The 143,577-nt window shown below is 44.9% G+C and overlaps 2 protein-coding genes and 1 pseudogene across 4 annotated transcripts; 2 read left to right on the top strand and 1 right to left on the bottom strand.

Annotated features, from left to right (window-relative positions):
* Positions 1-32,275: 32,275 nt before the first annotated feature.
* Positions 32,276-79,353, bottom strand: Tti1 (TELO2 interacting protein 1). 2 transcript variants are annotated; one of them, XM_038331164.1, is made up of 8 exons: positions 79,122-79,353; positions 56,815-59,149; positions 52,920-53,108; positions 49,080-49,228; positions 45,606-45,746; positions 43,563-43,767; positions 43,180-43,267; positions 32,276-33,808 (listed from the first exon to the last, which is right to left on the bottom strand). In XM_038331164.1, exons 1-8 carry the CDS (start codon positions 79,167-79,169, stop codon positions 33,622-33,624), a joined length of 3,342 nt encoding a protein of 1,113 aa, XP_038187092.1. In that variant the 5' UTR covers positions 79,170-79,353; the 3' UTR covers positions 32,276-33,621. The 2 variants fall into 2 exon arrangements, with proteins under 2 accessions (XP_038187092.1, XP_038187091.1); XM_038331163.1 differs by lacking the exon at positions 79,122-79,353 and adding an exon at positions 78,330-78,527.
* Rprd1b (regulation of nuclear pre-mRNA domain containing 1B) lies at positions 78,403-126,482 on the top strand. Of its 2 annotated transcripts, XM_038331166.1 has the most exons (8): positions 78,403-78,986; positions 86,019-86,148; positions 94,330-94,463; positions 98,960-99,072; positions 100,883-101,009; positions 105,816-105,991; positions 119,732-119,827; positions 124,241-124,370. In XM_038331166.1, exons 1-7 carry the CDS (start codon positions 78,836-78,838, stop codon positions 119,783-119,785), a joined length of 885 nt encoding a protein of 294 aa, XP_038187094.1. In that variant the 5' UTR covers positions 78,403-78,835; the 3' UTR covers positions 119,786-119,827; positions 124,241-124,370. The 2 variants fall into 2 exon arrangements, with proteins under 2 accessions (XP_038187094.1, XP_038187093.1); XM_038331165.2 differs by lacking the exon at positions 119,732-119,827 and having other exon boundaries at positions 78,406-78,986; positions 124,241-126,482.
* Positions 126,483-131,744: 5,262 nt separating this feature from the next.
* LOC119815420 lies at positions 131,745-132,102 on the top strand (annotated as a pseudogene).
* The last annotated feature ends 11,475 nt before the right edge of the window (positions 132,103-143,577 follow it).

Below are 143,577 nucleotides of genomic sequence, written 5' to 3'. Positions count from 1 at the left end.
GGTACATAGTTCACCCTAGCTCACACAGCAGTTGGCTAAGTAGCTGGCCCTGGCAAGACCAGGTCCCTTTAAACCCCTTCTCCTTCATCATGTATGCCTGGGTCATTCCAACTGCCATGGATCTGCTGAGAATTTACCTGGGAATGTGTTGACATGGACGTCCCATGTCAACGTGGGTGGATGGATGGATGGACAGGCCAATGATGGAGGAATGGATAGATGGATAAGAGGTAGATGGATGGACAGACAATGGATAGACTGATAGGTGGATGGATGATGGATGAATAATGGTTAAATGGTGGCTGAATGTGCTGATGGGTCAGTGAGTGACTGTTGTGTGTACAGAGGGGCTGATGGCTGGATGGAAGGACTGCTGGATGGTAGGTGGATGAATGGCCAGACGATAGCAGACTGGTAGATAGATGGATAGGTCTGTGGACAGATGAATGGGTAGATTGAGACATAACTAACCTAGGCTGTGGAGTCAGCAAGGCCTGTACCTGTTGCAGAATCTGGGTACCCAAGGGCTGGTGCGGGACAATGGTCTATATTCTGTCAATTATGTTTTAAATAAATGCTGATTGGCCAGTAGTCAGGCAGGAAGTATAGGCGGGGCAACCAGACAGGAAGTAGAGGCGGGTCAATGAGAACAGGAAGATTCTGGGAAGAGGGAAGCTCCCTCTGGAGTCCTGCCCAGATACAGAAGAAGGAAGATGTGACCTACCCCGCTGAAAAAGGTACTGAGCCATGTGTCTAACATATACTAGAATAATGGGTTAATATAAGTTATAAGAGTTAATAAGAAGCCTGAGCTAATGGGCCAATCAGTTTATAACTAATGTAGATCTCTGTGTGATTTCTTTGGGACTTAACGACTGTGGAAACTGGGCAGGACAGAAACCCCAACAACAAAGGGCCATCTTGTCTGCCCTGTGGTCATCTGGCCAGGGTCTACCATTTACTCAATGAATGGGATCCACCTCAGAAATGTCCAAAGGCAATGCTGACCTTGGAAGGCCCCTTACTGATAACAGTGCCCATCAGCTCTAGCCAGGCAGGCACTGTGCCTTTTGCCAGACACTGATGCAGGGCTTGTCATAGCAAACTCTGCACTTCTCAAAGCCCCCTCCTCCCACAGGGGAATTTGGAGTGCTTGCTCTAGCTCCATTGGAAGAGCCCAAGGGGAAGAAAGTACCTAGACTAGAGTCTTGCCCCTGCCCATCCTTGCTGCAAGGCCTCCAGCAGGGCCCTTCTCCCTCCTAAACCTCAGTTTCCCTTTCTGTGTAATGGGGATGCTACTGGGGAAGTGAAACCTGAACCACCATGAGCCATCATCACACACACAAGGAGGGTAATATCAAAAGGACAGGTGAGGAATGTGGGGGAGATTGCAGAACCCTGACCACTTACACTGCCAGGGAGGATAGGAAATGAGGTGACCTCTCAGTGTTGGTCTCCACACCTCTCAGCAGGCCCCACTCCCACGAGAGCTGGAGACACAGGGCTGCTCAAAAGCCTGTGAATGAATATTCATGGCCGTGTTCGTTATTCATGGCAGGCCCCAAACAGACACAGAGCCCATTGACCCATGAATGACTGATGAAGAAAATGTGGTCCAGCCAGGCAATGAAATACTATTTGAGGGAGAAAAAGAGCATTTTCACACACAGTACAGCGTATAGGAATCTGGAGGTGTTGAGTTAGGCGAGAGAAACATTCTAAAATTGGTTGTCATGGTGGTTGTACAACTGCGTGGACGTGCTGAATCACTGAGCGGCTATTTTAAGTGGATGACCGTGTGGCGTGTGGATATCTCAACAAAGCTGTTAAAAGAAACAGGATTCTCCTAACTGCAGCCCTATGCCCACATGCCAAAACTGGGCACACGGCAGGCACTTGGAAATGATGGCTCCTATTTATTTATCGCTATGATTTCTAGGCGAAAGCTGGAGAGGGTTAGGCACAGCAGGTGGTGGCAGCTGGGGGAAGCGGCTATAATGAGGCCACAGTTCCTAAGGTGGTGCCCTGGCTGTCCTGAAGGCTCAGAAAACCCCAACAGTCCCTGTAGGTAGTTACAAGCGCTTTCCCCTTTGTGCCAAACACGGGAGTAGCCTGTGGGCCTAGGAGATGGCCTGGATGGTAAATTGCTGGCTGTACTGCAAGCATGAAGGAAAACCTGTGATTGACTCTCAGGGACACCATTTTTTAAAAAGTAGGCATGATCACACTTATAATTCCAAGGCTAGGGAGGTGGGGACAGACAGGATCATAGAGGTCCAGCCAGTCAACTTGGCCTAATCAATAGATTCCAGTTCAACAGAGAGATCCTGCCAGCTGAGGTGTCTGGCTTCCACACACATGCATACACATACGCACGTGTCACAAAGAATCACCTGAAATAATTAGGTATGATGGTATATGCCAGAATCCCCAGACACTCTGGCTGCTGAGGCAGGAGGATTGCTTGAACCCAGGAATTTTTTGTTTTTTTGAGACGAGGTTTTTCTGTGTAACCCTGGCTGTCCTGAAATCCACTCTGTAGACCAGGCTGGCCTTGAACTCAGAGATCTGCTTGCCTCTGCTTCCCAAGAGATGAGCTCAAAGGCGTGTGCCAACATTGCCTGGTAGACCTAAGAATTCAAAGGAAAAACAAACAAACAAAAAGAAACACACAAAAAGAAACCCAGTGTGAGATTTATTCTAAATTCTTGGCCTTCAGACCCCACCAGCACCTATAGTTACTGAGTAGCCCAAGGTAACCATAGCTCAATAAAGTCTCCCCATGGAGTCTGGATGACTGTAGGTTATTCCACTGTTGAGCAGAGAATGCTTTATCCAGAGGGTTCCCAAAGGCTGATCCACAGGGTCTCCTGCCTCCAGAAGCAAGGTTGTGTGGAATGTTCTACCTGGCAAACCTGACCATAGGCAGAGAGCGCTTCTGTAAGACGTCTCTATACCTTAGAATTGCAGGGTCAAATCACCGCGGCTGTTTTAATTCCTGTTAATTACTTTCCACAGAAGCGGGAGCCTCTTACCCCTCTACAAATGGCCTGTGAATGTGCACCTGGCCTGTTCCTCCCCATCTCCACAACCTGACAGTCAGATGGATTGATCGTGGTGATCTGTGGGTTCGCTGGATCCCCTCCCTTCACTGGCTACTGAGCAGGACCCAGCAGCTCTTTGCTGCTCTGAGAGCCCCCTTCCCCCAACCACCCCCCAGGGACTGACAGCTCAGTCTTGGCTGCCTCATTATCGGCTGTGGCTGCCACCCTGTTGATTTGTGTCATCGCTGTGAAGTGCATTTCGGTTCGGTTTTGTTTTATTTTTCCTTTTGACTTTTTGTTTGACAAATATTTTTTGTTAAGTAGTTTCACTCTCTATTACTTTATCATTTCTGAGTTAGCTTTCATTATATAAACATAAATTTGAGTCTCTGGGAACTTAAATTGTCTTCAGGTATGAGTTAGGGTCTCTAATTCACTTTTTTTTTCCAGCTTTTTAAATTTTCTTATCTGTCAACGGCATCTTTATTCCCCCCCACTGGTATGTGACGCCATTGGCACTAAGTGCCGCTCCCACACCCATGGCTGCTTCCCCCACATCCATGGCCACTTCCCCCATCTTTTTTCTACTTCCTTGTCTCATCTATGATGGGTCAGTATCACACTGTTTTACTTATTACAGTTTTATGACAAATTCCAATGTGTTCTGCAGCTTTCTACTCCTCTCTTTGCATGTTTTGTTTTGTTTTTGAGACAGGGTCTCTCTACATAGCCCTGGGTGTCCTGGAACTCACCATGTAGTCCAGGCTGGCCACAAATTCTCAGCGATCTTCTTGCCTCTGCCTCCATTGCAGCCCCTGGCTCATGTGGAACATTTTGCCTCCAGAACTTACAGGCTTACTCTTTTAGACCTCGAATCATGGTTAGATGATCCCTCAGGGCTAGAGGAATGGCTCAGTGGTTAACAGCACTGGCTGCTCTTCCAGAGGACCTGGGTTAAGTTACCAGCACCCACATAGCAGCTCCCAACTGCCTGTAATTCTACCTCCAGGGGATCCGACACCCTCACACAGACATACATGAAGGCAAAATACCAATGTACATAAAATAAAAATAAGTAAATCATTGGTTTTTTTTTTTAAAAGTTCTTCCTCCAACATGTGCAAGGCCCTGTGTTCAATCCTCAGCTCAGACAAAATTTAACTGCTATTTCAGCTGGTGTCTTAGTTACTGTTCTGTTGCTGTCACCATGACCAAAACCACTTATTTAAAACAACAACAACAACATTTAATTAGGAGCTTGCTTACAGTTCCAGAGGGTGAAGTCATGAGCATCATGGTAGGGAGCATGGCGACAGACAGGCATGTTGCTGAAGCAGAAACTACTGAGAATTTACATCTTATTCACAAACAGGAGAAAGGGAGAGAGGAGGGAGTAGATCAATGGATGGATAGAAAGAGAGAGAGAGAAGAGAGAGATTTCTAGTTTTATGTCAACTTGATACAAACTAGAGTTCTCTGAAAGGCAGGACCCTCACTTAAGAAAATGCCTCCATAAGATCCATTTTCTAAATTAGTGGTTGATGGGGGAGGGCCCAGCCCATTGTGGGTGGTTCCTTCCCTGTGCTGGTAGTTCTGGATTCTATAAGAAAGCAGACTGAGCAGGCCTGGGGAAGCAAGCCAGTAAGCAGCACCTTTCCCTGGCTTCTGCAACAGCTGCTGCCTCCAGGTTCCTGTCCTGTTCGAGTTCCTGCCCTGACTTCCTTCAGTGATGAAGAACAGTACAGAAGTATAAGCCAAATAAACCCTTTTTTCCTCCCCAATCTGCTTTTTGGTCATGGTGTTTGATCACAGCAATAAAAATCCTAAGAGAGAGAGAGACCAAGAGATGAGAGAGAGACCAAAATTTGAGAGAGAAAGAGAGACAGACTAAGAGACTTCAAGGTCTTTTGAAACCTCAAAGCCCACCCCTACTGACACACCTCCTCTGACAAGGACACACCTCCTAATCCTTCCTAAACAGCTCCCATAACTAGAGCCTGAACATTCAAATGTATGAGCCTATGGGGCCATTCTCATTCACACCTCCACAGTTGGGATTATGGTATGCTCATAAGGCAGACACTTACCTAGCCATGTCTTTGTGTGTCTCTACAGTCCCTCCCTAGTACAGCACCTCTCTTCAGTTAGGACTTCTTCACTGTACCTCTCCAGACAGTATTAGGAATATGATAACTAGAGGAGTATCAATATGTGTGCCAGTCATGTGGAGTGACACAGATGTGAAGCAGAGATTACGAAATAAAGAAAAATACTAACTGGAGAACCAAGGCAGTAGGTATATGGGCGTGTTCTGAGCTATTAGTTCAACTTTTATGCTTATTAAAACTTTTATTTTATTTTTTAGTGCTGAGAGCACTAGGGATCACACCTAGGGCTCTGGCATACCAGCTCTGAGCTACATCCTCAGCCCTTTAATAGTGAGATATTGAGGGAGGAGGGGGAAGACATGGCTCAGCAGCTAAGAGCATGAACTGCTCTTCCAGAGGATCTAAGTTCAGTTCCCAAGAACCTGCATTGGGCAGCTCATAACCTTCTTTAAATCAGCTATGCAGGATCCAGCGCCCCCTTCTGGCTTCCCAGGCACTGCATTCATACACACCCCCTTAACATATACATACAATTTAAAAGATTTTTTTGAGTTAATTTATTTTGTGTCTGTGGGTGTTTTGCCTAAACACATGTATATGCGCTGTGTGTGTGCCTGGTGCCTATGGTGCCAGAAAAGAGCATCACGTCCCCTGGCCCTGGAGCTATGGTAGTTGTGAGCTACCATGTGGGGCCTGGGAAACAAACCCAGGGCCTGGGAAAGAACAGTCAGAGCTCTTAACTGCTGTGCCATCTCTCCAGCCCCCAGATATACACATAATTTAAAACAAACTCTTTCTCTGCCAGGCAGTGGTAGTACACGCCTTTAATCTCAGCACTTGGGAAGCAGAGCAGGCAGATCTCTGTGAGTTCGATGCCAGCCTGGTCTACAGAGCAAGTTCCAGAAAAGCCAGGACTACACAGAGAAACCCTGTCTCAATACATATATATGTGTATACACACACACACACACACACACACACACACTAAAATCCTTTTCAAGAGAGATGGCAATAGAAGAGAGAAACTTAGGTTTGCTTTTGAGCCTCGCACAGTAGCAAATGTTTGTCCTCCTGGACACTTGGGAGCCTGAAGCAGGAAGATTGCTTGAGGCCAAGATTTTGGGGCCATCATAGGCAACAACCCCTCACACACACCACAAAGACGGTGTCTTTCTATAGTCTGTGAATAGTTTTGTTGTGTTAGTTCTCACTTTTCCTGTTGTTACCATTGAAATAAAATCTTCTGCTGTCTTCTAATTCATTTCTGTTTTATAAATGGGAAGGCTACCGGCTTCTGCGTGTTGTATTTTTTGGTGTTGGGACTTGAACCTAAAGTGTTGTGCCTGCAAAACCCTCGCTGCACCACAGAGCTACACCCCCAGCCTGGTTTCTGTATTTCTCACTTTTGTATCTAGCCTTTCTATTGAGTTTGTAGTATTTGCAGTGGTTTTCCACTTGGCTGCCCCTCCACCTCCCAGCCACATAATGACAACTGCATTTTTTCCAACCTGCACGCATCTTATTGTTTTCTCTTATCTAATTGCATTGGCTATTATCTTCTGTTCAATGCGAGTGCTGGTAGAGGGTGATTATTTTTGTTTGTTTATTTGTTTGTTTTGACGTAGCACTGACTAGTGTGGAACTCCTCTTCCTCCCATGTGCTGGGATTTAAGGTGAACTATCACCATGCCTGGCTTTATTGTGCTTTTAACTTTAATATGAATGCTTAAGTTTTCCCCCAGCACTGTCCAGTGCCCTGTGACTGTCTTAGTCAGTGTTTTGTTGCTGTGAAGAGATGCTATAGATTTAATTGAGAGCTTGCTTACAAATTAGTCCATTATCATCATGGCAGGGAGCTTGGCCACATCTAGGCAGACATGGTGCTGGAGAAGTAATTGACAGCTAGCTACATCCTGATCCACAGTCCGCAGGAAGAGAAGGGAACCTAGACTTGGTGCGGGCTTTCGAATCTCAAAGGCCACCCTCAGGGACACACCTCCTCCAACAAGGTCACACCTACTATAAAAATGCCACACCTCCTAATCCTTTTAATTCTTCAAACAGTTCCATTCCCTGGTGACTAAGCATTCAAATGTATGAACCTATAGAGGCCATTCTTATTCAAACTTCCGTAGACTGTTTTAAGAGCCGCAACCTTATTGGTGAAGCTTTTAAATACTTCTGTGTGGATGCTGCCTCAGCCAGGACTGATAGGCAGTCACGGGATCAAATCCAAGCTCTGTGACCTCTGAGGTGTGTGTGATGTTGGGTCTACCTCCTCTCCCTGAATTTCCAGGTTTTTTAGAAAATTTATGCAGGCATGGAAGTCTGGTCAGTCCAATGAGGCTGTTCTCATGTACAAGCATAACATGGTGACAGGGTAAGGCCTGGGAATCTGCATTGCTAACCTGCCTCTCTGCCTGGCTGAGAAGGTGAGTTGTTGGGATATCCCTCGTGCAGACTAAGGTGTCTGTGGCAGTGGGGAGAGCCACCGTCATTGCTGATAACTGGGAGAGAAAAGATGGGGCTGGGAGGCTGGCTGTTTGCAGAGGGTAAGGATCACATCTGCACCTGAAACATAGATCAATGTTTGAAGAAAGCCAATCAGGACGCAAGAGTAAATAAAATGGGGGAGGGAGCTGAAGGAATGCTGAGGTTGGCAAGGATCCTAGGCTGTGCACCATCTGGTGTCTCAGTCCCCTTGACAACATCTTTTCCCTGTGTGCTGAGCCTTGCTGTGCTGAAAGAAGCCCTGGCTGTCGCGACTGAGGCAGACCCTGGGGCCATGTCCACCCACACCTCCTCCAGCTGCTCCCACCCTCTCCCTAATCCTACAGGTTTTTCTTTTCCCGATTTAGTCCTGATTCAGTTTCATTTTCTACACTCCACTTAGAGTCCTTGTCACAGAAAAGACTTGTCTGGTCTTGGCTTGTAGGTCTTGATCAGGTTCCCACAGGGTGTCATTCCTCCCCACTCATCCCCCCCCCATGCCCGCACAGGGGATTGTACCTACAGCCTTGCACGTTCCAGGCAAGTGTTCCACCTCTGAGCTCCATTCCCCGCTTCTTTCCTTTTCCTTTGGAGATATGGTCTTACTAAGTTGGTCCAGGTAGACTTCAATTTAATTCAAAAGCAGGCAGATCTTGAACCTGTGGACCCTCTGACTCAGCCTCCCCACTTGCTGGGACCACAGGCCTGTGCCACCAGGCCTGGACCAGTCAAGAGTTGTTACTATGAAGTCCAAGCACTCTGTGGATAGAACACAAGGTTCACACCCAGGAGTGGGGAAGCCCCACATCCGGTAGGAAAGCTTTACCCCTTTATTCTCACTAACCTTGTATAGAACTCAGCATCTCTTCCCCCTAGGGCAAAAGGAACATATATTAGCTGTCACCGTATCATCAACAGCTAGTGACTTTGTCACTATGGGAACTGCAGAGTCTTCATCTCATCCTAAAGTGCTTTCTGCAGGTGGCCCAGAACACTGCACACATATACTGCCGCCTTAAAACCGGCTGTTAGCCGCCCAGCTGCTGGATTCTGTTACTCATTAGCCTCGTAAAGAAGTGGGGGCCTGGGCTGGAGAGATGGCTCAGTGGTTAAGAGCATTGCCTGCTCTTCCAAAGGTCCTGAGTTCAATTCCCAGCAACCACATGGTGGCTGACAACCATCTGTAATGAGGTCTGGTGCCCTCTTCTGGCCTGCAGACATACACACAGACAGAATATTGTATTCATAACAAACAAACAAACAAATAAATAAATAAGAAGTGGGGGCCTGTGGTTTGGATGGGAATTGTTCCCTATGGGCTCAAGTGTTTGGACAGTTGGCCTCCAACCAGTGGCACTGTTTGGGAAGACTGTGGAACCTTTAGGAGATTAGAGCCTCGCTGGACGTGCTGGCTAGTTTTATGTCAATTTGACACAAGCTAGAGTCCTAGAGAGGAGGGAGCTTCACTTTAGAAAGTGTTTCCATAAGACTAGGTTGTAGGCAAGTCTGTAGGGGCATTTTCTTAGTTAGTGATTGATGTGGGAGGGCCCAGTCCATTGTGGATAGGGCCACCCCAGGCAGGGGGTCCTGGGTTCTGTAAGAAAGCAGTTTGAGTAAGCCATGGGGAGAGACCCAGTAAGCAGCACCCCTCCATGGCCTCTGCCTCAGTTCCTGTCTCCTGGTTCCTTGCTTGTTTGGGTTCCTTTCCTGACTTCCTTCAATGTTGGACTAAGATGTTGAAGTATAAATCAAACAAACCCTTTCCTCCCCAAGTTACTTTGGTCATGGTTTTTCATCATAGCAATAGAAACTGAAATAGAAAAAGACACTGGAGGAAGCAGGTCACTGGGGGTGGGCCTTCTGGCCTTATTAGACCAACTCCACTTCCTCTCTGCTTCCTGATGGATCTTTCTGCTTCCTGAATGTGGATGCAATGTGATCAGCCAGTCTCCTGCTCCTGCCCCACGCCTTCCCGACTCCTGCCATGGCATGTTGTCCATGCCGGAATTGGCTGTACCCCTTGGAACTGTAAGCCACAGTAAACCTCTTCTCCCTTAGATTGCTTTACAGGGTGTCTTATCACATAACAAGAAAAACACACATGTAGGGCCTGGAAGTGGTAGTGCACTTTCCTAGCATGTATAAGGCCATGGATTCGATCCCTTAGCACCACAAAATAACACAAAGCATATTTATTCCTATGTCCTGCTTTAAAAAGATGTTTTTAGAAATTGTGTTTCACTGGGCTGGAGAGATGGCTCAGCGGTTAAGAGCACTGACTGTTCTTCCAGAGGACCTGAGTTCAATTTCCAGCAACCACATGGTGGCTCACAACCATCTGTAATGAGATCTGGTGCCCTCTTTTAGCCTGCAGGCATACATGGAGGCAGAATGTTGTATACATAATAAATAAAATCTTTTAAAAAATTGTATTTCACTATAATGGGTTTCCTGCTGCCATTTAAAAATAAATGTAATTGAAAACTATTCTGGTATATCTACTACCAGAGGGTCTGCAGCATGTGTGTGTGCATGTGCTTGTGTGTGTGTCAGAGAGAGAGAGAGAGGAGAGAGAGAGAGAGAGAGAGAGAGAGAGAGAGAGAGAGAGAGAGAGATTCTGGTCTTTGATGATCTTCATATCCCATTATTCTTGCCAAAGACTGGCTTATACTGTGTTCTGTGACCAGGAGAGGTGAGAGAGAACATTGATTTCTCATGGAAAAGTTTTTTTTTAAATAATTCTAAGGAGGCAGAAGAAAGCATTCTTCCTTCCTCTGTTTCTTGACGTCTAAGCACTGAAGGGCATAATTCTCCCCATTTTGGGTATCCCCTAGGAGAGCCGCTGAGCCACTTGACAGGCAGAGATGACTGATGAGAAATTCCGAGTCTTTGGAGCTCGTGGCTTAGCCAGAAGCAGACAGAACTTATCTCTGGACTTCTGCTACTACCAACAAACCCCTGATACTCAAGGCCATTTAGGTTAGCTGTCTATTACTTGTAGCCAAGAGAACCTTCTGAAATGCACCCTAGTAGGGATTTGGTTTGACTACCATAATCTCTTTTCTTTTTAGTATTCATTTACTTTATGTATTTGAGTGTTGTTTCCTGTGTATATGTATATGTGCCACAGGCATGCCTGGTACCTGGGGAGATCAGAAGAGACTATCAAATCCTCTGGAACTGGCACGTAATAGTCAGGGTTTTCTAGAGGAACAGAACTTATAGAATGAATATATATATATATATTATATATTATTAGGATATATATTAGAATGGCTTATACCCTGTGGTCTAGCTAATCCAACAATGGCTTTCTACCAATAGAAGACCCAAGAATCCAATAGTTTTTCTGTTTATGAGATTGGATCACTCAGCTGGTCTTAAGTATACAGCAGAATCCTGAAGAAGTAGGCGCTAATGCCCGTGAAGGAAGGGATTTGCCAGTGAGAGCGAGAGCCAGCAGGCAAAGAGGGTGAGCGTTCTTCCTTGTCCTTTATATAGGCTGCCAGCAGAAGGTTTGGCTCAGATTAAAGGTGGACTTTTCCGCCTCAAAAGATCTGGATTAAAGTCACATCTTCCCATCTGAGAAGATCCAGGTTAAAAGTGGGGTCTTCCCACCTCAAACAATTTAATGAAGAAAAACATCCCTCACTGGTGTACCCAGCCCTTTTGGTTTTAGTTAATTACAGACATAGTTAAGCTGGCAAGCGAGAACAGCCATCACACGGAGTTATGGATGGCTGTGCACCACTCGTGCTGAGAACCAAACCTGGAACCTTTGCAAGAACGGCAAGCGCTATTAACCACCAAGCCCTCTACAGTCGTCCCTCACAATCCATCTTGATTGTGACTGCCACTTTGCCCAGTTGACCCTTGCGCATGTTCCAAACAGAATAAACGAAGTCATTAAGATAGTCAGCTAAGGTTTTCGGCTTCCTAGTCCTAGCTGACTCCTAGAGCCGTTTCTAGTTGCCATTTGACATAATCATGGTGTACAGGGAGCACAGAAACATTCTGGTTGGCTAGGGCTCACCTTGTCTATTGAGCATACAAACCCCAAGCACCTTCTTCCCACTGTGGGGTGTGAGCTTTGAAGAGATGCTAGCCCACTTGAACATGTGGCTCTGGCAGGCCTTGCCCTTCTCCCTGATTTCCTCTGCCTTCCCCAAAACTGTTAGATTACATCCCAGAAGCTAGCCCCCAAGACCTATTCCCTTCTTTGGCCTTTGGCTCACCTAATTAACATGCCCAATTAAAATTAAACACCTCATCCTAACACGGGGTTTCCCCTTATACCATTATAAACCACTATTTTCCTATGTGCCAGGTCTATCTCCTCTCTATCCAGAGGCAGTCTTTTGTACAGCCACCCCCCATCCCTGGGGACAAATACTCCCAACCCCTCCCTTGTTCCCTTTCCCTTCTCCCTCATCTTCTATCTCCTGTCTTTGTCTCTTATTCCCTGACCACTGTCCCTGTGGGGCAAATAAATCTCATTTGTGCCGAGAACTTGGTCCTTTCAATCTTGTTCTGTTACCTTCAGTTCTTCACTGACACACTGACACACTGCCTATGGTGCGGTCCTGGATTGCCCCCTCCCTCCGTGGTCTCGCAGCACCTTCTGCCTTGGCCACTCCACGGTTTCTAAGACATCCACCACACTACTCTTCCCAGAGGTGATTCACTATTGCTGCCTGCGGTGACAGAGAAACACAAGCCAGCCCTTCTGTCATTTGGATTGGTCTGCTCTCCCCTCCAGTGACCTCGCTAGACCTGGTTTGAAACCTTGATCCTTCTCTACTGTGTGTCAGGCTAGGTCACTGGTTCTCAAATTACAGCATGTGTCAGAATCATGCTAACACTGGCGAACAGTAGCTTGTTAAAATGCAAATTACCGGGGCACCATCCAGCAGGATGGGAGCAGGTCATAAAAATTTGCATTTCTTTAAAAATTCCCGACCACTGCTGCTCTTCCTGGTGCTGGCTGTGGCCACCATCACTCCTCAGAATCAGTGGTCTAGGGTCTAGGGTGGTCCCACACATTTGGACACACTCACACCTCCTAGAACTGCAATCATAACTCAGCCATCACCTCTTCAACATGGACCGCGTGCTCCTCTTGTCACAGCCCCAAGCCGGAAACAGCTCTGACGCTGCTGCCCTGTACCTCAGCTAAAACCCCAAATCCTGTCCCCACTCTGTGGCTCCTGAGCTCTCTTCCCGTCTGAAAGGGGGAAGCAGAAGCAGCACTTGGTGCTTAGGGCATGCTGAGTGTCTCTGTGATTGATGCTATTTAATCCGCACATTGCCTTGAAACAGGCAGCGGTCTCTTTCTGGAGAGACCGGTGGCCAGACGAAAATAAAGAATAGTACACCGGAAGAGGGATGGGCGGATGGCTCAGTGGATAAAGTGCTGGCCATGCGAGCAGGACATCCCGAATTCAGATCCCAGCACTGAGGTAAAGCTGGCTGTGTAACCTTGGCGTTTCTATGGTGAAATGGGAAGCAGACATAGGAAGCTTGGCATCCAGCTAGCTTGGCCACGGCAGCAGGCAACAAAGAAGGAGGAAGGAGAGGACTCACACTCGAGGCTGTCCTCAGATTCCCACACATGTGCCGTGGCACATGCGCGCCCACACTCATACACATGGGCAGGCACACACATAAATCCATCTGTACATCACATGCACCCATGCATCACACATGCATGTACACACACACACGTACATGTATGATACATATAAGATAGGGCCAGTGAGACAGCTTGGGGGATAATGAGGGCACCTGCTGCCAAGCTCAATGATCTGAATTTGAGCCCTGAAGCCCACACAGTAGGAAGAACTGACTCCTGCGAGTTGTTCCTGAGATCCACGTGCTTGTAGTAGTTTGTGTGTCTACACACACATATACACACATAATAGATAGATAAACACAAAAGGTAAAAACCAGTAATGATAGGAAAGACTTTATCAAGATCATCCAGTTAATAAGTAAGAACACACCCTGGATTTGGGTCTGGTTCACAGCAGTCTTGCCTAACAACACCTGCTAAACAGCAGCCCTGGAGGCTCAGGACGGCCTCCAACCTCTTCCCTCTCTTGGCCACAAAGTCATTGTCTGTGGTTTTCGTGCCACACCCTGGGTTTCTGAGCCCACTGTCCCCCTTGTCCGTCATCCTGCCTGCACAAGAGGCTCTGCTTGCTCCGTTGCAGTGGTACCTAAAGTGTTAACTGCGGGCATGTTTTAATAAAGGCCTTTTTCTAGGCTATGTCTATATAAATGTTCCAATTTAATATGCAAATGTGCTACTGGTGATTTGGGGTGCAGCGGGCCCGTATTGTTCAAGTTGCAGTTATGTTGATTTAGCCTGTAGCTTGATGGTTAATAATTTAGTAGGCAACTTTATTTTTTAATAACCTTGTTCCTCGAGTCTCATCCTTTTCCACAGTAAGGGACTCAGGCCTGCGTGAAGTTTTGCTTTAATGAAGAAACAATTCTTGAGTAAGAATTTCATCCAAATGCTGGAGAACTGTTCAGTTCCAGGTCCGCTGCTATCACAATGGGATTGTTGCTTTCACTGTGGATATATTGAATTACTTTAATCCAAAGTCTGCTTTCTGTTTTATATTCTATTTTGCCTGATATTGTTATTGGCATATCAGATTTTTAAAATTTTTTTTTTATTTATTCTGTATACAATATTCTGTCTGCACGTCTGCCTACAGGCCAGAAGAGGGCACCAGACCCCATTACAGATGGTTGTGAGCCACCATGTGGTTGCTGGGAATTGAACTCAGGACCTTTGGAAGAGCCGGCAATGCTCTTAACCGCTGAGCCATCTTTCCAGCCCCCAGATTTTTTTAATGTTAGTATTTGTCTGGGATGTATTTTTTGTTTGCTTGTCTTTGAGACAAAGTCTGCCTTTGTAGCCCTGGTTGGAACAACACTCCAGGCCTGTGCAAGAACAGCAAGAGCTCTCTTATCCACTAAGCCATCTCTCCAGACACTTGAAAACTTATTATATTAATGATTATTATTGTCATTATTATTATTATTTTATGGGCACAGCTGTTTGCCTGCATGTGTGTTGGAATACCACTTTTGTGGCCGGCTCCCTACAGAGGGCAGAATAGGGTGTTGGACCTCTTGAACCTGGGGTTATAAACTGTTGTGAGCCAAGACAATCCTCTGAGTGGGGCAGCTAGTGCTCTTAACCACTGAGCCGTCTCTCCAGTTTACTCATTTGAATTTTTAACATAGTTGACTAAGTATAAATTTTTCTAACAACTTTTACTCCTCCGGAGGAAGACAATCTGTAGCACACAACGTAACCAAATGAAGTCTCTCCCCTCCCCACCCCCATCTTCTTTATTATTATCTACAACTTCAGTTCCAACATTTATCATTAAAATATTTTAATGAATTGCTGGGTGCAGTGGCACATGTCTTTAATCTCAGCACTTGGGAGGCAGAGGCAGGCAGATCTCTGAGTTCAAAGCTAGCCTCGTCTACAGAGAGAGTTCCAGGACAGCCAGGGCTACACAGAGAAACCCTGTCTCAAAACAACAAAAAACTTCTTAAAAATGTGTGTGAAGTTTTAATACAGGGTTTCTCTGTGTAGCCATGGCTGTCCTGGAACTCTCTCTCCTGCCTCACCTCTGGAGCCCTGGGATTCAAGATGAAAGTTGTGTGTCACCATACCCGGCAACATTGAACTCTTGATCCTCTTGCTTCCAGCTCCCCAGCGTGAGCCAGCACAAATGAATTACATGGAACTATAGATTAAGCCCAGGCTTTGTGAGTGCGAGGCAAATATTCTACCATCTGAGCTACAGGCACACTCCTAGAATATATAGTGGTCAGGAATAGAGGTCTATGAGGGACTGTGTATCTAACAATGCACAAGAGCCTGGGTTTAATCCCAGCCTTACATAAATAAATAAAAAACAATTGGATATGTGATCAGAAATTAGATTTACCGGTATATATATGATGATAACTTTTATCATCTTTTCAGCAAAGTTGTTGTTGGTGAACTAGTCCACAGCCTCTGAAAATACTTGTGACATATTCTCCACTTTCAAAGTTCACTTAGTATATATGAAGTAAACTGATAGACTCTCCTCACTGGGCATGCTCAAAATATGACTTTTCTGTAGGCCATCCAATGCTGCTAAGGAAGAATCCACTGAGTCACGTGTGGTGGTGCACACTTTTAACCCCAGCACTTGGGAAATTGAAGCAGAGGGGACTCTGTGACAAGACAAGCCAGGTCTCAAAAACCAAAACAATGCTGGGTGATTGTGGCGCACACCTTTAATCTCAGCACTCGAGAGGTATAGGCAGACAGATCTCTGTGAGTTCAAGACCAGCTTGGTCCTCAGAGCAAGTGCCAGGATAGGCTCTAAAACTACACAGAGAAACCCTGTTCCAGAAAAAAAACATAACAAAACAAAAAACAAAAACCCAAAAATGACAACAAAACCCCTGTCATCTTAGCTAGTGCTGCTTTATAGACATTATATCTATTCTCTTGTAGTCTTTGAGACTTATCTTTAAATATTTATGTATGTGTATGTGTCTGTCTGTCTGTTAATTCCACTGAATGAAAGTAAAGACCATTACCCAAATTCTTTTGTCTAATAAGCACATTTTATTTTCTGTCAAATTTATCTTTCTAAAGTGGGGCTCAGAAAATTAGCAGCAAACACAGGAGAAGGTAGGGTTTATATAATCCAAAAAATGTCAAGACGAGGGGGTTCTCAAGGGTGGGATGATTTCCAGAAGAATTTTGGTTACATAGGAACTTGGCTGAACATTTCAAGAATATTCGGTAGAGCCGGGCGGTGGTAGCGCACGCCTTTAATCCCAGCACTCGGGAGGCAGAGGCAGGCGGATCTCTGTGAGTTCGAGACCAGCCTGATCTACAAGAGCTAGTTCCAGGACAGGCTCCAAAGCCACAGAGAAACCCTGTCTCGAAAAAAAAAAAAAAAAAAAGAATATTCGGTAGAATATTTATCGTATCAGAGTACATTCAAGGTATGAGTCGAACTTCATAGGATGGGGAGCATGTCAAATTCCAAAACAAGTTAAAGCATGGTCAACTTGAATTCTGTAGCAAACAGAGAAACTTGTTCTGATCTTATAACAAGCGGCTTCCATCCTCCCGAAGGAGTCAGGTTGGCTCATCACTGCCCACTGTCCTTTATTTTTATCTCTCTGTGACACTTTCTAGGTCAGTTCCTTAGACTTTTCGTTCACCACTTTTTCCTTCAAGTGTGTCTTATGTAGAGTTTGCCCACCTGAATTCACTTCAACAATCCTTTCTTTTTCCTTTTAGTTTCTCATTCTTTTTCACATCAACAGGTAATTACAATTGGTTTTGTGTAATAACTTTTCTTTATACTTGTTAGTTCTTTTATCTTTGTCAGGATCTAAAGTGGGTTTCAGAATTCTTATTACTTATATTTCCCACAAGTCAACTTATCTCTTGTATTGGCTTTCCTCTTTTTAGAATTATTTACCTGTGTGTGTGTGTGTGTGTGTGTGTGTTTGTGTGTGTGTGCGCGCGCTGCAGCACATATATGGAGGGCAGAGGACACCCTGCAGGAGTCTATTTCTCTCCTTCCACCGTGAGAGTCTCAGGGACTGAACTCTGGTCATCAGGTTTAGCCGCAGGCACCTTTACCCCTGGAGCCATCTTGCTCACCTGGAATTCCCTTAGTGCTGGTTTTCTTCGTGGCCTTTAGAATTGTGTTTGCAGCCTGATTCTCAAGAAGAGTAGTTCTGTTCATGTTGTCAAAGCCAGTCCCTCGAGACCCCAGCTCCAAGTGAAGCTAACTATCAACAGCTCAGGGCTCTTAGCCTTTGGTGAGAACAGACAGGTCACAGGCCTGATGACTGAGTCTGGATAGTTGGCCTCGGGTGGCCATTGTTCCCTCTGGTGACCTACAGTGTGGTTTCCAGTCCCTGGCCACGCAGAGTCACAGCCTGCCCTGAGTTTACAAGCTCCATTTTATTTTTTTTTATTTTTAATTTTTTTAAATATTTATTTATTTATTATATATACAATATTTTGTCTCTGTGTATGTCTGCAGGCCAGAAAAGGGCACCAGACCTCATTACAGATGGTTGTGAGCCACCATGTGGTTGCCGGGAATTGAACTCAGGACCTTTGGAAGAGCAGGCAATGCTCTTAACCTCTGAGCCATCTCTCCAGCCCCGCTCCATTTTATTTTTGTGTTTCAGTTTCTTTTCAAAAGAGGTTTGTCAGCCGGGCGGTGGTGGCGGACGCCTTTAATCCCAGCACTCAGGAGGCAGAGGCAGGCGGATCTCTGAGTTCGAGGCCAGCCTGGTCTACAAGAGCTAGTTCCAGGACAGGCTCTAGAAACTACAGGGAAACCCTGTCTCGAAAAACCAAAAAAAAAAAAAAAAAAAAAAAGAGGTTTGTCTTGTTTATGAGTGTGATTAGTTATTTTTGTTTTTGTCTGTGTGTGTTTAAAAGATAAAAGTTGTCTCTTATTACAGTATTATATAAGTGGAGGACATTTCCCCCATTAGTTCATGGATGGTTATTTTTTAATATCAGAGCTACTGAAGTATAACTTACATTCAATAAAAGCCCCAACTGGAGTGCATAACCCAGTGGATTTTGATGACTGCACAATCATCACTACAACGAAAGGTATTTTCTTTCCTCCTTAAAGCTTTGCTTGCTCCTCTGCAGCCCCTTCTGCCCCAGACAGCACTGGTCCGTCCCAGCATCAGTTTACAGGATGGGCTCTGTGCGGCAGCTTCACTGAGCCCCTGGTGAGGACTCCCACACTTCATGGCTTTTGGAATGGTGTTCGGTTGCATGAGGACATGGTTATATTCACTTTTGTCTGGATGGACATTTGAAACGTGTCCAGTTTGGGGCTGGCAGACATTCATGTGCAAGTCCTCGCGTGGACACGTTTTCGCTTCCCTTGCGTAAACACTGAAGTGCTAAGTATATGCCTAACTTCATAGAAGCGTCTAGGTTAGCCCAGTGTGGTGCGACTCACCTGTAATCCTAGCATTTGGAAGGCAGGAGGATCAAGAGCTCAAGGCCAGCCTTGACTATGTAGGAGCTGGGGCCAGCCTGAGCTACATGGGAGAGAGAAAAGGAAGAGGAAAGAAATTTGCAGCCTCTTTCCAAAGCAGCTGCTGCCTCTGCACCCTGGCATTCTGGGTGAGGAGCAGAGGGCATTTTTAAAGCGTGAATTCAGTGCCATCATCACTGCAGGTGACTTTAGAAATACTTTAGAACGAAATGTCAGGAATGGCGATGAAGGTATTGAGGACAGTCTCCAAGCATCCAGCTTCCAGCTGCACCCCAGTGTCCCTCCACCCTACCACTGACCTCTCAGTGCTTGGCTCCTGGCCCCCACTTGATTAAGAAGTTCATGAATAAAAGATGTGTCACTCACAGACATGGAAGGCTGTTGAACTAGTCTGCCTCCATCTTAAGCTTAAAAGTCATCCTATAGTAAAGATAAGCTAAGTTCTTTCCTGTTTATGATTGAACCTCTGTTTCTCAAGGATTGGGCTACACCGTATCTGTAACCTTAACTACAAATGGTCTGTACTGTCTGTTCCAGAAATGGCAATCATGTCTTTGTTTCCAAAAGGTGTTTATATCGATCTTGCAACCTACCTTGGTGGGATTATGGTTATATGACCATCTCGTTATGACTGGCTACCTGGTTAAGACTACCTGTTGTTCTGACTACCTTGTTATGCCCGCCTTGCCACCATGTCTTTGTTTCAGGAGTTCGTTAAGAATAACATGTATGTTCTGCTCCTGTAACCCCACCTATTTTGCCAAATTTCCCATTTGGAAACCCCCTACTCCTGAGTTGTAAAAACCTTGTTTTCTCATAGCCTTGTGGGAGGCAGTCCATGTACAGGAGTAAAAAAGCTTGCTTTAATGAGCTGCTTGTTTAAATTAATTTGGCCATGAGGATTTGGGTCTGAGGTCTCCTCCCATCATCAGGATTACCCCCCCCCCCCGTTATTCCTCGTACCTCCCCTGAAGGCCCCTCTGAGGGAAATCCTGAAGACAGAGTTTTCCATCTAGATCACTGACCAGGTCTGTCCTGCCAGTCACTCCCCAAATAACCACACTGAGACTTATTAGTAATAATAAATGCTTGGTTGATAACTTAGGCCCATTTTCAGCTGGCTCTTATAACGTAAATTAACCCATTTCTATCAATGTGCTGCCCAAGGCTCATTTAACTCGTGAATGTACTTTCCACCCTGCTAGCTCTGCATCTCATGGTGTCTTCTCTGACCCTGCCCTTCTTCTTCCCAGCATTCTCTTAGCCTGGTTCTCCTGCCTAGCTATAAGCCAGCAGTTTCTTTATTAAACCAATCACAGTGACATATATTCACACAGTGTAATAGAATATTCCACAAAGTCCCCTTATCAGCCCAGGACAAGGTCAAGTCTTCCCAACGCACGTTGTCCCTCAGCCATCCCACAGTGTGTCTTCTCTCTGAGGGGAGTTGATTAGTGCTGTCTTCTCCATCAAGCTGTATGGAAGAGATCTTGGTCTTCATGTTCAATAACACATAGTAGGTGTTCGAGAAAGTGTACACTGACTGGGCGAATGAATACAGGCTTGAGCACATCCTAGTCTAGCCAGATAAAGCCTGCGATGGCCAGAGACAGACTCTACCAGCTAAAGAGCCTGGGAAGAGGAGGAGGCTAATTAGCAATTCATTAGGATCCATTTCCAAGTCTATAGTCAATGCTAATGACTTGTTTGTTTAAAATAGGAAGTTCTGCACTCATTAAACCCATTAGTAAGTGAAAATGTTTCTGGGGAAGTCGGGCCTCCCGCGCTGGAGTGTAATCTCAAGGCTGTACCCCTCTTGCAGAGATTCCCAGGATCCAGCAAAGCAGGTGCTACGGGGGAAACACCTAGGCTGATCCCTGGCTTCCTCAGCCTTCTCCACAGAGGGATATCAGGAGCTGCTCCTTCTGTTCTGTAAAATGGGCAGAGATACTGTGAGGCCAGAGCTGCCAGAGAGAGAGGCCATGCTTGCCGGAGAGAGGTCACGCTTGCCGGAGAGAGAGAGGCCATGTTTGCTGGAGAGAGGTCATGCTTGCCTGAGAGAGAAGCCATGCTTAGTTGTATATGCTCAGGCCTTAAGTGTGTGTCTTTTTTTGTTTTTGTTTTGTGTTTTTTGGTTTTTTGAGACATGGTTTGTTTGTGTAACAGCCTTGGCTGTCCTTGAACTCACTCTGTAGACTGTTATGCCCAAATCCGTGGGTCCCCACAAAAGCCAACAAAGGAGACCGAGTCCCATATGTAAAAGCAAAGAGCCTTTATTTTAATCAAGTTTGCAAACTCGGTCTCTCTGCATGTCCAACGTATTGGAATAACCTGAGAGCCCGCTGGCAGGTGTTTCTATCTACAGTGCTTGGAATGCCAGGAATTTCCTTTGGGTAATCTCAGTTTTTGGGTTTTCCTGCAGCCCAGCAGCATCTCAGGGTAAACGACTGAGACTCCATCCTCCACTGAAGTTCATTGATGGCCAGAGTCCCAGGTGATAATGGTTGGAGGAAGTAAAGAACTTCTCAGACTTAGATTATCCTGGCTGGCCCTCACAGAGACTAGACTGGCCTCAAACTCACAGAGATCCACCTGCCTCTGCCTCGCGAGTGCTAGGATTAAAGGCGTCTGCCACCACCGCCTAGCAATTGTTCATGTTTTGAAAAGAAATTATTAATCTACCGCCCTCCCTCTCCCCTTCTTCCCTCCCTCTCATGTGTTTGTATGCCAGGGCATGCATGGGGAGGTTCAATGACACTTTGTAGGAGCTGGTTCTCTCCTTTCGCTGTGTGGGTCCTAGCAATTGAATCAGGGTGTCAGCGTTGATGGCAAGTGCCTTTGCCCACTGAGTCATCTTGCCTGCCCAATTTTCCAAACATTCTATGTTGCCTTATGCCTCTGCATGCTGAACCATGTCTAGGAAGCTGTCTCTTGCTTGCCTCCTGAAAGCTGAGCACCAGCAGGTGAGGATGCATGCTTCCTGGGTCTCACATACCTTCCTGCTGTTGTGCCCAGAGTGTGGACCCCCCAAAACCACCAAGAGACCAGATCCGAGGCAAAAGCAAAGAGTCTTTTAAATTGTGAGTTAAAGCCGGGAGGTGGTGGCGCATGCCTTTAATCCCAGCACTCGGAAGGCAGAGGCAGGCGGATCTCTGAGTTCAAGGCCAGCCTGGTCTACAAGAGCTAGTTCCAGGACAGGCTCTAGAAACTACAGGGAAACCCTGTCTCAAAAAACCAAGAAAATAAATAAATAAAAAAATTGTGAGTTAACTCGGGTGCAGCTGACACAGCGGGTGGAGTAGGAGAGACCCTGAGCCACTGTGAGGCAGGGCATTTATTGGGGGTAGAGCAAGGGGAGTGAGGGTCTGGGGGTTTTCAAGTTGCATAGTTATAGTCCCATGATTGGCACACCTCCCGGCTGGGGAAGCTGTCAGCTGTGGAAAGGTTGCTACCCCTGGAGGCCATGGCGGGAGTGGGGGGTGAAGTGGGGGAGGGGGGTCAGTTACTGTATTCCACTATTATCAGTAAAGCATGGCCAGAGCCCACCAGCTAACTTCTGATTGGTTCCTCACCACATGGAGGATACCTGGCAGCTCTTCCCAGTAATCAGGGTGTTTGGGCAAGTTTTTGTTGTTGGTGGTGGTGGTGGGGGGGGACTCAGAACATCCTGCTGAGTCAGGGGCTTACATCTTACTGGGTTTTTTCAGCAGCCTGTCATGGCTCCCAAAGTAGGGAGCTGGCTGAGGGTCTGGGCCTTTCACTGCTCCCAAGGGGCCTTAGGCTAATGCTGAAAGCTACTGTTCTCAGACTTTGCATGCATTAAATCAAATCCTTTAATCCCAGCATTTGAGAGGCAGGCTGATCTTTGTGAGTTCAGGGCCAGTTTGGTCTATGTAGTTAATTCCAGACTACATAGAGAGACTCTGTCTTAAAAATATTTTAAAAAAAAATCAAGTCATTGAGGTTGGATGAGGGAAGCCGCTGATCATTACTGCGGAGAAAGCTGGTTTGTCAAGGTTGTGCTGTGGGAGTGTGGGAGACTCTTAGCTGGCCAGCGTGCTGACTGTAAGTGACTGTCGAAAGCTCAACCTTAAATGGGGCATCCATACCACATGCACGCATGCATGCATGCATGGAAGCGCAAAGGGGATGTGGTAGGGAGGTATCTGGGGGGAACAGAAAGGTAAAGGAGAGCTGGGGTGGATTAAGATACAATGTTTACATGTATGGAACTGTCAAAGAATAAATAAAAGATCTTTTCAAAAGGGCGGGTGGCTGCCCTGTTTGATAAATAACAAAGCCAGGGCTCCAAGCCAGAGCTAAACAGCCCTGGAGAAAAGCTTGGAAAACAACTTCCCCGAGGCAGTGCCACCCACCATCGCTCAGGGAGTCCCTAATTGCTGCCAGCCTCCTTCAGGCCTTGCCCTGTCTCTACTTTCGCTGCCTGCTGCTCTCACGCCCATAGCACAATTGGAGCCGCGCACTGAATGCTGAAGACTTTGCTGTCCCTCCACCTAAGGCTCCCGTTGCTTGCTGGCCAAATGGTCTCTCCAGGCCTTCCGTCCCATTCATTGCCATCTTGGCTTTCACGTAGGCATCCGGACACCATGGTTTTCATTGTGCCTTCTCTACTGAGTGCTTCAAACCCAGACGCCTGCCTCCAGAGCCTTACTGGGAAATGGTGCCACCTGCTTGCTGCTGACTTACTGCACCCTACTCCACCCCATGCTGGCTTGTCTGGTTAGCTCTCCTCTGGGTCTAGCTCCTGGGAGACAGCTTTTGATCTTCGCCTTCTGGGCCTCAAAACAATGCTTATTGATGTTCCCAGTCAGCATGGTTAGGGTCCTGTTACATGAGCCCTGATGTAACCAATCAGGTGACATGAGCAGCTTTGGGTTCAAACCCAGGGGTAGCTCTAGGTGCCTTCGAACTAATGGACATTCAGTTATGTGTGACGTTAACTATAGCGTGAAGCTGTTCGTGTTTCTGTTCATGGTGCTGAAGAGGCGGGCCCAGCTATAACTTAAGCCCTCAGAGAGGAAAAGATGGAAGACAGACAGAGCTTCTGGGAAAAATCAGGATACAGATGGCAGAGGGCAACGGGCAGTGTCCCAAGAACAACAGCCAAGAGTCCTGAATTTAGCCTGGGCAGTTAGGAAGACCGAGAGGCCTGCTGGGCCTCTTTTTTTTTTTTTTTCTTGAGTGCTCTATTGTGTGCTTGCTTGCATGGCAGAAGAGAGCAGCAGACCCCATTACAGATGGTTGTGAGCCACCATGTGGTTGCTGGGAATTGAACTCAGGACCTCTGGAAGAGCAGCCAGTGATCTTAACCGCTGAGCCGTCTCTCCAGCCCCATGAGCCATCTCTCCAGCCCCCCTGGTTTGCCTCTTAAGAGCACAGAGGATCTAGGTGTGGTGAGATAAACTCCCTGCCTGTAGAGAGGGGTCCACACGATGAGCAGCCCCCCCACCCCTACCCCTATATCAGCATGAGCTAACTAAAGAACTACAAACCCAAGGGGCCTCCAATTAAAAAGAATGTTTTATTTTGATGTACATGTGTGTATCTGCATATACGGAACATACATGCAGTTGCTCTGAGAGGCCCAAAGAAGATGCCGAATACCCTGAAGGTGGGATTACAGATGCTTGTGAGCCACCCAAGGTGGGTGCTGGGAGCTGAACTCAGGTTCTCTGGACAAGCAACAAGCCCCCGAGCCTTCTGTTTTATTTTATTTAACTTTTATTTTATGCACATTGGTGTGAAGCTGTCAGATTGCCTGTAATGGGAGTTACAGACAGTTATGAGCTGCCACATGGATGCTGGGAATTGAATCCAGGTCCTCTGGAAGAGTAGCTAATGCTCTTAACTGTTGAGCCGTCTCTCCAGCACTAGCCTTTTATTTTTAATGCTAAATATTTTTGTAGATTGAATGAAATTTATGCCCCGGCAACGCTAAAGCATGCATGTGCAGCCTGTATATGGCGGTTCTGTTGAACTTGTCCTTATTGGGTTTCACGGTCTATGTTGATGAGGATGACTGACCAGGTCTCTTCCTCAAGAGGGCGCAAGATCTCATTACAGATGGTTGGTGAGTCACCATGTGGTTGCTGGGAATTGAACTCAGGACCTTTGGAAGAGCAGGCAGTGCTCTTAACTGCTGAGTCATATACATGCACATTTTAAAAAAAGGAAACAGTGTAGAGTATTTTCTGAAGACATCTGCCACCCTATTCCCTTTCCTAGAGGCTGCCAGTTGGGCATCCTTAGAGAGAATTGCCTTAAGCCACCATCTCCCCTACTGGGAACAAGAGCCCTGCTCTTCAAGGCTACCTTGTGGAGCTATACCTGAGCAATCTCGTTCTGGAAGACCATGAGACACGCCTCACACGTTCACCAGGCACTCATGAGCCAGTGACTCTGGCTAGACGTTTAGGTTGTTGTGAATCTTTATTAATGTAAACATGTAACAGTAAACATGCCACTTATCACCCCTGCACATGGATAGGAAAGTTCTAAGGGATGGAGAGATGGCTCAGTTGTTAAGAGTAGTTGTTTAACCGGATGGTGGTGGTACATGCCTTTAATCTCAGCACTTGGTGGGCAGAGGCAGATCTCTGTGAGTTCAAGGCCTTAGAAAATTGGGGCTCAATTCCCAGCATCCACACATTGTGTGGCTCACAACTGCCCCATACCGCTAGGTTCCAGAAGATCCGATGTGTGTCCTATGTGTGCATGCACCAACATTCATGCACGTGTATATGCACGTGTGTGTGCGCGTGTGCATACACATACACACATAATTGAAAACAAATCTAAAAAACCACCTCTACAGTTTTTCTTTCTGAACACGTGATCCAGCATTGTTCTAAAGATGTGCACTGTCCCGTGTGTATTTGTAGCACGTGCGTACAGTGTCCACAGAGGCCAGAAGAGAGCATTGGATCCTTTTAAGTGGAGTCAGAGGCAGCTGTAAGCTTCCCTGTGGGTGCTGGGAGCTGAGTCCAGGTCCTCCACAGGAGCAGTGAGTGCTCTTCACTGCTCAGCCCCCTCCCTTGCTGATACTCGTTTTTAGGAAATAATCCACAGCACATTGGCATAGCTGCCCAGTAGATTGTGTTGGGCAGGGATGTGGAGTGTCTCATCTGCTCCAGACTGTGTGATCCCATGATTCTGTTGCTGTTTGTTGTCGACATACAAGACATCTGGATTACTTTTGTAAACAAGGAAAGTCAACACACAGATGCAACTCTCAAAGGAGATAAACGATAGTTGATTCTGGAGCCAAATAGGAGTGCCCACAGCTGGGCAACAAAGATTTATGTTGCCCCAAATACCATGTTCCAAGGTGGTCCATTTCCTGAGTACTTCATGGGGCACAGGCAAGTTATAGTCAAGCAGGGAAACCTTCGGTGCAGGCTCAGATAGTCTCTGATGATGCGCTTAGCCCTTGGGCTGGGGGAAGCTGGGGGTCTGTTAGTCACCAGGGTGCCAGTTTAGAGACAGAGGTAGGCAAAGAACCACTATTTAGGAGCTGAAAATAGCCCAAGATAACTTGGATCCAGACCAGCAACATTCCAACTCCCCACAATCATGTAGGTGCTAGTCAGTCAATGAGCCTTGTAGACTCTGAAATGCTGCTGGAGAATGGCCTATGTGCACACATTTTCGTGTGCTGTGCACACCAAACCTTGAAGGAGCGTGTACCAATTACAAACCCATCTTTCGTATTGTCAACAGTCTTAAATCCCATCTGTTTTAGGCGATAGGACTATGCCCGGAGACTGGCCCAAACCCTTCTTCATGGAGAAGAGGACACTTGGGAACACCCAAGGTCACTTAGGGGCAGTGCCAGCTTGGTCCCTATCTCTCTGGTGTTCTCCAGAGAACTAGGGCGGCATCTGGGGCAGAATGAGAACACTGGGTGGGGTCCCCGTGGGGCGCTCTGAGGTCTCTCTCTGCTGCTCACCTGCGCGGAGGAGGGATGTGACAGATTTTACATTTCCAGAAGGAATTTCTGGCTTTTCTCTCCATTCCCTTCCCTCTTCCTGCCCCCCACCTCCCATCTTTTCCCTTGGAAACGGTCTCAGATTCCGGAAGGTGCTTTCCTCACTTCTGAACCGTGTGGGAGGAAGCTGAGGACGTGGGGGTTGAGACCCAGAGCAGTTGTGCAGAGAGAATGGCAAATTACCTAAGGACGGGAACCTGACGGGGGTGGTGCAGGCAGCCATTCATCAGCGCCTTTTAACCCTTTCCTGCGGCGAGCGCAGGCAGCCCTCGGTACCAGGTCAAGGGTGCTGGGGGAACATTTCCACAAATGGTAGGTGCTGAAGCCTTTGAAATGAGGAGGGCCCGCTCCCTCTTCAGGCTTTGCAGACAGGTTCTGGCTCAGGGTAAAACTGTAGGAAAAGGTAGCTGAGTGCCTAATGTCGGAGATGATTCCTGTGGGAAATCAGGCTGCTTTTCAGGCATGATTTGAAAAGCCGCTGCCTCCCAAAGTCAGCAGTGGTGGGGTGGGGTGCGGGTGTGGGGAGAATGCCATTTATAAAGCAATCAGCGCTTCGCCAGAGTCCCCCATCACTCAGAATTATTTTCTGAAATTTGGCCTCTGTTCCTCACTCTGGAGGAAAGGCAATCCGGGCTCTCAGCTTCCAATCATGCGGATGAGGAGGACTGGGGCGAGCCACACAAAGGGAGAGGGGCTCCCGCATTGTTCTGCACAGCTGGAGCGGAGGAAAATCATTTTCAGGGCTCCTCCACGCGGCTCGGGATGGAGCTCGAGGAGGCCTCATCAGAGGCCCCATTCATCTCACTTCGTACTTTTAAACTTTAAAGCACATATTTATGTGCCTCAAGTCGCTCGTGAACCACCGCGTGTCAAACAGTTCGGGGCTGATGGAAGAGGCACACGTCCTGGACTTCCCGAACCACAGTTCCATTGCTGTTCTCTCTCTCTCTCTCTCTCTCTCTCTCTCTCTCTCTCTCTCTCTCTCTCTCTCTGTGTGTGTCTCTCTCTCTCTCTCTCTCTCTCTGTGTCTGTCTCTGTCTCTCTCTCTCCGTTTTTCTTCCGTATGCTGCCATGAGAGGAATATTCCTAAAATGCTCTCCAACACATCCTGTTCGAGAACCTTCCAAGACGACCCGCCAGGCTGATCCCCAAGCCTGAGACTGCATTCAAAGCTCTCTGCAGGTGTGGCCTCAGCTTTGCCCCAGACCCCTTACCATCCCTCCCTTCCAGCAGTTGTTACTGACAGGCTGCAAATCCAAGGTGATAAATGACTGTCATTTTCCTCCTCCCCACCTCAGCAGGCGTCTGCAGGCAGCTAAACACAGTCCTCTCTTCCTTTAGAGGGAAACGACTGCACCCCAGTTCCTTCTGCACATGGGAGGGTGAGCTGACCTAGACTTGGGCCTCCAGGCCTGTCTGTGAAGATGTAGATCAGGGGCTCTCGAATTATAGTTGGGGGAAAAAAGAAAAAAAAACAACCCATCTCCTTATTATTAGACCTTTGAGCTAAACGACTTTCCTATTTTTTTTTTTTTTAAATGCATAGGGGCTGGAACAACAGGCCACCTGGTAAAGTGCCTGCCTTGTAAGCATGAGGATCCAAGTTCGATCCCCAACACTGATGGGAAAGCCAGGTGTGGTGGTGCATACTTGCTACCCCAGAGTCAGGGAGGTGGAGACAGGTAGCTACCCAGGGCTCGCTGTCCAGCCAGCCATGCTTACTAGGTGAGTTCCAGACCAAGTGAAGAGCCTGTTTGAAAACAAAATGGGTGGTTCCTAAGGAAGGACACCCACAGTTGACCTCTTCCCTCAACACACAACCACATGTATACCTGTACACACTTGCTTTCCTCCCACACATATATGCACCCACACTTAACAAACATTTACACACATACATAAATTAATATTTTAAAAAGATATTAAAAAATAAAAGGTGAGCTGGTTGGTGGCAAGAATGCCTTTATTCCCAGCTCTTAAGCAGTAAAGGCAGGTGGATCCCTGTGAGTTCGTGAGTTCGAGGCCAGCCTGATCTACAGAGTTCCAGACAGCCAGGGCTGTTACAGAGAAACCCCGTGTCAATCACCCTGCCACCCCAACAAAAGTCAAAGGTGAAGAGAGTCCTCTGGCCTTATAGGCCCAAGGGCCCCACTGCCTGTCCCTTTACTTAGGTGGACCACTGCCACCTACTGTAAGTGGCTGATGGCTGGTTTAGGGTGCGGCAGACAAGGAACTGAGGAGCAGGAACCCTGGGCTGCATCTGACTCTGGCTGAGGGAGGCAAATCTCCAGAGTGTGAAAGAGAAAGAATGGTTACCTGGAATGGCTGCAGGCGGCCATCTCTGACTGGATAGAGGTTACAGAGAAGGAAGGTCACACCAGGGAAACAGGAGTGCAAGGCTGGACAAGGCACGAGGCGAATTCTGGCCTCTTGGTGCTCACACTAGTGTGAGTCTCTTATCACTCCACCAGCAGGAAGCCAGGGTGAGACACGGGCAGGGGTGCCTATGCCTGCAAGCACAGACTTCCCCCTTGTGAGAAGTCCCCACATTTCCTAGGCCCTGGCTGGAACCTTTCCCCAGCCTTCATCTTTCGGCTTTCCTCTATACAGAATCAAAAAAGCCAGCAGCAGCGGCAGCCTTCCTAGGCAGGTAGACGCCAGCAGCCTTCCCAGGCAAGAGCTTTCCCAGTTTAATGCAGGATATTGTGTGTCTCCTTGCAGACCCGGCTCAAGTCCTGGTATCTGGACTCTTTGAGTCAGTCTCTTGTCTGGCTCCGATCTACAGATCCCTTCGGTTCAAACGTGGGTCATGCTAAGGGCTAACCAGGGACTTTCTTAGCCAGAACTGCGTAATAAGTAAGCCATGGGCAGCAAGTTGCAAAGCAGGGAAGTCTGGTGGAGGCTGAGTCACTGCAACTGATATAAGAGTTCAGAGTGGACTCCTCCCCACACAGCTGCTGCAAGAGGCCGAGGCAGCAACAACACCAGGAATGAGAAAGGAAACTCGGAAGTAAAAAGGACCCGTCCAAGGTCACACAGTGCGCAGGGGCAGGCATCCATCCACCCAGCTCGCAAGTGGCTGGGTATCCATGTTCCTTCCACACCTCCAGCCACCTCCACAGGACGCCCTACCTCCAGCTCTGTATTCCCCCGACCTCTCCAGAACCTTCTACTGTATGGTAAAGCTCAGATACACTCAACCCTTTCTGTTTTCACTTCTTCACTTTTCTTCACGTGTGCGGGTGCACATGGGGAGGCCAGAGGTCAACGTCCAGCGTTTTTCCTCAGGAGCCATCTGCCTTATAGGAAAATAAAAATTAGCTGGATGGTAGTGGCACACGCCTTTAACCCCAGCACTAGTGAGGCAGAGACAGGTGAGTCTTTGTTTGAGCCCAGCCTACAAAACGAGTTCCAGGACAGTCAGGGCTGTTACACAAAGAAAACCTGCCTCAAAAAACCAAAATAAAGAAATAAATATTAAGAAAATTCTTTATGTGTTAAGTGTTTTGCCAGTGTGGATGTATGTGCACTGTGTGACCACCTTGGGGGTCAAAAGGCATGGGCTGCCAGTGGTCATGAGTTGCCATAGGAGTCTTCTGCAAGACAAACACTGCTAGTGGAGCCTCCACTTAGGTCTCCACCTTGCTGTTTTTGAGAGAACTTACCAAGCAGGCTAGGCCAGCTGGCCTGCCCCCAACTCCACAGTGCCATCACACCTGGCTTATCTCTGAGTTCTGAGGATCGAACTCAGGTCCTTATGCCCCGAAGGCAAGTGTCTTATTAACTGAACTGTTTACTCAATTTCCTATTCTCTTCTTTCAGTTTATTGTGTGTGTGTATGTATGGGGAGGAGGTGTCAGGACAGCTCTGCGGTCTGTGCTCTTCTATCTTTACATGGATCTGGGATTGGATTTAAGGCTCAGGCTTGTGTAACAAGCACCTTTACCAGCTGCCCCATCTCACCAGTCCTCCCCGCCCCCTTTTCTTTAGGATAGGGTCTCAAGCACCTCAGGCTGGGATGATCTTGCACTCCCGGTCTTACCCCAGCATCCGGGCCTGGCATGTCTGCCCACAGTGTACTGACTGTGTTAGGCCACGGTGAAGGAAAGCTCTTCCCACCTCAGTAAGCTGGAAGAGGGGAAGAAGCGCTGTTGGACATCCAGCTAACAAGGTCTACCTGAGTCAGCTGGCCAGGCTCAAAATTAAAGTTGCCTGAATATAACAGAGGCATACTAATTAGTTTTTTTTAATCAAGTGTAACAATCTGCCTGCTGCAATCAGAAAGCAGCTCAGTTTATTTTAACTCGTTGTGGGGCAGAAGCAAGTTTGGAGCACAGTGGTAATCCCTCCTGAGTCCCGTCACTTCTCCGCCCCCACCCCGACCCCAGTAACTGTGTAATGCTCTGTAGGGCATGCTACCTGGCCAACCTGTTTTCTCATCTGTCAGACGCTAGAGAATGAATTAGCCCATCACTTTGTGCTGGCAGAGCTGGGAACAAAGCCCTTCCTGGAACTTCACAACTAGAAGAGTCAAAGTCAAATGATACCCTGTGCTGCCATGGACTCTTAGCTCAGGGTCCTAATGAAATCTCAGGAGTTAGTTGTATGGAGTTCTGTGATGTCAGCTACATGGCATGTGAAATGGTGCAGGGCCCCCCAGGGGAACAGAGGAAGGGCAGGGGCCTATCTCTTCATTTCATCAGATGCCTGGAGAGGCCAGACCCAGAAGATCCAGAACCTCCCTCTGCTGGAGCGCTGAGGTCAGGGAGGAAGCCCTGAGGACCCACCTGAAGAGTGGTGGCCATCAAGACCTGAGGGAGCTGAATACCCCACTGTCCTCACAGAATAGACAGTGACCGGTAGAACTAGCTGCAGGCCCTCAATCCAGTGACACCCCCCACCCCAATGCCAATGAAGTGGAGCTTGGGGATCACCCACATCACTCAGAGAGTTATCTGGCTGGTGCCTAGAAGGACATTTGTCAATCCCTCCCCTAGCTGCACATTTAAATGTGTACTGTGCTAAATTCCTCAGCTAGAAAAAAAAATCAAGTATTTTTTTTCCTGCCTTTTCTACATAAATGGTAGCTGCAGGCTACAGATGCCCGAGGAAGGGAAGATTCCTGGTACAGACACCGCAGGCAAAGGCAAGTCTGCACGGGAGGCGTGGCAAAGCAGCATCTGGTGACCTAGTGAGCGAGTGGTGACGGCACAGCAATGGCTGCTGGTGTAAGCAAAGTCGTAGGCAGGTCCTGACTGAAGTACCTACAAGGGATGGCATGAAGCCAGGAAACTGGAAGGAGAAACAAAAACAAAAAACAAAACAAGCCATACCTGACCCAGAACTCTTGCTATTTCCCAGTTCACAGAAATTCCAGAGGAGCCTGAGCTGACCCTGCACGGATGTAATTAGTAAATCCATTCATCAGGAATAGGCCATGGAGTAGAAAGCCTGTGTCCTTACAGCAACCCTTCCAGAAAAAGAGAGGTGCAGGGGAAAGCTGCAAATTAGGAGTATTAGAGGACGCATCAGTACCCCCAATGTACGTAACTTACTTTAATTCTGATTCAAATGTGATGGGGAAACACTGAACATCTGACATTACTGGATCACCACTGGTCTCTTTAGAAAAGCTTGTGCAAGACACCTAGGATCTGCGGGAGCTTCACAAGTGGGTGGGTCTGTGTGTGGTGCACCACCCAAGGCCGTGGGCACAGGTCACTGTTTAGCCACACACACCTCAGCCCTCACAGGGACTAGTATGCAGTGCCAACAGTGAAAGGTAAGAAATCGGCCAGCAGGGCTGGAGGATGGCTCAGGAGTTAAGAGCGTTTGGCTACTATTCCCGAGACAGAAGCTGGTGTTCCCTACCCACATGGTGGCTCAAACCAGCCACCGTCCATAACTTTAGTTCCAAGGAATTCAACACTTTCTTCTGACATCCTCCAGCACCCAGCGCACACATGGCGTACATACATATATACATATGTACATGTGGGCAAAACACACACACTAAACAGAAAATTAAGAAAATGAAATTAAGTTAGAAGTGATGGCTCATGTCTGTAATTCCCCGTATGCAAGAACTCGAGAAAGGAGAACTGTCATGAGTTCAAGGCCAGCCTGAGCTACCTAGGGAGTTCCAGAAGAGCCAAGGCTACAGAGTAACACTGCGTCTTAAAAATAAAGTGGGGTGGGGAAGCTACGAGGACGGCTCGACAGGTAAAGGTCCATCTGCCAAGCTTGTTGGCCTGAGTTCAGCCCCTGGAAACCACTCAGTGGAAGAAGTGACTCCTGCAAGCTGTCCTCTGACGTGGCACGACTGACATGCATGCCCTGTACCTCACACCCCATAAAGAAGAGTGAGGAGAAAGCTCTCCCCTCCAAAAGTTAATAAATCAATCTCACTAAGAATTTTTAAAAAAGATTTATCTTATGAGTATGAGTGTTTTGCTCATGTGTGTGTCTGTGTACCATGTACAAGTTTGGTGCCCATGGAGGTCAGAAAAGGGTGTTGGAACCCTTGGAACTGGAGTTCTGCATGGTTTTGAGCTACCAGTAAGTGCTGAGAATCAAACTTGGGCCTGGAGCACAGCTGTGTGTGTGTGTGTGCCTGCGTGCGTGCGCGTGTGTAGGACCCGTGGGGCAGAGGGGCTGTGCAGATAGCAGGCTAACTCTTAACTCTTAGAGCCTTCAGACAATGCCATCTGAAAACACGAAGAGTGAAATATAAACAATAGTCAGCTACTTTCCTTCAATCCAATTTCTGAGCAGTTGTATGAGCGATCAATTTATACATCGATTGGCTTTTACCACCTCTGTGCTGCTGCAACTGCCTCCATTAGGGGTGGCTCAGTTCAACTTCTGGCTGGCAGGGTCCAGCAGGGTTACTGTAGCTGCTGGAGCAGGTGGAGCACATTGGTGGCATAGGGGTTCTGTTGTTCGGTGGCCCCCCGCAGCTGCACGGGGTGGAGGCTGGGGTGGGGGGCTGTGAACTGCTGCACAGGGCAGTACAGATCTTGCAGGAGAAGCCAAGTGGAGTCAGGATCTACTTTCATCAGGTGGAGGAAGACGCTGTGGAGAGAGGATTGCATGAGCAGGGGAGGTGGGTGGGAGGAAGAAGGAAGGACGGCTACTGCTCATTCCAGAGGTTGTTCACTGAACTCTGAGAAGGAACAGATCACAATATCAAGTCACTTCAAACAGTAGAGGGAACCCATTTTATATCCTAAGACAGGGCCATCAGGATGGCTCCAGAGCCTAACAGAAATATAGGCGAATAGCTTCTGGTCCATTGACGTGGAATAAAACAGTAATTAGTCCAAGGGGAGCAGTATCGACACAAAGAAGCTCTTCGGTGTAAAGCTGGAGTCTGAAGGAATGACAGGCCTAGCCCCACAATACCAGCTATGTCTGGGGATTTGGGAAAGCCCCTAAACTTCTTTTCTTCAAGGTTGTTCCAGTTTTTCACACATATGTACCATTATAGGTTGTTCTTGCCCATCTCCAGGTGACCTCAATTTACCAGCTAAAAATACCATCAGCCTCAGTGTTACTGGACTCCACCACAGACTCAACTAGTGATGGACTAAAATACTTAAAAGCCAAATTCCACTAGTAATGAGCATAGACAAGACTTTTCCTTGTCATCAGTCCCTGACCACCCAGTGTAACCAGCATTCAGTGTTTACACCGTGCAAGGTGATCATCATGTGCCCAGGTTGTAGAGGCATGCTGACATTTCACAAAGGGACCAAGTACTTACGGGGCCTGGAGCCAGTTCCTCCTGTGTACCGAGGAACAACTATACAGACAGGAACATAACCTCATTCTTGCCAATTATTTCTAGGGACTTTTAGCATACTTTTGAGAGTCAAATGGGAATAAAATGATTGCTAAATAAAAATTAATTTCTGGTTTTTAATTTCATTAATCGGAAAAATCTGTGCCCCTGGGGAAGTTGGGCTTTATCCTGTGGCACCAGTTTTGCTTTCTTCCTTGTGTGTGATAGACATATCCTGGGGGGAGGGAGACTGTGTTTATGTGCATGTGAGTGTACATGTGTGTGCACCTGTGACTGTGTGAGCATGCATGCATACATGTGTGTTAGCTGAGAATAATCTTGTGGATAACCTACACAGTGGTGCTGAAGAAGTGATTATACTATTCTAATTCATTGTTTCCACTTCACTGCAGAAAAGAGATGGGGCCTGTGTGGGAGACAATTTTTGTTTAAAAACAAAAATATCTTTGATAATTAGAGTGGTGAGGGAAATGATACCCCCCCCCCAAAAAAAAACCAACCCGGGAAGCACATTTCTGTTTACACGTGACACTGTTGACAGTTTCCCTTGGTGCCAAAGACTGTTAGAATGCAAATGATTTCATTTGACTTTTTTTTCTACTTCAAGAACTGGAATAATTTCTCAAGCTGCAGCTGCTCTTCCTTCAAGGAATATTTTTATCTGGGCAACAGTCAGCAGAAGGTGCCGAGGCCCAGCTCAGCCACAGTTCCGCTCTGCTTACAAGCCCAGAGCATAACGGCGCTCATTCCTGAGACCCCTTTAGCGGGCTGAATGGGATGCTGTAATCACGCTCTGAGATCTCCAAATAAAACACTAATAGGGAAGCAAAGAAAGCAAGTGCAGCCTTCACCTGCTTTTATTAAGCAGGACCAAACTCTTAGAAATCATTTTAGATGTCCGTGTTTTGCTCCTAAAAGGGTAGACACTCAAACAAGCAAGTTCTTCCTCCTGCCTCAGCCCCTGGAAGCAAAGCATCCTGCCTGCTTCCACTTTCTCCCAAGGATGATCACAGGCAGTCTAGCCTCCCCCATGGGCGTGTTCTGAGGGGAGGAGACAGAAGGGGTGAGGCAGGGGAGCACTCTGAGTGTCTAACAAAAGCACTGTTTCAGAGAGACACACAGAGAGAATCAGAGAGATGAGAAAGAGGGAGGAGGTAGAGAGATAGGGAACAGGAAGAGAGAGAGAAGGTGGAGGGAGAGAAGGGGAGAGAGACAGGGATGGGGTGGAGAGCAAGAGCCCTAGGAATGATCACTACTACCGACTCCAGCAGTATCACCTGCTATGGATAATGCTCAGTCTGAAAAGGGCAAAACAGCTGTCTTTTGTCTCACCCAACTCCACAGTGCTTTGGTGGGGCCCAATTCTCAGCCACCTCAGCCACAGGGTTCTAATTCTGTCTGTTGTTTCAGGGACAGCGGAGTGCAGTGTATTTCACCACCTGCAAGCATGAGGAGGGGGAGTGAACCCATGCCATGAAGGCAGGTGGCTGGCAGGAGCAGCTGCACTCCTGCTGGGCAGGAGGCATGCGGTCTGCTGAACCCTAAACACTGACAAAATTCTTAACCTTGGTGCTGTTGGCTTTGCCACCAGGAGCTGAGCCTGAGGCCTGGCAGGTTGGGTCTGAGGGCTCCAGAGGTCTGGCTTTGATTCTCAACTCTGGAGCACTTTGCTTGGGGCCACTTCTTGCCCAGCCTCTCTGCATAATCAAGTCAGAAGACAAAGGCAAGGCCTCTCTTTGAGTGACCAGGGCAACTGCTTGGAACACATCCTCAATCTATCTCCAGACATGGCAGGGATGGTTGTTGAACATGCCAAATGGCCAGTTCATCTTTTTTCAAACCCAAAGAGAATGTATACTATTTAACTCCTCAACAAAAACTCCTTTCTCCTTCCCCCAGGCCCAAATTGGTGGCTCCGGGGAGCATAGTTATCAAGAGATTACCTGGTCCCCAGAGCACGGGAGGCACTCAGCTGTGCCTCTTGCCTCCACATGTCCCGAGGCAGGTGATTATCTCTCAATAACCTGTAGGGCCGTGTAGCTTAAATGATAACTTGACTTTAAAAAATTTAGAACTCGCCGTTAGGCAGTTTCTAAGCAACCTCTGTTTCCATGGCAAAGAAGCCTGGTGTTTATACTGATTTTTCACTTAAAATGCGGTTTTATTGAATTTCACTTCATGCAGGCAGCCATTTCCCTGCACTTCAGCCCTATCTATAGTTGACGGGTATCAGTAAGTACCTAATAAACTCCAGAGGCCAGACCAACAGAAGGAGAGCATTCCTTCAGGATCAGTGCTGGGCTACTCCAAAGAGCCAGCTGGGGTGTGGTGGCCTGGGGAGGCTAGAAGTGTGCTAATGGATCTAGCTAGCAGAACCAGAGCCTTATTTTTGTGGTTCAGACATTTACAGACACTATGCTAGGTTTCTGAGATGTTACAAAGGAGGCTGATGAAAGCTATGGTTTCAGGACCCATCTCATCCGCTGGGAAAGACAGGCATCATAGTGTAGTATGGCAGATAGAGAATTTTGAGGTGCTGTCTGGCTTCCACGGGCCCCCACAACTCTGTAGCATGAGCACCAGATTATCTACCACTGCCACACTCCCCCCCCCCCAACCCCAGTGGCAAAACCAAAAAGAGAACCCTGTGTTGTAGCAGCAGAGTATGTCTTTGCAAGCTCTGTCTAGACAGCATCCGCTCAAGGGCGGCTCTAGAACACTGTAAGCCAATCAGGGTCCAGAATGGCTAAATAAACCGTAGCTGAAGTGCAAGGCTCCCAGCTCTCTGGGTGACAGGCTATTCTTTTTCTGTCAATTACTTGCTTGAGGGATCTGATGTTCCTTGTCTCTTTCTGGATTTATAAAATGCTCCCAGGAGCTGTCAGAGCAAATGCTAGAGGTAAAGAACTCGTGGCTTTGTGTCTGTTGGTGTATTTGGAGCATCTAAGGAAGTGGTTCTGGGCTATCTTCTTAGGAGCATGACACACCTCTTTCCACAGGGGTCTGAGCAAATGTGGCCGAAAGCACATCACTTACTGGGAAGCGGGCCTGGTCCCCTCTCCAGCAGAACAGCCTCCACACCCCGTTCTCTGGTCATCTCTTCCTCCATTACTCTGCGCATGCCAATACTGCAAATGAGGCTGTGTGCTGCCTTTTAAATAAATGGATGTCCAGGGTGTTGACTTGTCCCAGGCTGCAAGCAGTGGGGCTATGTTTCCATACTCAGTAATTTACTCTAATGGGTCTCGGTTCATTGGTTAACCAGTATTTCAAGCTTGTCCTTTCTTGCTATTCAATTTAGCTATCTTCCTATGCACCGAGGCTGTTTTTTGTCTCTAAATGTTGGGAATGGGGGATTATGACTGGAAGCAACAATTTACTCTCCAAATACATGCTACCAATTACCTTTGCTGATACACTACTTGTTAGACCTAGCTATATTTACCTGTTCAAAACCATTCACCCATCGATCGACCTCCAACACAGACTCCCATTAAAAATATTTAAATGCAGAGAGGACAGGATTTAAAACCATAAACACCAGTTGCAGTGTATGATGCTAATCATGCCCCTAAAATATCACAAGACAGAGTATCACAAATGTAGTAGAATGCTTCCACTGCTTCATGCATATTTAAAAGGACACGACACGGAGAGGCCCAATCTGTTAGAGACAATTCAAAAGGAAGCCAGAACCTAGCAGGGTTTAAGTCCTACTGGGTGGGTTTTAAATGCAGTTCCTTTCATCTGGCTAGCTTTTCTACCTCAGGCCCCCAGGTTAAGGTCTCATGGCAGAGTTGCTTGCCATGGCTTCAAAGCCTCTTGTCTCAGCTCTGGCTAATATACTCAAAGGTCGCACAAAGTGTTACCTGTCCCTGCAAGAAAGATGACACTTTTGTGACAATCTAAGTGTCTTGCCCTATCCTACTCAAATTATTTTTCTGTGACCCATGCTTTGTCACTAGGCCAGCAGCTCCAGCTGATGGGTGCAATGAGATGGGTGTATTTCTGGTGGGGTATGATGGCGCATGCCTTGGATCTTGGCACTTGGCCTCTGCATGCACATGTACAGGCAAGCTTACCCCCCACTCCCTGATACACACTCTGGGTGCAAACTCCAGCAGGTTAGCAATCCCATTACACATACAGCCTCGGGAAAATACTGGCAACACATGGTTTAAGAAGTGCAGAGATCTCTGCCTTCATATCAGAAACCTAGTAACCTGCTTGGTTTGTAACCTGCATGGCAGATGTCTCTTATCTCTAACGCCATGAAATCATGCCTCTATGTGCACAGTGAACGGTTTCAGATCTGAGTGTATTTTTAGAACAATGGGCCTTGAAAAGAAAAGCAGCAGTGCCTGTCAAAAGATGGATAATAGGAAAGCTAACTACTTGGATCTGGATTTGTCAACTATTAATCAAATGTCAAAAGGAAAAATATGAGGAGTGCCCTCATTTCCATGCAGGTGCAACCCAGGGGGAAACAGCTTTGAATCCAGGCCTCAAGTGAGCTGCCCACCCCATTCAGGGGATGAGCTATTCATTTTGAGCTAGCTGAACTAGTGGATCACCTCAGTAGCTCCTGAGCTGTTCAAACAGACAAGCCTGTGGGTGGCGTAAAGAGGAGTTGGGCTCTGGTGGGGATGAAATGAAGGAGCCTGTGCTAGTCTGTGTTGTTCAGGGTTTGAAGGCACCAGCTGGTTCTTTGATGGGCTGGGATCCTACAGCTAGAAAGAGAGCTGGGAAGTCAGTCAATAAAGGAACCTTCAAACCTGCTCCTGACTTCCCCCACAAATGGATATGGGCCCAATTAACATGAAAAAAAAAAAAAAAAACCTTTTGAGGAGAAAGCCCTATTCAGATTTTAATAACAAGTAGATTTAGAAGGAAGGCTGCACCCAGGTGTATACGCACATAACAACACATCATTTGGTTAGTGTATACACACATGCACTTCCTACATGTACACATACATACAGAACCACACTTTGAAACACATGCACCACAAGGGCAGAGGCCACCCGTCTTCTATTTTCAGTATCCAGACCAGTACTTGGCACATAGGAGTTCACCACATAATCTTTAGAGTTGACTTTCTGACCACATTAAAACAAAACAAAACAAAACAACACTCATCTGTACAAAGACCCTGTGAGGAAGGCATCGCCACCATCCACTCATAGAGGGAGGAACTGAAAAGTAATAGATCCCATGCGGCCACATAGCATAGGATATAGGACCTAAACCTAGGTTTGTCCAACTGGTGTTACTTGCTCTCACACAATGCCAGGTGAAGGAAGATGAGTGAGTACTGTGTGCCTTCAATACCCCCACTCTGACCCAGGTCTATCTAAGCGATAACAGCATCAGGACCTGCATGGCAGAAGGTCCACTAGCTGGTGGCTACCTGTATCCCTAGCCAGGTTCTGGGGTTGGCAGGGGGCAGGAGTTGATAGAGATCAAGTAGCCTTGGAGCTTAGTTTTATCACAAACCTTATTGGGGATGAGACTTCATGCTTTAACGGTAGATACTGTCTAGTTTTTATTTGTTTTTGGCCCAGAGTGGAGGTGCATATGATGTAAGACCTCGTTGTAGGACAGGGAGCCTCAGAGGCTAGCAGGAGATCGACCCACTGCGTGTACATATTCAAGGAAAAACTAAAATTGGGATGGGACCCTAAGAGTAGGGGAGTTGTTCTCCTCTGGAATTCTTCCCGGGTTTGAAATGGCAAAGCCCAGTGGTCAGAAGGGCACAGAACCGCATGCTGGGAGATATACTGAAGGCTTCTAGACCACTTAGGAATTTCAACAGTTAAGCTTGCCTTTGCCTCTGGCTTAGGTGGGGCACAGCTGATCCAAGGCTTACTCCTACTGATGCTGCCTTCTTTATAGCCCTTGGTTTGATGGCTACTCTTCCCATACCCAGAATATGATTTACTTATTTGTCAGTCATTAATGTTGCTTAAATACATGGGATTTGAAGAAGCGTCCCCCCCCATAACCAGTTAACAGTGACACCTTGTGGTAATAAGCAGCAAGGTTATCTCCTGTCCCACCCCTCCCTCAAGTTGTAAGATTTATGCCCCCTCCTTACAAGGCATATTTGCCAGATAAAAGCATTAAACTGGGATGGCATCTCCACTCTTAGCATTTACAGCCTTGGTTATATCAACCATCCCCTGATCAATTTCCATTTCCAGAGTTTACAACCTGGATGTAAAGCCTACCATGAAGGCTATATTTAATAAAACAAATTAAAAAAGCAAACAGAGGCTGGGACATTCTTTGGAGCCAGGAAAAACAAACAGGAGGAAGGAGAACTTAGCCATGATGTGGATAAAAGGAATGTGCACCAGTTGCCAGCTTTGCCACATCACGACAACTCCGAGGCCCACAGAAGCACCTATTCTCTGGGAATGTAGTTTACCGTCTTGTAGGAGGCAAGGGGCTCAGAGCAGACAGAGGAGCAGGGTGAGGAGCTCACCTGTTCTGAGGGGAGTCAGGCCATCTGCGGCCCTTCTGACTTCCCCCATTACTTCTAGAGCTTGTGCTGAGGTTTGTCTTTTGTACAACCTGCTACAAGCTCTCTAAACACGAGAGCATTCCCGTCTCCCATGAGACAGCCATGTGGTGGTGATACTGGTGTCAGAAGTGGAGGTACAGCTGGTAAAGAGGCTTCTGTGGTGGCTCAGGTCAGGGCTTACGGTGGTCTGACTATATTGGTACTTGGAATGGAAGAGGAGCAGTTTTCCAAGTGGGCAGGCAGGCATTCTCTTCGTAAGGGAGGAATGGGTTAAGGAAAGAGGACTAAGGACAAAGGGGCCCCTGGGACCCCTACTCTCTCTTCAGACTACCTTGACTGCTTCAGTGCAATCAGCCTCACCAGGGCCCTCCACATGATGGCTCAGGACACCAGGCCTGCCTATTGTCTTGGGTGACTCCTCCTGTTTAGAGAGCTCATTAATTTCAGAATTAAGATGCTAAATCGGACAATACTGACTCTTAACCCCCAACCCCTTCAAAATAAGTTTGCAGATGAGGTATGGGTGAAGCAAGCAATCAGCTTTGTACATCTTCTCCCTCCCACAAAGCAGACATGGTCATCTGACTCAGCCCCTGGTGGAAGGGAAGGCACTGGAGCAAACAAAGGGAGCCACAGTAAGTGATCCGGCTGCATTCTCCTCCTCCAGCCACCTTGAACACCAACTTAAGATTCAGCAAGGTCCAATTCTGGGTTTAATTACTTTCAGTGGCAGAAGAGAATTAGACATGAAAAGATAAACGCATTGTGAATGTTGGCTTGATGGCTCTGAACCTGAAGGATGGGATGCAGTGAATGCAGGAAAAGCAGACTGGGGTGGGACGTTGAAAGTCAGATTTCTATAACTCAGAAGAATTTACTCCAAGATAAAAGTCCTCATGTCCTTGGGTTGCACAGCGAGCTACAGCAGGGCCCGGGGAGGATCCCTTTCACTTGGTGCTGGTTCTTGAGGAACAGGAACGCCTGAGGCTAAGAAGCTCCTTGGGATGCACCCCTATGCTCCAAAAACCATGACTGATTTTGGGTCTAAGAGATTTGACGGGACAGGGACAGAAGGAAAAAAAGCTACCAAGGGAATCAAGAGCAAAGAATTGCAAAGACAATAAATCAATTCCAAAGCTATTCCTCTCACTTGTACGGAATGCAAGGTTTATAAGGGAGCATGCTGCTTTCCTCATTCCACAGTCAGAGCAGCCTTCCCAGCTCATAGGGGAATGAGGAGTCACCTGACTCCCACCCCAGCAAGGATGAGGAGGGCTAACTCTAGATACCTGGGGAGAAGAAGTTATGCACACATTAAGTTGGCAGGCCAGGCAGCACTGGCAGCAGGTGTCCAGGGGCAGGCAGCTGCAGAGCACAGGCTATTCCCAGCAGACAGGAGTGCTGAGGAAAGGAGGCCAGGGTGCACTCCAGGCCTCAAGTTAAGGATGCTGCTGTGCTCAGTTTTGGCTTATGAGAAAAAACACTTAGTCCTTGTGAAACCAAAATAGCTTGTGTTAGAGGCACAGCTATTTTCTAACAGGCATGGCCAAAACCCTGGGAAATGAGGCTCATGTAATTTTGGAATCAAAAGGTCTATCAAGTTGCTCTTTAGGTCAGCTTACTGCCAGAAGCAGCTGAGTGGTATGAACATGAGAAACAGGCACACATCTGCCTGCACTGCACCCAGTTCTGCACAGAATCTTCTTCCACCTATGACTTGCTGTAGTTAGTCATGGCACACCTGGTGCTTTCCTTTGGCTTTGCTATGAGGAGTGAGCAGAGGCATAGAAAAGTACTGGACTACTGATCACAGAAACAGAGTAGAGGCAGAAACCCTACAGCCAGGAGGGCTTGGGTTCTCTCCAGCACCCGACCTTTCTGCTTTGTGCCCCTCTGGAATTGTTGCTGACACTGCAGCACCGGGAAAGGTCACGTGCAAAGAGAAAGCATCTAGTCAAAATACCATCCTTGGAGTTGGCACAGTTAAAGAAATCATCTTAACCTGGCAAGGAGAGAGAAAAGAGAGCAGAGATTGCCTCAACTCTGCCTGCCATTAGCAAATCATCTATAATTTAGAACAAACGTAAAGAGATGCGGGTGATGAAGCAGACGTACCTCCTGGCAGCCTCTTGTAATTTCACGGGCTGTTTGGTGCTGAGGTAAATCAAGCAGGCATCAGCCACTTTATTCAGGTCACCCTCACCTGCAGGGCAGAAAAACAAAACAAGCCTCAGGCTCTCAGACTGCACTGGGTACAAGCAATATCCAACACTGTCTTGGGACCTACGATTAGCCATGCAAAGTTCCCTGAGCTATTTACTCTGCCCAGCAAGCCAGGAATACCTTAAGGTAGAAGGAGAGATGGGGGGCCAGGGTAGACTGAAGGAGGTGTATAAGAAGGGAGGTGAGGGACGCAAGCGCCACTAGGCAGAGGACACAAAGCAGGGGCATCAAGAAATGTGCGGGCTCTATGGCCAGGAGACCCATGTAGTACCTACCTAAGTCCAGACTCTCACAGAGGGGACCCAGGCCCTGCAAGACAGCTAGTTGTAGCTTGAAGGCCAATGTGTGAGAATAAACTGGTCCAGCCCGGGCACTGATGGGGGCCTGGGTGATTAAGGAGCTGGCCAATTTTGGCAGGACATCTTTGCAGAACCGGCTCCGGAGAAAATCGCCACATCTACTTCCAAGTGTCTGTAAAACCTGCAGAAACAGCCCCCAGTCTGGTGACTGCACACTGCTAAATCAGCAAGAGGGCTGGGACACGTTTGCTAATTCAATTCTATCTAGGACTCTGCTTAGGAAAAAAAATGGAATTATTTCTGTTAATTCCTTGCCCATGGTTTGTGATTCTGACAGTTATGAATTCGGAGGTCTCTGCTTCCAAGGCATAGATTCTTCTATCCATAAATACAGATTACATGGAGAGTAATTCAGAGAAAGCTTGAGGTGGAGGAATAATATGATTAATACCTTGATTTCCTTTCCTTTTTTGATAAGAGAGAGAAAGCACTTAAAGCAGTTCACATAGATCATCTCTGGAATCTTCCTAACATCCCGTGAGAAGACTTGGGCTTTTAACTCTCACTAGCTGAGCAAACATAAACTCTGAGGCTCAGCAGCTGCCATGTGCAGGCATCAGGAAGATGGTGACCAGGCTATGGTCCCTGGCTAAGCCAAGGCTGGTCCCTGTGGCTGAAGCCATCTCTGCGTTCCGTCTGTTTGACTGCATAATCTCTCATGTACATCACCCTTTTTCTATCTTTCACAACAGGCAGTCTCTTTGCATGTGTCGTTTAAACTTTCTGTAGCAGAACATATTGAAATGTTTTGCCCCACTGCACAAGACTGAGTGAACAGGAGGATAAGAATTTCTTTAAGAATCAGTAAGTAAGGCATAATGGGCTCACAGTGTCTGTCCAGTCTACAGAGTAAGGTTCTCATCTCAAGGGCCCTTAGTGTATCACATGACTTCAGGTAAAGCACTATTAATGTGTCTGCATGTGGAAAAAGCAGTCTTGCTTGCAGCACACACGTCTTAGTATGTTTTCATTTTTCTACACTGGCTGGCTGTCATTTCAAATAACCTATTAATTTTCATAAAGGGAAACAGTACATCTGAGTAAGATTTAATAATACTGTCTTCTCTCTGCCTTCCCCTTCCTCTCTACACATACCTTCTCTCTCTTCTCCTTCCCTCTTAACACACACACACACACCATTTCATGAATTTCACTTTGGTATTAACATTAATAATTATGTCCCTCAAATAAGCTGGTATTCTGGCTTAGTATCTATTAGAGAATCTTACAGAAAACCAGACTATCTCTGCCAGGCATACTGAATGCATTTCCAGCTCCCATCTGCTGCCCCTCCACATCTCCTCCCTCTGCTTCATCTTGCTCATCCACTTCTAATTTATGCTGTCTTGCATGGCAAACGTATCTCTGTAGGACGCCATTAAGTGCTTTTTAGAACAAGGAAGGATATAAATAAATAAGTGAAAATTCATGCACTAATATAAGCCAAACTAACCAGGGAGAATGATATCTCTACAGGGCTGTAGCTTATCAAAGGCCTTCACCAGAGTTCTATTTCATCCTTGACAAAATTGTACCTAAATTACTCCTGAAAATGGGTGACTGTGGGCTTGGGCTAGGCAGAAGTGGGCTGTCATCAGGTTTTTCAAATGATTTACTGAGAATGAGCCTGACCTGGGTTCTACCCCTTACTAGCTGTAGAATTCCAAGGTATGTTATCGCTGAATTTGCTTCTTTCTTGGCCAAAAATGGAAGTCATAAGTGCAGTGCAGGCTACTATAACATGAACTTCCATGTGGACAATGCCAAGCCTTCTGCTTGGCACACAAGAGATGCTCAGTGAATACAGGTGGCCTTTAATTTTATGAGATCACTCGGTTTTAAATACTAAAGAAAGTGTCATTTAATCTTTTCTGTGCTTTTCTTATTTTTCTTTACTTTCTTTAAGGTCCGTGTCCAGAGGTCAAATAAAGAGAAGTAAGCAGAAGACTGGGTCAGTACCTTGAAGGCTCTGAGGACTGCCAGGGGGTCATCACTTGTGAGTCTGTGCACGAGTGAAGGCCAGGCCCGATGAGCCAGGGGTAGGAGCTGGTTCTTATGGAACTGTAGAACCACCACACACAAACCCAGCACATCCAAGACCTGAAAGAAAAGACAGGGCTTCAGCCGGGCAGTGGTGGCGCACGCCTTTAATCCCAGCACTCGGGAGGCAGAGGCAGGTGGATCTCTGTGAGTTCGAGGCCAGCCTGGTCTACAAGAGCTAGTTCCACGACAGGCTCTAAAAAAGCTGCAGAGAAACCCTGTCTCGAAAAACCAAAAAAAAAAAAAAAAAAAAAAAAAAAAAAAAAAAGGAAAGACAGGGCTTCAACAGGCAGTAGGGACTTAAAACCAGATGCCTGGGACCAAGTCCCTGTTCAACAAAGTGAGCCCGAGAAATGCATTAAAATAGTAACAGAAACTTGATACACCTTTCGGTTCTGAAACAACATAAACCCAATTTCCCGGAGATTTGGCTATTCCTGTTGACTTCAGTCCAGGCCAGGTATTAGAGCCATACAAATACACAAGAAAAAAATATGTATATTTCCTTGCCTTCATGGAGTTTAGAGTCAGCTGGCAAAGACCTTAGACACCATTCAATAGAGAAAAGATTAGCTACTGTGTCAAGAAAGACCGTAAAGTATGTAATACAAAGAAATGACATCTCTAAAGCAAGGTGTCTCTCAGGAATGGCTTCTAAAAGGAGACGCAAATGATGAGCAGGCACTAGTTCAGTGCACAGGGAGGGTCCCTACGGCTGGGCTACAACAAAGAAGACCCTGCGGCTGGGGTGGATTTGCAGAGTGCTGCAGAGCTTGGGTTGCATTCCTAGTATCAAAAACAAAACAAAACAAAAGTCAAGCAAACAAAAACAAAACAAACCAAAACATCAACAACAACTCAAAACTAAAAAAGCCCCAGAGCTTGCTCTGCTTAAGAAAAGAGAGCAGAGAAATGAGAGTGAATGGAGCTGGACCGTAAAAGGTCATGTTAAGAATCTTTTATTCTGTGCTAAGTATACTGGGGCATTTCCAAGTGTTTTAGCAGGGAAATGACAGGACACATCCATGTTTTCTGAAGGTCATTCTAGTTGCTGAGTAAAGAAGGCCCTTAAAGGGGACTGGGAAGAAGTGATGAGGCCCTTAGGAGCTCATAGCAAAGACGTGATCACATGATGTCAGCAGAACCACAAAAGGATTTGAACATGTTCTAGAAAGGATTTGAACCCTGTTTGACTTCAGCAGCACTGTGTGACTTCAACGGAGATACTCATAGTCAGGTGGAGGAAATGAGCAGCAGTGCCACTGAAAGAAACAGGAAGCAGGGAGGAGGAGGAGGCTGAGAAGATGGTGGGGTCAAGTCTTGTTGCTATCAGGAGAATCAGGCAGAAAACTGAGAGCTATCCAATCTTACCCGAAAGGTTTGGGCTAGCCCAAATAGTACACTGATCTTTTAGTCTACTACTGAACACTGACAGCTGGCGTCAGTTGTAGGTAGTGGTCAGTACAGCAGCCAACACAGGCTTTGCAAGAATGGGTACCCACAAAGAGTGCACAGGGTATGTGCTCTTGAGTCAGAAAGGCAGAGTGAAGCTGGCCAATGGAGTCTTACCAGCTTTCTACAACCAGCTGACCCCACACCAAGGGCATAGAAAAGAGGAGGCCACATCTCTGGAGGAAGAGAAAGCTTAGCAGGACAGAAAAGAGCAAGAGTGCAGTGCCCATGGTTTTGCTGTCACTGTCTGGACAAGCTGCACCACTTTATCTCATGGATTCAAAAATGCCTATTTCCCCCCTATACCTAGAAAGTTCTCTTTGCTTTGTCCCTTTGCATAGCCAGTTCTTTAACCTTTGGAAATGCTGTCACCTCAGAGGCCCACTTAGCTGGCTAGTTGGAATCAGAAAGCAAGCTCTGCTTCATGGATGGATTACCCTTCTCTATCATGGTGCCTGTTCATTATCTTGCTAGAACCTCCCAAACTTGGATATATGTTGGATATTTATGTGTATTGCCCTTTCCCCACAATAAATAGAAAGATCCAGGGGAAAGGGCTCTTTTTTCTTTGTGCCACTGTCTTCTGTATGTCCTGCATGAGGGCTGAATGAGGGAGGGAATGAATGAGTGTATATACCATACATCAGGCTCTCGTATTTTTATATGAGCTATCGTGTGAGCATCACTTTCCTCATGATGATGCAAAGGTTCAAAATTCAAGGTCACATGGCTAGTAAAGGACAGAGGCATCATCTTAACTCAACTATGTGGATCTTACGCTGACAGGCTTCTAAAAGATTTATTATTTGTATGATGTGTCTGTGTGTACATCTGTGTACCAGAGTATGTGTGTCACAGAATTAATGTAGAAGTTCTAGGAGTTAGTTCTAATGTGTAGCAAGCAGTTTTGCCTGCTGAGCCATCTTGCTAGCCCAACTGACACTCTTTTTTTATCCAAGACAAGGTTTCACTGTGCAGCCCTGGCTGTCCTGGAGCTCACGTTGTAGACTAGGCTGTCCTGGAGCTCAAGTGGATCTGCCTGCCTCTGCCTCCCAAGTGCTGGGATTAAAGGTGTGCGCAACCATGGCAGGCACCAACTGATGCTCTTAATTACTGCAGTGTGTACATAGGTGCCAGAAAGATGAAGCGTATTTAGAGGGTTGCCAGATAGTTTCTAGGCACTCAAACTGAAGCTTTGCATATCACACGTTCTCCTGCACCCAATGCTTGTCGAATGTGTAATGGGCAGATGTCTCAGGAAGACTGAAAAAACTCCGTAACAGACCCTGACACTGAGGTAACCTGCAGATCAGGGCTTCCATCTTTTAATAAGGCTACTGATACAGAAACTAAAGCAATTGCTCTCCCTCCTCGAGGTGTGGAGAAGTGATGCTTTTCTTTGGCTTAAGAACTTTTTGGAGTGATTATGAGATTTCTCCCTCCCAATGGTCCTTTGACAGAGTCACTCATGTGGCTCAGTCCTTGGGATCAGGGCTTGTTTGGGAGCAGCTGACATAAGAGGAAGTCAAATTACAGAAAGTGTTAGTTTTTTCTATGATGAAAATAGAAACAAAAACAAAGATAAGGGCTCAGAAGAACAACTGCCTTAAAATATTAAAAGCTGCATCCTGCATTATGTCAGCACAGAAATGGTCACCATTCATTCAAAGCACATAGTATTCCTTGCCTTGGAGACTCAGTGAACCTGTCAGGCTCTGTGGTTTTCAAGGTAGGGGACTCAGCTCCCTCTGGTATCTGGGCTGACACAGAAAGATGTTAAAACTGCTGTCCCACAGAAAGACCCCTCTTGATGCTTCTTTCTCATGGACATCACACATGGGCCAGGAGATGAGAAAATTTGCTTGTCTATCCCATTACCACTGACCACAACACATCTCAGACCTGCTGCTCTATGAATGAAGAAAAGGGCCGCACACCGACCTTCAGGCGGATTTTCAGATTTTTATCTGATGATAAGTGGATGCAGCGCTCCATCACATCCTTGGCTATCTGGATGTGTACTGGCAGTGGTGGCTCCACATCTGGAAGGGTGTCATTCTCATCCAATTTGGGGGGAGATGATTGTTCCTCTGAAAGAACAGAATTAGTGACAATGCTTTAGAAAAATCCAGCTTGACAGCTAGCTTTAGACTCCAAAATAGGACTGTGGTGGTTTGAAAGAAAATGACCCCATAGGGCTCATAGGGAGTGGCACTATTAGTGGGTGTGGCTTTGTTGGAGTAGGTATAGTTTTATTAGAAGAAGTGTGTCACTAGTGGCAGGCTTTGAGGGTTCAGATGCTTAGGTTAAGCCCAATGTGATTCTCTTTCTGCCGCCTGTCAATCCAGATGTAGAACTAACTCTCAGCTCATCTTCCAGCACTGTGTCTGCCTGCATGCCGCCATGCTTCTCACCATGATAATAGACTGACCTCTGAACTGTAAGCCAAACCCAACTAAATTTTTAAAAAATAATATCTGCCATGGTCAAGGCATCTCTTCACAGCAATAGAACCCGAAGTGAGACAAGAACTTAGAGGAAAATGTGTAAAGATGCATCATAAGGAATTTATGTCAAACTGAAAAGTCAAGAAGTTCACTAGGAGTGGTGGTGCGTGCCTTTAACCCTAGCGCTTGTGAGACAGAAGCACATGGATATCAGAGTCTGAGGTCAGCCAAGGTTACACAGTGAGTGGTACCCCACTTCCCTTCCTACCCTGTCACCCCACATTTGCAGATACAGCACAGGCTCTATAATATGCTTTTGCATGAGAGGAAGAATAACAATGTATTGGGAGGGGTAGGTCATGGAATGATAGATGACTTAAAACTTTTTTGGGGCACAATTCTAATTTGGAGCCCTAGGTTGGGTAGTGCCCTCAGTGGCCTTTTCTCTGTTGTCTCCTTTCCTTTCTGATTCATCCCTTGACCACAGAGAGCCAAAGCTGATCATCTCTATTAGCTTGTAAGATGTTTAGATGATCAACACCAAAACCTTATTTATTTTCGTTTGAGATTTGAAGTTCTAGGGCAGCCTGGTGCAATGCTCAGATGTAGGGCTTGGACTAGGGAGACTCCACAACCTGTTAATACCTCCTTCACCGTACATCACCTCGCCTGCATCAAAGGGATAAGGCAAATCATCTGCCGCTAGGAGAGTGAGTAAAGAGGATGGCATAGCTCTCCTCAGCTCTCCCTGCCTAGTACTGCTTAAGAAGATGATGGAACTGAACAAAAAGACTTGCCAGCTGCCTGAACCCCAGGCCTCATCCCTGTCCTGCAGGACCTCCCTGTCTACAGGCCTACCCTGTTCCACTGTCCTATTACCAGCTGTGAGTGAGCATTTCCACTGAGCTGAGCACTGCTCCCCTTAACTTTTTCTGGGTTTAGATTCCTCTGCTAAAAAACCTGAACCTTATAATAGAGGGCATACTAGTCTCTGCCAGATTCCGAGAGGATGAAAGGAGATGTATCTGTGGAATGTTTGGCTTTCTCAGAGAAAGGGACCTTGGCTGTATAAGTTGCCTCTCCATGGCAAACAGAACATTCATGCCAAACCTGTATTAGGCTGAACAATCTCACAAAGTCAAGGAAGTCAAATACCCATAAAAATGCTAATTGCAAGAGTAACAGGGCTAGACTGCTTCTCCTCAGAGGATCTGTTGTTTGAATCTGCCTGTGGTGGAGTGCTTTTCGGGAATGCGAGCTTCTGATTTTGGAGGAAGGTTCAATTCATGCCATCTGATCCTAGAAGCTATCCAACAGAAGCAGATCTTTGTGTTTGCGTATATCCATGTGGATGGGTGGGTGCGTGCATGTGTGTGTGCTTGGAAAGGCTGGAAGTCAAACTTGTGTTTTGTTCAAGTTACCCACCTTGTTTTTCCAAACCTGGTAGAAACTGGTCTGGAGCTCACTGAGTAGGCTAGGCTAGCTGGCCAGAGAGCTTGAGGACCTGCCTATTTTCACAGCCTGAGTACTGGGATTACAAGCCCATGCACCATGTCAGGCTTCTTATGTAACTTCTGAGGATCAAACTTGAATCCTTATGCTTACACAGCAAACCTCACCAGAACCAGAAGACTTTAATCACAGAAGAGCAGATTTATTGTTGGGTTTGGATCTTGGACCAGAGTGGCAGCCTTGATCATGAAAGGTCAACTCACATCCCTCTTCAGAGATGTAGGACTGGGTGGAGTGTGATTCACAGGAAGGTTTGGGCTGGCTCAGCAGAGAAACAGAAGAAAAAGCCTGAAGGTTATAACCAGAGCGCTGGCTGTGGGAAAGAGTTTGGACCTGCACTGCTTGCCACTGCTCACAAGGAATCTGTTGCATTCATGGCAGTGAGCTATACTTTCCTGTTATCCTGGATGTGTTGGCTCCAGCTCACCAGAATAAGAGCACAGATGGGAAAAATGAAAAAGAAAAAAGAAATCTGCTCACTTCAACCTAACAAACTAATTTGGGACTCAGTTCGATTTAGGATAGTTCTGGGACCACCAAGCTCATTATGACTTGGCATTTTATATTTGCAGAGGCGATTCTAATAATTTATTAATCCTTCCATGACCTAAAGCTCCAGATTGAGTTTGTGAATAAAACAAGAGGCCAGAGCTGCTACTGGCTTGAATTCTCTTTTTCCTCTATCATATAAATGTAAGAAAAATCGTGCCCTACCAATAAAGGAATAGGTGAAGTCCATGAATAGACAATGGGCCTAAGAAAGAAAAAAATGATAGGAAGAAGCATAAAGAAACACATCCAACTTGGGCATTAATCAAAGACATGCAAAGTAAAATAATGGGCCATTATTAACTTGCTACCACGGGCCCAAGTGAAGCAGGCAATCACCACTGTTGGGAAGGTGCAGACTGATAAGACTGGAAGGCAATCTGGTCAGCACCAGCTGATGCTCTTATCTTGGATGTAGAAAACCTACTTGTGAGAATTTCTAGAGATATGTGTAGTGATCTTTCATCTGTATTTTCATAAGTAAAGCTTGCCCAAAGATCAGAGAGTAAACAGCTGCCCTAGTCAGCCTTACAGACCAGGCAGTGGTGACGCACACCTTTAATCCCAGTAGCCACACTAGTTTGTCACAGAAACCAGGTGACGCCTTTAATCCCAGAACTAGAGAGGAACGTAAGACAGGAGGAGACAGCTCTCAGACACAGTCTCATTCTGAGATTCTTGGAGGCAGGATTGTCATTTCGGACTGAGGTAAAGGTAAGAGCCAGTGGCTGGATGTTGTATTTTTTGACCCTCAATCTGAAACCCAATATCTGTCCCTAGGTTTTTATTTCTTGTGCTACAGATATGCAAGTACGAAGAAAAGATCACACACAGAGAATTATCCCTTGGCACACTGTATCGCAGCAAGGCTGCAGGTAACCTTAACTTCACACGGGGGATGGACATTTGGTAGCTGCCACCCCAACAATGACTCTGAAAACTTGGGAGTGTCCTTTATGACTAAACATGAAGAATGTGGGACATTTAGACGTTGGAGCCAGAGGCACTAGGTACAGTCCAGTGGTAGTGAGTCCCAGTACAATCCTCATCAGCACAAACAAAACTATGGCTGCAACCATGTAAATAGTTTTTTTTTAAAAATAAAATAGGAAAAGTTTACTCACACATAAACACACACACACACACACACACACACACACACACACACACACACACACACACGTCAACTTTTCTTCCACTTTCTGGAATGACATTTTATTGCTTTCACAATGATTGGTTCAAAAAAGAGCTAATGAAACCAAACAGCAATTACCTTCCTCAGTTTCAAGGTCAGAAACGTTCCCCTCTGCTATGTCCTTCTCTTTGAGGTAGCTCAGCACAAACTGCTCGATGTCTTCTGCTGTGGCACTAGCCTGGCGAGCTGCTGGCATTTGTCTTCCCTCCTCTTCTAAACTGCACGGCTGGAGCTGTCCAGCAGAACCTGCATCTGGGAACCAGTGGGCTGCAAGAAAATGTTATCATGACTCGTGATTAGTGACAGGCACCAGCACTGCAACCCCACCTTCTACCACGTCAGTCGGCTGCCTCCTAACCTGCCGACTTCCAGTGGCTCCAGTACACAAGGTACTCTCCTGCCTCAGAACTCTTATACATGCTGCTGCTCTTGAATGTCCAGAATACTTTTCTCCTACTTTACACCTGTCTAATTCCAAATCACTGCACATTTCAGAACAACCAGAACCTTCCCAGGAAAGCTGTCCCTTACAGAGCACAAAGCTCTTTCCCTTTAGATATTGCAACTGTATTTATTTTTCGTGTAGTTTGGTATGTGAATCTTCACCACGGAACTCTTGACTCTAACATGCCACTGCACAGGGTTGGAACTCAAACACATGCAGTGTGTGTGAGGACTAACACAAGTGACGCAACTCTGAGGACAGGATGCGCTCCTCATCCGATGGGCTCTGCAGTACTGGGAGAATGGGCAGTCTTACAGAAAATGCTCCAGTGCCTCTGACCCGTCACCACAGAACAAACCTTAAACCACTCCAGTGGTTTTCAACTGTGCCCTGCGGGGCCTTAGGCCTCTGCAGCAATCACAAAGGGGAAATCAGGAAGTCAGGGTGAGTGTGGGGTGTCCACCAGTGTCTAAATTCCTTACTTAACTACAGCAGTTCCTAATTTCAGTCATTCCTGGGTATTGAGACCCTTCAAAGTCTTTAATTCCAAAAGAATTAAAGAATAAAGCAATAACATCCCCAATCCCACAGCCTCTTGGCCGGTGCCCTCCCTCCCTTCTACCAATAGCAGGAGAAAGACTGTCACTTTTAGCACCTGCTAGTCTCATTTTCAATAAGGAGCAACTGCCCAGAGCCAGAAAGCAGAGGGAAGGAGACCTGTTCAGGCACCTGGAAGTATCAGGGGGCAAATGACTGAGACGACAGTTTCCTGGCTGGTATCTGGAGGCTCCTACATGTGGAGTTAAGCATCCCTTCTAAATTAAATTGAATTTTGAGACAAGGCAGAGATCTGCCTGCCTCTGCCTCCCGAGTGCTAGGAGCAAAGGCGTGTGCTCCATGTGCAGCTAAGCATGCTGTTTCTTCAGCGCCCCATTCCCAGGTATATATTAGGCTCTGGGTGCATTCTCAGGAGCTGGACCCCAAATGGGTAAAGCCTAGCCCCAGCATTATAACTGCAGGGAGTTCACATACTGCAGATTATTTTTACATTCAAAGCTAGTGTCAGACTGGAAAATGTCTTTGCTCACAAATGGGTTTTAAACGTATGAAAAGAAGCTCAACCTCACTCTTAATGCAAATTACAACTATAATAAGGTGCAATTTTTCTCCTATTGGATTAGCAAAGATCAAAGGCTCAGTAATAAGACAGTACGGGTGAGGGTGTGGCAAAATTGGCACTTTTACATTGCTGATGGAGCTTAAATTGGTACAACCTCTTAGGAGAGCAATTTGATACTCTCAATCAAAAATTTAAGTGTAAAACTCTTTGAACACGCATTTCTTTTAGGAATTTATGCTACTGATAATATTGAAGGCAAAAGATAGAGAAACATTCTTTTTTTTAATGTCAAGCAAGAAAGGTCTGGTTAAAATCAGTGCTGTGATTCAGTGGGATGTGATGCAGCCATAAGAGCACCACAGCCCTGTATACCTCGCAGCATCCTCCTCCTTCCAGTATCAGCCTTAGCTGAATTTCCCAGAGAGGTCTTCCCTGACAGAGCAACCTCGAGTAGCCCATCCCTGCTCCTCCCTAGCAGGAGGTTTTCGTGTCCTTCAAAGTGCTTATCAGCAGCTCTGAGCTTGCTTAAGCTTTCTTACTTGTTTATCAAGTCTCTCAGTAGCAGGAAAGCAGCATGTGTGATCTTGTTCACTGCTGTACCCTCACTACTTGATGTAGCATCTGACGTACAGCAGCATTCTTTATGAGAAAAGAAAGAGCATCTGCTCTGTATGTGAATGGCCATGAGTGAACAATGAAGTGTCGCCCCAGAGAAGAGCATGGTCCCTGTCCCAGTCACCTCTCCTGAGAAAGTTTCTCACAGGATCTTGGCCTTTTCACCTGACAGAATGAGGCCAAGGACCTTTTCCTCTGCCTCAGAGGCTATGGGCAGCACTGGAGATATGCTCTTTGGATAAAAGCACCAGGATAGAGCTCACTGTTTTTCATTCAATGATTAACTGTTCACTTGAGGGATTTATTTATTTATTAGACATGGTCTTGCTATGTACATCAGACTGGCCTTGAACTCATGATCCTTCTGCTTGAGTTTCTTGGCAGCTGGGATTACAGGTATAATCCTACCAAGCCTGGCTTTTGTTCATGGTAGAAAATCATGCCATGCTAATGGTGATTAACATCCCTAGAAAGCACCCAGCAGGATCAAAATATAAACGAGACAATTAAGTCAACTGTACAATTAAAAGGAGGGGCTGGAGAAATGGCTCAGTGGTTAAGAATACTGGCTGCTCTTTTAGGGGAACTGGGTTCAATTTCTAGCACCCACATGGCAGCTCACAGATACCTGTAATTCCAGTTCCAGGGCATATGACTCCCTTTTCTGGCCTCCAGGGACACTACATGCATGTGGTGCACAGACATACATGCAGGTACAACAGTCATACACATAAATAAATCTTTTTTTCTTTAAAAAAAAAAAGGTTAAAAAGAACAAGGGGCTGGAGAGATGGTACAGCAGTTAAGAACACTGCTTGTTCTTCCAGCAGGCCCAGTTCCAATTCCCAGTACCCATATGGTGGCTCAAACCAAATGTAACTCCAGCAAAACACTCAAACACATAAAAATAAATGTTTCTAAGCTTCTAGATTACTGCTGTCCAGTACGGTCTATGTGGCTAAAATACGAAACAAAATTAAAATTTCAATTCCCTGCTGAACATAATGGTTCACACCTATAATCTTGGGAGGCAGAGGTAGACAGATTTCAGTGAATTTGAGGCCAGCCTGGTCTACCAAGTGAGTTCCAGGATGCCCAGGACTGTTACACAGAAAAACCCTGTCTTGAAAAACTAAACAAAAAAATTCAACTCCCCAGTAGTTTTAGTCATGCATGGCTACTGGCTATTGCACTGGGCAAAAGAGACAGAGGATTACCATCATTAGAAAATTCTAGAGGGCTGAGGACATAGCTCGGTGGTACAATGCCTTAGCATATATAGGCCCTGAGTTCAATTCCCAGAGCCAACCCCAACCAAAGATAGAAAAGAAAGGTTCTATCTGCTGTCCCAGCTCTCAGTGGCTGAGTGCTTCCTACTGCTCCTGCCCTCTCCCTGCACAAATACTGCCAGCTCTAAGAAGCACCAGTAGCAGCATAGTATATTGGGAAGAATAAACTAGCCACAAATCCAACTTTATCCCTTATTAATAGTGTGACCCTGGCTGAACAGGATCTCATTGAGCCTTGGTTTTTCTTATTTGTAAAATAAAAAATGCTGTTTCTACCTAGTGTGTGTGGTTTATATCCCTGACACAGGGCTCAATAAACGACAGAAATATTCAAAGTATAAAAGCCAACACTGTAGTCTGACAATCCCCTGTGCCCTGTGGGGTTGGAGAGACAACCCTCCCAATGTCCTCCATAGCACATTCCTGAACACGGAATAAGACTAGGCAAACCAGGATCTTGGCTCCTATCTTCTCAACTGGCATCAAAAAAGGCTTTCAATGTACCTAATGCTGCCAGCAAAGCATGCAGAACGCTGACAAAGGAAGCAGCTCTCTTATCATAAAATTGATCCAGGGTGGCCAAGACATCTTGAACCACATCTGCTACCAAAGGAAGTAGGCTAGCATCTGAGTTCCGAAGCATGACTTCTAAGACTTTTGGGGTATGAGGGTGCAGAGCAAGGTGACGCAGATTTAAAGAGATACCATTCACCAAATAGTCTGAATTTTGATTGATCAGGTGCTGTACGGAGTTATAGCCACAAGCATGGCAAATGGCTACCATGGTGCTAGTAGCCACTTGACTAATGAGCAAGGTTTGGTCTCCAGCCTTCTCCAGTACTGGATAGAGAGCCGACATCAAAAGCAAACGAAAGTCTTTTCGTAATGCATAAGCAAACTGGCCAATCCCTTCCAACTGAATGCATATCTGCCAGATGTTACTGTTCATGGAGCAGACAGTGGGGCTGGGCTTTGATGAGGCTGGAAAAGGTACAACTTGGCAGGTGTGTGCACCAGATGTGATGGCCTGGAGGCCAGGAGGCTTCACTGTTGTTTCCTCCCCCTCCTCAGCTTCAATACAGGTAATCAAGTACCAGTTTTCTTGGCTTATGTATTCCTCTAATATAGATTTCACAATCTCTCTCAGTTCCTCTGGGCCTATGCTTGTACATTGGTTATGAATATCTTCTACATCCAGCCCGGCAGCCCCTACAACCAGTTCATTAAGGATCATGGCAGCTTGCTTTCGGTAAACTACAGATGCATGGTACAGTTCCATAAAGTGATCGACAAGCAAATACAGGTCCCCATAGTAACCAAGGAGCTGACAGATCTGCCGCAGGAGCAGGAAGACCCTCTCATCAGTGAAGCAGCGGAAATATCTCCTCTGGACTCGGCTCCACGGTCGCGCATCTGAGGCCTCTGGAGAAGCACTCAGGTTGTCGGAGTTCCAGCGCCGCTCTTCCACCATCTTGACGTCTGCCACCTCTAGCTCTAGTACTTGGACAAGTGCTCTGGAAAGACGCTGCAGGTGGGCAACAGAATTGAGAATCACATGCACTTTGGGGCCCAATAGCTTTAGATACCCCAGTAACAAGGAAAGAGTAGAGAACTTGCCCTGGTCGTCTTGTGTGTTCATTAGGCGGGGAAGAGATGTGGCAAGTGCATGCAGGCTTTCTGACAAGATGTCAGCCAAGGCTCTGCTGCCCACCACTACTTTCTGATCTGCAAAATGCCTTAGCACTGTATTGCACTGTGCCTGGACTTCAGGACTTTCATCATTTACTAGGCCAACTAACACCTTCAAGAGGGGACCCGTACATTCAACCAGGGACTGGCTGCACTTGAGAAGCAGGACCTCCACAAGCTCCACCAGCTCCAGCCTTGCCTTCCAGTGAGGGTGAGCAGAGACACTCTCAATTATCTTTTTAACAAGGATTGCCAACTTGTCCCCAGTGCTTTTTACCCAGTCTGCTTCCCTGTGAATCATCAGGGCTGCCACTCTGGGCTCAACTGCAGGGTTTGCTCCAGCCTTGGGGATCCTTGTGAGCTGTTCATCAGCCATGATGAAGCCCACGGTCTTGTAAAAGACCTTTAGGGAAGATACAACAATACTGTGACCTTGTTTAAAGTCTCCTGTGATGATTCTGGTCAGTGCGGTTGAGATTCCAGGTAGGAAAGACGCCAACAAATCTCCCAGCTGCTGTTGCTGCTCCAGTTCACCCACAGGCCTCGGATGATCCTGACAATCGCACTGAAGGAGGAGAACCTGTAGACACTGCAAGGCAGCAATTTTAATCTGCTTTGACTTCTCCTGTTCTGCCAACCCCAACAGTAAAGATACAGCAAATCCTAACCGAGGCAGAATGGAGGGCTCATAAAAAGTCAGAATGATGTCCCTGTAAGCTGAGTGCATTAAGGTGCTAAGTCCCTGGATCACAGCCAATTTCAACTCCTCCGACACAGCTGCAGGCTTTTGGGAGCTGGGAGAGTACAGACAGGCTGAAAGTTCTGAGAAGAGCTCCTGGAGAAGCTCCTGCTCTCTCACACATGTTGAAGAGAGGACGAAGGTGAGGCACTCCACCACGCTCTGGACCAGGCGCTCTCTTTTGGGCCCTGGGGTCTTCAGGGCAAATCGTAAGGGGAAGAGGACATACTGCTGTAGCTCCTGAAGGGCAGTATCACTCACGGCCTGCAACTGCGTCTGCAGATGTTCCACATTCTCCACTGTCTGGGCCTTGGTGAGCTGAACACAGACTGGACGTAAGATGCCAAAGGCCTCCTCGGGAGTGTCAGACACCGCCATTGCACAACTGTCTCCCCTCATTGAGGAAACATCCTGTAGGTTGGAAGAGGGAAGCTTCTCAGTAAAGAGTGTCAAGCTCAAAGCAAATACAAAGTGAAGGTCTGTCCATCCATCCATCCATCCATCCATCCATCCATCCATCCACCCACCCACCCACCATTTATAGGGCCCAAGGTGCCAGTCATTGTAAGGGAGAGCAAGGGAACTGCAAAGAACTGGCTCCTATTCTTGGAGTATCCTCAGCTCAGTGAAGGATGTAAGCAAACAGTGCAGTCTCTAGCTATTAGGACAGATCTAAGTTTAGGTTCTAAGTGAGCAGGGAGGAATCACATCCCTAGGAGAGCCAGAACTGAGTTTCAAAATAGTATACCTGAACCTAGGGGCAAATGCATAAGGTTCTGGGCTAGGCTAGAGACTAGGTTCTAACTCCTCACTGGGCTGCTGAAAGAAGAGGGATATACAGAGAAAACACGGTCTTGGTGCACAGGTCAGTGAGTTCTCACATATGTTGAGGCCTGCATAAGCACTACCCAAAGCAAGACAGAAAATGTCTCTAGCGTCCGAGAAGGCTCTCTCATGTCCTTTACAATTGACTCCTCTTCCTCTATAATTCTGACTTCTCTCTCTTAAGATTCCTTTTGACTGTCCTTGTCACTAGGGGTTTTAAAAGAGAGAGATGGAGATGGGGGTTGGGAGGCTATGATCTTTATGCGGATGGTAATAAGAAGGAAGGATCAGAGCTGGGTGAGGCTGACAAACACAAAAGGAAGTAGAGTATGCCCAGGGATGGAAAACCAGGAGTGTACACTGCCACAGCCATCACGGGGGAAGAGATTGCTGCAGCACGGAAAGCTGGATGGCAGCAGGAAAGCAAAGGAGACAGGTTTGGAGGTAATGAAGAGGCTGAGCCGCTTGATGCCTGAAAGCCTCTCCTTCCTGTGAGAAATTCAAACTCAGAGACTCACAGTGAACAAAAAAAGATAAACACAGAGCTTGGGGAGAGAAATAAGCCTCAAACATTCCCTTTAGGAAAACAGAGCATGCTGGGAAGATACAAAACTGTGGCCCAAGGGTACTACAGACTGAGTCAAAGCTGGAGCTATAAATGTGTAACATTGTAAAATGCTGGCATCGGACGGAGTGATCACCCATGGCTGGATTAGTGATCATCCAGTCTGGAGGGCTTGCATTTTTCCTCTTCGGCTGTCCATCTCTAGCTCATGAGTGAGTACTCCTAAATCCAGGGGCCACAGGGCTGACAGGCCAGAGGAATCTAGTATATTTACAGACCAAGACCTAGCCATTCCAGAGTGTTGAGCTGGATTGTGCCTGTGAACCAACAGAGGGCTCCAGTGCACAAAAAGATACCCTAGAGAGTTGCCCTCCAGAGTTCCACAGACCCTGTGAGGAAGAGTATTGCTGGCATCTGTGTCTCCCATGAGGCCAAGGAAAGGATTCTAAGCCTCCTCACCTAGGTTAGGAAAATGTCAAGTGTAGATGCCATAAGCTAGACTGAGGATCAGTGACACCCCCTGGGCACTGGCTCACATACTATTTGTGGCATCTCCTGCCTGACGTGGTGGCCACTGAATTAATGGAAAGGAAAAGAAGTTTACTGAGCCCTACAGTCGGAGGCAGGAAATGCAGTTCAGACTTCTGGAGGTGGCGAATCTTACCTGTAGCAGAACTCCTACTAGAAGCAGATGAGAATCTGAATTAAAGAAGTTCAAGTACACAATAAAAGATATTTCTTAGTATTAACTGCATGATTTCCCATGCCCCAAAAGTTCACTTGATGTAATAATGAATGAATGATGGCTAATTGCTGAGACCAGTGAGTGACCTGGAGGGTCAAGCAGAGTTAGCTTAACCATGGGCAAGGGGCTCTGTGGTAAGGTGCTTGCTGTGGTATCGCAATGACCTCAGTTCAATCTTCTCTGAGAACCCACATGAAAAAAGTCAGGTAGCATACACTTGGGGTGGTGGATTCCTAGGACCGGCTGACCAGTCTAGTCTAATTGGTGAGCTCCAGATCCTAGTAAGAACTTCTTTCTAAATAAACAAAACAAGGTAGATGGTTCCTGAGGAACGATACCCAAGGCTACAACCTCTGCCTCCAAACACATGCACGAGCACATATACACAATCTACATGTATATCTTATACCTATGTACACGCTACTCATGTATACACAATCATAGAGCATATATGCACATATAAACAAACAAATTAAAAAACACAACAGAGACCTAAAGTAGGAAGAGGAATAAAAGAAGAAAACAATGGCAATCCTTTTTCTTTTCGTGTGGAGAATGTTCTTCAAATAGAATGCTCAAAGTGGATTTCTAGTATACATCACATAAAACCGAAAAGGCTGAGGTGGGAGCAACTATCTGGGGCTCTGCATCTCTCTTAGTCACCTTAAGAATTTCATGAAAGGGGGCTGGAGAGATGGCTCAGTGGTTAAGAGCATTGCCTGTTCTTCCAAAGGTCCTGAGTTCAATTCCCGGCAACCACATGGTGGCTCACAGCCATCTGTAACGAGAGGTCTGGTGCCTTCTTCTGGCCTGCAGACTTACACACAGACAGAATATTGTATACATAATAAAATAAATAAATAATTTTTTTTTTTTTTAAAAAAAGAATTTCATGAAAGTAACTAGGGAGCTACGAGTCTCACAAGGTAGTGGCTCCAAAGCTCAGACTGTGTATGGACACAGGCCTCAGAATGGCTTTCCTTTGTTATTTATGACCCTCACTCAAGCTAGAAGTCTTGAGACTTCTTTCATTTTCCTTTTAATTTTACCATTCCTTCAATTTCACCACTTCCATGCTATCAATGCCTTCCTAAACCAAGGAGGATGCTCACAAACTTCATATTGTACCAACTATAACAGCCCTCCCACCTCTTGTACTAAGCTTCTACCAGGTCTTGTGGAATCCTTGCTAGGCATCTGCTCACTGTACCAACCTCATCATTCAATGTTGTAACCATACACAATTATAAAACTTGCCACTTTCTAGCCAGGAAGTGGTGGTGCACATCTTTAATCTCAGCACTCTGGCAGCAGGAGCAGGTGGATCTCTGTGAGTCTGAGGCTAGTCTGGTCTACAAGAGGTAGTTCCAGGACAGCCAGGTCTACACAGAGAAACCCTGTCTCAAAAAGCCAAAAACAAAACAAAAATAAAAACTTACCACTTTCTAAAGAGATGCCCTATTTCACATTTCTCTCCCCTTTCCTACCACCTCTAGCGTATACCTCCACTACAGTACCAAAGACTACATCTGAACATGCATGTCTACCACCTCTAGCATATACCTCCACTACAGTACCAAAGACTACATCTGAACATGCATGTCTACCACCTCTAGCGTATACCTCCACTACAGTACCAAAGACTACATCTGAACATGCATGTCTACCACCTCTAGCGTATACCTCCACTACAGTACCAAAGACTACATCTGAACATGCATGTCTACCACCTCTAGCGTATACCTCAACTACAGTACCAAAGACTACATCTGAACATGCATGTCTACCACCTCTAGCGTATACCTCAACTACAGTACCAAAGACTACATCTGAACATGCATGTCTTACTACTTTAGACCAGGGCTCTGGGAGGGCAGGGGCAACCCATACCTAGAAGAAAAGCCGCTGGCAGATATTCAACGTCTCTACAGATCCTTACAAATTCTGCTCCCAAGCAGAGTAGGGTAAGGTATGGAAGGCTAACACTCTTATTGATGGCTGAAAAATCAAAAATTACTGTGTGCGCACATGTGTGTCTGAACAATAGCGCAAGATGTCCTCAAACGCATGGCAAACCTTCTGCCTCAGCCTCTCAAGTGTTTGGATTATGGAGAAGAGTCATTACATCCACCCAAAAAACATTTTTTAAAGTTTTGAACACTCGAGAGAACAATGAAGACAAGTGGAGTAATATTGCAGAGAAGGGAGACGCTCAGGGTGAGTGGACTTACAGCTCGGGAGAGCTTGGTGGTACATCTACAACTTGGCACACTTTGGGGGTCTGCACAGGACAGAGCTGTCAGTGGAGAAAAACAGAGCACAATGGCCACATGAGGCCGGAAAGACAAACCTAGTTATGAGAAACTTCAAAATACAAGATTTCGGAAAGAAGGCTGCTGTTGAGACAGAAACCAAGAGATATTTTGGTGTCCCTTAAAGCTAGAGGAACGAAACTGGAGGTTTGTCCCCAAACCTTAAGCTCTTGGCTGGTGACTCAGCTCAGTCCCTCTTTAAGTTCTGTCTTGGTTCCTGTTTGTGATGAGCCTAACAGCGGAAAGGCAGAGACCTCTGAGAAGATAATACTACATGGAATCATCAACCATCTTTTTATATACTCTCTAACATATAATAAGACGCTCCTGAACATGTGAAGAAACAAGACCACATAATTGAAACTCCACAGGAAAGACAATACAAGCAGATCCACAGGCAACCTAAATAGCCAAGGTCTTTAAAAAACAAGATTAGTCAGTAGTGGTGGCGCAAATGCACCTTTAATCTCAGCACTTGGGAGGCAGAGACAGGCTAGACTTGTCTACATCTTGAGTTCCAGTGGCTACTCAGAGAAACCCAGTCTTGGGGAAGAAAAAAGAAACCTTTCTTTTTTAAGTAACCCCCCTCCCCCATCAAATAGACACAGAGTTAAGAAATATAGAACCTATCACTAAGAATACATTATAAGGTTTAGTTGCAAATGGATTTAGCAAAAGACAAGATTAATGATGTGGAAGATAGATCAATAAAAACTGCCCCAACTCAAGCCAAGAAAGAAAAAGAATGGTAAACAATGTGATAAAGGTACGTCGAATATACTGAAAGGTCTCATGTGTAAGTCCCAGAAGAAAGGACATAATACTAAGCAAAACTGAAAAGTTCAAAACAAAGAAATCAACCACTGATTTAAGAAACTCAGCAAATTCCAAATTGACCAAGGTGAGAGAAGCATATACAAACCTATCATAATCATTCTGCTGAGAACCAAAGGCAAATAAACAGAAACTTTTTCTTCTAGTGGGGGAGGGGGGCAAGAGACAGTCTCCCTGTATAGTTTAGTCTGGTCTCACATTTGTGATCTTCCTGCTTCTGCCTCTTAGTGCTGGGGTCACAGGTGTGTACCACCATGCCTAGCCAACAAGGTCAATCTAAAAGGCAGTTGAAAAAGATCGACAGATGGTTTCTCAACAGCAAGACAAAACCTAGAAGTGACTAGGGCAACCTCTTTAATGGGCCAGAAGACAACTACCAACCTTGAATTTTTTTTGTCATACAAAAACGCTTTCAAAAATGAAGGTATGGCTTGGGGTTTAGCTCAGTGGCAGAGTGCTGCCTAGCAGGCTCAAGGCCCTGAGTTTCAGACCATAAACTGAGGGAATTCATTGCTGTCAGGGATGAACTAAAGAAAAAAGTAGAGTAGGAAAATTAACCTACACAGAAGCATGGGAGGTGGGTGGAATGAAGACAACAGAGCTGGCCAGCACAATGTTAAATGTACATGCCAGTAATCATTTGCAGTTTATGTGGATATGAAACTAAAATGGGGGTGAAGTTATGGGTTTTGGCAATCTATAAGAGCCAGGAAGTGGTAGATAATTTGTACCAGATGAACTGTATCAAGATATCAAATGCATGTTAAAAATCTACAGGATGTGCTCTTTAAAGAATTGTAAATGAATATCCTTACAAGATCAGTAGAAATGGGATAATATCTATTTTTGGATAATCTAAAAGGTGAAAATGAAAAAATAAAACCAATGAACCACTTAGAAAATGAATAGTAAGATGAGAGACAAGGCCCAAGAAGTGCATGCTAATTCAGAGTTTTTTTGTTTTGTTTCTGTTTTTCGAGACAGGGTTTCTGTGTATCTTTGAAGCCTGTCCTGGAACTAGCTCTTGTAGACTAGGCTGGCCTCGAACTCACAGAGACCCACCTGTCTCTGACTTCTGAGTGCTGGGATTAAAGGCCATCATTGCCTGGCAATCCAGTTTCTTACAGCAGTTCTACCAACATTTTAGCTAGATGATAATTTGTTGATGGAGGCCTGCCCTGAGCACAGCTGTGTACTTAGCAGCTTTCTTGGCCTTTTTATTTTAGACGCCATTAGCATCCTTACTGCTATGACAACCAAAGATGTCTCCAGCTATTGCCAACTGTACTGTGGAGGCCAAAAATCACTCTTGGATGAAAACCACTGGGAAAGTCCACAAGATCCCAATCAAAACCCCAACGGGACTTTTCTAGACAGTAATGTCAGACATGGTGGTGCATGCCTTAATCAATGTACTAGGGAGGCTGAGGCAACAGTATTTTGAGTTTGAGGCTAGCTTGGATTATACAGTGAGGCTCTGCCTTAAAGCAAGTAAACAAATACACACCAACAAACAAGAAAGGAACACACTTCTAAAATGGTTACAGGAATGCAAAAGACCTAGACTATCAAAAACAATCCTGAAGGGGGCTGGAGACATGGCTCAGTGGTTAAGAGCGTTGCCTGCTATTCCAAAGGTCCTGAGTTCAATTCCCGGCAACCACATGGTGGCTCACAACCATCTGTAAATGAGGTCTGCTGCCCTCTTCTGGTCTGCAGACATACACACAGACAGAATATTGTATGCATAATAAATAAATAAATATTTAAGAAAAAAAAAAACAATCCTGAAGACTGAAACTAGAGAACTCACCTTACCTGATTCAAGATAAATGTATCTGGAATAGTGCAATCGCTGCATAATGGCATAAATACACACACACACACACTTTGGGAAATAAAGTCCAGAATTAGTATCTTATATAGAACACTGCCCAAATTTAGCCATATATACTTGGCAAAGGTGATAGTGAAATGCAGTAGAAGAATGATCTTTTCTTTGTTTTTATTGTTTTTGTTTTTTTGTTTGTTTGTTTTTCTTTTCTTTGAGACAGGGTTTCTGTGTAACCCTGGCTGTCCTGGAACTTACTTTGTAAACCAGGCTGACCTTAAACTCAGAGATCTGCTTGCCTCTGTCTTTCTAGCACTTAAGAGTGTTGAGGCACCACCATGCTTGGCTCAACTAAAGATGTCACATCACTTGGCTCTCTATATGAAAAAAGGTATAGTCATTTCTACTTCTGTATGGGGAATGTGCTGTAAGACCCCAACAGGTTCCTAAGACCAAGACTGCATCAAATTCTATACATACTCCGCTTTTTCCTAGAAGTATTTACTGTGAGAAGGTTTAATTAGTAAAGTAGGCAAAAAAACCCCACCCAGATTAACAAGAGCAATAATAAAAACATGAGAATGTAATCTATAGTAAACGACTAAGTCTATGATGTGCTCTCTCTCAAGACCATATCTGTGATCGTCAACTTGACACTACCTAGTACCACCTAAGGAAAGTCTCAATGGGGATGTTTAGATCAAGTTGGCCTGTAGGAGTATCTGTGGGGATGGTCTTGTTTGCCTTAAGTGACATGGGAAAACCCAGTCTATGAGTGGGTAGCATCATTCCCTGGTTTTGGGCCCTGGACTTGTTAAGAGTGGAGAGTACTGGCTGAGCATCAAGCTGAATGCCAGTATGATAGCATTAAGATTGTCACAAAACAAAACAGAACAAAATGATTCCCCAAACACCAGAATATAAAAGCAGGATGCATAAAAGAAAAACAAAGCAAAACACCCTGATGTGTTGACCAATACAAGTAAGAAGTATTCATCAAAATACACTATTTAAAGCTATGAGGGTAGAGATGGCTTAGAGATGGCTCAGCAGTTAAAGAGAACTTATTGCTTTTGCAAAGAACCTGGGTTCAAGTCCTACTACCTACATGGTGGTTCACAACTACTTATAACTCCAGTTCTAGCAGATCTCATGCCCTCTTATGACCTCTGTGGACACAGGCATGTGTATGGTACACATACATACATTCAGTTGAAACACTTATAAAATAAAATTAATAACAATAAAAGCTGGGTGAGGAAGTGTACACCTTTAATCTCAGTACTCAGGAGACAGAGGAAAGAGATTCTCTGTGAGTTTGAGGACAGCCTAGACTACAAAGCAAGTTCCAGGCCACTTAGGGCTACATAGTGAGACTCTGTCTTAAATAACCACAACTATCATTATCACCGCATATCCACCGGGAAAGAAAAAAAAAAGAAAAATACCAGGTGGCTGGCAAGGATGGGAAGCAACACAATTCCTCAGGAAATCTCTGTGGCAGCTTATTCTGCAGGAGAGCAGGTGTGCTCTATGATCTAGCCATTCCACACCAACGTCCTCAAAAGACGTGTTCAGGAATGACACCCTGGCACGGAAGCTACCCAAATGTCCACCTATGATAAACAGTGTTATCATCTCTCAATGGAGTGCCACCCAGATTAAAGTTTACCACAGCCAAACATCTAAAGAATGGGCTAAGGATAAGAAATATAAAGCCGACTTTTGTAAGGAAGATAGTATAACACATTGCTACTTTGATATGACTATAAAAGGCAATCATATAGCTTTATGGGGAGGCCATGAAATCGTGCTGGTGTGACAATACGTCAATTACAGAAAGAATTGTTTAGAGACTTAGAGCAGTAGAGTCCTGGATTCTACCCCTTTAACCACAGCCCTGAGTAGTTAATGTGGGGCTGCTGACACCGGGACGGATGAGGCAAGCAGAACAAGTGAACAATTAGGAGTTCAGGTAGTAGCTGAATAAATATAACCAGGAGTGGACAGCCATGATTGCTAGTGGCCATCTAAAGAGTTTCTAGTTTAATGTGTACTTTGTGGTCTTAGAAGCACCACTGTAGAGGTGGCAGAAGAGACTTGTAACTGAACAGTGTGAATCATGTCCTCCCTCTGCAAGTTTTTCTGCCTCATCTCAGAGATGTTATATACCAACAGTGGGAGAATCCAAAGGTGCACTCTGTACAGGATGCTGTTATCTTTTATAGACACTTGTTTTGAGACAGGGGTTCACTATAAATTTCTGCAAACTGTTCTCAAACTCAGAGATCCACCTGACTCTGCCTCCCAAGTGTTGGGATTAAAGGTGTGCCCACCATGCCCAGCTCCTTTACTGACACAGGAAGGGTAAGAGGGCAGATCTTACCCTTATAAGGCACTTACCATACTATACAAGCAAACATGAAAAGAGAGGGGAAAGCAGGCAAAAAGAGCTCAGAAACTGGATGCCAACAGAGAAGGGCTCATGGAGAGATTCATATTGAGGAAGGAGAACCATACTTAAAATCCTGTCACAGAAAAAGGCCAGAGGGAAGCAGAGTTGGAACACCGAACAAGAGGCCACAGTGGTGTGTGCCAGGCTTCACCCTGTGGTGACACGGAAGAGATCACATGCTCAGGCTTTCATGCTTACTGCTTGCTCCCTCCTGGTCTCGCCCAGGCCTCTGCCACATGAGACTTCTGAGTGAGGTTTTCTCATCACCCCATCGGAAGCCGCACTCCTCCTCACTCCTCACCCTGGTCCTCACAACCTCCTCTCCCTGCCTTTCACTTTCCTTCCCAGCACTCAGCACCACCTGTCAAACCAGACTGCCTACCTGCTCACTTAGTTTTGGATCATACCCAGGATTGCCTCCACTCACTGAAATGTGGGTTCTAAGAAGCGTGATCTTTGCCTAGCTTGTTTCTCGCTTCTGACACTGAGTAAGTATTTAATGCTGCCAACGGCTGTAACCCAAGGTTTGGCTCTCTCACTGGTGGAACTCTGATGAAGCTGTGTGTGAGCTGGATTCTGGATAAGAACCATCATATTCTTCTCTGGGAGGAGTTATCTCTCCAGGCAGGTGATCTTATTAACCCTAGATGACCTTGCTGTACCTGTTTTTTGAGGCAACCAATTTTAGACTGAGGCTGTGCCCTAAGACCACTTTTAGACTTTGAGCTCAAACAGGGTTTTTCTGATGTGGGGTTTCAGTCTTGATTCTCCCAGTCCTGGCTATGTAGTTTCCATTAAGATTTAGCCAACTTTAAAGAAAACTAAATTCGATAAATATGGTCTGCAAAACTTTCAATCTCTAATAATTGCTGTTGGAATGGAAGACTAGGTCTGGATCATAGATAGGAGTTCAAACTTAAGAAGTTCCAATACAACTCCTGAAGAGAAAGAAAATTAGTATTGTATGTTTTTTTAAAGATTTATTTATTTATTATGTATATAACATTCTGCCTCGATGTATGCCCGCACACCAGAGGCCTGCACGCCAGAGGAGGATGCCAGATCTCAGTACAGACGGTTGTGAGCCACCATGTGGTTGCTGGGAATTGAATTCAGGACCTCTGGAAGAGCAGCCAGTGCTCTTAACCTCTGAGCCATCTCTCCAGCTCCTGTTTGTTTGTTTATTTAAAGATTGTCACCCTCTGGGGGCTGGAGTAAGTCCAAGTTGGTCAAGAGCACTTGCTGCTCTTGCAGATGATCTGGGTGTGATTCTACAAGGTGGCTCACAAGACGTGGGACTTTCGTTCCAGGGGATCTGATGCCGTCTTCTGACCTTCACAGGCACCAGGCATGCATATGGTACACAGAAATACACATAGGTAAACACTCACATAAATAAAATAAAGATAAATAATTAAAACCAAAAACCACCCTATGCTAGGCACTGTTCTAAGCATTTGTGTGTTGGACTTGTAGCGTGGATGTGTACACATTTGTGTGCAAGAACTCATGCATGTGAATGGAGGCCAGAGGTTAACATCAGATGTCTTTCCTTAACTGCATTCAATTTTATTTTTTGAAATAGGGCCTCTCACCTGTATATGAAGCTCATCGACTCTGCTAGGCTGGCTGGTCAATGAGTTTGAAGAATCCACCTATTTCTACCCCTTAGTCCCCTCTACCTCCCACTCTAATATAAGCTTCGGAAAGTTCGATTTCTGCCTAGCCTGTTTCTTACTCTTGGCACAAAGTGGCTATTGATGTAGCTAATGGCCATAATCCAAGGTAGGTAGGCAATCTGTTTTGACGGTGGTGGGGGGGGGTGCGGTGGAGGAAGTGCTAAGTGCTGTGGAGAAAAATAAAATGCTCCCAGTGCTAGGATCATGGGTACAGAGCACTGTTCCTGGGATTTTACGTGGGCGATGGGGATTGGAACCCAAGTCCTTATGTTCTTGTAGCAGGCATCTTACCTACTTAGCCATTTCTCCAGCCCCATGCTAGGTTTGTTTTCTTGTTTGTTTGAGACAGAGTCTCACTATGTAGTCATGTCTGGCCTAGAACTCACGACGTAGACAAGGCTGGTTTCAAACTCACAGAAATCCACTTGCCTCTGCCTCTTGAGCCCTGGGATTAAAGGTGCGCACCACTGTACCTGACCATGCTAGATACTTTATGTCCATAAATTCCTCATCCACAAACTGATGAGCCCAAGCCTCAGAAAGATGAAGTGAAGGCCCATGCAGTGAACAGGTATCAGACAAAGGGTCTGTCTCAAGACTGACTCCAAAGGCTGGTGTATTCTTTGTACTATACCAGGGCTTCCCAGACTGTTCATCAGAATTAAGGGGCTACAGCTTAAGTTCAATGTCCTGGGCTCCACGCCAGAACAACTGAATAGCAATCTATTCTGAGGGTGCCAGAATGCTTAGGAATCTATGGCTGCAAGAGTTCACAAGGTCAGCCAGGCAGTTTTGGCACATGTCTTTAAGAGGCAGGCAGATCTCTGTGAGCTCAAGGCCTACAAGACTACAAGAGCTAGTTCCAGGAGAGTCTCCAAAACTACAGAGAAATCTTATCTCAAAAAAAAAAAAAAAAAAAAAAAAAAAAAGAAAAAGAAAGAAAAAGAAAAAGAAAGGAAGGAAGGAAAAAGAAGCCTGTCTCAAAACAAACAAACCAAACAAACCAACCAACAAACAAACCAAGGTCAGTCAAGAGTAGGAACTCAGCAACGTGTAGTCTATGCAGGCTCTCCTGAAAAGCAGGAGCTCTGCAATGAAAGAGATCAACACTCCACTGACAGTCATATTCAGGGTGTTTGGAGGAATATAGTCTTGAGTTCAAATGACAGATTATGTCTGTCTCCCCACTAAAGGATGTACTTACTCATTTAGAGTTGCAGCTTTGCCTATGGTCCCCTTACTCAGTAAATGAGCAAAAGAAGATAGATCTCAAACTCTCAGTTCTGTTGCTTTCTGCTTGGCCTTCCTCCTAGCTAGAACTGGTAAATTACAAACCTATAAGGTACAATAACCATTGAAAAGAGATATAAAAACATCGTAAGTAAATCAAATGGAATTCAAGGAGTTATTCAAACAACCTGTGGGAAGGTTGAAAAAAGAAAACAGAAATAAAAACAGAACCAAAGTCAGGCTTGAGCGCTACCATATCAAAAATTATGTTAAATATAAAGGGCCTAAATATACCAATTACATTTAAGTAGAGTGCCAGAATGGATTTAAAATCATGATCTAATTACAAGACTGTTTACAAGAAATTCACTTAATGTAACAATCAGGTAGGATGAGAGCCAAAGGCAGAGGTTTTACCATGCAAATGTTAATTAAAGAATAGGAGCTGTATCAGATACAGACTTCAGACCAAGGTTACCTGAGAAAGAAAGGAACATCATATAATATAATAAGGAGTAAATCCACTAAGAAATAGAACTTCCAAATTACACACACAAAACAACAGCTGACAAACGTGTGAAAAATTAAATTAAAAAGCTACAAGTAGGCAAAATCGATAAGCACAGATGGAGGTATCTCTACTCCGCAGTCAACAACTAATAAATAACTAGGCAGAAAAATCACTAGAGAAGTCACACCACCACCACCCACAAGAGCTATGCTATGTGTACAAAACTCCACTCCACAACGGCATACCATCCATTCTTTTCAAGAGCCCACAGAACAAGGCCAAGATAGGCCACGGGGCTAGCGAGGTTTAGCGCTAAAAGCACTTGTTAATTTTGCAGAGGACCTAGGTTCAGTTCCCTACACCCATACGGTGACTGAGAACCATCCACAATTCCAGTTTCAAGGGATTTAACACCCTCTTCTGACTTCTGTGGGCAGCAGGCACACGTGATACACACACATACATGTAGGCAAAACATTTGTCCCATAAAAGTTCAATGGGTGCTTGAGACAAACTTTTCGTCTGAACCTGTTTCTTGTGTGGGCCTCACTTCATTTTCTGAGGCTTGGGCTCATTTTGTGGACGAGGAATTTATGGAGTCCAGTGCTGGGAACTGAACTCAGGTCCTCTGCATGAGCAGTACATCCTCTTAGCCTCAGAATCATCTGTCCAGCCTCCAAACTCAACAAATTTAAAAGAACTGAAATCATACAGAGAATATTCTTCAAACATAACAGATTCAAGGTTGAAATCACTAAGAGGGGTATTGGGAAATCCTCACAAAAGGGACAAGTAGACAGCACATGGAACAAAAAAGGACACTTTAAGACAACAAATGTAAAGAAATGCATGAAACAAAAATATAGTATCTCTTTTTTCTTTTCTGGGAGGTGACATATGCTTGTAACCTAGCATTTAAGAGGCTGAGGCACTTGGGAGTGATGATACACATTTTTTATCTGTACTGAAGAGGCAGATCTCTGGGAGTTCCAGACTAGGCAGGCTACATAGTTGTAGCTCAGTGGTAGAGCACTAACCTAGCATGCACAAAGGTCCAACTTCCAGTACTGTGGAGGGGAAAAAAAAAAACCTAGAAAATGTGTGTGCATGGGGGGGGGGGTGATGGGAGGAGAGACAGAGAGGAGAAGAGAGAGAGAACTCAGCTAATAAAAATGAAGAAAACACCTACAACCAATGGGAAGTAAATTTTTATTTATTTACTTTTGTGGGGGTCAGAATTGAACTCAGGGTTTCACACATGCTAGGCAAGTACTCTGCCACTGACTATATATTCCCATCCCAGGGGTAAATTTATAATACTGTTATATATCAGAAAAAAGGAAAGATTTCAAATAACAACAAATCTAAACTCTCATTTCCCAAAAACCTAGGGGAAAAAAGGTAAACTAACCTTAAAACAAGCAGAATGAAAAAAAAATCATAAAGATCCAAAGCAAAAACTAATGAGAAGAAATGAAAATCAACAAAGACTGGTTCTATGAAAAGATCAACAAAACAAATTTCTAACAAGACCAAATGGGCAGGCAGTGAGAAAAGGAGAGAGAACATCACATTAGCAATAATGACAGAATCGAATAGCAGGGCAGGTTTTGCAGACATCACAAGTTGTATAGGTACAAGGCTTACGGGCTGTGCTAGGTGATGATCTGCTTGTTAGCAGAGTCCCTGAAGTGGCACAGGGCATCATGTGACAAGAGACAGGGAGTGCATGAATGCACTAGCCTAGTATTCTCCTTATATAAAGCTCCTTCAATCCGGGGAGCTCTACTTTAACATTCTTAATTATTAATAATCTCAGTTGCTTCCCAAAGGCCATACCTCTAAATGTCAAAGTGCCCACTTTCTCAATACTCCACAATGGAGATTAAGTTTCAATACACGAAGCACTAGCAGACCCTCAAACCATATCCCAACCACAGCAGAGACAAAATGGTTTAAATCAAATCACTGCAATTACATATTAGAAAGATTGCTGAAGAAGCTTTACAGCTTTTGTGGAGCACAAGTCTGTCGCTAAAATATTCAACAAAAAAGAGAAGACGACACTGGCAAATTTTAAACAACATTTAGAGTTGAATGAACACCAGTTCCACACAATATAGAAAGAGAAGAGGAAAAAACACTTTTCATTTTCTGAAGTCAATAGGACACTGGCACACAACTAAAGACTAAGGGCCACGATTAGGCTTTAATCCCAACAACTAGGGAGGCAGAGGCAGGAGGATCTCTGTGAGTCTGAGGCCAGCCTGGTCTACACAGTGAGTTTCAGGACAGACAAGGTTATATAGAGACCCTGCCTCAAAACAAACAAACAAACAAACAAATAAATAAAAATAAAAACGACTACAGATGGTAAGACAGTTCAGCAGGTAAAAGCACTTCCATCAAGCCTGTCAACAAAGTTCAATCCGTGGGCCCCACATAGTAGAAAGAGCAACCTTACTCTGAAAAGCTGTCTTCTGACCTCAATATGAGCATGCACACACACACACACACACACACACACACACACCCATGTACACACACTTACCCATGAGCACACAAAATAAACAAACATTAACAAAAACATTTTAAGGTGTTTAAAGGGGAAGGTTACTGAAAAAAAAAAAACCGGCTTAATAGTAGGGGTTTCTCCTGCAAATTGTCCTGATATCCACAGGAGTGCTAGGCATGCATGTGTGAACTCACACACACAAAATTAATATAAATAGCAACAACAAAGATCTAAAGACGAATTTCCTTCATGTCTACAAACACATAAATTCTAAACTAAGTATCAGGACATCCACTTTGCCAGTATGTAAAAAGCTATAGGTTACAACAAAGTGAAGTTGTTCCAGAGATTCAAGGCTGGCTCAGGACTTGAAATTTAACCCCTAGAATTAATATTAAAAGACCGAAGAGGCTAAGTTGAATAATCCTATTACCTCCATCTTCCAGATCTCTCAACTGTAACATGTCCTAAGTCTCAGCCTCTTTCTGCACCTTCTCCCTTAGGACTCCTATATTTTATCTGTAGCCCAGAACTTGCCCTTGAACTCCAGACTGTTAAGTCCAATTGCCTATGTATTTGTATAGGTAGCCCTCTGTACCTGGGAGCCCTAAGCCACCAATTCAACCAAGCACAGACCAAAAATATTTAGTAAAAATGTCTGCAATTGTATTGAACACGTACTCTGCTCCTTAAAGTCATTAATTCTTTTAAAAAAAAAGTGTCCTTTTTTTTGCTATGTTTTGTTTTCCATGCTGGGATTAAAGGCATGTGCTGCCACAGCCTGACCCTGTGTAACAGGTTTTACACATCATTTACATTGTCCTATATATAAATTAGAGATGACATGGTGCCTGTGTGTATGGTGGGGCGTGTGTCCTGGAATCAATTCCCCAGACATAGAGCAGTGGCTGGTGACTGTTCCTAGACAGGTATTTTCAATCAAACATGTCCACCCTGTCCTTTTTAGTTCCCAACTCTGCTTCTCTCTCTCTCTCTTTAAAATTCAGAAAATAGAAATTCCATCCTCTAGTTTGCTTAGGTCAGTATTCCTGGGGTTACCTCAGCCCTTGTCTTCTTTCATATCTAAACCCAGTCTATCAGCAAATCCTGTTAATCTTTTTCTCTAAAATATCTCCATAGTAGCCGGGCGGTGGTGGCGCACACCTTTAATCCTAGCACTTAGGAGGCAGAGGCAGGCGGATCTCTGTGAGTTCGAGACCAGCCTGGTCTACAAGAGCTAGTTCCAGGACAGGCTCCAAAAAAACCACAGAGAAACCCTGTCTCGAAAAATCAAAAAAAAAAAAAATATCTCCATAGTCCATCTTTTCCTACTTCCTCCACTGGTACAATCCTGGTCTGAGTCATCTTTTTACCTGGGTTATTACAAGAGCTGACAAACTGGTCTTCCTGTCTTTCTTGTACCATGATTTGTTTCCAACAAAATAGCCTTGCTTATGTAAGCCAAGCCTCTATGCAAATGTAACCACAGTGCAGTGCAGTAAGAGAAAACACTCTGCCTTCAACTGTCCATTCAGAGAAATGCTAGATCCTGACTTGTGCCTGACGTGCCCACGTGGCATGGCCCCTCCACACTTTTCTGGCTTCATGTCTAGCTACCCTTCCGATTTCTATCACTCTGGTTATACCAGCTTTTCCACTTCTCAAAAGTGTAAACAAGGGTTTGAAGTTGGTTTTCTCGCTACCTGGATAGACAGCTTATGACTAATTCTTCGCACGCTTACCAAAGGTTTGCTATATCCTCTCTAAAGGGCATACACAATAGACTATCGTATGACCAACTTATATATTTCTCAGCCCCCATGTACTCTCTACTCCCCTTGGCTTCCCGGATCATTTTTGACTCATTTTATATTTGCATGCTTGTTTTTCTATCTTCTCTAGCAGAAGGTAAGCTCCCAAGGACATGGATGCTTTGTGTTTCCTAGCAACAGTGCTTCAGACACAGGTGCTCAAAAGCTATTTTACTGAATGAAAGAACCTTTGGCGAACATGTGAAGACTCTGGGTCAGGCAACCTTGACTCAATTCTAGTTTTGCCATTTTCTTGCTAAGCTGGAGCAACTTCAGATAGGTTACTTAAGATAGGTTACTTAACCAGTTTATAAGTTTATGTGTTCTCATTATAAAACGGTAATGATAGTCCCCACTCCAGAGCAACACTGTCAAGGACTGAGATTTAGAAGGTAATAGTATGCTGGCTACATAGACTCCCTACAAGGGTACCTAAAAGCCCTAGCTTTTTTTTTTTTTTTTGGCAGGGTCTCATTTTGTAGCTCTAGCTGGACTGGAACTCACTATATAGACCAGGGTGGCCTTGAACTCCCAGAGACCCACCTGCCTCTGCCTCCCAAGTGCTAGAATTAAAGGTGTGTGCCACTACACACAGCACAAAAGCTCCAGCTTATAATTATGAGTAGGTGTTGACTTTTATGCTAATTCATTCAATCAGCTATGAACTCAGCTTTGTTCCCGGACACTGGGACACACTAAGATACACTCTCTCTTCACTCAGATCTTAGCTATGTGATCTTGGGACTTCTGTGGTCACTATACTTCTGTTTCCTCATTCATTAAACCATGAGACTATAATAACCTACTTCATAGTTTTGAAAAGTGTCTAGCACCTAGCAAATTCTCACTGTGCTAGCTCTGATCATGAAATAGTCCAGGTGAAGGGTCAAAGCATGTATACTAAGAACAGAGCAGTTAAGAAAACCGGGCATCAACTATAGGAATGTTTTCTAGGCTGGGATGGGCCCACAACTAAGAAGTTCAACAACGATCAAGAAGTTGTAGGTGTGTGTGCTTGGGTGGATGTATGCACTGAGGCCAGAGGAGAATGTTGGGTGTCCTGCTTAGTTACTCTCCATCTTACTCCTTTGAGACTGGATCTTTCACTGACCTGGAGTTAGGCTGGCAGCTAGAAAACTCCAGTGATCCTCCTGCCTCAACCCACAGCACTGGAGTCATAGGCCTGGCCCACCAACTTGGGCTTCTTTTGGTTTGGTTTGTTTTTTGAGACAGGGTTTCTCTGTGACACTTCGGAGCCTGTCCTGGAACTCGCTCTGTAGACCAGAATGGCCTGGAACTCAAAGAGATCTGCCTGCCTCTGCCTCCTAAGTTCTACTTGGGTTTTTTAGTGAGTGCTGAGATGGGAACTTAGGTCCTCATTTGTTTGAGCCATTTCTCTACGCCCCTCAAAAAAAAAAAAAAAAGTCAACACAATAGAGGATGTTGAAATGGATTATTAGAAATGCTGCAGGATCCCAGGGGGCAGCAGGCAGTGGGCAGGGGGTCCCAAGAGCAGCCAGTTCCAGGCAGGGATGGCTGCAGTCCCTGAGCCATGGCTGGTCCAGGGCAGGGAGACACCCGGCTGCGCAAGAGACAGAGACATGGATAGGCACGCCATGCAGAATAAGGTTGGATATTTATTAAGTGGGTTATGGTGGGGAAGGGAAAAGGGGAGAAGAGGACGGGGGTGGGGGTAGAAGGGGAAGGGGAGAAGTGGGGAGAGGCAGAAGCTGCCTCTTTGAGGTAGATGGAAAAGAGGAGGAACTCAGCCTGGAAACTGAAGATCAGCCTGTCTCAGCAGGGGGAGGGGGGGGGAGCGTGGCTCGTCTCTTAAAGAGACTGATCATTACAGATGTAATTCCATGATTTAAGCAAGCAACTGAGTCAAGAGTCCAGCAGCACACAAAGTTGTGCTTCCTGAGGTGAGGTTGTTAAAGACTAAACTACAGAACTGGACGTGAAAAGGTGGTCCTGGAAGCTGCGCAGTTCCACCAGGTGAGGAAAGGGACATCACTTCTGAAGACAGAACAAGAGCAAAGGTGTGGATGTCTGCAAAGGATACGTGTCATGAAGGAACCTGAGGCGCTGGCGCGGGAGGGGGGGAGAGCTAAGTGTAAGTGCAGCAGGCACGGAGGGACAGGGTGGCCTGGCCCAGCCACCTGAGCGACGCGGCCCTTCCCACACCCAGGTCCCACGCTTTCTGCTTCAGTGTCCCCTCAGGACCTACTTTTGGACGCTCCTAAGCTGCTGAACTCCCTCACGCTCCCGCCACTCTTACCTCGTCTTCCAGTCTTTCCCTCACTCTCCCGCCTCCTGCACCTAGCCGGAAGTGACGCATAAGTAGCGCGCCGCGCCGCGCCAGAAAGGTTCTGCCGGAGCGGGAGAAAGGGTTTCGGTGAGGTTCACTGCGCCGGCGCGCGGGCGCGAGCGGTTAAAGCGCCTTTTGGTGGCAGAGGACCTGGGATTGTCCCCTGAGCGAGGCCAAAAGAGACTGCCCGCCTCTCAAGGATCGTCTTCCTCCGGTTCCGAAGCCTCTCGGCGCCCGGTTGTGGCCCTTGCCCTTTGACCCCGTGGCGGCGGGGTGAGAGGTCGGGTGGCCATCTTGTGGCGGCGGCGCGGGCGGCTGTTACTGCGGAGACCTGTCCCCTCCCCCAACCTGATCCCCCCCCTAGCTGTCTGTCAGTCTGCGGCGAGCTCTGCAGCCTGTCAGGGGAGGCCTGGGCCGAGTGTGCTCGCTCTCCCCGTCTCACCGGGCGGCCCAGGCCGCTCCTCGCCGTCGCCACCATGTCCTCCTTCTCAGAGTCGGCGCTGGAAAAGAAGCTTTCGGAGCTGAGCAACTCTCAGCAGAGCGTGCAGACCCTGTCCCTGTGGCTCATCCACCACCGCAAGCACGCAGGACCCATCGTCTCCGTGTGGCACCGCGAGCTCCGCAAAGGTGATCACCCCCACCCCTGGGCTTCCCCCATGAGTGTGTGTGCGCTCCCCAGACCCTCTAGCTTCTTAGTTAAAGCCTTGCTTTGCAGGCCTGGGTCCCTGATTGAGCTTCTGAGATTGAAGACAGTGCCATTACCTTTCTAGGAGAGGGAAACGGAGGCCCAGGAAGGTATAAGATCTTCATCTGCGGTTCCAAAGGCTCAGATGCCTAGAATTGAAGTTGTTAAGCTGCTTTCCTCCTCAGGCTCCCCTCTCACTTGGCGACAGTTGTTGTTCTCTTGTTTGTTTGTTGTTTTGTTTTTAAATCGTGGCTGTGCTTGGTGCTGGAAGCGCTATGCACCAGACCCTGTTTTGAGCATTTGGGATGAGATCCAGCGGTCTCTGGCCAGACACTCCACATTGAGACCTGGTGCAAACACTTTGTAGCTAAGTAATATTGGGTGTGTTTCTTCAGATCCCCGTGTGTGTGTGTGTGTGTGTGTGTGTGTGTGTGTATTATCTGTAACACGGTCACAAGCTGTGCTTACAAAGCCTTCACTCCATGTCAGTCACCGTCCAAAGACTTGAGAACAACCCTGTCAATTGGGTAGCCTCTGCACTTGCCACTGAATTCAGACTCTCGGAATCTGACGTTCATTGAGCCCTGCCTGTTACTTTCCAGGCCCTGTGTTGGACACTCGATAGCAAGTTGTCTCTGGCATCTATTTGAAGTTAATCCTGTCTTTGCCACTTACCCCAACAGCTTAACCTCTACGTCTTTTATGTTCCCTGCTATAGAAAATGGAAATAGTGATAATTTATATTGCTGTGGCTTTATCATGTGCCACTGTCTTTATGTAGGTTGCTTTTTGTTTTTTGCTTTAGGACAGGGCCTCCGTCTTTAGCCTGCAGTGGCCTGGAATTTCCTGTGTAGACCAGGCTGGCCTCAGAGATCCTCCTGCTTCTGCCTCCCACGTGCTGGGATTAACAGCGTGTGCCATGGTACTCGGTGTATTGGTTTTTTTTTTTTTTTTTTTTGTCGTTGTTTTGTTTTTTTAATTCTCAAGGCCTTTTGAAGTAGGAACTTTGCAGATGGGGAAAACCCAGGGTTCAACGAAGCCGACTGTGGTAAGAAGCCAGGATAATCCAGTAAACATTTTCGCGTGCTGTAGGCACAGTGCAAACTTGCAGTAGAAGTGGTGAGTGTGGACTGTCACTTGCGTCAGGTTGCTACTCTTGGTGTGGAGCAGGGGGCATGGCGCATACAAAGCTAACTCTCACTGCCGGGTTCCTTAGCAGAAGGCTGAGGAGAATAACCCCATTTGTCCATTTGTGTCTACTGCCTTTGTTGTAGATGAGGAAACTGAAGTGGATAACGATTCAGTTCAAAGTCTTTGAACTGATGAGGCTGTGCAGACCCCAAATTCCAGGAATTTTTTTTCCCCCAGGAGACTGGACTCTAGGCTTCATGCAGAGCCTCCCAGTTTGCATTTGCTATACTGAGATAGGAATGCCTTCAGCCCTTTGGAGCAGTTAAGTAGAGCCTGGGGTTCCTAGTCTGCTGTACCAGTCCAATATCTACGGCATCTGTGGAGACACAAGAAAACTGCTAATGACCTCTGCTGAATTCTGTTTGGTGAAATCTCTTGGTCATCTTTAGAGCAGACTTGCTTTGCTGGAGCTCTTTTGTCTCTAATCTTACCTGGTAGAGTCTTCTGTAGTGAGTAGACTGGCGCTCTTACCCCACTTTATAGATACAACAAGACGAGTGCCTTGTCCGGGGGTCTGTAGCTGGGACATGGGTCCAGGGAGAATTGATATCAAGAGTTGTGCTTTTTTAAGTGCCTAGTGCCTCAGTGAGCTTAACGAGTGACGGTGGTGGGCTGCGTGCAGCCAGCTTTCTTCTACTGAACACTCACTCTCTCCCCTCCCATCACACCGCTTACCTTTGCTTCGTTCTTAGCTATGTCTTTTTCACTAGGTTTCTTTTGATCAGGGCCCTCTAATGTGCTTAGGATTGTGTCTGTTACCTGGTTACAAATTTAGTTTAGTAGTTTTGTTGTGCCTCTGATAAGGTTTTCCTAGTTGAGTAAAGGATCTAAACAGTACTGACTCAACTCTCTGCAGCCGTCTCAGTACTGTAGTGTTTCCACAAAGGAGCCACACTTGTGAGTAAATGTGACGGAAGTTCAGTTCCCCAGTTTTATTAGCTCAGTTGATTGGCTATCCATGGCCAACGGCTGCCAAATTGGATTTTGCAGAACTAGAGTTCTTCCCTAAGCCTTGAGGTGTGTCTTCATCTCCTACCCAGTTTCTCCTGTGAACTGAAAATGTCCCCATACTAAAGTAGAAGGGTTTGTGCTCCGACGTTGAAACTGACTAGCTCCTGGTGTTCTAGCTCACCCTGAGTTTTTAAAAATGGCCATTTGTGTTTATGGAGAAATTATCTTCCCCATCTAAGACATTGCCACAGTCTTTGAGTTGTACTCAAAGTACTTATGAGTGTTACAAAAATTATTCCTCTCACTTAGGAATTGCTTTTGTTTTTCATGTTATTTTCTGTCCACTTTCTAGGAATTACTAATTGGTCCTTTTAGATTGTAAGTAGAACGTCTCTCTTTTATGGAATATTTTGGCATTACAATGTTTTTCAATGGTTTGTTTGCTTTTTATTTTTTGAAACAGAAAAAGTAAATTTCTCCCTCTCACTATTTAGCCCTGGCTGGCCTGAAATGTGCTTTGTTGACCAGGCTGGCTTCAAACTCCCAGAGGCTTGCTTGTCTTTGCGTTCCAAATGCTAGGATTAAAGGTGTGTGTGCCACCACACCTGGCCAAGAGGAATTATTTTTTTATCTTATTTATTTGTTTATTTATTTATTTATTTGGTTTTGGTTTTTCAAGACAGGGTTTCTCTGTAGCTTTGGAGCCTGTCCTGGAACTAGCTCTTGTAGACCAGGCTGGTCTCGAACTCACAGAGATCCACCTGCCTCTGCCTCCCAAGTATTAGGATTAAAGGTGTGTGCCATGCGCCACTACCACCACCCAGCCTTATGTTTTGTTTTAATTGTGACCACAATGTAAATAAATAGTTTCTTTTTTTCCAGAGTACTTTGTAGCCTTTCTCTACACATCAAAAAATTTTTGATTAGCCAGTCCTTTAAGCTTAACTCAGCAACTAGTTCTACTGGTTTGGAATCAGTGTTGGTAGGAGGTGGGAAGATACATTTTGTCATATTATCCCCCAGAGTTGGAGTAGCGGGGTGTGTGTGCTCTGTGTCTGGCTGTGTCACAGTACTGCTGCACACGGGGTACTTGGATTGCTCTTCTAGGATTCCCAGTGTGATTTAGACTAGAAGAAGGCACTGGAGCCCCTGGAACTGTAGTTACAGACAGTTTGAGCTGCCAAGTGGGTTCTGGGAACCAAACTCGGGCCCTGTGGAAGAGTAGCAAGTCTGCTGTTTTTTGAGATAGGGTCTTACTAGGTAGCCCTGCACGGCTGCCTTCCTCTGCCTCCCAACTGCTGTAATCAAAGGCATAAGCCATACCCAGCTGTAGGAGTGATTTTTTTCCCTCTTAATTCAAATTAATGGTTTGTTTTTGTTTCTTAAAAAATTATAAAAGTAAAAGCTGATCAGAGTGACCAAAGCATATACAATGAGTTTTGGGTTACATAATTAGATGCTTATCAGAACTGAGAACTTTAATATGTTTAAGTAGAGTGTTATATTCCTCTTTTCTGTTTTCACTATTGATTTGACTTTAATTTGTATGACATTTTAATTGCATCATTTTAAATTTTAAAATTACTTCTTTCATTTTTTTGAGGTTATAATATAATCACATCATTTTCCCCTTCTCTTTCCTCCCTACAAACCTTTCTATATACCTCTTGTTCTCTTTCAAATTTATAGCCTCTTTTTTCTTTTGTTTTGTTTATCGAGACAGGGTTTCTTTGTGCAACAGCTCTGGCTATCCTGGAATTCCCTTTGTAGAAGTCACAGATCTGCCTGCCTCTTGTCTCCTGAGTGCTGGATTTAAAGGCATGTGCCACACCACACAGCCTCTTTTTAAATACATTGTTATTACATACCTATATGTATATAGATATATATTGCTGAGTATAATGTTCTCTGTCTGTGTAATGTTACTCGTATGCATGTTTTCAGGGCTGACCAATTGGTGTGTTCTTTTCTTCACTAAGAAAGACTTGTTTCTCTCTCTCTCAGCATTACTTGTTGCCTGTAGTTCTTTGTGGAGGGTTGAGACCTCAGGGTCTTTCCTCTGTCCGTGCTAGCATGTCTGCGGTTGTCCTTGTTCAATTCTTAAGTTTAGGCAGTCATGTTGGTGAGACTTTATAGGTGTAGCCTCTGACCCCCTCTCCTGATCTGTGAGCCTTAGGTGCAGGTTTTTTTGTTTTGGTTTGTTTGTTTGTTTTGTAGATGTATTCATTGAGACTGGCTCTGCAACTGCATTTTGATTGGTTGTGATTTTCTGTAATGGTCTCCTATTGCAAAAAAAATTATTTGATGGATGTAGTGATAGCTGTGGGCCACTTCCCGCCCAGCTCCCAGCCACCTGGCTAGCTTATGCCCCGAAATAACAACACACAAACTGTATTTATTTAAACACTGCCTGGCCCATTAGTTTCAGCCTCTTATTAGCTAATTCTCACATATCTTGCTTTAACCCATATCTAATAATCTATGTAGCACCACGAGGTGGTGGCTTACCATGAAGATTCTAGCATATGTCCATCTTGGGCCAGAGCTTCATCGCATCTGGCTCAGAGAGGAGAATCATGGCATCTGACTAACTTCCCTTCTTCCCACCATTCCACCTATGTTCTAACCTATCAGGCCAAGCAGTTTCTTTATTAATTAACCAATGAAATCATCAGATAGATAGAAGACACACCTACATCAGATGGAGATGAAGACTACACTTATTAGGCCCTGGAGAAGGAGAAAATCCCATCTTTGTAACAACAGTAAGACACTATATTAAGTATTGATATTTTTGTTTCTTTGAGACAGAGTTTCACTGTGTATTTTTGGCTGTCTTGGAACTCACTCTGTAGACCAAGCTGGCTTTGAACTCCCAGAGATCCACCTGCCTCTGTGCTGGGATTAAAGATGTGAGCCACCACCACACCCAGGTCACTATTGATACTTTCGTTTTGACACCCCCCCCCCCCCTTTTTTTTTTAAACAGTCTCAGTATGTAGCTCTGACTGACTGATTTGGAACTTGCTAGCTCTAGGTAGACCAGGCTGGCCTCAAACTCGTGGAGATTTTCCTGCCTCTGTCTTCCCAGTACTGGGATTAACGGCATGCACTATTCAATATGCCTGGCTTTGTTTTGCTTTTGAATAATCATTGTGACAGTTATAGGTTTCCCACAGTCTCCTCAGTTAATTATCTAAATTGGGTTGCTACTAGATGGCTGATGTAGTTCAGTATCTCCCTGTCTAATTCTGTGTTTTAGGGTATAGTTTAAGCTTTAATGTGCAACCAGACATATTAAGATTGTCTTAAGAAAACAAATAAAGCAACTATAATGTGCTTTCCAAACCTCGTTTTTTATTTGGCTTTCTCTGTACCTGATTTTAAGATATCAGATCTTCTGCCTGCTGTGCTTTTCAAAAGTGTTCTTGGAGAGCAGTGGAGTAAGGACTTGTGAAAAAGTTGGCATAAATACTGCTAGATCTCTTTAGCCGTGAAGAAAACTTAGTGTTTTGAAACATCTTATTATATTCATATTTATTTCTTTTAAAAGAAAACTGGGACCAAAATTGGTAGTGATATAACTTTAGGGTTGAGAACTTATGTGCATAGAAGCCAGAAAATTCAGTAATGCACCCCCAAGCCGCTGTAACTCAGGTGTATTACATGAAGCTTTATGGTTTAATATATGATACCATATAAAGTAATAGAAAATAGTACATTTTGTATGTGTAACAGAAAAATTATGTTTTTTGTGGGAGCCATCATTTTGCATATTCAGATTTGAGATGTGTGTAAATTTCCAACAATAATACGGCATTTCTGCATGTTTGTATTTGAGATAAACAGTGGTTGGTATATCTAGAGAATCATCTGGACTGGAGGGAGAGTCAGTGTTATTGGCATCTCAAAGAAAGAGTCTCAGTCGAGAGCATCAGTTACAAGATTATCTTTCAAAGTTGACTCCTAACTCAGTGTTTCACTCTAGAAGGCTTGGTAATGAAGATTATATTCGAAGTAGATGTCCTCGCTGTACAGTGAATGACACCTTGGTTTTAGCATTAAGATTGACAGCTTGGGGCTGGAGAGATGGCTCAGCGGTTAAGAGCATTGCTTGTGCTCTTCCAAAGGTCCTGAGTTCAATTCCCAGCAACCACGTGGTGGCTCATTACCATCTGTAATGAGGTCTGGTGCCCTCTTCTGGCCTTCAGGCACACACAGAAACAGAATATTGTATACAGAATAAATAAATATTTAAAAAAAAAGATTGACAGCTTGTCTTTAAGAATTTTCCTTGAATTATCTTTGTTTTGCTGTCAATTAATTATTCTGGTTAAAGTAACACAAAAATGAAACTGTTGTTTTTCATTGTTCTCTCAAAATTGTTTTCCCAGATGTACATGTTAGAGACTTCAATGGGTTCCTTTATATTATCCCATTCATTGTTTTATTTAGACATTTACTTGACTCTGAGAGGTAACACTTACCTTAGTGTTCTTTTTGTGTGCAGGTGGCTATGTATGTGAAGACCAGAGGTTAATGTGTCCCCCTTAATCACTATCCACCTTATATAACAGGGTAGGATCACACACTTAAACCCAGAGCTCATCCATTAGGCTAACTAGCCGCCAGCCCCAGAGACCCACCTCCACCTGGCATTTTACTTGGGTGTGGGGGATCCAAATCCAGTCCTCATGTTTGTGTGACAAGTGCCTTACCTGCTGAACCATCTTCTCATTTGTAATGTTCTTTAGGAATATCCTAAAAATCATTAAGTGGAATTCTTTGATATAAGTTAAATCGTCCTTTCTTCTTCTTCTTTTTTTTTCCAGCCAAATCAAATAGGAAGCTTACTTTTCTGTACTTAGCAAATGATGTCATCCAAAACAGTAAAAGGAAAGGACCTGAGTTCACGAGAGAGTTTGAATCTGTCCTTGTGGATGCTTTTTCTCACGTTGCCAGGTATGTTTTCTATTTGGGGGGCTTTTAAATTTTGCACCATTTTGTTTTGTTGTTTTTGTGATATCCTTTGTAAATTGACAACTTTGTACTTTACAGAGTGTTGTGAAGGACAAATTATGGTTTTATGTTTATCTGAGCCCTTAACTATCATCTCAGACTGTAAACATTTTGAAACACTAAAGAGATTGATTCTGATACCAAAAACAGATCTTCCCCCCCTGAATTTACCTACTGGATTTCTTCCTTGAGTATGTTTTCCATGGCTGAGTTGTCTCATTAGCTTATGATCAAAACCAGAGCTAGTAGTATGAAGGAGCCTTTTAGTAATGTCTCCTCAGTAGCAGAAACTGGTTATCGAGACTTCTTTATTTCCTTCTCAATTTCTAGTTTGCTAAAAATAGTTGTCATTACTGTCACTACAAAAACAGTCATTGTAAGTGTGGAAAAGTGGATGCTTGAGCCGGGTTGTAGTAAATCTGCTACTTGAATTGTAGAGCGTGCTGAACTGTGGCGGAGTCAGGCAGCTCACACCGGTTCAGACTTACATCACTTGTGCTCCTTTTCACATCTTGTTGTGGGGTGAGTTAGGTTCCCAGGAGGAAAATTGTGCTTTTTGTTTATTTGGTAGACTGTTGTGTTTGTAAGTATGTGCAAAGAATACACAGATCTTTACAGGAAGAAACCAAGAAGAGTGAAGATGAGACTAGTGGGTTAAACAAAAAATGTTCTGGGGTCTAAGAAGGTACGAGTGAAAGGTCTTAAATGTGAGTTTGTCTGTATTCCTTGAAGGATTTGAAATGTTCAAAGGAATACAATTAGGAATATTTTAAAAACACATCTATCTAAGGCTGGAAAGGTTTTACTTGTACCTGTGGTGCTGGCTTCTGATGAACAAAGACATGGAAGTAACAGGATGTATATATTAACTTGAAGAAAATTACTGAATCTTCAAACTGCTGATAAGCTTAAAGTAGACCACTGGAGCACCTATCTGGAATTGGAGGCAGGGATGTATTGTTTTGATAAGACTTAGGTTGGTGCCTTAGATACTGCTCTGTCTCAAACACCACGTGAGTGGCATTGGGTATAAGCAAGTTTTTTAGCCCAAGTTTTTTACCTAGTTAAAAGGCATGGAAACCTTTTATCTCTTAGTTATTGTGACTCTTAGTAGGAGGAGAGGGTCTCTGAGAACTGGTTTACATTGTACTCAGTTGAACTCTTTCCTTCCCAGCTCTCGGGATGCACACCTTATAGTGCCAAGTGCACAGCCTCCAGTTCAGGAAATGCATTTACATAGCCTTTCACGGGGGCTTTGCAAGACCTAGTAGCACTGGTGTCTGTCTTGGTGCTGAGCAGGAATTTAGTGAATATTTGTTGATTGAATTAGGATAATAGTGACTAATTGGGGAAAAGATCTGGTTTACTACAGGGAGTAAACTAACATTTTTACTTAAGAATGATAAGTTTTACTGCCTTAAATTAGAAAAGGACAAGTAGAAAGGACTAAAAGGTGGGTACCAAGATTCAGAGGGCCTGTTTAGTGTGTGGACACATATTAAACTGTATAGAAGCCAGGTATGGCAGCACACTCCTGTAATTCCAGCCATTAGAGGCCAGCCTGGGCTATGTAGTGAGATCTTGTCACAAAGAAATGGAAACAGGAGGCATAGGGAGAACAACTGTACATTTTTCCTGTCTTTATTCCAGTCTGTTGAAGGGCCAGTTTGTACCATGTTTCTGGGCTTCTCTCCTTCACTCCACCATTAGAATAGAAAGTACAATAGCTACTTTAATGCTAATGGGCATTATCAACCAAAAGTAATTTAGTATATGCTCATGCTGTACTTTTGCTGTGGCCATTTGGTGATCAAAGGTGACTGACCCATTAATCCTCAAATTGATTAGCAATATTTTTATGATGCTTTTATCCTTAAGCAAAAAACCCTTTGAATTCAGAGAAAGCACGATGTTTATAGGGTAGATTTGATTTGAGTAACAGTTTAACTAACCAGACTATGAACATGTTATGGTTACAAGAACCCTATTTTCTTTAAAGTTTACACATTTATTATTTAACATGTATGAGTGTTGTTTATATGTCTCATGCAGATCCAGAGCTTGAGAACTATCAGGGAAGAAGGCAGACAAGAATAGTGAAGTGAACAAGATACCTTGAAATGAGATGGACACAGTCAAATAGAATAGTGCTCTAGGGTGGGATCTCCTTTAGGCCAATTGTGGGTAAGGAAGTGACATTTGAGAACCTAAGGTAGAAATAATCATGGCATCTTAAGAGGAACAGTAAAGCCAGTGTAGTTGGATATGGTGAGCAAAGTCAGATGTAGCCCCAGATGAGATCAGAGAGAGGTAGAAAAGGACCGGTGACGTATTCCCTGAGAGTCTGTTCTGATAGGATGTCAGTCAAGAATTGTAAGCCAGGGAATGAGACAATTCTCATAGGCATTGTAAAATATCCTTCTTTTTAAAAGTTCGTGTTCCTCGGGAGGCAGAGGCAGGCGGATCTCTGAGTTCGAGGCCAGCCTGGTCTACAAGAGCTAGTTCCAGGACAGGCTCTAGAAACTACAGGGAAACCCTGTCTCGAAAAACAAAAAACAAAAAACAAAACAAAAGTTCGTGTTCATGCATATATGTGTGTAACAGCTAAAAAGAGGCCATGAATTTGAAAGGGAGTTGGAGTGGGTATATGAGAGGCTTTTGAGAGAGGGAAGGGAAATGATGTAATTCTATTATAATTTCCAAAAATAAAAAAAAAAAAATTAAAAAGGGGAGAGAGTTATCTAAAGCCCAGGTAAAGTTAAAGAGAAAAAGAAACCTAAGCATATATCTAGAATTTTTCACCTGTCAGTCCATTTGTTCATAGTGCTGCCACTGAGAGCTCATGGAAAATGAGTACACGTGTACTCAAATTACTTGCACACACATAAAAGATTTGTGTGGAGAATGGGTTATGAAGGGCAAGAAAGCCTGAGTTTGAAAGGTTTTGCTGTTGTGTTGGCTAAGGTGAGATCAGTTAAGGTATTTGCAGTGAAAAGGCAAATTACTTATTTACTGAGTGCTTACTCTGTAGGTGAGTCCTCCCCTGTAAAATTCACACAATGTGTTGAAATTAAGTAGGAACTGGTAGTGAGGGGAGAGTTTCAAAGTTTTTATTAGTGTGTGTGTGTGTGTGTGTGTGTGTTTTGTCTGCATGTATGCCTGTGTACCACATGTGTGCCTAGTACACACAGAGACCACACAGGGCATCAGATCCCCTGGAACTGGAGTTATAGGAAGTTGTAAGCCGCCGTATTGGTGCTGGGACTAGAACATGGGTCCTCTGGAAGAGCAACAAGGACTATTAACTGCTGGACTATTTCTCCAGCCCCCCTCCCCATTTCTTTAAAAAAAATTTTAAAAATTACATGTATATGTGTATATGTGTGTGTGTGTGTGTGTGTGTGTGTGTGTGTGTGTGTGTGTGTGTGTATATATATATATATATATATATATATATTCATGCTCATGTGTCTGCGTGTGCTACAGCAAACATGTGGAGATGAGAGGACGATTTTCAGAAGTCAATTCACTCATTCCACCATGTGGGACCTAGGGATTTAACTTGAGTTGTCAGGCTTGGTGGCCTATACCTTTACCCTCTGAGCCATCTTTTCTGATCCTAGACTTAATTTCTTGAGAGGTAAATCAGTAGTTATTGCCAAATACATGATACTTCTTTGTTGTTTGTGGATCTCTGTACTTCTCCAAGGAGGGTAACTTCCTAGGAGGACTCATGACTGATTTACTATAGCCAGAGCTACAGCCAGCCAGCAGAGTGGAAAGGTGAATGGGAGATTGTGACAGCCAGTGTGTAGTTCATTCTGATGGGAAGAGACTCAGCTAAGATTTATGGCAGACACCTCTGCCATTATTTCTGGAAGTAAGCAGTCATTCACGTAGAACCATGTTGTTTACACAGTTGAGACACAAACCACCAAGTTCATTAGGAAGTAGACATTGTCCTGAAACCCCAGTCCTCAGGTGTCCTCCTGTCTTAGCTTTCTGTCACTGCCAGAGGTAAACATAAGGAATTAAGAATCTCTCTAGGCTCATGGTTCCCGAGGTTTCAGTTCCTGCTGCCAGTTCCACTTCTTTTCAAATGTAGGAGGCAGAACATCACAGCAGGGAGAGTGTACGGGAGCCCTCATGATGGCCAGGAAAGAGGAGCAGGGATTGGAGGGGCCCCTCTGAAGCCTATCTCCTAATGGTCCATTCAGCTGTGAACTCATTGATGATGTAAGCAACTTCTTGGTTTACCTTTATCCACAGCACCCCATGGCCGGGATCAGAGTCTTCACTATTGGGTACTTTTTGTGGGGCCACTTTATACACAAATGATTAGCAGGCATCAGTTGACAGCAGGTCTTTCTAGAACACAGCATTTATATTAAATCTTCTCTCTCTCTCTCTCTCTCTCCTCTCTCTCTCTCTCTCTCTCTCTCTCTCTCTCTCTCTCTCTCTTTGAGACAGGGTTTCTCTGCTTAGCCCTGGTTCTCCTGGACCTCACTCTGTAGACCAGGCAGTCTGGTCTTGAACTCAGAGATCCTCCTGCCTCTGCCCCGAGTGCTTAGTTCTTTTTCTTCAGGTTTATTTTTAGTTTGTGTGTTTGTGTGTCTGTGGGGTGCATGTGCACATGAATTCAGGTACTTATGGTGGCCAAAAGCAGCAGATTCTCCCTGGAGCTAGAGTTGGAGGTTGTTATAACTAAGTGCTGGTCCACTTTTCCAGCCCCGTTAATTCTTTTCTGAACAATTATGAGGGAATTTTCTATTACAACTTTGCATAAGGTACTGTGGGAAGAGCTGACATTTTAGAAGAAAGGATTCAACTTCTGCTGGGTCTGCCACAGACTTGTTGCATAGGGGATCAGACTAATGTACAAATTACAAACAAATATACACATAAGCACACACATGAAAAGTATATCTGTATTCAAAGAACTACCCTTGAAGCACAGGAAGGAAGGTCTCTGAGTCTAACTTGGCAGAGCTCAGGTGTCCAGCTGACACTTGAAGAAGCAGTGCAGTGTGTGTGCTGTGCCACACTGTGAGTTGGCCGGTTTTGGACTTCTGTATTAGAAAAGTGAGCATAGGTTGAATTCATAATTAGAATTAAAATATATTTTAAACATTCAATATACATACTCAGTGTGTGGGTAATTATTTCTTTCTTTCCCATAGTTTAATAGCAAGTTATTTTTAAAATTTTTCGCATAGACATTTCTCATATATACATTATTTGTTTAGTTTGGAATCAGGTCTTCATGTAGCCCAGCGTGGCCTCAAAGTATTTGTGTCACCAGGGATGACTTTGAGCTGCTCCTCCTTCCTTCACCCCTTGAATTCTGGGGTTACAGGCAAGCATGCCCAGTTTATACAGAGTTGGGGATTGAATTTGGCTTGGTACATGTTAGACAAGCAATTACAAATGAGTACTCTAAATTCTCAATGTAAAATTAAATCTGTGTAACCTGAAAAGGTAGTGTTCCCCCCACCCTCTGCCTTTTTTTTTTTTTTTTTTCTCCAAATTGCGTTCTTACTTTAGCTATTATCTGATTCTGGGCCCTGAAGTGACTTCTGCTTCACTGGAGCGACTTATTTCAAAACCGGTTAGTTTAGTTAATTTGTGACTTGAATGACTTTGCAGAAAAGTTGAAAGTCAAGTGTTTTATATAGAATTCAAAAAAGGTTTTAAAATTCCTAAAAAGATTGATTCAGCCAATGCGGTCCTCGTGGGGAGAAAAACAAGCCCCTCTGTCCAGAAATTGAATTTATATGCAACAAGTAAACAACTACTCTGTGCAACACGTGAGAGACAGATTGTATGGAAGACAGTGAATGTGGGGCAAGAAGTGTGAGTCCTGCGGGGACTGGGGAAGTGCTGCTGAGGAGGAGGGTGGGGCAGAGTTCCTGGCGCAAAGCCTGAGGACCAGAGGGTAGGAGAGGTTGAAAAAGCCTTGAGGACTTTGTAAGGATTCTGTCTGATAAGAAGTGCCTTCCCACAGCAGCTAGACTTATATTATTAAAATTTGAGTGGCTGGGGCTGGAGAGATGGCTCAGTGATTAAGAGCACTGGCTGCTCTTCCAGAGGCCCCGGGTTCAATTCCCAGCACCCACATGGCATTCCACGGCTATCTGTACTTTTCTTCCAAGGTATCCGATGCCCTCATAAAGACAGATCTGCAGACAAAGCACCAATGTACACAAAACAAAAAGAAAGAAATTCTTAAAAGACAAAAACAGATCTGAGTAGCTGTAGGAGGTGAGGCTGGGAGCTGGAAGAGCAGTAATGAGGTTGTCGGAGAAGGCCTGTTGGGAATGGCTGCTGCTTGGGCCAGGTTGTTGGCAGAGGAAGGGTGAGAGTAACTCATTTCTGCAAATACTCTGAAGATAGAGTAAGAGTGTCTCAGCATCAACACCAGAGAGCTTGCTTATAGCTGAGCTCTTGAAGGTGTAGCAGAAGCGTTTCCCTGTTTTCCTAGTGCTTACTTCTGACTTGAAAAAAAAAGTATAAAAAATTAGTTTATGTGTTTCCTGACTTTGATCTCAGCTTAGTTGACTTGCTAGTAGTAATTTACAAGTAGGACATCTGGCCAGACCAGGCTGAGCATTAGCATAGCATTGCAGAAGTGCTGTCATTGCTGCCAGTGCTGAGGGTGGGTAGAATCCCATTGCAGTTGAATTTGCCATTCTTAACGTTCTTAGTGAAGACATTTGACTTTGCTGCTAAGATGGGGAGGTCTTTTCCCCTCCCCATTTTGGCATAGTCTCATATATCTGAGTCTGGCCTCAGATTCACTGTGTAGTTGTGGATGGATGACCTTGAACTTCTGATTGTCTTGTTTTCACCTCCCCTGTGCTGATCACAGACATTACCAACCATACTTTGCTTTTGCTGTGTTGGGGATTGAACCCAGAGTAGACAAACTCTTCAACTGAGCTACATCTCCAACCCAAGGTCTCCCTTTTTTAATACTTACATTTTATTTTTTTTCTTTTTTTTGGTTTTTCGAGACAGGGTTTCTCTGCAGCTTTTATAGAGCCTGTCCTGGAACTAGCTCTTGTAGACCAGTCTGGCCTCGAACTCACAGAGATCCGCCTGCCTCTGCCTCCCGAGTGCTGGGATTAAAGGCAAGCGCCACCACCGCCCGGCACTTACATTTTAATTTAATTTATTTGGAGAGACACGACTCACTCATGGGAGACAGGAAAACTTGCCTGAGTTGGTTCTCTTTTTTTTACTATGTGGCCTTAGGTATGGAAATCAGGTTGTCAGACTTAGAGACAAGCATATTTACTTGCTGAGCCATCTTGTGAGCCCTTCTTAAGGTGCTCGGTGTTAAGACGTTGGCGTTTATGCATTTTTACTAAACAGAGTGCCCAAGAACCTATAGGTGTCAGGCCGGAGGCCTGGGTTTCTTGAGAAAGTCTCTTGCTTGTTTGCTGCCATCTCACACGTTGAATAGGTAAGAGGTTAACACTGTGTCAGCTGTATTCTGTTTTAAAAGCAACTTACCTAACTTTTTCCTTTCAGATATAGATTAAAAATTATTGTCAGTGTGTTCTAGGATTATCCATTAGACATAGATGTGTGAACACGGGACTCAGGCTCAGCCCAGTGTTAAAGTCATTATGCAGTAGTTAATGTTGAGACATTTTTAGCACATATATGTATGCATGTAGAGGTTGGTGTGTTAATGCAGTGAATTTAAACATTTGTGCCTTTAAGATCTTAAAGGTTTGGCTAATTTTAATTTCCAGTATATGCCTAGGACTTAATTTAAATTGACATCTTCTGAAAAGGCAAGTTGTCACAATTGATATGGTCAATTTTGTTTTCTGTCTGCTAAAACCAGTCATATAGGGTTTTTTTTTCCTATTCCCCCACATTTCTAAAGTGAAAAAAAGATTCCTTGGGTTATGGGATGCCTTTTCCCCACTCACCATGGGAGGAATGCAGTTTCTGTCAAGATTTGGGACTCCAAATAGTACAGGGTGTGCCGCATTCTTGTTTTAAGTATACAAATCATTTTGGCAGTTGTTGGTTTTTTTTTAATGGATCTGTCCTAATTAAAAACAAAAACTTAAGCTTATATATATATATCTTTTCATCTTTTCTGGGCAGAGAGGCAGATGAAGGCTGTAAAAAACCTTTAGAAAGATTGCTGAACATCTGGCAAGAACGAAGTGTGTATGGCGGCGAGTTCATACAGCAGCTGAAGCTGTCTATGGAGGACTCCAAGAGCCCTCCCCCCAAAGGTAGAAACATCACCACATGTTTACAGCTCTTGGTCTTTGCTACTCCCAGTCCCACATGAAAAGCTGCAGTGGGGGATGCTGTGGCTGCTGTGGTCCACCAGCCGCTTCTGACTCTTCAGAGCGAGATGATGCGAGTGACGGTGAGAACTTAGACAGAGCTTGCCGGGGGCAGGCCTGGCTCTTGTGCTCATGCTGCCATGTTCTCACTCCCTCACTTCCTGTGTGGGTTTTTGGCCCTCCTTGCTCCTTCAGGGACTGTCCTCGCACAGGGAAAGGAACAACCAAGTTCTTTAGAATTGTTGTTGACTAAGAAATACCTCGTACTGGCCATGACATTATCCAAAGCAGGGCCTTGTATCATTCCCTTGCCCTTTTAGAACTTGACTTTATTAATAATAAATCTGGTTTTCTATCCTTTTATGATTGCCAACTTATTGTCTATATTAATTTTGATCTTTACTGAGCCCAGGGTATCCTTGGGAAGTATGTATGTGAATTTTAAAGTTTTTAAGAGCCCATGTTATTTCTTTCTCTAAAGAATAAATCTAAATGTTTGGTTTTTCAGTCTCTGGTTAGTTGTATGTTACTTCTAGTTGGCATCACGAGCTCCTAAGCTGTCACTCTGATCTGACTCCACTTACACTTACTGCTAACGATCAAGTCAGTACTCACCATATTAAAGAGGCTTTCTGATGTGACTAGTCCACTTGGAGATTCTTTAGTCCGTGCCCTCATGATGCTCCTGGTTCTTGGGCAGGCTGAGTTTCCGAGTGTCCTTCTGGACGCTCCGCTGGCTGCTTTTCTGCATCTGCTGCAGTTCTTCACAACACATCTTTGCACCCCTTTCACTTGTGGCAGTGTATTCCCCAAGAATGCCACCCCGGCTCCCATGTAGCCGTCCCCGCCTTACTTTCTGAGCTGTGCACACACCTCTGCAGTCAGACCTCTCAGGATCAGCATGAGTGACAATAACATGTCTTCAACCGTTACTGTGCTCCTTACAGTCTCTTCCAGCTCTAAAGTTACCATGTACTTTACAGTACACTGAAAGAGACTTTCTAGGAAAGTGCTTTCAGGCTTTGTGCCATTACTGTTTTACTTAGAAAACTGTTTTACTTACTTCTGAAAGGCTAGCTGTTTTCTGCCTTGGGTTCCAGTAGTGGCAGCATTGTGGTAGTGTTGGGAATGACTCCTTTGGAGTTTGGCTTTTTTACAGGCTAGCAGTGACATGTGCTAGTATCAGTTGTCTAAAGATTGTTTCCCTTCCCCTTCATCCTGTAAAGACAGACACTCAATAGCTCCCTGGGTGTGTAAGTCATGAAGCTCACTCCTGTGTTCTCCAGAGCTGGATGATCAAAGTCATTTATTACCTTCCTTTCAAACACCCTTGACTTCCCCAGAGGCTCATTTCCAAATTTGAATGGTTGTTCACATTGTAGTATTGATTCATGGGTAATTCATTATATTTGGGCAACTCATAGAGTTTGCCTTTACTTTCTTTTGGAATTTTTAAAAAAGTTTTTGTTTATTTTTATTTACTAAATTTTTAATTATGTATGTATGAATTGGAGTTAGAGACAGCTGTAAACTGTCATGTAGATAAAGGGAACAGAACTTGGGTCCCCTGCAAGAACAGCCAGTGCTCTTAGCCATTGAGCCAACTCTTCAGTGCCACAGCAGTGTAAATTTTATATTCATATTTTATTTAAAAATTTTATTTTGATCTTATATTCATATTCTGGTGGCCACTCCTTTCACATGGCACTTTTATGCTGTGGTGGCTGAGTGTGTGTGGGTCATACCACATGCCACACATTAAGCAGCTACTGTGCACTGAGTACTATTGAATATTTCATATGTAAACCATATGCTAGTGGGTTTTCCACTTGACAATATATCCATCTTTGCTTTGCAAGACTATAAAATGATCATGTAAATTGAAACTGTGCAAAAAGAATTTAATGATCCATGTAGAAAGTTGCAGTTCTCTGCCCCCCCTTTTTTATCAGTTAAAACACTGACTACAAATGCATAGAGAAAAGAAAAGAACAGTAGAACTACTGGTGGCTTTCTCTAGGCACAGTAGCACATTCCTGCAGTCCCAGGACTCACGAGACAGAGGCAGGAGGATTGCTAGTTTAACACCAGCCTGGGCTACATAGGAATTTGAAGACAGCTTGAGCTGCATAACAAGACCCTGTCTCAGCCAGGCGGTTTTGGTGCACACCTTTAATCCCAGCACCCGGGAGGCAGAGGCAGGCAGATGTCTGTGAATTCGAGGCCAGCCTTTTCTTCTGAATTCCAGAATAGACTCCAAAGCTACACAGAGAAACTCTGCCTTGAAAAAACAAAACAAAACAAAACAAAACCCTGTCTCAATAGACCATTGTCCATGGTGAAACTTAACAACAGAGGGCCTGCCTACAAGGGCAAGACCCTAAATTTTATTCTTAGAACTAGAGTGAAACAGAAAGTAGAAATATTGAAACAAAGTAACTTTCATTGCAACAAGTGTATCAAAATTAGTTTGAACAGTCGGTGTTTTAAAACTGGGAAATTTTCTTTTTAATTTTAATATTTTTTTGAAGGCTGGGTATTAGACAAGGGACTTCATGTGTGTCAGGTAAGTGTCCTGTCAGTGAGTTTACATCCTCTGGCCTTTTTACTTTATTTTTTTAAGGGAAGGAAGATTTATTTTGTTTATAGTTTCTAAGTATTTGTTCCATAGTAGCTTTGTTATTTAATTTGACAGAGTATCACTAAAGCAACCATATGTGAAGAAGGAAGCTTTTTCATTTTTGCTACTAAGTGTGCATTACCAGGCCCCTCTGTGCAGCGTTGGCCTCACGGCTTCTCTAGGTCCCTCTGTGCAGCATCGCCCTTAGTCACGTACTTACTTCTCCGCTCCTCTTAGTGCTATTCAGGTTCAGTTCCACCATGGCTTTAGTTGAAGCTTCTTTGTTGTGCCTTCATTTTTATGGTCAATTCTCTACTTGGAATTTTTATGAAATGTGATATGTATCTGTCAAATGGGATGACACAATATTCCACTGAAGATCCAGTGCACAGTGACTGTCACTGACAGACATTGTGAAAAGGAAGTGATTGGTTATCGATTGTGATTTGGGGACTGAACTACTAGAAAAATCACTTCATCCCAGTATTCAGTTAATAGACCTGGCTGTGAGACCTGAAGTGTGCTGCTGGGAACTGGTGTCATTTCCCTAAACTGAGAAGAGCTGTTTGTTCTCCATAGTAGCGTTTTGTGAAACAGGGACAGCCTCTGTCATAAATGTGGCCAGCTGTTTTCTCCCTTCCATCCATAAAACAAAACTATAAGAAAAAAATACAATTCATACTCTTGACTGGCCTTTCTGTCTAACATAACTAATAAATGTGTAAGATAGAAAATGGAAGCTACATCCTTGGTTACAGAAGAGACTTAAGTGAGCATGTGTGCACCTTCCTGGTGAGTTACATACAAGTTCTGAGGTGGGTGCCTGGTACCTCCCTTTTGACAGATAAATGTACTTGTGCTTAGTTGTTTGTGTATAGTGGAAAGACTTATGGGCCTGTGTATTGTGCAGGGAGTTGTTTAACCTCCCTGGGTCTTTTTCTGCTTGTAATAGAATGTTCTGTCAGAATTGTTGGAAAGACGAAAGGAAAGAAAACCATTGCAATGCTCCGCACATATTTGGTGTCCAATATTTCTTTTAAACGCAGATTTATCATTTAGATTTATTTCCCCAGTTGTTTGTGCTTGTTTTGTGTTGCCCTGTGTGATGCAATAAGAATGATTTTAGAATTAACACATCTATCATAATCATGTAAAAGCACAGGGGACAGATAATAAAGAATGTAACTTGCCAGCCTCAAAAGTAGTTAATTCTAGAATGAAAACTTAAGTAATTTCTTCCAGTAGTATCAATCATGTTTCTCAGTAATAGTTGGTTTTTATTTTTACAGTAAAATTAGGTTTATTCTGGTCTTAAGGAAAGAGTTGAAAGGGTATTTGTACTTGAAATCTTTGATAGTTTTATTGGTGAATTTGTTCCTCCTATTTATTTTCTAAAATGATTTTTGGAAAGCATAAAACTGTTTCATGTGCACTGTGTTTTCTGCCTCCCCTTGCCCCCCATACAAGTCGGTTTATTTCAATGTATTGCCTCATGCTTCTTACCATTTTACTGTTTACTTCTTTTGAAGGAAGGAAGGTTCTAACTATGGTAGCTTGGGACATACCAGTTTTAGCCACTTTCTAGTAGTAGTTTCTTGGATTCAAAGAATAGATCTGAGATGACAGACTGGGAACTTTTTGTCTCTTCAATAACATAAGGAATTGCACCAATTTAAAAGAACTAGCAAGAAAGTTAGCATGAAGCCATCTCTGAAACTGAACACCCCACCCTCTCCCCCAGTTTTACCTATGGTCATTTAACAGGGCACTGGATGCTTATGCAGGTCACGCAGCTCACATCTGTCATGTATTTTCCTAGCAACAGAAGAGAAGAAGTCTCTGAAACGAACTTTTCAGCAGATACAAGAGGAGGAGGATGATGACTACCCTGGAAGTTACTCTCCCCAGGATCCTTCTGCAGGCCCCCTCTTGGTATGTGACCCTGCACATTGACTCCAGGTGACCTCTAATTGAAGATCATGACCGCGAGGTGGCGCTTGTTATCAGTAGTGTGGCTTGTCAAAGGGCAGCAGCAATACAATACAATAGCCCACCCAGACACAGCTCACCAGACATCTGACTTTATACCACGACTTTACAATGGGTTTATGTTTTATAAAGTGTTTGGAATTGGTTTTGTCTTCTAAAAGTGAAAAATATTCTTTAAAAGCAGATTTATATGGTATGATAAAGATGTTTTGAAGCACTTTGCTGTGCTGTGCCTTTTGCTAATAGCATTTTTGTTTATAAGCAAACAACTTACTACTATCTAAGGACAGTCTTGTAACTGCTGATAATAAATATGCTTCACAATAGCCTCTGTTATAAGTATTGCAACAGGGAGTTAGTATTTAAGGATGCATTTGCCTTAGATAACCCCTTATGAAACAAGTTTGATCTGGTTCATCTGCTTATCATCAAAGACAATAAGCCTCCAAAAACAAATTAAATAGTATTTAAGTAATTTGCCAGGTATCTTTTTGTTTGTTTGTTTTGTTTTTAATGTTTTGGAATAAAGAGTCTTAGCCGGGCGGTGGTGGCGCACGCCTTTAATCCCAGCACTCGGGAGGCAGAGGCAGGCGGATCTCTGTGAGTTCGAGACCAGCCTGGTCTACAAGAGCTAGGTCCAGGACAGGCTCTAGAAACTACAGGGAAACCCTGTCTCGAAAAATCAAAAAAAAAAAAAAAAAAAAAAGAGTCTTACTGTGTAATGCTAGGATGCTAGGTAGCTGACCTTAAACTTAATGTTTTCCTGTTATAGCCGATTACTCCTATAAAACTAGCTCTGGGGAGTCCGAGGCACAAGAACCATGAGTTTGAGGCCATCCTGGTTATGTAGTGAGGCCCTTTAAAAAAAAAAAAATCAATGTTCCTGCCTCAGCTTCCCTGGTCCTGGAATGACAAGTGCATGCCACTATACTTGGCTGTCCGTGTCCTGTTTGTTGAGTGTGACTGCCTCATCTTAACTGTATTCTGCATTTCTGCATGGGCATGGTCAGGACATGGATAACTAGGAAGTATGTGTGTGTTGTGTGATGTTAAAGCTATGGATTAGACAGGATTAGATAATAGCAATGGTAGGTCATATTTTTGCATCTAAAACCTTTAAAGGGGAGGAGCTTGGATTATCGGCTTTCAGGGTAATCTAACTGTTGCCTGCAGAGCCAGCTGTTCTTGGGTCATTGTGCTCGGCTGCTTATTAGCATTCTGTGCTTTCTCATGGCTTGGTAAAGCCCCTTTGGTAGATGCAGAATATGCTTTTCTTGTTTTTAACACTTAATGAGTTAATTCATTTCACGTTTTAATATTGGCAGTGATCTTAACTTTGTAAGGCAAACTCTAGAAAAAAATATAATCAGCCAACACACAGATGTTCAACATCTGGTATTTATGTCTTTTTTCTATATTATAGACGGTTTTATACTATAAACAATACTTCATTTGAAATTAAGCAGCTGAACTAGAGTCCATATTCTTAAGTTGCCAAAAATATGCTCTTTAATTTAAAAAAAGTTCTATAGAGGTTTATTTATGTTTTGTAGACTTAGAACAATTAACTTCATGTCTTTTAGAATTAGTATCTTTTCAACCACAAATTCCTGGTACTAAGAACAGTTGTTTGTGTGACTTTTGACCTGTTTTTTAATGCTAAGAATGACCGTTTTTATAATTTGTTTTTAGCTAATTTTCTTTAGCTCCATTGTATCTTAATGGGTTATATATTTGTCTTTACCCTTTATAGACTGAGGAGCTAATCAAAGCATTACAGGATCTGGAAAATGCTGCTTCGGGAGATGCTACTGTTCGGCAGAAGATTGCTTCCCTGCCCCAGGAAGTGCAGGATGTGTCGCTGCTGGAAAAAATAACAGGTGAGAGGTCATTTAGATGAAAGAGAGGAAAGAGGAGCCATCTTTAGTCATGCTGTATCCTAGGCAGAGACTTCTGTGATGGTGGGTGCTCTGCCATGTTGGCATGTAAAGCCATTCAGCATGCCAAATGAGGAAGTTCTTGGAGGGACTGGACAGGTAGTTCCACATTGAGAGTACTTCCTGCTTCTGCAGGGGACCTGGGTTCCATTTCAGACACCTGCCTTGGGCGGCTACAATACCTTAAACTCAGGGCATCTGATGTACTCTTTTGGCCTCCATGGACACTCACACACATATGGCATACTTGCATGCATTCATACATATAAATAAAAAATAATACAAATAAATTTTGGGGCTGGAGAGATGGCTCAGTGGTTAAAAGTTCTTACTGCCATTTCATAGGATCTGGGTCTGTTCCCAGCACCCACATGGTGGCACCACTGCCCGTAACTCCAGTTCCAGGGGATCTGATGCTGTCTTCTGACCTCTTTCGGCATCAGAGACACAGGTGATGTACTTAGACACATGCAGACAAACACTCATACAAATCAAAAGCAAAAATCCTAAATAAATAAATAAAAATAGATCACAACAAAAAGCTTTTGAAACAGAATGTGAATAGTGATCTGAATAGTTAGAGCAGAAATGCTGGAGTGCCATAGCAGCTACTCTCTGAGTAAGACCTGTTGGCAGCATGGTACCAATTTTGAATGTGTAGGGCAGTGGAAGCCAGGAAAGGCTATGCTATGAACTCAGGACCCTTTGCTAAGAGGAAAGAAGTGTATGATATACAGCTGTGTTGTTTAGTGCAGTGCGCATATCTGTAAAGCTCACTGTTATAGCATGTGTTCCTGGTGCCATGTCCATAGCTTTTCAGGGATTAAATGTTAAGGAGGAGGCAGAGTTGGTGGGCAGTGAATCAGCAAGGAGATAAAGGTGATCAGGGAAAGCTTTCTGCTTTGGGAATCTTTTTTTTTTTTGGTTTTTCGAGACAGGGTTTCCCTGTAGTTTCTAGAGCCTGTCCTGGAGCTAGCTCTTGTAGACCAGGCTGGCCTCGAACTCAGAGATCCGCCTGCCTCTGCCTCCCGAGTGCTGGGATTAAAGGCGTGCGCCACCACCGCCCGGCTGCTTTGGGAATCTTTGAGTCTTCCTTCCTTTGAGACTGTATTCTCTCTCGTACCATCTCTGTGAAGCCTCTCCCATCCCCTTATTGAAAATGCTGGTCCTCTCCCTCCCCGTGCCCCACTTACTCCTTTGTAGTTCTGATCTTCAGCTGATAATAATACAGCACTATGTGTGACTTCCCTTCCTACTAAGTAAGACCCAGACTTAAAGGCAGAGGATGTTTCTTTCCTTTTGTCCCCACTATCTGAAAACCAAGGCACATGAGAAGTGCTCAGATACTTTCTGGGTGATTTGTAGCTGGGTTTTTCTTTGGGTTGCCAACTCAAAAATAATGATCTGGAGACTTATTATTATGAAAGCTTGGCCTTATCTTAGACTTGTCCCTTGTAACTTAAATTAACCCATTTATTTTAATCTATATTCTATCAAGTGGCTCGTTTCATACTGCCCATGCTGCTTTTCTGGCTGGCAGCTCCGTCCTTTTCCCCAGAATCCTCTCTTCCTGGAAGTCCCACCTAATACCTTCCTAACTATTAGCCATATAACTATTTATTACACCAATCACAGCAAAACATTTTCACACAGTGTACAAATATCCCACAACAGTGATTGAAGGTTGTACACTGAGAATTTGTAAGGCTGATTGGGGTTAACTTCTTGACATTGGACAGAGGGATTGGCTGAAGGTACTAAGCACCTCCTGAGTTGCTGTTAAGGGGAGCGGGGAAGTGAGGTTGAGGTAAGAGCTGAGAAGTGCTAGCTGGTAGGGAGACAGCTACAGGTTCCTTCCTGGCTGGTGGTTCTTCAGAAAAGAGAGAAATTGAGGAAGTAGGGGAAGCTTGGGGACTGAGTGTTTGAGTGAGTCAGCCAGGAATGCAGGATTCCTGAGCCCAGGCAGAGGACTGACCTCAGGAGGTGGCTCATTAAAGGCATGGAGAAGGCGGGCCAGAGCACAGCCGGTCAGCCCAGGCAAGATTCTGCATTTGAACTGCAATTTTTGTGTGACTCCCACCTTTTAAATTGAAAATTTTTTTCCCATATGATACATTCTGATCAGTTTCCCCTCTGTCACCTCTTCCCACATCCTCCATTTCTCCACCCATCAACTCCATATCTTCTTTCTCTCTTTTGAAAACAAATAGGCAAATAAAAGAATAAACCATAATTAAAAATAAAACACAAAAAAGCACAATAAACGCATACATATGTATACACACATAAACAAAACAAAAACTGAAAATCAGAAACTATATATATACATATGTGTATGTATACATACATACATACAAACAAACAAACAAACAAAAGACCAGTAGGGTGAATATTGCCCAAACAAAGCGTTACAGGACAAGACATCTGCAGTACCATTGAGTTTATTTTGTGTTGGCTATCTACTGCTGGGCATGGGGCTGCCTCTAAATGTGCTTTGTATGTCCAGTGAGACTCCATTGGGAAAAACTAATCTTTCCTTTGCAAGTGTTTGACACTTGAGTTATAGATGAGGGCTGTTGTCCACTTCCATTCTCAGCACTGGTACCTCTTCTGGCTTGGACCTATGCAGGTCCAGTGCGTGATGCCACAGTCTCTGAGTTCATGTGTGCATCAGTCCTGTTGTGTCTAGAAGGTAACTGTTTCCTTGATGTCCTCCATCCCCACTGTCTCTTATAACCTCAAGGCTCCCTGAGCCCTAAGGGAAGGGGTTTGATGAAGACATCCCATTTAGGCCTGGGAGTTCCAAAGTCTCTCTCAGTACACTGTCCAGTTGTGGGTCACTATTAGTTCTGCAGGAAGAAGCTTCACTGATGATGGTTGAACAAGACACTAATCTGATTCCCAGCCAGTGTGGGTTGTATAACTCTTGAGTAATAAAAAGCAGTTTCGGAGTTCCAATACTTGTATAAATGATCTGGTTTCCTTATACAAGTTCTTGAGAGTGAGAATTGATTTTTTTTTTCATTCTTAAAAATTAGTGTTTCTTTGCTATCTTGCCACAAGTACTCTAGCAATTACTGTTACAAAGAGATCAGTAGTCAAGGATTGACACAGCTGAAAGCAGCCACTCAGGCTTGTGCACGGGCCGCGCCACCAGTCTATACTGTGTGGCCCCCTGCCCTCTGTCACAGGTCCTCTTCCCACCTTGTTTTGCTCACTCCTTCCCAAGTATGTGTTCTCTAACCCAAGGAGGGAGGAAGGCTTGATCTTTGGTGTCAGACCCAGTTGGAGAGCCCTCAGTAGTTCATTTCCTATTGTTCACAGAGGCAAGTAAGGATCAGATAGCTGTTCTATGCTAGAAATTCCTTAGTTCCATTTCCTCGAAGAATGCTGAGAGCTCCAGATTTGTGTCACTGAACTGTCTGTCTAGCTACTGGAAGCTCTGATGCACTTTTCTTCAAAACATCAACCTGCTATTTTCATCCCAAAGATTTTTTGTTTTTATTTATTTTTAATATTTATTTTTTACTTATGTGTATGTGTGCACCTACATGAATTTATATGCACCACATGTATGCAGGTGCGGAGATTGCATTGAATCCTCCAGAACTGGAGTTACAGGTGATTATGAGCTACCTGATATGGGTGCTGGGAACCAAATCCAAGTTCTCTGCAACAGCAGTCAGTGCTCTTAACTCCTGAGCCATCTCTCCAGCCCCCAAAAGACCTTTTAGAGCAAGATGCACACATTTAAGCTTGTGCCACCATCATACAGGTGCAGCAGTTATTGATGGATCTAAACCCTCCTTTTGCCTCTGCTCACTTGCTACACCAGCCTTTCTTTAGCACTTCTTTCCAAGAATCCCCTTTCTTATGATTCAGGGCTTGTTCTTCTCCCCTCCCCAAAGCATGGGTGACAGGCCATTATTAGGATAGGAAATCAGTCTGGTCAATGGTGACCAACACTTTAAAAATATAACACAAAATATTTTGCACATTTAAGAAAAAGATGTTTGTTCCCCCCTTTCCTTTTTCTTTTTTCTTTTTTTTGGGAGGGGGTTGTTGTGGGGGACCTTGCGCTATGTAACCCATACTTATAGAATTTATGGCAGTCCTCCTACAGGTGTGAGCTACCGTACGTGGCATTGCTTATTTGTGATTTTATAAACTATTTCCACTAAGGGTTGTGCTCAGATACATTTGAGAGACCCTTCCTCTTTTTCAGACCCTGTATTCTGCAAGTGTGGGAGACAAGCTCATTCCCAGGTGCCAGGCTCTGTCTCTGGTGAACAGAGTCCTGCAGATCAGCTTCTGAGACCACATTCTGAGCCTCTCCCACAGCTTCTGTTTTCTCTCAGTTTCTCCACACCCAAGATATGAGTGCTTGCTTTGTTACTTCAGAACAGTGGGGGTAATAGAAGCAAAAGCACTCCATCTTTTCAGAGACAAGGGAAGCCATTTCACAGATGATCCTAAATATCTATATGCTGGTTTTGTTTGAAGAACTTCGGCTGGAAGCTCTTTTCAGCGTGCCAGTTTTCCTGTCCCATCCAGTTGCCTTACTTCAGGCAGTTCAGAAATATGTCTTGTTGACAGAGTTGGCACCTTTGGAGTTTTGGCTAGCCAGCATTGTTGGTTCACAGGTTCTGGTTTATTCTTGGACTGTGTGACCCTTCTTTCAGGAATGTTTGCAATCATACCTATGTGATTTGTATGTTGTCTCTGTTTTCTGCTCTTATTTGTACTCAGACAAAGAGGCAGCTGAACGTCTTTCAAAAACGGTAGATGAAGCATGTCTGTTACTAGCGGAATATAACGGGCGCCTGGCAGCGGAACTGGAAGACCGGCGCCAGCTGGCTCGGATGCTGGTGGAGTACACCCAGAACCAGAAAGAGGTTTTGTCAGAAAAAGAGAAAAAGCTAGAAGTGAGTACATTGCAGAGCAGACCCACACTGTCTGAATTGCCCTTCCCAAAGCCCATTTTATTCCTCAATTAACCTTTTTTTTTTTAATCTTTTGGAAACAAGTGAGATAGGAGTGTCCGTTGGATAACTGTAATTACTGGAGCCTAGTTCAGAGTTGAAGTCACATTTTTATGTGTCCAGGAAAGAAAAACTCCCACGGTGAAAACAGTGCCTTCAGTCACAGCATTTAGGATCTTTAATTGTTTCAACTTAGCGTTACAGTTGACAAATATAAATGGAGGTAGAGAAGGTCAGCAAACCGAAGGGCACTTATTAGCTGGTTATATTGGGAGCCTGCGTTGTTCTGAGGTTTGTTTCTGACATATGCACGTACTTGCCAGTAAGGTGCCTGCCTGCAAGCTCGTTCTGTACTACACAGTCTACAAGTTCAGTTATGTTTATGGAGTCTGATTCAACTGTGGGCAGGAACCCACTTTTCCTGTGTTGAGAGCGTGTGGCTCAGTGTCTCCAGCAAGAAAGGGTTTTGAGTCATTCCCTCACCATCTGCTTCTTAACTAAGCGTACTCCTTGTCCCTGGGGAGCAGAGCCAGCAGTGTGTCTGTTGGGGTTCAGCAGTTTTTCCTCTCTATGTTTCTAGGAAGAGAGGAGGGGTCATAATGATCACAAGAAACACCCCATGAAGCCCCCTCAGTAGAAAAGGGAGTAGAAGGCTACCCTTCTTCCACTAGGGAAAGTTCTCTGGCACAGAGGAGGGAGCATTGAGCTAGCTCTAGTGATTGTTGCGTATGTCATTCTGTGGTCAGCTGACTAGAGAGGGAATGCCATATCCTTACCTGCTGTGATTATGGCAGCTGTAATAGCTAGAGGTGCTGGGGACTTCAAATGCCTAGCCAGCTTGAGTGTGGAAGATAGGAGACAGCTGAGCAGTAGTGTGGCTTTCCTGTAGATTCAGCACTGACCAGAACTCCTAAAGGGAACTTCATCAGCAGTAGCAGACGGCCATTTATCTGATGCACTCATCTTTCACTGAGGAAGCATTTCAGCACTGTATCTTGGGACTAATAAGAGATTGTAATTAATGATTCTGGTTGTAAGTCATCGTGCCATCTGTTGAACTGGCCCTTGGCGACACATTAAGGGCTTTCTCTGATCTGTCAGACATTGATTATCATGAGCAGCTGTTGTTGGGTGGAATGTGGCAAGCCACCATAGAAAACAGTCTCTGAGAAGAAGATTGTTGGTAGAGGCTTTTAACTCTTTGTTCTGTTTCTGCCCCATCTGCAATTAGCTGTCTGTTTCATAGGGGGCCATTCTGCCTTCAGGTAGCTTACTGGATGCCAAAAGAGGTTATGCGGCACAGAGGTCAGAGTTCAGTCCATTCTGTAGCTCTGCAGCCCTGTTGTTGCTATTTCACAGAATATGGAATGGAATTGGAACCCAGCACTTGAGGATGGAGTAGCAAGACCCTGGTACTTCAAGGCAGTCAGAACTCAGGGTTTCTCTCCCAAACCATGTTAGCCAGCCAATTGCAAAAGTAAAATGAAGTAAAAAGCAAGTGACTAGATAAAATGTGAGAGGCTGATGGATGGCATTAGCTCTTTATCCATGCTCGCTAAAGAAATGAACAGTCTGCTCTTCTGAATCTACGATTTCCTCTAACCCCTTTTAATAGACAGATCTTCATTCTGTTCTGACGGTGATGGTAACACCCAGTGTGCAGCTTGAGAGAACCTCAGTGCTGCAGTCCCTCCACCTTCCTTTCATAGTGCTTGGTTCTTAACATTGCCAAATCAAAAAGCTGGGTAAATCTTGTCTGCAAACCTTTTGTTGCCTTCTATGCGCAAATGCGCATGGACAAACAGGTGTTTTCTTGGGAGTCTTTCCCCATAGCTCAAATTTGTTAACACTTAAGTTTTTCCGTTTTTATTTGTTAACATTGTATTTTCTTTTAGATAGCAAATACCTCTCTTCTCTTTCTTTGAGAGCTTTATGTTGGGTTCCTAATGGCTTCTGAACCTTGAAGTGACAGAGGTGCTGGGTCAGAGTCCAGAGGGGAGGAGAACCCATTCTGGCTCACAGAAGGAAATTGAGTTTTAAGGAAGTCAGTCTAGTATCAACAACATAGGTAAACGTAAAACCAAACAAGACAGATGACAATTCTGGTGGTGATTTAAGATAATCCCTGATGGGAAATAAAGCCTTTTTGTAAAAGGAGATGGCAATTGGAAGAGAGAAATATGTTTACTGAAGAAGAGCAGCCAAAGACCTGAATAGGTGTGAAGGGAATAAAGTGTATGGACAGAGGGATGGAGGCGCCGTGAGGAGCTGGGGTCTTGGTTACAGAGTCACCAGTCTGTACCTGTTCACTGATAGACGTGCAAAGATGGGTAAGATGCTTCTCTTCAGGAGCAAGGGCTTTCCCTGATTCTAGAAGCCTGCTTACTTATTTTCCTCAGTGACTTGTCCTCCAGGGAGAGAACTGCAGAAGCAGGAAGCTAAGGGGACTGTGAGAAAGCTTAGAGAAAGGGACTCTTCCAGCTCATTATTTCAACACTGAAACAGACCCAGAAAAACGTATTATTAATAACATTAATTCAGTCAGATGTTTACTAAGGATGTATGCAAGGTATCAAATGCATGAGCTGTTTTGGAACAGCGGACGCCTTCAGATGGTCTCCTGAAGTCTTTTGGACTCTATGCTCTTTGGCTGCTGTCATGCCGCTAGGGATAGATTTGTTCCTCAGAAAATGCTTGTTCTTTGACTCATTCCTCAGTGGAAGTCGTCTTTTCCTATAAAGAGAGTTCTTGTTGCTAGGTTCCAGTAAGTGGTTTAACAGATGTGATCTATATCGGCTGCAGAGAAGCTGTTAGGGAAGGTGACTCTGGTAGAACAGCCTACTGTTGCTCTTGTGCACCTGTCCTTTGTCCTTTAAATAGAATTAGGGCTCATTGAGAGATGATACATTTTAACCATTTTTATGGTTCAGAGTATCATGGTTGACACTACTATACCACTTTTCCCTTAAACTACAAGCAAGGTTAAAGGAAAAGCTAATGAAAATCTGTAATGCTTTGTGTCATGAACAGAGAAAACCTAGAAATAGAAAAGAAGGCTGTGGAAGAGATCAGTTTTACTAACAGCTCAGAGGCCAAGCTACACTGTGGTGCCTAAAACTAGCCTGACTCAAGAAGTGAAAGCCAAAGGCACCAGATCAGCTCTAGCTATCGCTTCTCAGAACAAAGGAAACTTTGTTTTTTGCTGATAGTGGTGACTCTTAGCCCAAGCAACTGCTTAAAGCTCCCAAGCTTTAGTCTGAACAGGTTGTTCAGAGTTCCTGTCTTGGCATTTTGGATGAAAAGTGGTGTGCGTATATTCATCAGAACCACCAGGGGGAGGAGGTGGAGGAGAGAAGTCACTTGAACAAGCTTCCAAAAAAGAAAGAAAAAAAATCAAAGGGTCAAGTGCCTGCAGCCTCACCTCCTGGCACAGCAGCTTCCTGCATTAAGTCATGGTGTGTGTCCATGATCTAGGCTGAAAGGGGCTCTCCGTGGTGCACAAAAACTGCCAAACAGAGAGCTCCAGATGATCCCTAGCTACAGGTTTGTTTGTAGGTTGAGGTGAAATTTATGTAACATAAAGTTAAGCATTTTAAAGAGTCAACGTTTCAGTGACATTTAGTACTTCATAGTATAGAGCAGCTATCTGCTAACATTTTCATCACTGCCCTTACCCTCTCTGCCCCTGGGGATTTTATATGCTCGTGTCTCTTTTAATTAGGTAATAAACTGAGGTTTATCCACAAAGTACCGTGTACCAGTGCTTCATTCTTACTGAGGTTGAATGTTAGTGCAAATATTGATAATTATTGTAACAGTAATAGCTAGTACATGGATCTGCCACAATTTGTTATTATTGATGGGCATTTGAATTACATCTATTTTTCTGTTACTGTGAGTAGTGAATAATGCTGCTGTAGACAGTGATGTGCAAGTTCTTGTAGACATCTTTTCATTTTTCTTGGGTGTGTGATCTCTAGGATGGAGGTTGCTAGATCAAATGGTGATCATGTCTGTGTGACCTTTGACAGTCGTCAAACTGTTTCCCATAGCAGCTGCCCCAGTTTCTTTTTCTTTTTCTCCCTTCGAGGCAGGGTTTTTCTGTATAGGCCTGGCTGTCCTGGAACTTGGTTTGTAGATCAGACTGGCCTCAAACTCAGAAATCCACCTGCTTCCGCCTCCTAGTTGCTGGGATTAAAGATATGTGCCATCACTGCCTGGCATCAGCTGCCCCATTTTCTGCTGCCACCACCAATGTATAGGTCTCAGTTTTTTCATGTCTTTGACAATACTTACCACTTCTTTCTTTTATCCAGCACAGAGAATGTGAACTTGTACCTGTGGTGATTGATTTGTGTTTCCCAGAGGAGCAGTGGCAAAGAGCATCTTCACCTGCTTTGTGACATTTGTTGTCCTTGTGGAAGCTTGTCTGTTCAAGTCCCGTAGAATGAAGCGGCAGGGCTGTGTCCCGCCACCCAGCCGGCTAGCTTTACCCAAAATAATTACATGGAAACTGTATTTTTTTAAACACTGCCTTGGCCCATTAGTTTTAGCCTCTTATTGGCTAATTTTTTACATCTTGTTTTAACCCATATTTAGTAATCTATGTAGCACCACGAGGGGTGGCTTACCAGGAGAGATCTTAACCTGTGTCCATCTCGGAGAGGAGAGGCATGGCGACTCACTATGGCGACTGCCTGAAGCGTCTCCCCAACTCTGCTTCCTTTCTCCCACAATTCTGTTCTGTCTACTCCGCCTACCTAATTTTCTGTCTCTTAAAGGGCCAAGGCAGTTTCTTTATTAATAATGAAAGTAACACATAGACACTCCTCCATCATTTCCCCTAAAGTCCTCAATCAAAGTCCCTTTGTCCACTCTCAAGTTGGGCTATGTGCAGTTTGAGTATTAAGCGTTCTTTATGTATTTGGATAGCTGTGTGCTTAGATAAGATTTGCGGATATTTTCTCCTATTCTGAAAGTCATTTTCATTTTAACAAGCTCCAGTTTTACTCTTAATTTTTCCTTTTCTTGCCTTTGTTTTGGTGTTTTATCTAAAAACCCATTGTCTAATTCCAAAACATAAATGTTTCTCACTTTGTTTTTTAGGAGCTTTAGTGTCTGAACTCTTACGTTTAGACTGTCAACAATTCTGAGTTAGCTTTGTGTATGTGTGAGGTAGGGAACCAACTCCGGTTGAAAAGACTGTTCCTTCCTGTAACTGAGTGTGTGACCGACACCTTTGTCAGAAACAGTTGGTCCTAGCTGTATGCATTCTCAGTTGTGGGACACTGGTCTCTGTGTCCCCTTGGGACCTTGCTTTTGGCAGTTAGCTCTGTAGGAAATTTGAAAGGGAGATGCTTAAGTCTTCAATCCATTTTCTTCTTCTTTTTTTTCTTCCCCCCCCCATGTTGTTTTGAGTAAAACCTCTTAAAATTCTAAATGAATTTTAAGAATTTCCAATCACTATTTCAATTTCTGCAAAAACAAAAGAAAGTCATTTGAATTTCACTAGCAGTTGCATTTAATCCTTATTGGTGTTGGGATCTTGTTTTTTGATCCATGAACAAGAGCTATATGACCTTGCATTAAGCCTTCTTTAATCTCTGCCGCAGAATTTTAATAGGCATGCCTATTATGTTGACACAGATTGAGGGTAGAAATGTCACTTCAGTAGCCAGTGGTACTTCTAGTCTCTAGAAGGCATGCATATGTATCCTCAGCAAAGTTCCCAGGATGTGGATGTCTGTGTAACAGGATGTGGTGTGATTTTGAATTAGTGAAGAAACTTAGACCTAGAGGGAGCTAGCCATAGGGCAGGAATAGAATCCAGGGCACACACATCTCATAACTTTCCATTCAGATTTGTAATGTTTGTTTTTGAAACTTTATTCCATGGGGAAAAAAACAACAGAAAGACATCTTACTGTTGTACAAGAGCAGCCAGAGCTGAGTCATTTAGACAGTTCCCAAACATCTTCTTGTGGCGCAGTGATATCTTATTCAGGGAAGTGACAGCAGCAGCAGGCAAGCATTCCAGAATGATATGTGAATATTTGAGAATCCACTCTGCTCCTTGGTGTCCTTTCTCTGGTAGAAGAGGTGAAGTGAACTTGGGCGTCTTTCTGTTTCTCCACACCTCTTCCTGACCTGTAATGAATCCTTAAGAATTCGACTTGAGACAACACAGCTGGGAGAGCAGAATGAATGATGTAGAATTCAGCATGGCCATGTGACTCTTTGTATTTCTGTGCACTGCAGGTTTTAACAACTCGAGAAATTCTTTGGCTCCATTCAAGGGACTTCTAAACCACACTTGCTGCCTGTTGGTTTTGGCAGCATCCCTTCCTCCTTTTCAGGGTGCAGGTGTTTAGAAACATTCATTTCTCCAGTGGAACCAACAGTAGGTGGAGATAGAGAGCTCCCCTTCGCGAGGTTTGGAATAAATTCTTCCTCTTTCCCATAGGATCAAAGCCACTATCTTATCTCACTGTCCCTTACAGTAAAGGCGCACAGTCTGATCCTTGTTTTTCATAAAAGAATTAAGCTTGGGGTTTATATGGAAGCTCAAGGTCATAGTGTAGTACAGGATCTCTGACCCTAGTGAACATGACTAGAGCTGGCTCACATGGAGCATGTCAGGATAGCTAAGTGGCCTGAGATACTCAAGCTGACTCCACCTATCTGCCCTTGTAATACACAGCTCTGCCCTCACGAGACAGCAGTATCAACTCTAAGGGCAGTTAGAACAGTTAATGAAGAGGTAGTTCTGCTTACAGCTGCCAGGTGGTCATGGGGTCTGATGCCTAGATCTTGTCCATAGCAGGCCATGGCTTGCTCCCTGCCGTGTTAGGGGCTTCCCCCTCCCCCTCCCCGCCTCTTTATGTTCCCCTCCAATCTGTGAGGACTCCTGTTGAGTTGGTATTCGGGTTCTATGAATGAAGTAGGACTGGACATTGGAGTTTTGGATTCCTCTTGATCCTTTCACTTGGCTAACCTTTATAGTTCAGGCCAGATTTATAGCAGCTGTCTCGCGGGTTGTGGGGTGTGTGTGTGTGTGGTGCTTGGAGTGACCCGGAGACCTCACTTCTGCTAGGCAAGTGCTATGTCAGTTAGTGCTACCCTTAGTTCATTGTTGGCATCATTGAGCTGCCTTCTGAGCAGCCCTGCTGAGTTTCCATTGGTGTAGGTATCACATAGAGTGTACACGTGGAGTTGCAAACTGGCTCTGTTGCTCCCCCAATGCCTGGTACTTAGCCATTCTTACACTCCAAATACTCTGTTCAGGGGCTGGAGAGATGGCTCAGTGGTTAAGAGCATTGCCTGCTCTTCCAAAGGTCCTGAGTTCAATTCCCAGCAACCACATGGTGGCTCACAACCATCTGTAATGGGGTCTGGCCTGCAGGCACACATGGGGACAGAATATCGTATACATAATAAATAAATAAATATTTAAAAAAAAAAACAAATACTCTGTTCTTTTTTTTTCTGATTGTAAAAACAATAAATCAGAGGGAAACCACATAATACCTGTAAGGAAAGAATCATAATCTTATTGGTTTATAATCTACAAAGAATTGCTGTTAATTTTGACCTAGTTCCTTTATTTTTCTTTCTGTGAAAGTTCATATAGAGAGCCAAGTATGGTGGAACACACCTTTAATTCCAGCATTGAGAAGGTTGAGGCAGGAGGATCATAAGTTGGAGGCCAGTGCCAGCCTGGGTTGTATGTGGGGAAGCACAGTTCTCTCTCAGAGAAACTTTTGAAATCAGGGGTGATGTTTAGAGCTTTTTAATCTTGTCTTTAACTTTGCATAATTACTTTGCTTCTTAAGAGAAGCTGTGAGCAGTTTGGATACCTGTGGTCCCTCATGAGTGTTTCTCTCCTCACTCTGCCTCTCCTTTCATCCTGTGCCTCTTCTGCCAACTCTGGGTGTTTGAATGATTTTCCTCTAGATTCCTAGAGGTATCTCTGTGTAAATATGTGGGTGCCGCCTGGCGATGGTGGTGTACACCTTTAATCCCAGCACTCAGGAGGCAGAAGCAGGAGGATCTCTGTGAGTCTGTGAGTTCGAGGCCAGCCTGGTCTATAAGAGCTAGTTCCAGGACAGCCAGGACTGTTACACAGAGAAACCCTGCCTGTCTTGAAAAACCAAAAAAACCAAAAAAAAAAAAAAAAAAATGTGCGTATCTATGTGTCTTTCTGAACACTAAAGAATGTTTATTTTGGGGCTGAAGAGATGACTCAGAGATTAAGAGAACTGGCTGCACTTCCAGAGGTCCTAAGTTCAATTCCCAGCATCCACATGGTGGCTCACAATCATCTATAATGAGATTTGGTGCCCTCTTCTGGTGTGCAGGCAGAATACTGTATATGGAATAAATAAATCCTTTAAAAAAAAAAAAGGATGTTTGTTTCAGGGTCTTCCCCTAACTCTGCATTGTTGTCTTAAGAGCCCTTGTTCTCGTCCAAAGCTTCCAGACACAATCCTTCCCATGTTAAGGGGAGTCTTTGTTTTGTGTAGGAGTTTAATTGGACAAAGTGGGCTGTCTTCTAGCTTTTTAGTGAACTTGTTTACATTTACGACAGCTGTGGGAAAATGACAGATACTTATAATGCTGACTTGAGTGAGCATAATTAAGAGCAGAGTTCAGATGACAGACATTTGAGCTTTGGTAACTAACTCTGTTTGCCCCATTGAGTGTGTGCTATTTTAGTCTTTGTGAAAGTCCTACTGGTATGCTGGGCCTGTACTCCCTTCAAACTGGTGCTTTGGAAAGGGGGAAACTGGAAGGTGGTTGCATGCTTTGAAGTCTTAGAAGCTACATCTCTGTTTCTTTCTGTAATGTCAGGTATATATGGCTATAACTCAAGCATTCAGAAGGCTAAGGCAGGAGGATTGTGATATGAGTTCAAAGCCAGCTTTTGTTAAAAAAAAATTAAGGGGTGGGGTAGATGGCTTAGTGGTCAGAGTGTGGACTGCTCTTGCAGAGGACCCAAGTTTGTGTCCCAGCACCTACATTAGGTGCTCAAAACTACTTGTAGGGGCTGGAGAGATGGCTCAGCAGTTAGGCAAATTTCCTGTCCTTTGAGAGGACTCAAATTCAGTTCCTGGCACCCATTGTCTGGCAGCCAGTAATGCCAGCTCCAGCAGTTATCCGGTCTAGCTTCTCAGGGCACCTGCACTCATGTGCTTGCCCCCACCCCCAATATACATGTAATTTAATAATTAACTTTAAAAATTTAACAAAAACAAAACCTTGCCTGTAGCTCCAGCTCCAGGGGATCTGACACACTCTTCTGGCCTCCTTGGCAACTGCACTCATATACTCCATGCAGACACACACAAATTAAATAATTCACAACAGAAGGTAGGGCTTAAAACAAGGTCAGAAATAGTCTTTCTGTGTAGGACAACTTCCTAGTTACTCCAAGGAGTAAAAATGAAAGTTAAGATGGTCCCGTGTATCATCAGGTACTAGCCGGGTCATTCATTATAGCTTTGTCTTCCCCCTTGATTGTTCATTTTCTGATTTAGGTTCTTTATCTTGAAAGTGCTCTTTGGAGGAAGTGTGGTTAGCTCTCTTTTCCTAATTTAGCATGCACAGTAACTTTGTAAGCTTCAGCGCAACAAAATCACCCAGCAAGGAAGGCCTCTGAGCATCCTTGAGACCAACACAGTGGTTATGAGTGAGCAGGTCCAGTTCAACAGGCTTGTCCCTGGGGGGTTCTTTGTTCACAGAGTTCACTTCTATGGGGCATAGCCACGACCTCCGCAGTGATCCCGTGGTGGGGAGCCGCATGGCCTCTTTCAGGCCTTCAGTGGCTTTCACCATTGTGGCCGCTGCAGCCTTTTAACTTTGTTGTCATTTGTTGTTGTTGTTAGGATTTATGTATTTTTCGTATGTGTGTGTGTGTGTGTGTGTGTGTGTGTGTGTAATGTGCCTTTGTGTATTTATGTGTACTACATGTAAACAGGAGTCCTTGTAGGCCAGAAGAGGGCATTAGATCTCAGGAGCTGGAGTTTTAGGTGGTTCCAAGCCATCTGATGCAGGTGCTGGAGACCAAACCCATGTCCTGGAAGAACAGCAAGTGCTCTCAACTGCTGTGCCATCTCTCTAGCCCATTGATGTGATTTTTGTCATTTGTAAAGTAACAGTTTTACTCCTGAGTTAGTTATCACTATGTCTCAAGACTCTTTATTCTGACTCTCTCTGTATTCTTTACAAGTCGCCCTCTGCTGGCTCCAGTCTACCTTCCCATTCTCTGTGATGCTTCTCTCTCTCCATCCTGGAGGGTTTGACACACCTTTAGCCTTTTTCTCATTCTAGATCTCTCCCCCCCCCCCCCCCAGTGACTTCCACTTCATTAGCTTTAATTCCCATCTGCATGTCTGTGCCTTAACCGGCTCAGACAGTTCAAACACCATGGGGAGGCAGACTGTCCTGCTGAACCACCCTTCCTTCTCACACAGTGGCGGTGCTACTTAGCAGAACTGCACGCAGGAGGCCGAGGCACGAGGGTGCTTGAGTGCCTAGCACTGCTCCCAGGTTCCCAGCTGTCAGCTGTGTCAGGCAGCCTCTGCTAGTCTAATCCCTCAGCTCCTCTGCTGCACCTCTTAGTTTCTCAGATTGACCTCCCAGCCCTGTTTAATGCCTCCTGTTTTTCTCGAATCTGCCCCCTCTGCTCTGTCTCTGCCTCTGTCACCTCCCTGCTGTGTAGCCTTACCTGCTGATTACTTGCTTCTGCCCTATAATCCATTCTTCACACAGCAGCCCTTTCATGTTTTCAACATGCGGCTCTAAGCATACCATTCCTCGGCCTAATCAGGTGGCTTCTCATTGACTCTAAAATGACCCAGATAACAATTTCCCTGTCACTCATGGCTTGCCTTCCCTCCACCCCTCTCTCCCATCAACCATAACTTGCCTTCCCTCTTCCCCACCAGCCTGATATTTGCCCATGCTGATCTCTCATCTCTGACTTTATGTGGGTTGTTTCCTCCACCTGGTAGGGATACGTCTTTATGTGCCACTGTTTCCCCTTACCTGTCAGTCCCTGCTCATCATCAGTGGTAGTTTGAATGTAATTGGTCCCATAAAGCTCATAGGGAGCAGCACTGTTAGGAGGTGTAGCATTATTGGAGGAAGTGTGTCAATGGGGGTGGGCTTGGAGGTCTCCTCAGATGGTCAACCTGCACCCAGTGTCAGTTCACTTCCTGTTGCCTTTAGATCAAGACGTAGAACTCTCAGCTCCTTCTTCAGCACCATGTCTGCCTGTATGCTACCATGTCCTACCATGATGACAGTGGACTAAACCTCTGAACTGTAAACCACCCCAATTAAATGTTTTCCTTTATAAGAGTTGCTGTGGTCATGGTGTATCTTTACAGCAATAGAAACCCTAACTAAGACATCATCTATCTGTACCTCACTGCCTCTTTGGGCAGCATGCCTTTAGACCCCACCCTGTAAAGCCAAGTAAGTACATGTTGCCTCTGCTTCCACCCTATCCTTCAGAGCTCTACATCTCTTGTGGACGCATAGTTATTCCCCTGTCTGTATCACCAGTCTCATACCTCTTTCCCTGTTAGCTCAGCGCTGAGCACTGGTCCTAGCTTGATGACTTTCTAAGCATGTTGGAGGGTTTTGTTGATGGAGGAGTGTCTATGTGTTACTTTCATTGGTTAATAAAGAAACTGCTTTGGCCCCTTTAATAGGACAGAAAATTAGGTATGCGGAATAAACAGAACAGAATGCTGGGTAGAAGGCAGTGAGGCAGACGCTTCAGGCAGTCGCCATAGTCAGTCGCCATGCTTCTCTCCAAGACAGACACAGGTTAAGATCTCTCCTGGTAAGTGACCACCTCGTGGTGCTACACAGATTACTAAATATGGGTTAAAGGAAGATGTGAGAATTAACCAAGAAGAGGCTAAAACTAATGGGCCAGGCAATGTTTAAATGAATACAGTTTTCCGTGTAATTATTTCAGGTGAAAAGCTAGCCGGGTGGCGGGACCCAGCCCCCGCCGCTCCATCTATATTTTATCTTTGGCAGGGAACTTCCTCTACTCTGAGGGTGTTCCCAAGAGGTTTGGGCTTACTTTGTAGACCAATTCCTTCCTCTTTCTGGGATTGTAAATGCATGGATTTGGAATATGGTATCAATTAGTTGAAAAGCTTTGGGGTCCCCCATGATTTTAGAGGCAGGCCTTTAGAGAAGAGGGGGTGACTCTGGTCAGAGGACCTTCCGTGCTCTCAAGGCAGTGTCTGGTAGATTTGCTTGACTGTAAGCACAGTTGAATGGTTTGTGAGAAGAGGATTTTGTATTTCATCAATAATTCTTTTTATTCAGATATACATGTCTCTTAACATAAATCAGAAAGATTAAATATTGCTCATAAAATAACAAACTAGGAGGGCTGGTTGTTTCACATCAGATCTGTTAATTCATACTAGTTTTGTCCAAACCTCTAGCCACCCGCAGTACAAGCTGGTTCCCATTTCTGTTAAAGGCTTATAATCACAGAAGCTGGAAGATGGAAGCAGGAGCATTAGGAGTTCAAGGTTATCCTTAGCTATACAGCAAGAGCTAGCCTAAGTTACATTAAACCCTATCTTTAAAAAAAAGATTTAGCATTTTGATTTTACTGGAATTATATATTATGAAGGGTCCCATTGTACAATTGCCTGCATTTTGAAGGACCCAGGAGTCTTCAGTGTTCTTTATAGATTTCTATTAAATTATTAGTGTTTGTGGGGTTTTTTTTTTTTAACCTCTGAGGAGCTGGAGGTTAAATACGGGATCCTGAGCATGAGGCATTTTGCTGTTAAACTATGTCTCTTGTACTCTTTATATTTTTAAATTTTGAGACAAGAGTTTTAGTAGATTACCCTGGCTGGCCTTGAACTCCCTCTGTAGTTCAGGCTAGCCTTAAACTCACTTTGTCATTTGAGCTGGCCTTGGCTTTATGATTCTCTTGTTTCAGCCTCCCAAGTAGCTGGGATTACAGGCCTGCCACCACCAGGTGTGACTTTAGATTGTGAATGTTTAGTTTTATCACCACATTAAAATTAGAAAGAATTGCCTCATCCTAAAATTAATTTTATTTTTTGTCCTTTACAATGCTCTTAGTGTATGTATAGGCACATAACTTTGTATTCCTTTGTTTGTGCAAATCCCTGTCAGATTTGTTTTTTTTTTAATTATTTTTTATGGGTATGCATGTTTTGTCTGCATGTCTGTGCATCATGTGCATGTGTGGTGCTCACCGTAGCTAGAAGAGGGTTTTAGAGTCTCTGATGTCGGAGTTACAGATGCTTACGAGCCACTGTGTTGGTGCTAGGAATTGCACCCAGGTCCTCTAGAAGAGCAGCAAGAACTGTTAGCTCCAAGCCATGTCTCCAGCCCCAAGACTGGGGTTTTGTCGTGATAGTAATACTTGAGGGTCCCCAAGGGAAAGAAGCGCCCAGACAAACTTTGTGTCTGAAACCCACTGGCATGTGACAGAGACCCTGGTGGATGGATGGGTGTTCAGAGGTCTGTCCTCTGATGGCCATCTTGCCATTTGTCCTTTTTGGAAGGTTTTGTATTCACTTTTATCATTGACGTTAGCAATGAAGCTGACCAGGCCCCAAGCTTGGGGGATGCAGCCACAATTTCTTCTTTTCCTTGTATTTTCCCCAGCATCTTACTCAGCAGCCTCAGCCCTGCTGTGGCACCCAGAGTGTATCGTTTTGAAATGTGGTAACTGCCTTGGAGCTGGCTGAGAGAGAGGTACAGGTTAGTGATGATTTTTGTTCCACATGAATCTTTGACAGTCAAAAAATGTAAGCAAAGCAGCATTCTTATTTCCAACATGAAAACGTACATGCTATTCCCTGGCCAAATGGAGTTGGATGGAGCTGCTTACGGAGACTATGATTGTAAATGCAGGTCCTGTGAGCCGTAGTGGAGGCTAAGTCTTCTGGTGCCATAGGAGGACTTTGGAGAGGTTAAATCATGTCCAGGAAAAGGTTTACTTCCTTTCTTGCTCTTCACTTCCTGGTGCTGGATTGGAACAAAGGCCTTGTGCATGTTAGGCCAAGTGCTCTACCACAGAGCTGCTAAGGCCAGCTTCTCCTGTAACAGAGTAGCTCTTGGAGTTAAGTTTGATCTGGTGCCACCTTCATTTAAAGCATGGCCCTTCATGGACTGTGTTGTTATAATAGTCTTTCGTGATTCTTACCTTGGAGGAGCCATGTTATATGTCCCATAGCACAGCAGAATGTGATAAAGGAGAAAGCCATGGTGTCCCATTGCTTCTTTTCAGCAGTTCAGGCCCAAAGCCCTTCCCAGTGTTAGTACTTATGTAAACACTCAGCCAGGGAGAGAATGAGCTCGAGAATGCTCATATTCTGATCGACATTTCTTACATGAGTTGCTAGAGGAAACACAATTTTGTTGGTTTCAACAATGGAATTCCTGTAGAAAGGTCACTGTGCTGTCAGCCCCTGTCATTTTTAACCTCCTTATCCCAGAGCTCATCTGCAGTATGTCAGGTCTGGCTTGCTGCCCTGGCCGTAAAAGGCAAAGAATGTGGAAAGCCTTGCTCCCTCAGCACTTCATCCCATGTGCCATGGTGTTTGAGTTCACAGTATCAGCCAGGGATGTTAACGCATTTTCTCCTGTAGTTTGACTATGAGGCAAGACTCCGCAGCTTTGCCAGGAGCTTAAACCCTAGGCATTATCTCAGAACACACCTTAGGCTATCTATTTTTGAAATATTTCTTGGCAGTCACAGGAACCCTGGAAGCTCATCTTAGCCCCTGGATTTTGACTGAGGGGTGGCAGCAAATCAGGTGTGACTTGGCATGTTTCAGGTCTCTGCACTGATATTTGGTGGGCAGCCTGGCAGCAGTAGCCAGGGGCTGAAGTATGTCCAAGTAGGGAGGACAGGATTGGCTTCTTGGGAAGATATTTGTGAAGGAAGAGGGCAGTAAAGGCCTTGTGAGTTGTATCTAGGAGGACAACTGCAGGAGAGAACACAGCTGGCAGGGCACCACAGCAGCAGTGTCCTGGGGTGCCCATGGTGTGCCTCCTAATTTCTCAAATGCCTGGACCAAGCAGGTAGATCCGTGGTATATCAAGATCTCTCTCTCTCACACACACACACACACACACACACACACACACACGCACACACGCACGCACGCACGCGCACATGCGAGAGACCCTAAACAAACAGCCTGTGGTTTCTGTCCTTGCCTTGTTTGAATAGTTCTTGGTGTACTAAAAGGGAGAGAAAAGCTGCACCTTTTGGGAGCCGTGTGCTCTAGTGGGCCTCCTCACAGGAACCTGGTCTGAATGCTGTCTTAGTCACTGCCCTGTGGCTATGAAGAGACACCATCACCAAGGCAGCTCCTAAAAGAGAAAGCATTAACTGGAGGCTGTTTACAGCTTCAGAGGCTCAGTCCATTGTTATTTTATCAGGGAACAGCATGACAGGGTACATGACACTTGAGCAGTAGCTGAGAGCTGTGTCTTAAAACTCAGGTAGAGTGAGAACTGGGCCTAATGTGGACTTTTGAAGCCTCAAAGCCCACCCCCAGTGACACAGTTCCCCCAAAAGGCCACACCTTCTCCAACAAGGCCATACCACCTAATCCTTCTCAAGTAGTGCCACTCCCTGGTAGCAAAGCATTCAAATTTATGAGCCGGTGGGGCCATTCTTATTCAAATCACCACAGGTGGCATTGTGGGAGGAAGGGGAGTTGCCAAAGCACTGTTTCCCAAGGGAGTCTTTTAGCAACAGCTTAAGAACCACTCGCTGCCAGGAGGAAGGGCAGGCTCATGTTGAGAAATGAGATTCTTAGATTTTCCCTGAGCACTTACTATCCCTGCTCAGCGCCAGAGAAAACTGGGAAGGTAGCTAATGGGGCTGGGGTTGGGGGTGTTGGATACTGCCCCGCCTTGGAGATCATCAGAACGGGGAGAATTAGAAAGCGTGAGCTGAAGCTGCACGTGGGAGTTTTGCTGGGACTTGTTCTTGAATGTGTTGTTAGTCCATGGCAGCATTTACAGTTGACTTTATTTGGAAAGCCTGATTCTTCCAAAAAAGAAGAGCTGGAGTCTGCTCAGTGACCCACAAGACAACTAGCTACAGCTTGACCTGGTCGCCTGTCAGTCACTAGGCTGCTCCATTCCGCTGCCCCTGTGAGGCCCTTGTTCTAAGCAGTCCTGACATGTATTTGGGACTGCTCACTCTGTTATTTAAACCTCTTGGCCTACTAGATTTTTATTTATTCTGCTTTTGAGACAGGATCTCTCTTTGTAACCCAGATTGGCCTTGAATTTGTGATCCTCTTGCCTTAGCCTTCCAAAGTACTGTGATTAGTAACGTTATGCCCAGAAAGAGATCATTGGCTTTATGCCTTAGGCAAATGTCACTTAAATGTTGGTGTAAGCAGGTGGAGGGGACCTTGGACTTGTAGAGTCCAGGCTTGAAGGCATCTTTCATTGCAGGAGTGAAATTTGAGGAAGATTTCTGTACCTGTGTTTGTTCTTGTGAACTGTGCTGGGGGTTGTAGGGTGTGGCAGGTGTAGAGTGTGGTATATGGATCCAGAGCATCTATCTGATTTGTTGGAAGAGTCTTCATTAATAGTTTACTTAAGCCTTCAAGCTAAGCTCAGCTTAGCTAGCTAAGCTCTAAGTGTGCCTAGGCATTTGGCTTTGAAGAACTGAGAATTACTTCTGGGTGTGTTGGCGCACACTTTGAATCCCAGTACTCAGGAGGCAGAGGCAGGTGGATCTCTTGAGTTTGAGGCCAGCCTGGTCTACATATTGAGTTCTAGAGCAGCCAGAGCTACATAGTGGGACTCTATGCTGTCCCTGCACTTTGGGCGGGGAAAAAGGACACATGTATCTAACATGACACTACAGCAGAAGCATGCTAACTCCTGACATCTGAGTCTTACCCAGTGCTTTGGGTGAGGCTCCTCTAAAGAAAGTCTTTAACCTGCATGGGCCCATAGCCTCTAGGAGTTTCTAAGCTTCAGACCTCACATGGCCCAGTAGTTTCCCATACAGATGTATCAGAAAGTATTTGTGAGCTGATGACAGAAAATATGGGTCACTGGGAGCCATAGTGTAGAGGACTGTGGAAGTCTGATGTGGCTGAGGTAAGTGAGCACTGAACAGCTGTTGGGAGCTCCAGTGTTCACCCAGCACGTGGGGGAGGGGGGCGGTTGTAGAGCAAAGGTTTGTGTAGGATACCTGTTCTCTAGGTGCTTAGTGATTTTCTGCGGTGGGTGGAGCTCAGCTAGGAAGTAGAGGGGCAGAAGCAGCCTTGTTAGGACCAAGAGAAGCAGCTTGAGGGGGTCCTGAGTGAATAGACTATGGGCAGTGGTGTGCGCAGAGCTCTGAGCAGTTGTGGGGATGGTGGGGCACAGTGTACCTTCTCAGTAGAAGGGTGTCAAGAACTGGACTCTGGAGGTGAGGCTGGCAGCTAGAGAAATAGCACAGACTCCTAGGAGGCCTTTTTAAGAACTACAGCAGTGAAGGGGTCTTGGACCCAGGTGGTGACAGGTGGGTATTTTGAGCCTTGTAGAGAGCTTGTTTCTGAGTGATCAGTCTGGGGTGGTCTGTAAGCTTTTAACACAAAAGGTGTACTTTTGTAATCATTTGTCTAGCTTTGTCCAGAGCAGTGGCTCTCAACCTTCCTAACACTGTGACCCTTTAATATACTTCCTCATGTTGTGGCGACCTCCGGCCATAAAACTATTTTCACTGCTACTTCATAATTAATTTTGATACTGTTATGAATCTTAATGTAAATATTTTTGAAGATGGGGTTGTGACCCACTGGTTGAGGACTTCTAGCTGAAGTCCTCAAAAGTCTCAGGAACATGTGAGCACCTGTATTTTTACACAGCTGTTGAGGACAAGAATACAAATATGGCACTGCTCTTTACTTCCCACCTCCATGTGCTGGGTTGGATGTCCTTCCACGGGCTCTCAGCAGTTTGGCAAATTGGTTATTTCTTTATTAAGCTGGACCTTTGGGTGGTTGGCAACTGCAGTGTGGTGATAGACCTGAGGAGCAGGGCCAGTCTGTTTGGGGAATGCAAAGCAGGTGGGTGGAGCTAGCAGATTGGCCTGTGGTCTAGCCCAGCATCCCGCACGGTATAACCCAGTGTCTCCCCTTGTCTTCCTAGGAGTATAAACAGAAGCTTGCGCGAGTAACCCAGGTTCGCAAGGAACTCAAGTCCCACATTCAGAGTTTGCCAGACCTCTCACTGCTGCCCAACGTAACAGGGGGCTTGGCACCTCTGCCTTCTGCTGGTGACCTCTTCTCAACTGACTAGGACAGGTATCACGCTCCAGGGTCCCATGTGTGCCAGAGAAAAGAAGCAAGTCACTGTTGGACACAGCCTTCTGGCCCTGGCTCCACCTCTTCAGCCAGCATCCACCGCAGGACCGAAGCAGGGACTGTGACTCGTGCTCCAGCTCCTCCTGGGCACAGCTAGGAGCCTGCGGTTGGACTCAGTTTTGACTCGTATTTGCTACAAGTACTGACTCTCTCCCCCGACTCATGTTCTCATGCCCTATTGCTTTTCCATTCTTAGCGTTCTCTTACTCCTGTAAGCCATGAAAATCATGTGTATTTCTGGAAGCTTTCAAAAGAATTTTTCCCCAAGTGACAACACATGTCATAGAAGTAGCTAAGCCCTTTCTTAGCTAGGCTCCCAGTGAAGGACTCAGGCTGCAGGCGTTGGCTCTCCTGGCTACCATCTGCCCACAAGGTTGGCAGCACAGCCGTTAGGCAGTTTGCCACAAGAAGTTTGCCAAATTGCTGACCCTTCCTGACCATTACTTCTACTAGAAAGGTATGGTCAAGGTTAGGTGTGTTTGTTTTTCAAGCAATCTAAAGAATCTAATAGTAAGATTCAAAGCTGATCTGGGACATAAGGTCACAGTGCAGGTACAGAGTGACAGGGATCACAAGTCAATTGCCTGGTTTTTCCCCTCGGCCTTCCCATGCCACACATCTCAAGGGTCCGTGGTATAAGAGCACCTCCCTAAATCAGGACCCTTTGCCCCCTGGTGCTGTGAAGGTAGCTGTTCTGGATGGCGTGCCTTGGGCCGAGGATACTCCACAGGTTGTGCCTGGGCTCTCGTGGATGTTGCTGTCACCCTTCCCTTGGGGACTGGAGTATACTCCAACTCCACCACGTGGGCGTCCATCCACAGTGCCATGACTAAACCTGAGCAGCTCTTCAGATAGGACACTGAGCACGCCAGGCGGTTCATGCTGTTCCGTGCTTCCATGTTCCCGTGCAAGGAGAGGAGTCTTTATACAAACAGCTTACCTCCAGCAGAGGAAGGGGATGTAGGGAGACTAATTTGGGGTTTTAATTCCATTATCATGCCAGCCGACATTATGACTGAATGATGTAGTTAGGATTTTTATCTTATGTCTAGTAAAGATAGGGCTTGAACCTGGAAAGTCTTTGTAATCTGGCAGGCTTATTTTTGACATTGGAAAGGGCAGAAACCATTTTGTCCTGGTAGTGTAATAGGAATTAGAGCCCGAAGCTGAAGTCCAAAATCCATAAGAAGGAATTCAGTGAAGGGGCCTGAGAAGCTTTGTTATTTTGAGTTGCTGTTTTTAGGATCACCAAAAAAAAGCACATGTCGTTTTACATGTTAAAGCAAACCTGTGTGTCACCAAGTAGGCAGCCCTCAGTGTGGCAGCGGTGGTGCTCAGTTCCAGTTAGAGCTGTTGTTCTCACCGAGCGCATGCTGCTGTTGGCTGCTCACTCTGCCCGTGGTTCTGTCGACATTGTCCCCAGAAGCTACAGTGTTTGCCGGCCACAGACCAAAAGACAGTAGCAGCTTAGCTCTGGTCACTAGGAGAAAATAGAACATCACATATCTGACCGGCAATCAGTGCATAATTCTTACAGCAAGATCAAGAAATGAACCTGTAGTGATTATGTAAGTGAATGTGTTGGCCTCTTTACCCCTGTTACTAGCAGACTTCCGGTGAGGAAGTTGGTTTTGTTTTAATGAAATGCTTCGGTTTTAATCTTCCCTGTCGTACCCCCACTCCCACCACCAGTCTCCCAACCATGTGCTTACCCCCCTTGTTTAATTTAATGGAACGTCTTGTCGCTGAGAGTTGATCTAACGGGTGGGGTGGGTGATTTATGGTTTTGTGTTTATTTAGGGCATCTATAGGCCTAAGGTTCTTCCCTTTAGGGTTGTATTCCTCAGAAAGTCTTCAGTCTTTTTTTTGTTTTTGTTTTGTTTTTCTTAAAGGATATTTTTAAAGCTTAAATTTGTATATTAATTTAGGACTTTATTTAGAAGTATAGGCTGCCATCAGTGGCAGCAGTATATTCTGAGATGTCTCATAGATATATATTTTTGAATAAAGATGGTGTTGTTGAACAACATTTTGTGATATTTCTTCTCCCTGCCTTGTGTGGTGGTTGGTGATCATCCATGGAGAACACTGTCTGCCCAGACTCTCCCCCTTGGGGCTGTTAGCAGCATAAACTTAAAATAACAAGATGAACTTACTCTCCGGTTCTTTCTTGGAGCTTGATTGACAGCTAGCAGTTCACACTGTTGCAGAGAGAGCCAACTGCATTTCGTCCTTGTGCCGGCGTGGGGACTGGTGAGAGCAGCTGGTGACTACCCCCAAACACGGATGGCAGCTTGGGAGGTCTTGGCTGCCGCATTTCCATTCACACTGCCAGGCCTCATGGGAGCCGTTTGATTTGCAGTATGGTGAAGCTGCTGTAGGAAAAGTGCAAAATAATCAAAACACCATCTTTTTAAAAGGTTTCTATGGGTTTCCAGCTAGTGTTGACATCCAGTTGTAGACCCGGTAACTGAGTGTTCCTGGTTAAAACTCAAAGTAATAAAGAAGGCCCTGGAAATGGGGTGCTCTGAAGCAACCGATGTGTTTGGAGGATGGATACAACCGTCCTGCTGATCCTGCTAAGTGACAGCGGTGTTACCTCCCAGGTGTGGGATTACCTGCTTTTCTCCTGATGCAAGAGACTTTAGTAACTGGTCCATCAAGACCAACCACAGCTAAAGTCCTAGTTCACTGTCAGGAAAAATTGAGACTACATATTATCTGTGCCCTTTTCTTCTCCCTTAGATTTTTTTCCCATGTGTGTGAGTTTTGCCTGCATGTATGCATGTGCACCACGTGCGTGCCTCGTGATTATAGACTAGGCCAGAAGAAGGCATTGGATCCCTTGGAACTGGAGTTACAGATGGTTGTGTGCTGGGAATCAAACCTGGGTCCTCTGCAAGAGCCCCAATTACTCTTTACTGCTGAGCCATCTCTCTAATTCTTCCCCAACCCCCACCCTATGTTCTGTCTTAATAAAAGTTGAGTGTAAATTGTGCATCTCAGTAGACAAGATCTTGTGAATTCCTTTACTCCTATCTATAAATAGTATGTCCATAATTCTCTTGATCTTAATTAGCTTTTGATACTGTGACATGACACTGAGGTCCTCACAGCTTGAGAAGGAGTTGACAAATCTGCCAAAACACTTAAACCTTGGCTGATTAGAGTCATTAACTTTGTGTGACCTTTCTGGGCCTGGTACCTCCCTCCCAGGACCTTGATTTCTTATCTCTGAGCTGCGTGGTACCAGATCATTCCAGGCTCTCTGCCAGCCCTGAAAGCTGAGGTTGTTGCCTGCATCATTTTAGAGAACTCAGGTAGAATTGTCCTGAGATGCCAGTAATATAAGTAAGTGAGTAGGGTCCTGGACCTGCTAGGTCGGCTTCCATGACACCTTGGAGATTTGTGTCTACAGGAACGAGGACCAAGAGACATTGCCAAGACCAGGAAGGTGGATGAGCGCTGTGGCTTGCCAGCTGTCAGCTGTATTGGGCTCTTTTAGAAAAAGCCATTTTCTGGCCTGGTTTTGCTCTTTCTCCTAGAATAATTCATCTAACTAAACTTATTTCTTGCTGCCTCTGTGAGGTTTCCATTTAAAAATCATTCTTCCACTCTCGGGCACAGATTCAATTAAGAATCCATTATTCCCCTGCACTGTAGGTTGGGATTCATACAGCTTTATGTAGTGTTGAAAGCCCAGTTTGTTCAATTTTTTAGACCAAAATTGTTATTTTGCATTAAAAATTTATTCCTACCACTGGTTTGATAAATATTAAAATTAGCATTATCAATCAATTCATATTTTTTTTAACAAAGAGGTGGCTTTGAAAAGTGCTAACTGTCTTGTCCCTCACTGTGATGACCTTGGGTAGGTCTCCTGGTCACTTAAGCCTTTGGCTGCTTTCCATAGGAAACCTAAGTTGCACAAGTAACTGCTAAGGTCCTTTGAAGGCTTGACGTTCAAGGCCTGGGCTTCTGAGCATTTCTGCCTCCTGAGAATTCCTAGTGAACTCGGTGCCTGCATGATCCCCTCCATAGGTTTTTAAATGCTGGTTATCTGCATGAATTCTTAGTTATGAACTAGATAAGTCAGTTACAGACATCTCTATTGATAACTTAGCACAATGCCTGTCAAACGGGACTAGTGCCAGGTCTGGGACAGATGAGCACAGTGAAGGCTGGGACTGTGGTAAATAATGTATGTAGGTATTTACATGCATGTGCACTGAGAGGCTAAAAGTAAGGTGTGTTGGAAGGCTGTATACCTATAGGTGGTACTTACAGTAAAGGGGGTCAAACCCCATACCCTTCTCACCCCCTCACTCAGGGATGAGGCATTAGAACCAAAGGAAGGTATGGGGGGTAAGGATTCCTTCAAAGAGCACCACCGTCAGTGTGTGGAGTCTCACATCAGAGAGCAGTGGGTGCCACCATCCTCTTTCCCCAAGACTGAGGCCCACATGAGCTGAGTGGGCCCTGTAGGGTGGCAGTCCAGTGGACTACAATGACCCCTGCCTGGCAAAATCTAAACAATACGGTGCTAGTAGCTAGCTAGGTTCACAGATGAGGGGTCAAAGAAAAGATGTGCCCCAGTCTGGTGAGGCCTCCGCTCCTGGGGCCTGTGAGGTCAGAGTGGGGGAGAGCAGCGGCCACATTCTGCATGCTCTGACCTTAGGTGCTGGGTAAGGACCACGCGTGAACCAAGAGCCAGGGAGAGTACATCACTGGGAGAGCCTGCAATGGGGTGAGCCTTGGGGACTGGGAGAATAGGGTGAGAACACCCCAGAGGAAGTTGTGGGGGGGCCAAGCCAGGTCAGCTCCTCAGAAACTGCTGTCTCTTGCTTCCCTGACACCACTCAGTTCCTGGAGGGGTTAGAAGCTTTAACGAGGGCACCCTGCCCTGTGCTGCTGTCTCACCCGCTGCAGACCTGGAGCGGTCTTGCCACTTGCATTGCAGCTTAGCTCCGTGCATGTAGGTAGCCAAGTTGGGACCAGCTTGCACCTGCATCGCCATGACTGCTTCCCAGTGAAGTGCGGAGGCCTGAGTTGTCCTTTGGTTGGAGGTTCTTGCCCACTCATTGGGCTACAGTGCTGCCTGCTGTCAGTGGAGTCTCACCAACCTTTTGTTTATCGTGTTGGTGATTTAGGGCCTTCACGTCTCCGTTCACTGTTCTGTTTCTGCTACCCACTTTTCTTTCCACAGCATTAAGCTGTTAGTAAGCTCGCAAACTACCATTCTGTGTAAGTGTGGATATACAAAGCATGCTTGATCAATGCTGCGTGCTGCATGTGGGATGCTGTACAGCCAGCACCACCGTCCAGTTCCAGAACATTCTCACCCCACTTGAGGAAACCAGCTAGCCATGAAGCAGTCACTTCCAGCTCCGGCAAACAGCCTGCTTTCTGTTTCTATGAAATTCCGTACTCTAGCCCTTAAGATAAATAGAATCACACAAATGTGACCTTTTGGGGGGCTCTTTTCACTTGGCTCAGTGTTTCCTGCTTGCTTTACCTGCCTTTGTAGCAGGTGCCAGATTTCATCCCTTTCTAGAGCGGTGTGACATTCTCTTGCATGGACATGCCACATTCTGTTTATTGGTTAATTTGTGGATGTTTGGGTTTTGTTTTGTTTTCTACCTCTTGGCTTTGTTGACTGAGCTGCTGTGAACTCATTTTGGTTTGCATACCTGTTCTCAGATCTTTAAGGTATGTGCCTCTGCAATGCTTTGTTGACGCCCATGAGAGGCCTTACCCTTTCTGAGGAGTGGATGGGGGGCGGGGAGGTAGCAGGAGGGCACAGGAGGCGAGGAGGGAAGGGAAACTGTGGTTGGCATGTAAAATAAATTTTTAAAATTTAATAAAACAACAACAAAAAAAGGTATGTGCCTCTGAGTGTCATGGCCAGGTCACGGGGTAATTGTTTGCTTACCTTCTTGTGGAATGTGTTAGTTCTCTGAGGATTAGAATCTGTAGAAATGGACTGAATTGTAAAAAGGAACATATTGAACTGGCTTACACAGAAGGACGCTGACTGGTCCTTGGCTTTATACATGCTAGAAAGCCAGAAGACCCAGGACCTGCCCACCCCAAGCAGCTGGAAGCCAAGAAGCTGGAAGCCTCAGAAAAAGAGGGACAGAGTTGACTCGATCCCAGTGGGAGGCTGAAGACTAAGAGTCCCGTTCCCCCCCCACCTCCCCCCCGCCCCCAAGTCACCAGTTTGAATCCCTGGGTGATGGTAGCCGTAGTAAATGCACTCACTCAGAAAATGTGTGCATGTGCTGCTTCCTTCCGGTTCCCTTCTTGGTTCCACCTGGGTCTATTGGATGGTACTATCCACGGTACTATTCATGTTGAAGCTGGGGCTTCGCCCTTTGCCTGCTCTCACACAAGCCAGCGGTCTCTTGCAAGGCTCCCTGAATCTAGAATGCAGGCCGCTTTCCAGCCAGTCAAGGTGACAAGATTAGCCATCATGAGTAGCTTTCCACAGCAGCTGACCGTTCCATCTGCTCCAGCGATTTGGCGTCAGTCCAGTTTTCCTGCATTCTCCCTGTAACATGTAAGAGCCAATCCAAGAGACCTACTTCTGTGTTCTAAGATTTAATATCATCCTTATAAATAGTAAATGACCATTATAAATGTACATACTTCTGAGATAGAGGAGGGAGGTGGTGGAAGGGGTTGCTTTTGTTTAACATACAGGGAACCTTGTGCACAGAGACCATCAGTCTTCTGCTAAGGCCTGCAGTGGACCAAGTGAGGCCCACACCTGTTTTGGAAGGCAGCCTATTTTACTTGCTCAAACTCTGGTCTAACTAAAAATACCTTCATCCAGAACAGCGTCTAAGTGTCCGAGTACTTCTGCCTAACCAGGTTGACACAATTTTTAAAAAACTTTTAATATTTTATTTGTCTGTTTATGTTCATGAGTGTTTTGCTTCCACATGTGCCTGTACAAAACATATGTGTCTGGTGCCCTCTGAGGTCAGAAGAGGGCATCAGATCTCCAGGAACCGGAGCTACAGATGATTGTGAGCCACTGTGTAGGTGCCTCTGTCTCCTAAGTACTGCGATAATGCCACCACTCTCGGCAACGTGAGTATATCCATGACCTCAGATATTTAGACCGTGTGTGTGTGTGTGTGTTAAAAACACTAAAACATTAAAAATCCTTTTTCTGAGGCGTGGTGGTGTGCGCCGCGGAGCTCCACTCGGCCTGCTCCCGTCCTGACTCACCGCCGTTCACTCCTGCCAAGGAACAAGTCGGTCAGGAAGCCCTCGCAGCAGCCATGGCTTTCAAAGACACTGGGAAGACGCCTGTGGAGCCCGAGGTGGCGATCCACCGCATCCGGATCACGCTCACAGCCGCAACGTGAAGTCGCTGGAGAAGGTGTGTGCCGACCTGATCAGAGGCACCAAGGATTAGAACCTGAAAGTGAAGGGGCCGGTGCGCATGCCCACCAAGACCCTGAGGATCACTACAAGAAAAACACCTGTGGTGAAGGCTCCAAGACGTGGGATCGTTTCCAAATGAGAATCCACAAGCACCTCATTGACTTGCACAGCCCTTCCGAGATTGTTAAGCAGATTACTTTCATCAGTATTGAGCCGGGTGTGGAGGTTGAAGTCACCATTGCAGGTGCCTGAGTCAACTGTTTTAATAAATTGACTTAATCGGTTAAAAAAAAAAAACATTAAAAATTCTCTTCTAGCTATTTTGAGGCGTACAATAAAATGTCCACCATAATCATTGTACTATGTCACAGAACATGAGCTGTTTGTTATTCTGTTCCGACTGAGCTCCCAAACCTGTCAATCATCTGTCCCCAGCCCTCCTGCCACTGTTCTGTTCTCTACATCTCTGAGGTCAGTGGTTTGCCACCCACATATGCATATGAGCAGTAATTGTTTTTTCATGTAGACACATCACACACACACACACACACACACACACATTTCATCCATTTGTGAGAGTTGTGAGCCACCATGTGTATGCTGGGAATTGAACCCAGGTCCTTTGGACGAGTAGCCAGTGCTCTTAACCACTAAGATATCTCTTCAATCCTTTTAAATAATTTTTTACTGTGTGCATGCATATGTGTTGAGGGGTAGGAGCATGTGCAATGGCACGCTGTCAAAAAACAGTTCTGTGGAGTTGGTTCTCTGTGGGTTATGGGACTTGAACTTGGGTCTCCAGGCCTGTGTGGCAAGCACCCTTACCTGCTGAGCTGTCTTGCCAGCCCTATCTTGAGAACCCTGCACGGTGTTTCCCATTATGAATATACTAATTTTTGTGGCTAAGAGCTCACCTCTCTCCACATCCTTGTAGGCATGTTTTATTTTCCCTCTTCTGTAAGGGTCATTCTGACTGTTCGAACTGGGAGCTCATGGGTTTGATTTACAGTACTCTGACGTCACATGATGTTGGATATTTTTTCATATATTAATTACTTTGGAGACTGCTCTCTCTCTCTCTCTCTGTCTCTCTCTCTCTCTCTCTCGCTCTCTCTCTCTCTTTGGTCTTTTGTTTGAGAAATTCTATCCAGAGCACTTGTCAAATTTTAATTGGATTATTACTGGTTTGTTGTTGAACTTCTGTTTGTTCTGGACACTAATCCCTTGCTGAGTGAATAGTTTGCAAATATTTTCTCCCATTCTCTAGGCTTTCGTTGATTGTTTGAAGTTTGATACAATCCTATTGGTCAATTTTTGTTTTTGTTTCCTGGTCCTAACAGTATTTGTGGAAAAGACCATTCTTTCCCCTTGAATGGTTTGACTTTTTTTTCTTTGAACCACACCCCCACTTTGGACTCTGGAGACAAGGTCTTATTATGTAGCCTAGACTGGCCTCTAATTCTCTTGTCTTGCCTCATGAGTTCTAGGATTACAGATGTGCACCACCACATCTGGTGCTGAAATCCTGAACACTTCGAAATGGGAATTTAAAAATTTCCTTGGTCATGTGATGACTTAGTCAACCCAGATTAGCTTTAAAGATGGTCTTCTTATCTCAGTACTTGATAAAAATGTTCATGATCCTGGCTTCCTGGTATAATTGTAAAACTTAAGAATATTCATGAACCAACTCCAAGTCTACTTTAAAAACTTATCTCTACCCATCTTCAGTAAGGGCAACATCTATTAGTTAAATGACATTTTAAATAAAAATAAAAAATAATCCGTGGAGGATTAACCGCTGTGTGATACCCTAAACTCAGTCATATCGTAATCACAGAAAATGCAAGTAGAACAGAAGCAAGACCCAACTCCATGCTGCCTGGAAGAAACAAGCTTTAACAAGTAGTTTAAAAGTAAAGAATGGGAACTGGGAATGTAGCTGAGTAGGTAGATTGCTTACCTAGCGTGCATGAAGCCGTGAGTCGCGTGTCTGTAGTCCCAGTATTGGGAAGACAGAGGTAGGAGAATCAGAGGTTTAAAATCATTCTCAGCTGATTTTGTTGTTGTTTTTGTTGTTATTTGATTGGATGTTTTGTTTTTGTTTTTGTTGTTTTACTGAGTTCCGGGGCAGCCTGAGATCCATGAGACTATCTTTTTCTGTTTTTTTTTTCTTTTAAAGGAGTTAAAATGGTAAAGTATATATCATGTTATACTGAACCAATCTGGGTAATCCCATTGGGAAAATGACATCAAAGAAAAGAATATTAGTGTTGTTAGAACAGTTCATTTTGTAATGGTGAAAAGCTAAGGGTAAAGGAGATACCACCCTAAGTATTTGTGCATTTGATAACAGCTTGAAAACGGATAACGCAGAAGCTGATGAAATCGCAAATAGACAAATCTACTGTTATAATAGAGATGTCAATACCTACTCTCAGGGATTGATGGGATGAGTATGGAATACATATTTGTGTACTCATCCATCTCGGTCCCCAGTGTGACAGTATCTGAAACTAAGGTCTGGGAGGTGCACTGCAGGCAACCCAAGCCGCTTGGGTCCTGGAGCCCTGACTAGGGTCAGCTGGTGGATAAAGATGAACACACAGCTAGAGGAATGAAGAAAGGACAGTCACACAGACACAGCTGGAAGCCGGGACCAGGAGTCACTACCTGGAACCTTAGCGGGTTTATTAGGCACAGCATGGGGAGGGGCAGGAAGAGGGAGGGGGTAGCTAGTCTCAGAGGGTTGTTTCTGCAGGGAGCAGTCCCAATTGTAAACATCCCGGAGGAGGAAGCTGCAGTTGGCAGTCTTTGCACACACACCAGTCAGTTTTTCACAAACGCAAGCGCTCAGATCCCTAGGAAAGCTCTGCTGCTCCTCTTGAGCCTGGGTATGTGGGGAAAGCCATGGAGCCGAGGCTTGAAGTCTTCGGCATGGCTGTGCCCATGTCAACAATATACATTTACTCAGGATTTTACTTTGCTCTCTACAGAGGTCATTAGCTCATGGTGGGATTAATGACTTTGTAAGAAGCTGACAGCAATGTAGGGTAAAGGGGCCAAGGGGAAAACACCCTGGCCCTGGCTTGACCCTAAGCTCAGAGGCTTGGAAATCCCTGCCCCCATGACTCAATGTTAAGGGGCATCCCTGGGAAAGGTGTCTCCCATGCCGTCTTGTTCCCCTTGGAATGACTCCTAGAAAACCTACCTCTCCACCTGGCATCCAACCTGAAGGGCCCTAAACTTATTCACTTTGCAATCAAATTTGGCCTCGATATCCCTGAGATAACCAATCCAAATTACTGCCTAACAACACCCTAGATCCCAATATTTGGGACCTTTACAACTATTACGAGCACTAAGGGAAATGGAAGAGATTCCATATGTCAGGCTTTCTTTTATCTCCACTCCAAACCCTCTCTCTATTCTTTCTGTCCCATAGTCCCCAGCCCTACATCCACCGCAGCTCTTCCTAGCCATGAAGCCTGAACCGGATGTTCCTCCACCACTTTCGGTCCAGCTAACAAGCTTCCCACTATCGGCCTCAACCCACAGCTCCTTCTCCAATGGCCCCTCTGGTCTCCCCTTCTCCTTCTCCAATGACAGGCCACCCTAATCAAATCTTCCTGGCATTCCCTCTGAGATTTCTGATCACTGGGTTCAGTTTAGCAGAGATTCAAATGCCTTTTGAGGGTGGATAAATAAATAAAGCTGTCCTGCTTTTTATTGGAAAGCTGGCTCTGGAGTTGGGTTAGCCCATCCCCCCTCCCGACCCTAGCATGTTGTTTAAAGGTTTCCCCCACAAACTCTGTCCTGTGCCAGGCAAATAAACCACTTGACTGTGCCAGAGAAAGGAGAGCAAAACAAAAGGAACTTGCTTTGCGATGACTGCTCTTGGTAATAACTACCCCTGGCTCTGATAAGCGGTTAGATAGAGGATGTGGAAACGTAAGTCAACAATGATAGGCTAAGAAAAGTGTTCCTAAGTAAGCAGTGAGGACTAAGAAAGTGTAATAGAGGTCTGAGGCTAGAAACGCTTACGTAAGCTCTCAGGATCCCAGACCGTGTCTGAGGATATGAAAGCTAGCCTTTTAATGTATGGAAATGCAAGTTGTAAAGATATAAGAACACCATCTAAGATAATGAAAAATGTTTCAGCTTACTGTCCCCTCTGTTTTGGAGGTCCAGAGCTTTTAATATTCATCAGTGGAGTTCTGATAAGCTGAACACTGATTGCTGTTATCAGTCACACGCTCCAGATTGTAAATTTCATTTGGTCGCTGTGGTAGTTTGAATGTAATTACCCCATAATCTCAGGGAGTGGTACTATTAGGAAGTATGGCTTTGTTCGATGGGTACTACTGGCTTCTAATGTCTTCCTTGGGAGAGGGAGTGAAAAGGCACCAATCAACGACTACAGATGCCCGAGTCAGGTAGGCTTACAGCAGACTCATTTATTTAACAAGGGGGGGGGGGGGACATATACCCTCCCAGGACCCAGGTATCGTCTCTCATTGGCTAGGCACTCAGGAAGCACCACTTGGTAGCTCCTTATTGGCTAGGCACAGACAGGACCTTTGACAACTCCAGACAGAATCCAGGTTGGCTCCTTTTGGCCTGGTAGGCCTTAACTTCCTATAGAACAGGTATGGCCTTGTTGGAGAAAATGTGTCCCTGTGAAGTCGGGATTTGAGGTTTCCTATGCTCAGGATACTGCCAAGTATCTCAGTCGACTTCCTGTTGCCCGCAAGTTGTAGGACTCTCAGCTCCAGCACCACACCTGCCTGCATGCCACCATGCTCCCCGCCACGATGATAACAGACTGAACCTATTAAACTGTGAGCTCCCTCATTCAATGTTTCATTGTGCCAGAAAATGGCTGACCCTGAGTCTCTGGGCAGACTCCCAGCTCAGGGTTACCTCCCACTCCACCGGGAGTGTTTTGGCTCTTCTAATAAAGGTTGTGGTTTCTATTTTTTTTTTAAAAAAATGTTTTCTTTTATAAGAGTTGCTATGGTCATGGTATCTCTTCATAGCAATAAAAATCCTAACTAAGACAGTTGCTTTCTAAGTATAGACTTAAAGGTGCCTCTCACCATGCTGCAAACATCTCTCTCCCATCTGTGTGTCCGGCTTTCTGGACAGAGGGAAAAATGTTCATTCTTTTTATGCCAAAGCTTCTGCTATGACTTGAAGGCATGAGTCTACTCCGGCTATTTTACGTGTTAGCTGCTCTCTCTACAGTGTGAAATGCAGTAGAGATTGTAAGCAGTGGTAACGCTCGCCAACAAGATTCATGTAAGCTTCAGAGACTCGAGGGAGACATAAGACTCGGGTCCACCTCTCACAGGTCAACTGGACTCCGGATAAGTCCAGCTTAAGTTTCCCCACCTGTCTATTCCTCAGGGTGGGATCTCTCTCCCTGGTCTTGGGACTCCTTTCCTCCTCCATCTACCAGGATTATGAACCTAAAAGTTCCAAATATATGGTTTTCCTTTCTATTCCTAAACTCTAACGTCTGTCCCTAGTCTATGTCTGTCTTAGCATATTTCTACTTGGCTGGTAGACACCATCAGCTGTGGACTACAAACTGCTCCAAATGGCTGCAAGCCCTGAACATGCTGAAAGTTGGTATGAACCCATCTAGCCAATGCCATTGCTCCCAATCTCTTCAGCTGTGTCTGCTAACCAGCTGCTTCTGACAAATGCCCCATTGTGTTGAATCCTCTCCCAGCCTTTGACTTAGCTTTCCAACTTTCCTGGGCCCTGACAACAAAATCCTAATTTCAGCAGGAAATAGTTACAGAAGAAAATACAGCATCCCTACCTATGGAATCAGAGGCCTACAGCCCCCCCCCCCCCCATTATGCCCTGATGCTGAAGATCAAGCTTGCCCCATAAAACAGGAAGTAGTCTAATGATAATGTTGCCCTCTTTCCTGATTTCTGATTAGTTATAAATAGTAAACAAAAAAGAGAGGGATGTAGGATAAAAGGCTAAGGGAAAAAACCCTGCCTCTGGCTTGACCCCACGCTTCTGAGATTTGGAAATCCCTGTCCTCATGACTCAGCATTAATGGCCTAACAGTGACTCAGAATTAATAGCCATGCAGTACTTTTCGCCATGCTGTTCTTTACCACTAGCTCAATGCACATGCTCCAAAGACCCTGTAAAAGCCCTCCCCTTTGTCCAGCCCCTCGTTGTCTCTCTTTCCATTCAAAGGCATCTGCCATTCTGTGTTTTTCCCCAATAAATTGCTTACATGAGGTTTGTTGCATGGTGTGACTTTGTTGTATTCCTTGGCTTCTAATTGTCAAGATACCTTGTGCTGGAAAACACCTTTAAACAGAGTTTTGCCCTCTCTCTGGCCTCCCAAGTGAGGACATAGCACAAGGTCCTTTCTACAAACCTAACAAAGAACTTCCCCCAGAACCCAGCCACACTGCAGCCCTGATCTTGGATTTCCAGCCTCTAAAGCTAAGAGTAATACATTTCTTTTGTTCAAGCTGTACTGTCTATGGGGTTTGTTATGGCACCTGAGTAGACCAATGCCAGGAGGCAAACTGGATCATTGATTGATCTGACTTAGTGACATTTCTCCAGAGCTTTTGCCCTACAACTTGCAGAATACAAATTCTTCTACATATCAAAGGTAAGAGTAAAAGCCATAAAACAAATACAATCTTTTTGTTTGTTTGTTTGTTGAGACAGGGTCTCATTATGTAGCTTTGGATGTCCTAGAATTCACTATGTAGACTTCTAACTCACAGAGATCTATCTGCCTCTACTTTCCAAGTGCTGGGATTAAAGGTATGCCTTACTACACCCTGAAAATCTAATCAAATTTAGGAGCAATAGGAAGTATGTTCTCTTACCATTGGGGAATGTCTTATTTAGGGTTTCTATTGCTGTGAAGAGACACCATGACCATAGCAACTCTTATAAATGACACTTAATTGGGTAGCTTGCTTACAGTTTCAGAGGTTCAGTCCATTATCATCATGATGGGGAGCATGGCAGCATGCAGGCAGATGTGGTGCTGAGTTAGCAGTTGAGAGTCCTACATCTTGCAGGCAACAGGAAGGAAATTGTGACACTAAGCGAAGCTTAAGGAAAAGACCTCAAAGCCTGCCTCCACTGTGACACACTTCCTCCAACAAGGCCACACCTACTTCAACAAAGCCACGCCTTCCAACTGTGCCACTCCTTTTGGGGGGCATTTTCTTTCAAACCACCACATTCTACTCCCTGGCCTCAAAAGGCTTGCAGCCATATCATAATGCAAAATAATGCATTCAGTCCAACTTCAAAAGTCCCCATAGTCTATAAGAGTCTCAAACTTGTTTCAAAATCCAAAGTCTTTTCTGAGATTCAGGGCAATCTCTTAACTAATCCCCTGCAAAATTAAAATAAAAAAAACAGTTCACATACTTCTAACATATAACAGCACACATTACTGTTCTAAAACATAGGGAAGAGGGCATAGTAAGGAAATACTGAACCAAAGCAAGATCGAAAACCATCTGGGCATCCAAACTCTGCATCTCCGTGTCTGATGTCAAAACACTCTTCAGATCCCCAACTCCATCAGCTTTGGTGACTGCAACACAGTTATTTCTCTTGGGCTGGTTCCACTCCCTGTTAGCAGCTCTCCTTGGCAAGTATTCCTTGACTCTGGCATTGCTTACATCTTGGAATCTCCAAGACAATCCAGGCTTCAACTCCACAGCTTCATGCATCCTCTCTAGGCCTCCATTCAAGGACACCCTGATACATGCCTGGTCCCAGCAGCTTTCTTTAAGTGTGGAGGCAAATTCTATAACTCCCTTCTTCTGTCCTAACTCTAAAGCCAGAACCACGTGGCCAAAGCTGTCAAGCTGTGCTGTTTGATGGGGCTGGAATATGGCCCCCTTGATCAATTACATTTTCACCAGCTTTCTGTTTTTGATGGTTTCTTCACTGCCTAAGCTTGGCTGTCTAGAACTTGTTCTTTAGACCAGGATAATCTCAAACTTAGAGATCTGCCAGCTTCTGCCTTTCCAGTGCTGGGATTAAAGGTGTGCCCCACCATACCTTGCTCTAAGCTTTTCTTTAGCTCCTTTCACAAGTTGGAAACTCAGCTGGGTGGGATCTTTTCCTGGGGTCACCACTCCCTTTATTCAATTTCTTAGTCCATTTATCTTTTTGAACAGGAGACATAGCTCCATTCTACATCCTGGTGCTCTTTTTCTCCTCAAAGTTTGCTTCTTTTCATTATAAATCTTCATTAGCATTACCACTAATAACCATACAACAGAATCTATACTAGGCTGTTTTGAGATCTCTTCTGCCAACAGAATTAATCCCAAACTCTTCATTTAGTTTCAGGCAGACTCTTCAGTCAAGGGCCAAAAGCAGCCACTTTCTTCACCAAAATATCACAAGACCAGACTCTAGGCCACACACTAATGAACAGCCTTGTCTGATTCTCTTGATCTCCAAGATCATTGGATCACATTCAGCACCACTGTCTTCCATGCTCCTATTAGTATGACCCATTAAGCAGTGCTTAAAGCATTCCATTGCTTTCCTAGCCCATACTCCCAAAGTCCATATTACCCCAAACAAAAACATGGTCAGGCCTGTCACAGCAATGCCTCACCCCTGGTACCATCTCTGTCATAATTAAGGTTTCTATTGCTGTGAAAAGACACCATGACCAGACTGGAGAGATGGCTCAGAGGTTAAGGGCATTGACTGCTCTTCCAAAGGTTCTGAGTTCAATTCCCAGCAACCACATGGTGGCTCACAACCATCTGTAATGGGGTCTGGTGCCCTCTTCTGGCCTGTGGGCATACACACAGACAGAATATTGTATACATAATAAATAAATAAATAAATATTTTAAAAAAAGACACCATGACCATGGCAAGTCTTATAAAGGAAACCTTTAATTGGAGTAACTTTCTTACAGTTTCAGAGGTTCAGTCCATTATTATCATGGCGGGAGGCACGGCAGCGTGCAGGCAGATGTGGTGTTGAATTAGTAGTTGAGAGTCCTACATCTTGCAGGCAACAGGAAAGAGACTGTGACACTGAGCAAAGTTTAAGCAAAAGACCTCAAACCCCACCTCCACAATGACACACTTCCTCCAACAAGGTCACGCCCACTCCAACAAAGCTGCACCTCCCAATAGTGCCACTCCCTTTGGGGGATAGTTTCTTCCAAACCTCCACAGGGAACTAAATTAGAAATTGACACTAAAAAGAAATTCCCCCTTCAATATCTAGAAACACACGTGCATTCAAAAGGAAATCGAAAGGGAAAGGAGAAAGTATTTAGAGCAGGTGAAAATGAAAACACGAGATGTCAAATTCTCAGAAACACTCCACATACTGTGAATAGAAAGGAGGTCTCCAGCCTAAAAAAACCACAGCAGATCAGTGCACAGGCATGAGGACCTGAGTTCATAGCCCCAGATACCACATAAAAGAAGCCTGTGGTGCAAAAAAAAAAAACCCAGTGCTGGCATTGGAATCAGGCAGATCACTGAAGCTTGTTGGCTGGCCCTAGCACAGCTGAGTCAGTGAGCCCCAGGCTCAGCGAGAGAGCCGCCTCAGAAACGAAAGGAGCAGAGCAACTGGAGGAAGGGATTAGGGATGAGAGGAAAATGTCTTCTCTCGTTTGTACCAGTGTTGTAGTGAGCATTGTTGGGACAAACTGAAATAAAAGGCATCAAAACTGGAAAGTAAAAAAGTGAAACAATGAATCCTTGTTATCGACATGATTCCATATGCACCACAATCCTAGGTAACTCACCAAGCATCTGCAAGATTTAGTAACCGGGGCCAGCAAGATGGCTCAGCGGGAAAAGGAAGCCTGATAATTGGAGTTCCATCTTCAGAACCCACGTAGAGGTCCTCTGACCTCCACACTCCCATGACACACCCACCCCATACTAATAACACATTTTTGGAAGGTTCATAAGCAAGTACATCGGGGTAAACAATCATGTAGCATACAAATTCCAGTGTGTCTTCTAAACAATGAACAACCTCAAAACAGCCCCACTTAAAAAGCGTGAAGTAAAATAAATCCCACAGGATCACAGAGCTTCTTCTTTTCTGGAAATAACAATGTTGCAAGAAAAACTAGAAATAATTTGGAAAAACACACTGTCCAGATGCCAGTGCCTCCTAAAGTAACCCACAGATCCCATGTACCCCTTATGGGGAGCCCAGCTGGGTTTTTAAATTTTTTTTAAGAAACAGCCTCAAGTAATTTAATTAATTAATTAATTAATTTTATTTTGAGACAGGGTTTCTCTACTAATAGTTTTGGCTGTCTTGGAACTCACTATGTAGACCATGTTGGCCTTGAACTCACAGAGATCAATCTGTGCCTGCCTCCTCAGTGTTGGAGTTAAAGGTGTGCACCGCCACAGCTGGCCACTCCCAAGTTTATAACTTACTCCAAGGTGCTGTCATAGGTTTGATGGCTCCACTGGATCCAAAACCTAATCCACATGTTTTGCTTTGTGACCATTTGGTTGGCAGCTACAGAGGGGGGACCACTGGATAGGGAAAGTAGAGCGTCCTCAGTAAATAGCAGGATATGCGCGCCCCAAGGAGTGAAGTGGGGTCTCTCTACTCACTCCGATCAGATTGCAGAACTAAACAGTTAAAACTGTAAATCCATTCATTTAAAAAAAAAGTGAGTAAATCTTGGTGTCCTTGCTTTAAGTAAAGCCTTTCTCGATGTACCAAGCAAAAGCAGCAAAATCAAATAGAGATTGCTCAGATTTCATCAACCCTACCAACTACCAGGGCTGGGGAGACAGTCAGCCAAGGGCTTGCTGCAGAAGCATGAGGACCTAAGTTTGGACTCGCAGCACCCTGTAAAAGCCAGATGTGGCAGTAGGTACCTATAACCGTAGCTCTGGGGGACAGCCAGGCTCCAGAGGTTCCGTGGTAGCTAGTCTAGGCAAGACAGCGAGTCCCCGGCGAAAGACCCTGCCTCACCAACCAGGAGGATGGCTGGGGAGATGGCTCAGTGGGTGAGGTGCCTGCTGCTGAGATGGGCGTTCTGAGCCCCATCCCAGAAACTACCTGGTGGAGGGTGAGAAGCAACCTCCACACAATGCTGCATGCACACAAGTAAATAAAAATGTAATAAGGAACATTTAAAGGTGGAGAACAACAGAGGAAGACACGCAACATTGACCTCGGTGTCCACATGCACATAAATGTGCAAGTACACTGCACACACACATGTCCCTACGCACTCACCTTTACACACACACGTGCACACACAAATGCTAACTATAAAGTTCTCAAGAGACACCGGAAAGAAAGTAAAGGAAGATCACAGATCAGGCTTAGACAAGGTGCAGCTGAGAAATGAGCGTCTCAGCACTGGGAAGAAGGACAGAGTTCAACACCCAATCACGCCTCCCCTTCAACCCTGCTTTCCTTTTGCCATGCTCCACAGATAGAGGAGACTGACTAGACTTGGAAAACACACAGCCTTTTGTTTTACACAAGGAGGAAGCTGAGGTCCAAAGGAAAGAAATCTTCCTCTAAGTTCTGCAGCTGTTTCTCGCCTCCAGGTTTATTGCTCTGCTGTTACAGCCAACAGGGGTGAGCGGTGTGATAAAACCCTACTTATCTGGTATAATGTTGGCGTGGCATGGATGGCCGCGGTTCTGAAAGAGATCCTTGTATTTCTGTTAGTGTTGTGAGGAA

The sequence above is a fragment of the Arvicola amphibius genome, chromosome 5, assembly GCF_903992535.2.
Source record: "Arvicola amphibius chromosome 5, mArvAmp1.2, whole genome shotgun sequence".
NCBI lineage: Eukaryota > Metazoa > Chordata > Mammalia > Rodentia > Cricetidae > Arvicola > Arvicola amphibius.
The sequence above is the reverse complement of the archived record's forward strand: the minus strand, read 5'-3'. Positions and strand labels throughout refer to the sequence as shown.

What these genes read in the sequence shown, in the direction of transcription:
- Rprd1b (XM_038331165.2), top strand. Translation starts at nt 78,836, where the DNA reads ATGTCCTCCTTCTCAGAGTCGGCGCTGGAAAAGAAGCTTTCGGAGCTG. An exon ending in GCACCGCGAGCTCCGCAAAG is followed by an intron (nt 78,987 to 86,018) that starts GTGATCACCCCC and finishes TTTTTTTTCCAG; the next exon opens with CCAAATCAAATAGGAAGCTT. An exon ending in GCTTTTTCTCACGTTGCCAG is followed by an intron (nt 86,149 to 94,329) that starts GTATGTTTTCTA and finishes TTTTCTGGGCAG; the next exon opens with AGAGGCAGATGAAGGCTGTA.
- Tti1 (XM_038331163.1), bottom strand. Translation starts at nt 78,389, where the DNA reads ATGCGTCACTTCCGGCTAGGTGCAGGAGGCGGGAGAGTGAGGGAAAGA. An exon ending in GGGAAAGACTGGAAGACGAG is followed by an intron (nt 59,150 to 78,329) that starts GTAAGAGTGGCG and finishes TCCAACCTACAG; the next exon opens with GATGTTTCCTCAATGAGGGG. An exon ending in CAGTCCTCAGAGCCTTCAAG is followed by an intron (nt 43,768 to 45,605) that starts GTACTGACCCAG and finishes CTGTTTCTGCAG; the next exon opens with GTTTTACAGACACTTGGAAG.